Below are 121896 nucleotides of genomic sequence, written 5' to 3'. Positions count from 1 at the left end.
AGGGCTGTGTGTCGGTGCAGAAGTTGCTTGGGCTGGGGCTTCTCAATCCCCAATGCACAACTTCGAGGGTGCCTCAGAAGCTGCACAAGTAGCAATGAGCAAGTTTTCCAAGATGGCCGGTCCCACGTCTCTCATCGCCTCCATGGGTCTCAGCTTTGCTGTGGCTGTGGATCGGGGTCAAAGAAGTCTGGAAGTCCAGTTCTTGTCGGGCTCTGTGCTCCGGCGGGAGCGTCGACCAAGCAAACCGCAGATCGCTGGATGGTGCCTGTTTGCACAGGGCGGTCACTCCTTGACCACAATGGAGATTCTTCAGTCTTCTAGTTGCAGTAGAATTTCGAAGGTCCAGAGTTTCGTTTCAAGTTTCAGTTCAGGATAAATCTAAAGTCTCTTGACTCAGCTCCTACCTTTATACTAATCAAAGGGGCTGGATTACCTGCTAGGTCCCTCCTATGGGTGGGACCAGGGAAGGGGGTGGTTACACCCCTTTCCCTTTGTCCAGTTTCGCGCCAGAGCTGGGGCTGGAGTGCCCCAGCAACTGGTTTCAACCGGACTTTGCATGGAGCACCTTGTGTGCCCCAGGCAGTGTCTCATTTCATTCAGCCCTCCCTGCCCCAATACACTTTGGCCTGTCTGGGGTGGTGCTAACATCTCCCAAGACAGGAAACCTATTGTCCAAGCCTCCCTCGCTGGAAGGACTCCCAGCAGCAGGAGGTCAGACTTGTGTCTGTGGCAGCTGCATCCATTTTGTGATGCTGAGGCTCTGGTTAACTTTAACCGGGATTAACAGGAACAACATGTCTTCTCCCTCTAGAAGGGTGGAATGCTACCCCCGTCGACAGAACTGGCAAGGGGGTAGTATTCCAAAGCGTATGACACCTTACACGACATGTTTCGATAAAGCCAAACCAAAGTTAGCATTAACCGCGAGGATTATAATGCACTTAAGAGTGTATGGTATGGCTATATCATAGAACAGCTATAAGGACATGGTTCCGAAAGTTGCAGACAGGCTCAGCTCATGCTAGAGCACCATCTCACATAAAACCAAGCACTCTGCAGCAATAGAATGTAAACTTTTGAGTCTCAACTTTCTGACCTTACATGTCATTGGGTGTCACGGGAAGTGTGATATCACTTCCACTATTCATGGCATTCTGTGAATCAACATCTGGGCACGCCACCAGTGACTCTATCCTAGCGGGTCACTCCTTCTCTACGGGGCATACTTACTAATACTCTGAACCTGGTTCGCGTTACGCAAGTGATACAAACCAGCACAAAATGTGTATGTGAAATTTATTTTCCAGCACTTTCCAGCAAGCAGCTTGCATCAAGAGTGTGTTTCATGGGTGGTACATGGGCATTCCTATGTACCATCCATAGACACAGTATTTTGTACCAGAAGGCTACCCTTTCAGTACAAAACTTATGCTAGACATGATGCAGACACCTTTGCACTGTGATGCAAAGGTGTGTGTGTGACAGTCAACAGGCCGTGACCGGCCAAGTGAGTGCAGTGTCTGTCTCCCACTTCCACACACTGAAGATGCTCCAGAAGATCTTCAAATGGCTCCCCAACACTCGGAGAACCATCACCTAAGCCCTCATTACCAGCGAGCTCGACTACAGCAACACACTCTACGCAGGCATCACTGCTCAACTGACCAGAAAGTTCCAGACCATACAAAACTCTGCGGCCAGGCTCCCCTTCAAACTCTCACCCCGCACCTCAAAGCGCTCCACTGGCTCCCAATCCACAAACAAGCACTCTTCAAACTCCTTACTCACACATAGAAACCCTTATACAACATTAGCCCCAAGTACCTCAACAACTGCACAAACTTCTAAAAATGTACCAGGCACATCCGTGCAACCGATTCCTACCCTCCAACCCCGGAAACGCAGAACCAGATCAGGCGGTCATGTCTCCTACCTCAATCCTAAAGCCTGGAATGACCTGCACATCACAGCTCAGTTCTTGAATTCCACAAGAAACTGATGAGCTGGCTCTTTAGCTAGCCGCGACCTTGCTCGGGCCATAGAGCTCCTGCTTCAATATTAGGATACTCTCCCGGGTGGGTTGTGTACTCTGCAAATACAAACAGAATAACATAAGTGGCAAGATATAGGGCACAGAGTTTTTGCCATGTGCAGTTAGTGTGCCGAAGAACATTCCACATGCTGAGCCTGCAGGGCCATTTCTCTGCCTGGCTTGATATGGCGCTAACCTTCTGAGGTAGAACCAGGGAGTACACCAACAGGTAGCCCTGAAGAGTTGGGAAGCTAGTCTGGAGTGGTAGACATAAAGAATATTAGAGGAATAGGCGAGCCAACTTTCTACCACTGTCACGGCCAGAAAATATATTGAAAGTTTTCCTGTGTGACTGGCTGGATTCCTCTGCTTGTGACTAGAAAAACGGGGAAGCGGAGCACTTTTGTGTAAAGTAAACCAAATTAGGTAGAAACTGCATCACAACTCTGCTGGCAGGGAAACGAGAGCCCACACCTCGTTTGTCCTCAGGCAGTATATGGATGTGGTTTTCCACTGTTATGGTGTGTGCGTCAGTGCGTCACACGGTGGTCACGACCCGGAAGTGCGTGGTCCCTGTATGGAGACGTCAGAGGGAGCACGAGTGGATGTTTCTTATTACCCTCTCTCAGTGACGGCGGGTAACTAGAGACGGGCCAATCCGAACCATATACACCCCACACCACCGGAAGCGGGAGGGGATGAGCCATAGAGTGTGTTTTACAAGTGGTGTTTGCGGTTTATCTAATGCTAGGACTAACCATCTCTTCCGGAAGCAGCGGATCATGACAAGTCCAGAACAGCTGGCCAGCATTGCACTTACGGCCCGTATTCTCATCTAAAGGCCGGCTAAACAGGAAAATCAGCTAAAGCCTGTGTTTTTTTTCTCCTTTGAAATATAAACTTAATAGAGCACATAAAAGTCGTGCATGGCTTCGCTTCAGAAGCATGAAAGAGGAAAAAAAATAGTCGAAAATGTCAAATATAATAGAGAAAAAAATAACATCTTGAAAGAGGTTAAAAATAAAGAGGCCACAGTATGCAAGCCAATTAAGGGTCGCTCGTTGGAACCTCTGGCGCTACCTTTACTGGCGTCAGAGGTCATATAAGCAGCCACAGGAACACAAAGCAATCAGATCTCTCTGAGCCCTGTTTTTTTGTCCTTTATGTGATTTCCACTGTGTCCCTTTCCCCTAAACCATCAGCAGCAAACAAGACCCTCGGGAGAGGGAAGGATGGTGCAAGAGTTCATAGCATCGAAGTTCAAAGGGCGCCTGGAGTTATTTCCGCTACCTTCAAACAGTTATTTTAGTAAATTGAGTCAGAGCTGGAAAGTGAAACCACTGAGAAAGTTATCGGCATTACTCACAAAGAAAACAGGAATTGGTTGTTAGTGTGGGCAGACCCTCTCCATATAAGCACTACATCTAAATGTTGCGCAGCACCCAGCAGCACAGAGACCACAAAGTGCCTCTTGGGTCTTCAGGGCGCAGTTCCAGGTAAGACTTGCTGAGCACAAGTGTTTCTTTTTTCTCTGTTACTCTGTTAGCAGGGCTGCCAGCTGACACAATGTCACTAGGAACACCCTGTACCAGTCCAGTTTTTTTCCTTCAGTAAAACTATTGGAACCTCTACCAGTAGCTCTGCTGCATGTGGTCTGCCTTTGCCCGCTTTTTAATTTCCAACGCAGGTGCAAACTAAAAGCTGAATGGAATAGGTTGGGTGCCCTGACCTGCAGGCAAGTCATTATTGTGGCCTTGAACCCAGAAAATACAGTCCTAAATATAAGGCTAGCAAATTTCATTCAGCAGGCATATCCTAATTTTAAGCAAAAGAGATCCCATAAAGCCTCCCCCCCTGATCCCTTTTAACCATTTAATACACCTTATAATATTTACCAACTTCTAAGGAAGATAAAATGAAATGAGCATGAGAAGTATCTGTAAGAGTACTGGGTTGTGTTTATATGCATGATACCACTGATTGCGCCTATTTTAAAATGTCATGGAATAAGAAGGTCATTACATGTAATGGGGTAACCCTGTAACCCTCAGAACCTGGGTGGGTAATAGACAAAATAATAATGGTTCTGTCGGACAAAAATACACACTGCTTTAGTATTTCAATGTTTCCTTTTGCAGGTCTCGTTCCTAACCAGGATATCAAGACAGGTGCACTAATACATTCACAAACGAACACACTGACCACAAAGAAAAATGAAAGCAAATTTTTACTCAAATACTTTCACATGTGAAGACAAATTACTTCAATCACTGTCCCAAAACGAATATTTAAAACCTATATGGTACAAAACCTTTGTGCTAAAGCATAATACACACTAAAAACAACAAGTAAAATGTGTTACTTCATATACGTTTTGGAATCAACAACTATATATATACAATAATCCTGTAGGTACATCAATTCAATCTTGGATCCTACAGGGTTTTGAATAGTTTGTTCACGCCAAAAGCGGGGATTGCGTCGACGTTTCGACCCTGGGGGGCGATGCAGTGTGTTCACGCATCAGGGGCGGGTCTTCATCAGGACTGTATATATATGTGGGACAGCCTCTTGCAGACCTAGCTCTGCATGGAGTCCTGGTCTCTTTCTGAATCCTATTGTCGGTCCGTCTTAGTCAGGCCGGCTAGATGTTGAATTAACCTCTGTAATGATTTAGTCTATACAGATGGTTGAAAGGTTGCTCCTTTGCATTTCTAATTCTCCTGGATCGCGTCCTTCACCTTCCGTTTGTGTCAATATCTAGTACTGGGTTGTGTTTATATGCATGATACCACTGATTGCGCCTATTTTAAAATGTCATGGAATAAGAAGGATCAAGATGTGGATGATCTCTATTTTTATACGACTGTTAAATAATCGATCGCGTCTTTGTACTTATTTTAACATTTGGAACATAATGTGAATTTTGTATTCTTCCTTTAAATATATCTGTGTTATATCTAAATAAAGATATTTGATTGATCTACCAGTAGCTCAGCTAGCTCAACTGAAGTGAACCAGAACCACAAAACCAGAATGCACCTACTAAATTAATTCAGAGCAGGAAGATGGCACCTAGATGTCATGAAATCATATGGCTACGCTGGTATTAGGCTGCAGGGAAGCTTCTGTACCCTAGACAGAGACGCTATTTGATTGTACAGTACAGAGGTTTTAGTACATTTACCTTTGAAGTTAAAATACATTTTTCAGAAATTTATCTAAGCTGGAAAGGATCAAAAATCACAGATTTCATTCTAGAATCACTTGGCAGAAGAAAACATTTGTGGCCTTACTGGCACTGCTTTGTGATTCTTCTCACTGCATGAATTTAACCCCTTCTCTTTATATTACAGTTAAATACCTTTATTTATAAATAGGACACAACAAAAACAGCATGGCCTAAACACACTCCAGTGATTTCTCACTGCACCTTAGTCAACTTTTGAGGCAAAATAGCTTTTCCAGCGGTGCACTTATGTAATATGGGCCCACGTGTTCAAAGCAGAGACTGCATTCCAGCAGTTGTGAATGAGAATCAGTGAGGGTGAAAGAGTGAGTGTGTGTAAAGGTTTTTGTGCGTGAGAATCAGTGAGAGAGAATGTGTGGGAGTCTGAGTCAGAAAGAGTATGCAAGAGCGTGAGTGAGAGCGACAGAGAGTGAATGGAATAGGGAGCAAGTATGAGTGGGAGTGTGGGTAAGTAAGACTATATTTATTAGTGTGTTTCATGCTTGGGAGTCTGCCACTGGCCATGGCATAGTCAAGATAATTCTTTGCTTATGGAACCACCCATGGTTTAATACTCTTGCTGGCAGATTTGAGGTATTTTTTGGCATGGCAAAATGCAGGTCCTGACATAATTACTTCTTGTCATATGTGGCATACCTATGGAAAATGCTGGTGCTGGCATACTGGAAATAATTCCTGGTAACTGTGGGATATTGGAGTAGAGGGTGGGGGAGTCGGGTTGGAGGAAGCAAATCATGATAATATGCTAGCTCTGACATACCAGATATAGTTTGTGACATAAGCGTCACCTACAGTATACAGGCAGTATCAATAGCAAAACCTGGTACTCTCATATTGTATGTAATTCTTGGCATAAGGGTGTACACATGAGAAAAGTATGGTATTGACACTGGAGGTAATTCTTAACTTATAGAGGGCACCCAAGCAAATGTGGGGAAAAAATTGGTGAGTCTCTGGCAAGTACTATGCCCATTCATTTCCAGAGGTCACCTTTCGCCACTGTCTCTGAACTGTTTCGACAGTCAGCTCTGGATTAAAGAAGGCTCTAAGAACTATTTCAATGGTAGATTGTGCATAAGTGGCAATTATTAACAACAAAAACAACTCTGGCACTGCAATAAATAAATATACTGCCATAAATGACTCTCATGTCACATTAATATGTCCCCAGTAGTTCTTACCACTCCTACCTCTAGTACTCCCCCGTTGCCCGGCAATGAAGTAATGGAAAGGCATCCCAACCAGTTTGGTTAACCCCCCCCCCCTTTAGTCCAATCCGGCTACAATGGGTTATGTGGTTTTTGTTTCATGGAACATATTGGGGCTCCTTTTCCTTTGCAACCCCTGGCCTCAGCTCCTCTGAAGCCAGGGCTCCCAAAGGAAGTGCCAGGAGTTGCAGGGAGCAAGTTAGAGGCCAGAGGTGCGACCCCTGACTACTCCCAAATGACATCCATGGAACTGGGCATCCGATAATTCAATACTTTCAGATGTTCCGTATGGGTGCAGGAGCGGATTGGGGACGGTGGATTAAGCCGTAAACCTCAAACCTTTGTTCAGAAATTACATAAAGGCAAAGCCATGACCCCTACACCTGTGTTTCGCCGATTTTAGCAATGCTTTCAATTTGACGGATCACTCTATTCTGTGGCAAACCCTGTTGTCATATGGGCCCCCCGAAAATATTGCTTGTCGCCTTTCTCGGCAGTAAGAGAATCTTGCAGCCAAGTTACGTTATGGCCCCAATGGCAAATGTTTTCCATCTTTTAGAATTAGGCGGGGTGTGAGACAGGGGGCGCTTTGGCCCCATTTTATTTTCACTTTTTATAAATAGTGTGGATAATACTCTTTGATCCTTGTAGGCAGACGCACCAACCATAGCCCAGTCCCGGTTCTTCTGTATGCCGATGACACGGTGCTATTGTATAGGACCACAGTCGGGCTGCAGAGATTAATGGATGCCTTTGCCGAGTTTATGGAATCCAAGAACCTTAGGATCAACAAATCCAAGACCTTTATACTGTCTTGTGGAAAAACATCACAGAAGGCTAGGTCATTCTTCTTGGAGGGTAACTCCATTGCAAAGGTGAATTCTTTTTGTTATCTGGGCATTCTCTTTTCTAGTGACTGTTCTTGGGTTCAACACATACAGAATGCCCGTCATATTTGTCGTATGATCTGCCTGAGGGTTTTCAATCTTGCTTGCCCCTGGTGACAAATATGCAACAACTTTTATATTGTTGCAAAGCTATGCTCTCGCAACTACAATAAGGTGTCACAGAAAAGTACAATGACCAATGTGAATCAATGAACAGAAGCAGATTCTTTCGTAAGTTTCTTGTCACAGCAAAGTGATGGTTTATTGCATCCAGACTTGAGGATTGTCACAGTTAGCCGACAGTGCACGTGTTTCGTCGTGCACAGTTGAGTCAACACGACTCTTCAGGGCTCTTCAGGGCTTGAGACTCAACTCCAAAAGTATGGGTTGAGACTAGTCTGGACCTCGTAGTCACGTTCTATGTGGGTAGTTTAGAGAGAGACACTATGTCAAAAAGATCAGATTTGTGACTGAGTAGGAATGGTGCATCCAAAAGAGTCACGTGCAAGATATACTTCTTGCCGTTCAAATTCGTCTCATTGGGTAGGTAAAAAATCTTCGAAGTATTGGCACTCTGAATACGGGTGCGTATCAGGCAGTAGCCGGGAGGGGATCCATGTGTAAAGTTGCTTCAGAAAACGGGTTTGTTTTCTCTTTGGCGGTATGCCGTAGTGTGGTATCCCTCCTCTGTTAATTCCCGGTTGTCGTCTGAATTTTCTAAAAACCCCATTTCAGTTAACTTTTATATTGTGACTGGATTACGGCTGTCCCTAGTCCACCACCTTGTGTCTTTCCCAATTATTCTCAATGGCACAGAGTGTCTGTTCCGTGCCATGTGACTGAACTTAAAAACAGAACACTTTGGACTTTGTGCTTTTCTGCTAATTTTATCTGGATGTAAGGAAGTTCTTTTTAAAACCGTTTTTTAATCCAAACAATATCAGGAATGACCGTGGTGAAATGCACTTCTTGTGCACCCTTGGGTCTCTTGTAGCGTGTTCTAATGTGGCTTCTTACCTATGGAGTGCAATACGTCTAAGGAAAAGTATTTCAGAATTTTTTTTTTGCTTTGTTCTATTTGTGGGATATAAAGCTTTAGGTATATTTTAACGTGTACGTTTGTTTTAGCATGATGTCAGTGGCAGCTGGCAACTATGAGAAAGGTGGGGCCGGCAAATGGATGGGAGCATTCACGAGCGCTTGATGCAAGGCGCCTAGGTAATACATTAAAAATAACTTACCTTGCTTGCTGCAGCCTGCACGGTGACACATCTTCCTGCTCCGGTCCCCTTTTCTCCTCGAGGCTCAAGTCAACTTTCTTAACCAATCCTGGGGCTGCTGTCATGCTGTTAACCAGCATGAGAGCAGTGCCAGGATTGGATACAGCAGGCTCTCTCATCGCTCCTAAGAGCACTGTTCTTTCTCCAATCCAGCTGGGTTAGAGAGGTTTAAAATGCGCATGTCTGGCTGGTTGTTGCAAGACGGCTGGCCAAAGAGACATCCGCAGTTTAAACTTAAAGTGCTCTGCCCATCGCTACTCTCTGCTGCTGTCACCCAGCTGTGCCCGCTTCTCCTGAGGGGGCTATTGAACAATAACATGTTAATAAATGAACTTTATTACCATTCTATTTTTAATCTCCGGGAGCCATGTGGTTAGTGGCGTGACGCTTCTCCGCTCTAATGGAGGAGCTGCCCTGCATGCATGTATTTTAACACTTGCCCTTTTATGGCCTGTGTTGATAAGCTCAGAAATAGAGATTTTGAAACAAAAAGAACTCGGTCATCTAATGATTGTGCATTGTCAGGGGACTCTGACTGAGAAAAAAAACTGCCAAGCTACTTCCCCTTTCTTTTTTGTTGTTGCAGTTTTATCTATTGCAAACTCGGCCCAAGGGCTGTGGAGCACAAGACGCCAGGCCACATTCCCTCCCTTGAACATTAATCATAAATCAAACATGACTCTTTAAACAACTGTTGTAATTGTGGTTTGTGACCTGCACCTTACACTATGTGTTGGATCCGGCAGCGGGCATTGCGAGGTCACAACTCAACTGTAATAACTTACTACAGTAATGTATTTATTACAGTTGAGCAGTGGCATCATAACTCGTGTATAAAGGAAATTGGGGTAATTTTCTTATACACTTCCCTTTATTATAACATAACGTGTATTTGTAAAGCGAATGTTCACCCAAGGGCCTCTTGACACTGAAAAACAGATATTTATTGTTCCCAACTCAATGCACTCATTTTATCGACCTCAGAAGGATGAAACTGTGAGGGGACCCGCCCGAGGTCAAACACAGGTCCCTACAGTGGACATTAGTCCACTGAGACCCCAGACCCGAGCCCAAAGCATCCTCACTTAGAATCAACGTGCTGCAAGTCACCTGGAGTTCCTTGGCCATATAGGGCCCCTAAGGCCGCTTTCTCAGGCGTCTTGCAAAATCCACGCTGTGTACAGTTGAGCCCCCTCCCCCCAAAAAAACTTTACAAATACAAGGTGAGAAGTGAAATGATACATTTCCACTCAATATCAAATATTGGCACAGTTTGTAAACAGCATAACAAGCAATGAAAGAAAAGAGCTTACATTTTTATAAAACAGAATATTGCGGAAGGATAGGATATTGCCTCTATGTGTTTAAAACACAGAATTTGCAAAGAGGAAGCATTTCACTGCAAACGTTTATTTTATTGTGGTTTGTAGACTACAGATTCTGCAGAGCTATTTATGAAAATAATTCTCTTACTTTTTTTTAAAGCGTTGTTCATACCGCACTTCTGCCGGTTCTAGGCGCTGTAAATAAAGAGTTTTCCCAATTTTACATTTGTCAAAGAACGTTCAGCTTGCTGAGCCATCTCCCCGGCTTGAAAGAGAAAAGCAAGGTTGAACGCTGTGTGTCGACGCCAGGTTTATGAACTAGCCAGTAAAACAACGCCCTGCATGACCCAGCTTGGCATATCTGTATAGCAGCCTTTCAAATGTTGCTTGTCAGAAGCTTTATTTTGTTTTGCCTAGAGCATGTTTTAGGTTTGGAAAATGGAAGCTTGCAGAGCTCACCAATCAACCAGCTGCCTCTCATATCTCGGCTGTATGGAGGTGACAGTTGTCCTCTGGGAATAGTTTTTCACACAAAAAGTTATTACAGGCAACTAGTGACATTATTTTTCCTATTAAAAATGAAGTACTGAGAGGACAGAACTTGCTTGAATTCGGAAAATAGAGGGCAAGGATTCTGAGACATTGTCAGAAGTCCAAGGGCATGCAGGGGTTAATGTGTCTCTGCGGGCCTTTAAAAGCTTTCGGGACCACTCCCGCAAAGACTTTGGATTTATTGCCTGACAGTCGGAGAATGATTTTGGGTTGCAGTCATGCTCCAGGCACAAGAGGCACACGAGGTGCGGATCCGTCACGGACATCAGCTTGTGACAGGAGTCACAAGGCTTGAATCCGGTCGGAAAAAGACATCAACAAAAGTCGAAAAAAGTTTAATCAAAAAATGACTAAGGGGCAAGCTCTCTCTGTAACTTAAATGTTGTTGTGTGCTAAAAAAACACTTTTATAGCCCTAGTATCTAGCAAGATTGTCACATAAATCCTCTCGCTTTGAAGTCAGAGAAAGAAAAGTAACCACCATGCTCCTTCGGAAGACAGAGTCTGAGATTTGACCCATGTCCTTAATTGAACAGCAATTTGTGACAAAAAAAGAGCAAGATTTACAGGCCTGTTTACAGAAAGGTCCTCTAGTGGAAGAATACAAAGACAAAGTCACTATGGACTGCCTAAAACAAATTAGCGAGAGTGAGAGTGAGTTCCAAACCACAAAGCAAAATGTAAGCAACGGGCAGAATGCATTCCCAGGGAAGCTTTCTGAATGTCCCCAAGATGTCTTTAGCAAACCAGACAGGTGCTTTCTGATAGGCTCCAACCTAAAAATAACATGATTTTCGTTGGCACCAAGTGGTCAAAGGTGCTCCCTTTTCTTGTCTGTCCTTTGTGGTCACCTTGCTGTCTCGGTTATGTTCCCACCTGTAGGGATGCCAAAGTGGCCTCATGCAGGCACAACTTCAAGCAGCCATTTACCCTGCTCTACTGTGCACTACAGGAGTACCATGCGGCACAAGGCCAAACCAGACTACCTGGCAGAGTAGGTCCTTGCTTGGGCTACAGCAGGTCTACTTCAGTAGTTCCTGCCCAGCTTCTTATGGCTGCCCTGAAGGCTGTAATGGAAGCAGTAACTGTGGTCAACATGAGAGAACATGATTCCTTTCCTAGCGGATATCTGGCTCAAGAAGTAGAGAAAGAGTCAGTCAGTGCTTACTCTGTAAAAAGATAATGGCCAGGTCCTCTCTGCACGAGGCCACTGCAGGAGGCCACTGCAGCTTGCGCCACCCATCACCCCTGCCATCGCTACCAATGACAGTAGCAAGACAACTACTAACCATCAGGTTCCTAAATGTTTGACAGTTCAGACTATTTCAGCTTCCAAAGCTAAAGAATGGCTTTGGAGGCAGGTATTAGTCATTTTAAATGTACATTGAAATAATAAACGCGCGTAACAAGTTGTGCTCATCTCTAAATGCGACAAACAGCCCAACCATGTGACAGCTGTCATAAGTGCCGATGTATCATTGTATGCAGACGATGTCCTTTTATATTTAAAGAACAGAATTTAGTGTCAGTATTACGAACTAGACACGAGGCGAGCTCTCGGAAGTGAAGGTTAACTGAACGTACTTGTGCCCTTTAAGGAAGTGTGCAGATGTAACAGAAAATTATCTCCCCCATTACCACTGAAGTGGGAGCATGCATTCCCCCATCTAGGTGTCCAGATACAACCAAGAAAAAGACCTACTAGGAGGCAAACTAATGAAAGCAGCATTAAGCATGTGTGCGTCAATGACCTTCTTGAAGCACCTACCACTCCCAGCGATGGCGAGAGTACCAGTGACCAAGCTGGTGCAGTTACCAGGATTGCCATAGTATTTTCAAGCCCCCTTTTGTGCCTGCCAGGGTTTTTCTTGGAAACATCAATAGCTTAATCGCAAACCTCATTTGGGGAAGCAAAAGGCACAAAACAGCATCACATAAGTGCAACTCCCAAAGACAGAGGGCGGCTTGAGCGCCCCGGACACAGAACTGTGTTATCTAGCAGCACAGCTGCAGTGGCTGGCGAGACGACTGAGTGGTGGCATCTCCATGGAACAATAATACATGCAAGGCATTTCATCTATGACGACAATGCTGACCTGCGAATTTATCAGAAACGGGGCATATTTATGAGCCCCTTTGTGTCGCTCTTTCACCACGCAATGCGGTGCAAGAGCAACGCAAATGAAAAATGAGAATTATGAAGCCAGATAAGTTCATCTTGCGTGGCCCTGCATGGCTTCATAAATCTCGAGTAATGTAACACAGTGCAAACTGCTGGTTGGCATTACTCTGTGCCAGGGAGGTGTTTCCATGAGTGTTACATGGGTGTTCCCATACAACATCCATGGATTTTGACGTATTCCCAGATTACCAAGAACTTGTAAGCCTGGGAATGCACCAAAAAGATACGCCTCCCCAGTAGAGCCTTAATGGGGAGAAATATCTTTATTTCTCCTACTTTTTCCTATCTCTGTGGGCTGCATTCTGCAGCACACATCGAAATATGAGAAAGCCTCTCAGGATTGTTTTTGTGCATCCTGCCGACAACACAGGCACCCTTGCAACATTGTACAAGGGTGCCTGCAATGGCGCTCGGCTGCCAAAACGGCGCCAGCGCAAGAGAAAAGGACAGGAGTGCGCTGTGTTGGATAAATACGGCACATTCCTGACCTTTCATTGTGAAGTGGCGCAGTGTAACCAGGTGACTTGCTGCGCTGCCCTGTGCCCAAAAATTCATTAATGTGCCCCAGAGCAAACAAGCATTGACAAAGCTAATAGGTGTCATCTATGAGAGCGGTTGGCTTTGGTAATGTTTTGTAACTATGTTATACGCTTATGAAGTTGCTGTGCAGAATGGAGAAAATTAATTAAACAGGCATTGGCATAGCCAATAGGTCTTGCCTTTGGGACCCTATAAGTGTTTAACCATGCAAAAGTTAATGTTGTTGCACCAAGGGTATTGTGCTGCATAACTAAATACTTATAAGATCCCAAAAGCGAGACCTATTGGCTATGCCAATGCTTGTTAACATAAGCATCAACCATAGTATATGTAGAACATTAATGGCATAATCCTGCACTGTCATATTGTGTCATTTAAACAAATACATTTTAAGCAAGTTGTTGCTATGTTTCATTATTGTGAATACATGAAAATGTATAATTTTGAATAAAACCTTTTAATAATATAGGCTCCTAATACAGTTTGGTGTTTTGTGGCACTGCATACTCTTAATATGGACTTATCAATCACTCACAATTTTTGCATGTAATACAAAGAGAAAGGAGTAAGGTTCGCTGGCCTATCGTATCTGCAGTTTAGCATAGGTGTATCTGAAATACACATTGCTAATGCCCCCATAGCTGCGCCTCTGAGGAGTGGCCTTCGCATGCTGTGTGGGGGAGGCAGAACCTCACCAGGGCCCAGGCCAGCGGCAACCTTTGTTTACGCGGTTGCCCTGGCACCGGAGTTCGTGGTGCTGAACTTTGTGCAGGACGAGGCAGTGTTTCTGTTTTTTTTTGCAGTTTTATATAGCGCGAACTCGGCCCAAGGGCTTTGGGGCGCTTTACATGTGCATCGCTGGTTACATTCCACAAGCTCATGTTTTTAGGCACAGGAGATTGCGTTATTTGCCCAGATTTACAAGATGCTGAGCTGGCGCCGGGACTAGAACCTTATTTACCCATACTGACGTCGTCAGCTCTGGCCACATCATTACCTGCTACATCTGTCTCTCTTACGGCGCTCCGCTGCTTACAAACATGTTTCTTTCCCATATAAATGCCCCAAATAAAATTTAATAAAAATGAAACGGTTTCCAAATTGGTGCAAAGGTGGTAAATCTTACACATTCGGAGAGTTGTGCCGTTACCACTGCAGCTGTTGACATTGAAACTTTGGGATCAGGCTCAAGTGGGCAAATCCCGTAATCTCCCCAGTCTTAAAGAAAAAAATGAATTTCAGTATCTGACCTTGTGTAACACACTCCAATGCCCCTGGGAGGAGATTGCCCTATATAAAACTGCAAATAAGAACTGGTGTGTGAACGACTGACTCGACAATCCAAGGATCTGGGAAAGAACGGTGTTCTCTACACATCATAGACACGTGTGGACCACTGCCAATGAGAATTTCGGAATTCTGTGTAGTGCACAAGGATTGGCTGAGGTTTGGCCATTTCTCCAATCCCTTGTTACCTTCTATAGTACAAGTTCCACGTGCAGAGCGAGTATCCAGATTTGCAGCCTAGATTAGATCTTTGCTGTCATGCACCACGGACAATACAAACATCAAAATATCAATAATGGATAGTGTTATGATGTTACGGATGGGTCGTGGGAGCAGCGGGCGGGTGCAACCATATACTAGGGATACAGGGACTGGGAATGATAGTACTTCGACATCCAGAAGAGCTAACAGTCGGCGTATGTAGGTTTTTGGAAGTCTTTAACGCGCAGACAGTGCTGCACAACAAGACCTGCGTAGGAAGTTTACTGAGAACCAGAGTCCGCCATGAAAAGATCAAGAAGCCCGCTTGATCCGCAATACGAATGTGGTTTATATCGAACGCCGGAGAAGAGCCGCACAGTCAGCGGGAACCAGGCGTCTGTGCCTGAACCACGGCACTGGGACACCGAGGAGTTGTGCGCCTATTTGAGCATGTAGGACTTTCTGGAGTTAGAGGGGCTGTTCAGAGGTGAGCAGATTGAGGGGCGAGTGAGGGCTCATATCTGTTTTGATGGCCGCGAGTGGTGCGCGTGGACGCGAGTGATGCGCGCCCACAATGGGAAAAGTGAAAGTAGGCTGGCGAGTGGTGTGCGATGTGCGCGCACCATGACGATAGAGAGGAAAGCCTCTGCTCGTCATTGTGCGCTTAATCGCAGGCTGGGGGCCAAGCCTTAGGTAGCACTTTTAAAACTGGCTTACAAAATGTCTTGCAGAGCAGCGCATGCACTGACTCAGCGAGACCTAAAAAATAATTGTTATGACGTGGCCAGTGCTTATGTGCTTTTTAAAAAAGTGCATTAGCACTGGTCCCGTCAGAGCACTGTTTTTTGCATCTGTGTGCTTCTCCAAGGCAAAATGGAGGGAGGGAGAGTGAGAGGGATGGACGCAGGTGGGGGAGAAGACAGCAGAGAGGAGATGGGGAGCACATGAACAACAGAGGGTGAGTGGGAGGGGCTTTGGGTAAGCAGACAGTCAAAGGATGGTGTGTGGAAGAGGCAGGGTAAGCAGACAGACAACAGAGGGTGGGCGGGAGGGGCTGGGGAAAGCACGCAGACAGTGGAGAGTGGGCAGGGCAAGCACCAGGACAATGATAGGTGGGCAGAAGGGCCTGGGGTAAGTACTGGGACAATGGAGGGTTGGGCTTAGGGTCTGGTTCAACCATACGGACAACAGATGGTGGGTGGGTAGGAAGGACTGGAGTAGAAAATAGAGTGGAAGAAGTACACGAGGGAGACAGCTTAAAAACATACACACTTGTAGAGTGTTTAAATAAAAAGAAAAAGGTAACCCCAGAAACAATGAACAGTGGAAGGACACAAATAATGCGTGCAGGCTCAGGGAAGGGACAAACACACGAAGAGGAAGGAAGCCTACATAAACCAATGAATAAGTAGCAAACAAATAAGAGTGACAATGAAGCCAACCAATGGTAAGCAATGCGGGACATCTAAGCCACATGTAAGGTAACAAAAGGTCTCACAATTTAAAAACTGAACCAGAGGCAGACATGGGTGAATAATAGTGGTGTGAAAACAGAACGACATTCGGATAGTAGGTTGATTAGGGAATTGGGCAGGTTTCATATGCCAGGTGGCACTTGCATCAGTGTCTATTCTATGTAATTGGCATACGCCAAGCTGTAAACCTCACTCTTGAGTAGTGGGCAAGAACAGAGCAGAAGCTGCCAATAATCCTCCAAATACCGAGCCTTGCCTAACTGTGTCTTCCCTTTCTTCTAGGCTACACGATGCTTCGCTCTCTTTGGCTGATGCTCCTGCTGGCAGCTTGCAGCGGCACTCACTCCAGTGGCTCAGGTAAGGGGCGATCTAGGACGGGGGTCTGCACAAAAAATATTTGGGTGGCAAACAAAAAGGATTCTTAAATATGATTTGGGTGTCTCTCCCACTTTCAATTGCTATATTCATGACAATAGTAGGACAAGAACAAGGGAACCATACTCACGCAGAACCAGGGTAATAAACTTATTATCAAAAGACAGAGGCTCCTGTGGACACTTAATGAAGTAATCTCAATGTATATGAGCACCATGGAAATATATCGGGTTATAGTGATATTGGAGAGAGAAAGAAGCAAATACACCTCTGATTTGTTTTTGAATCAAAAATATTTATATAATCCTTGAAATAAATACTGTTACAAAGTAATACATTTGAACATATAGTTCTGAGTGAAAGGTGTCCCAGTGAAAAACGGAACCTAGAAAATTAGTGACTTATATGTGAAATATATACAAGGTTTCCAATGCTTCATATAAACAACCATTTACATATATATGTACAGTATACGGCGCTAGATACAGTGATCAGTGCTGTTGAACAATGGTTTGTTTATGCAATTTGTCAACGGCGTTTCGACCCTGTGTGCTGTGTAGGGTCTCTTCAAGACCTAGGATTGTAGGGACACCTGAAGGGTAATGGACCGATTCGTGTGGAGGGTGTGGCACCCCCACCTAACACTTGGGCTCCCGGCTGGGACGCATGTGAGTATCCCTTTCTTATCCTTTGCACGGTGCCACACCCTCCACACGAGCCAGTCCATTACCCTTCAGGTGTCCCTATGATCATGCTACCCCATTGCTAAACATGGGGTAGCATGGCAGACTAAACTAGGGGTATCTCCCCAAATTCCCCCTTATGCATATGAATTGTCGCGCACTTGCTTGATTTTTTTTTTTTAAAGTAATTTTTATTGTAGACACACAATACTCAGGCCAATATTCAATTACATACAGTATTACGCAGGTCGCTGTCGTCCAGTAGTCCATTTCCCAATGCACACAGCCTATGGGCCCACATCCCAAAGGACGGGCGGCGACAAGTTCCCAGCTCCAATGTGCCCGGTATCAATGTTGCAGGAATAGCGTCACGCAGTAAGGTGTGTGTTTCTACTTTTACATCTTCTTCTAAGTAAACTATAAAACTCCCCTATAACTCCCCCCCCACCCTCGATGAAAACATCCCCCCCTCCATCCCTCCCCCCCCACCATCCGCCCAAGGGTCACTTGATATGTATATCTAGGCTTGGTCGTCAGTTATCTCCGTCTACTGGCTCTCTCCCCTCCCGATTACTGTGAAATGTTGCCCCCGTCTGCGCTAAGGACCTCCAGTTCCTCTTCCAACCCACTATCCCTGAGGTTCTGCACTAGCATCTCCCATGCCGTTGCCTGTTCCAGCGCCCTCGTGTTAGCGGTCCTGCGCGACATTTGGTACCTATATGTGCTATCGCAAGCCGCCCATTTCAGAAAATCGTTGTACCACCTCCTGTGTGTTGGGCCCGTTCTTGCCTTCCAGTTCCTAGTTATCTCTCGCTTGGCTATCATCAAACCCATATCTATAAATTTGCTTGAGAGCTTGTTTTTGGGGGTGTGTGGAAACCAATGCAGGAGGCCCGCCGCTGGGTCAAAGTCTACTGTCCGATCCGTCACCTCATTCAAGGTCTCCCCTATGGCCTGCCAGTAGTCCCCGAGGGCCGGGCAAGACCATAACATGTGTACCAGCTCAGCCCCTTCTGCCGTACACCGGAGGCACACCGCGTCAGTCGCGCCAAAGTATTTCCGAATCCTCCCGGGGGTCATGTACGCTCTATGTAATATATAATAGTTGATAATTTGGAATCTCGCGTTCCTTGTGCTATTGCGCGCCCGACGTACTAACTGTGCCCACGTCGTATCAGGTATGGCCCTGCCCAAGTCAGCCTCCCATTTAAGTTTTAATGTCCCCAGGGGCAGCAAATGTTCACGGAGCATCCTGTCATATAAGCAAGTCACCGCCTTTACCGTTCCCGCTACCATCATGGTGTACTGGCAAGCCATAGCCGTTTCAGGTTCCGCCAGTCCCATTCCCCAGTGCTTCTGGATCGCCCTTTTCACCGCTGCATGAAGGAGGTAACCCCCTCGCGGGAGGTCGAAGCATTCCTGAAGGGCTAGAAACGGAAGGAGCTCCCCGTTTTCAAAGAGATCTCCCACTACCTTTATCCCCGCTTCCTCCCATTGCTGCAAGCGGGACCAATCGCCCGTGCGGCAGTGCTGTCAGCATGCCCAGCGGCATCTCCGGGGCATAGGGGTGCTTTACTCCCGCTCGCTTTTGCGCCCGATTCCAACACTGCCGAAATGTGTTCTGCTCAAGGGTCAAGTCCCGAACAGCAAGTTTCTGTCGTAGAGCAATGTAGGCCAGTATGTGCCGTGGCGTGTCCCGCAGGCGCCCGTCCTCAGGGCCCCGGTAAACTCGCGCCACTTCCTGCGTGAACACTTGCAGCTGGGCAGCGAGATAGTAGAGCTCGTAATCTGGGACTGCCAGTCCGCCCTCATCTTTCGGGCGGGTGAGCGTCGCCAATGCTACTCTGCATCTGCCCGCCCCCCACAGGAATGTGGTTATCTGGGTTCTAAGATGTCGGAAAAAGGAATTGAGAATCCAGATCGGGAGCGTCCGGAAGTAGTACAATAGCCTCGGCAATGCCACCATCTTCAGGAGGGCTATCCTCCCAGCAATAGACAGTGGAAGCGTGGCCCAAAAGGCCATACTGCCCTTCAGTCCTCGTATGCATCTCTCTACGTTGCCCTCAAACAAAGCAGCTGCCGAGTGATATATATGGACGCCAAGGTAACGGAGGCAAGTCGGTTCCCAAGCAAGCAGTGGTCGATGTTCCGGCTGGGCGGCGCCCTTCCGCAATGGGAAAAGGCTCGTCTTGGCCCAGTTGACTTTCAATCCCGAAAGCCTCCCAAATTGTTCTAGCAGCTCTTCCGCACCGTCGAGCTCCGCTGAGTCGTTTTCAAGAAACAGCAGGAGGTCATCGGCGTATAGCGAGATGAACTGTCGCCCATCTCTAGCCTGCACACCTAAGAAATACCGCCCAATCCGGGCCTCTGCCGCCAGTGGTTCGATCGCCAGGGCAAACAATAGGGGGGACAGGGAGCAGCCCTGTCGGGTGCCTCTCTCCACCGGGTATTGGTGGGAGACCAAGGTTCCAACCCGCACTCTCGCTACCGCTGCTGCATAAAGCACCTTTGTCCATCGGATATAACCCCTAACCCGAAGCTTTCCATGACCATGTATAAATAGTCCCACTCTAGACTATCGAACGCTTTTTCGATGTCTACCGAGAGGGCTAATGGGGTTCCGTCTCCTTCCTGCGAGTCTTCCATGAGGCGGACGAGCCGCCTGATATTAAGCGTCGTGTTCCGGGCAGGAATAAAGCTGTTCTGATCTTCATGTATCAGGGTGGGCATGTGCGACAAGAGCCTCGCCGCTAAAATAGAGCTTAAGATTTTATAATCCGCAGTTAGCATGGAGAGCGGTCTATAAGACACAGGGGCACTACTCTCCCTGCCAGGTTTCAGTATTGGGATCACTATCGCTTCTCGCATCGATTGGGGAAGCCGACCTGCAGTTCCTGCCTCCTTGTAAACGGCCAAGAGCCGCGGCGCCACGGCGTCTATATACCTGCTATAGAATTCAATGGGCAATCCATCTATCCCCGGCGTCTTATTCTGGGCCATGGTCTTGATAGCGCCCCTAATCTCCCCTATGGCGATGTCTCTCCCCAAATCCTTCGCTGGCTCGTCATCTAACCGCGGCAGGGTAAGGCCATCGAGGAAGGCCGCCGCCTCCTCCCCCCGGTCGCTCTGGGCACTCCTATAAAGGTTCTCGTAGTATTTTTGAAAGCCGTCCACTATGGCCGATTGGGTGTAGGATAGGCGTCCCTCCTCGTCTGCGATATGCAAAATGGGGGAGCACCGTTTCGCGGGGTCCGCAAGCCACGCCAGCAGAGTGCTCAATTTATCACCCTCCACATGCGATCGCAGCGCATACGCCCGGTGGTCGAAAGCCCGAAGCCGTTCCACCTCCGCCGCCACTGCTTCTCTAGCTGCGCTAACCGTCTCTTGGAGCTCCGGACGGCCAGGCCGTTCCCTCTCTGCATCTCTCAATTTCGTATCCGCCCTCTCCAGGTCCGTCAGCAACACCCTTCTCCTGCCTACATACTGTGTTATACACTGTCCCCTCACCACCACTTTAAAGGCGTCCCACTCCGTTGCCCTGGAGTTCGTGGACCCCTCATTGATAGCAAAGTACTGTGTCAGTCCCTCCTCCAGAGCCGCTCCGAGGAGCGGATCCTCCAGAGTTTCCGGCCGGAGCTTCCAGGTTGGCACCCTGGGCTTTTCAGTCGCCCAGTCTAAATGAACCAGGAGCGGATTATGGTCCGAAATAGTCCTTGTCAGGTATTCAGACCAGGCGACGGATGGCAGCACTTCCCGCGAGCATAAAATCGCATCCAGTCTGACGTGGAGATCATGTAACCCGGAGAAGAACGAATAATCCCGCTCGGTTGGATGTTGCGCCCGCCATGCATCGGTCAATCCCCAGCTCTCCTGCCATTCCCGCCTACCGTTGGCGATTTGGTGCACCGGGGAGTCCCCCAGGGGTGGGTGTGATCTATCTAAATGCACTTCCGCTACAGAGTTGAAGTCCCCTCCCATGAATATAGGGCCCACTAGGAAACGCGCCAGTGTCCCAGATAGACCTGCATAAAAAGCCAGTTGTTCCACATTCGGGGCATACACACTGCATAGGACAATATCCTTGCCTCGTAGCTTGCCTTCCACCACTACATACCTCCCCTCTGGATCTATCAGCTGTCGTGTCAGTTGAAAAGGTGTACCTGCTCTTATCCAAATCAGAGCTCCCCTGGCGTAAGCCGAGTAAGCAGTATGGAAGACCTGTCCCCTCCATCTCCTCTGCAGCGCTACCCCTTCCTGCTTTGTAATGTGTGTCTCTTGCAATAGTGCAATGTGTATCCCTCTCCGCAATAGGTAGGCATGCACTTTATGTCTGCGGTGCATCGTGTGAAGGCCCCGCACGTTCCAGGTTATGCATTTCAATACATTTGTGTTAGCCATTGTCTCGTAGTCCAAGGTACTGCCTCCCCTCCCTTTTCACTCCCCTGCGGATGATGGACCCTACCCAACCCCAAACGTGTACTCCCAACTGACCAGCCCCTAAACATTTCGGGGTCGGTGTCTGCAAACCCCCCCCGCCCCCCCAACAGTCCCCAACTGTGTGTCCCTCCACCTCCACCAGAACAGGCCCCAATATCGAGATACCAGACCCCATCCAAACTCCCGTGCTCGAAAACTCAGGTGACTAATACACGGCCGCAGCCGTGGGTGCCGTAAGGGCTAACGGAGCAAGGCTTCGCCCAGGCGGGAGCCACATGACCCACCCCTGCATCCACCCCCCCATTTCTCATAACAGTACTTAGCCATTCGCCCAGCGTCCAGCTCCTGTTTCAGCATACTCGCCAGACAGAAGAGACCTCTCAATTTCCCATCCCTTTGCCCATCAGTTGAAAGTCAAATGTTCAGGATTTCTTCTGATGTCTGTGGCGTCACCGATGGGCCTTTGGTGTCATGAATCCCAGACAGGTCCGATTCCGAGCCCGAGGCCGATGTATGTGTCTCGGTGTCCGTACCTCGCTTGGACTGGGAGTCCGCCGCTCTCGCCATCGTCTCCACCGCTTGCAGCGCCGCCTTGCGCTCAGCCTCGGTTTGCGAGGCGGTCGGTTTCTTTGTGCCATGTCGCCGCCTGCGCAGTCTTTGCGATTTCCGTAGGCCCGCTGGTGCAAGATCCCGTTCTTTTTCCCGTTCCTCACGGATCTTAGCTCCGTCCGTTCCCGCCTTGTAGGTTTCCCACCAGTCCCAAGCATCTGCGGCCAAGTTAAAAAACAGTGTTTTTTCATTAACCACTATCCGGAGTCTGGCCGGAAATAGCAGGGAGTATGGAATACCCTCAGTCCGCAGCTCCCTCTTGATCGTTAGAAAGGAGGCTCTTAGTCTTTGCATTTCAAATGTAAAGTCTGGAAACAACGTGACTTTGCTGTTCGCGATTTGAAATGGGCCAGCGTCCCGGGCTCTTTGCAGCAGCAGATCCCTGTCCTTGTAGTGCAGCAGTTTGGCCACTATCGGTCTCGGTGGTAGGCCAGGTTTGGGCGGTCCGGACGGGACCCGATGCGCTCTCTCCAAGGTGAAGAAGGGCGACAGGCCCTCAGGTGCCACTTCAGTCTTGAGCCAATTATCAAGGAAGGCTACCATGTCAGTCCCCCCTTCACTTTCCGGAACACCTACTATTCGCACGTTACTGCGTCGGCTTCTGTTTTCCGCATCTTCAGCGCGCCTTTCCAAGGTCTGGATTCGGTCAAGAGCCTCCGTGAGTTTGCTCTCCAAAGTTTTATGGGCAGGAGTCAGGTCCTTCAGGACGATCTCGGCCTCCTTTACTCTATCTTTCAGCTTGTCGTGATCAGCTCGAAGCAGGCCAAGTCCCGACGCCACTTGTGCGATGTCATTGTGCAGCGTCTCTCTCGTGGTCGTTATGGCCTCCAGGATGCGATCCTGCAGCCGCTGCAGGTCAGTGGGCTCCCCAGTGTCGCTCTCCGCCGTTTCCGAGGTCGCGGCTCCTTCCTGTTTGCCTCTCGGTTTCCCCATGGCGTACAACGTGCCTCCCCGAGGCTCTGCCCAGGAGCTAGCCGCCTCTCAGGCTCTCCGTCGTTCCGCAAGCACTTCCAGCAGACGATGTACCTTCACCACTAGTGCGTCCTACCGCAAATGTAAGCGCCGCCGTCCAGGGTCAGGGTAAGCGGAGGCGCGTGGTTGCCGCCCCCAACCGGCAGCAGCGAGGTCTCTTTGTCCGCTCTCCTCAGGTCTCCGGGGTCACCTCCATCGGCTATAACCAATTGTGCCAGCAGGGTAAGCCTAGCCCCCCCTCGCCGTTCCGAGGCCAGCCGGTGCCGTTTCGCTGGATGTGGAGTGGCTGGAGCCCCAGCCAATGCGCCTGGACGTCCCCTCTGTCTTCTTGCTCCCGGCTATGGGAGTGGGCCAGGTCACATCAGGCCTTCTGCCGCTCTTGCACGACCCACCACTGCCTGTGGGCAGCCCGGCGCCCCCGCTCACCGTTTGTTCCCGGGGGGGGAGGGGTCGGATCGGGCACTTTCCCTCGGGCAGCACTCTTCCGTCTCCCCAGCCGTTCCGGGCTTTTCTCTCGCGGCAGGCCCGCTACTTCAGAGAGTCGCTGGCAGGGACCTCGCAGGGTCTCCGGGTTCCGACAGGTCCCAGTTTCACTGCCGGGCGCAGGCACTTGGTCCGAGCGACGAGGCGCGCTCAGCTCTCGGTCGCCGCCGTCATTTTGGGCGCTTCATCTCCTCGCCGTCGGCGGCCTCGAAATACAGCGTCCGTTCTCAGGAAAGCAGCACCCTCGGAAGATTCTCATCAGCTCCGCACACGCTCCTCTGGCTTCTGCGTCCAGAGCACTTCGTAACCCGAGCCGTGCTGGGCTTCTCGCGGCGTCAGGCAGGATTAATGTGGGGAACGGACGCGAAGCTCTGGGCTCACGCCGCCATCACCCTCGGCGTGCAAGCCACGCCCCCCTTGCGCACTTGCTTGATGTCTATAAAACTACAGGTGCAATTCTATAAAACCTTCTTCTCACTATACTACACCCCATATAAAATTTCAAAATGGGGGACGGGGATGTCTATAAAACTACAGGCGCAATTCTATAAAACCTTCTTCTCACTATACTACACCTCATATAAAATAGCAAAATGGGGGACGGGGAAAGGAACTACATGCCCACGCTGTGCATTACCCGAAGCAGATATTGCCCATATGTTTGCCTCATGTAACGTACAAATCTGCTAGCGGAAGTCTCTGGTTTTCTATCTCACATATTCTAAATTAGGGTGAATATTACAACTGAAGAGGTTATGTTGGGCACAACTAGCAATGCTCAACCAAAACATTTACATGGGCTGATTTTTGTGGCAATGGCTATTTTTTGTTTGTGTATAGCGTCATCATGGCTGGACCTGATGCCACCGTCATTTTAGCAAAGGAGGGCTAGATTACTTGCGACATGTAGCCTCAAGGTGGCTATATATAAAAATAAAGGGCGTAATGCACGAAGAAGGGGTATGAAAATTTGGGAACCTCTGTTAAACTGGATTCAAGATCATTGATTGGAATCATCAATATCCTGTGTTATAGCTCTAATTTTTCAGTTTTTTTCTTTTTGTTGTTGTTGTTTCTCTTTTGTCTTTTCTTTTCTTTGCTTTACAATTGACGAAATGTCTAAAGTATTAAGATATGCCTTTACTTTCTCTTCTGTCTTAGTAGTATTGTGTCAAAGTGTATGATAACATGTCTTATATTAATGATTGTAACAGATTCGGGGTCCTGGTCTCAAGGGGGGAGGGGGGTTGTGTTTAACTTGTGAAAAATGTGAATAAAAATATTTAAAAAACAAAAAAAAACTAATCAGAGGTGTATTTGCTTCCTTCTCTCTCCAATGTCACTATGAACCAATATATTGCCATTGCGCTCATGTACATTGAGATTACTTCATTAAGTGTCCGCTGTCTTTTGATAATATATTCATGACAATAGCACCCTTCTTTGGCAACCATCATGAAAGGTCTCCAGTATTATCACCCTTGAAAGAGCCAGTCATTTAGGTCCATGTTGACAGGGAGTAAAGACCTCTAGGGTTCGTCTTTTCATTGTGATATCAGTCAACGCAAGAATCCCTGAACCCAGCAGAGTCCTTCAGAGTGGCTCCTAGTTTCCCCTACATCGATGCTAAATATCCTTGCATGTAGACACTCCACAACATCTTAACCAATGTTGAGAATAAGTGACGTCTTCTGGAATGGTTATATTATGAAATGGGATAGAGCCCTCAAATATGTTCCCCTAAACTTTGGGCAAAGGCACATTTCTATGGAGTTTTCTTCAGAAAACCTGAAGTTCTGCCTAGGTCCAACCCCTGTACAAGTAACTCCTTGTCTGGGGATGTTGATGGAATGTGGCAAGGTGTCCTGACCATCCTTTGCCACAGAAAAGAAGCCATAGGCTACATAATGGAGTTGTGGTGTGCAGAGCTTCAGCAGCAGCTAGTGGCCTCTGTGTTCCTGGTACTGATGGGCATGGAAAGTTGGAGGAGGAATGATCCTGCAGCATGACAGGTCCTGGTCTCCTAGAGTGGCCAGAGGAAGTAACACCTGGCAGGGCTGATGGCCACAAGCATAACAAGTACTTCTCTTTCTTTTCAGTGCTGCAGCAGCAATACAAGAGCAAAAACCTCAGTCACACAGGTCCTCGACTACCCTCTGTCACTTTCAGCAGCTAATACAAGGGAAGGGGGGATTTCATCACCCTCACCTCAATGAGGGCTTGTGCCCCCCGGCTGAATCATCGCTCCTTCCAGGGGAGAGGAGGAGACCTTGTAGGCTGGCTAAAACGACTAAACCTCATGACCAGTCACTGCATCCAATAAACAACAAGTGTCTAGTCCTCTGTCTATAACCACCAGTGAGGCTGTCCTGTGCCCTGAGGAAGGTGAGGGGGGCAATGCTGGTCCTGCAGCCCACCCAAAGACCTACCCTCCTGACAGGCAGTCACCATCTCCTCAAATCAAGACTGGAAAAGCACTAGGCTGGCTCCTTCTGCATGCCCACTCGACAGTCTCCCCATACCTGTAGCGCTTCGGCACAAGTAGGTTCACAGTTGCGTAAAATCCCAGCCATGCCAGTCCCATCAACGCAAGGGACATAGATGAAAGTCTGACCTTCACAAAGAGACAGAATCCACAAGAAGCGGGAGCGGCCTGCTCTACAGGGCCACAGCAACCTCGCAGTAGCTGACTTTATACACTGCAGCTCTTCACAGAACAGTATCTCCTCTCCATACTGCCCTCCAAACTTATGCCTCCTAAAATGGGATGAGATATTCAGCGAGCAGAGATTGCAAGAGGGGTTTAAACCTCAGACTGCAGACGGCAGGGTTACTGTTTTCCCAAATACTTCTGCATTAATAATTAAAATAACCCATGGATCTCATAGATTCAATAGTCAGAGAAGGTTTTCACTGTGGACTTGGAACATCAGTGTTGAGCAGTGCTCAGCAGAGGATAAAAGTGTCAGCAGAGCCCAGGAGATTGCTGCAGTCCTGGCATGTATCAACAGTCTCTTAAATTAGAGACCAGGGTTATCTTCAGTGTCCAATGCATCATTGTAAATGTGAATCGAAAATTGAGAATGTCACTTTTGTTCAATGTAGGTGACTTGCTAGTAAGAGTTAAGGAGATCTCCAGGTCACCAGCCAGACCAGGGATGACCCTTTTTCTTCAAGTCAGATTCGACCAATTCCATATTAGTTTCCCACATAGTTTGCACTTGGCCTTTGGAACACTACATTTTTTGTCAATAAAACTGCTTCTTCACTGGATGTATTCCTAGAACTGCATCTTTAATTTATTTGGACTACAGAAACATGTCTCTCTCTTTTTAACTAACACTATTGCTGTCAAATTTGTCTCACTTGCCCTTTTCTCACCCAGTCCATTCCCAAAAACAGGATTCTGGCAGAGGTGTGGATATTCATTTTCACCCCACTAGATTTGCGGCCAAGGCTGTTCTCTTAAGTTAAAACTTAGAAGACGTACCAGCTTTTAGCCCATTAACCCTGATAAATTAAAAACATAAAATCTGTATGAAAATGTTAACGGCAAGAATAGCATCGGTAATTCTCAAATTGAGTAGCAGGGATCAAAATAAGTTTATCCCAGCTCATCAATTATATACTAACATGCAGTTCTTAGTGGAAGCCATTTATTATTTTACCACAAATAATGTTCATGCAACAGTTCTATTTGTGGATGCCGAGAAGGCATTTGACTTGGTGAACTAGGAATATCTGTTTAAAATGATGGATATTTTGGGAGTACCCAACCAGGTCAACAGCCAGTATGTGTGAGGGATCTATTGTGGCTCTGGTGCTGAACAGAAGAGTGACTGCTTGCATAAACACCAACAGAAATAAAAGACAGGGTTGTCGCCCTCTCACCCTTGTTATTTGAGATTTTCATAGAACTTTTAGTTTGTGCCTTGAGAAAAATGGAGACAACCAAGGTGGCAATCTCAGGTGCTCCTAACTTGAAACTGTACACCGATGATCTGGTACTATATTTTCAATCTGTTGTAATGTAATTAATTAACCTTTTGATACACTGTCATTCTTGACTCCGATTGCTGGATAGAAGGTTAACACTAATACATTGGAAATTCCTATTTTTAATACTGATATTAAATCACTACCCAAGTTTTACAGACAATTCATTATAAGAAATTAATAACATTTTAATTTACTGAGCCACCATTTTCTTTATTATCTCATATGAGAGTACCTTCAAATATACAAGGTCAACAAATTCCTTTGTTTGATTTAATAAACCAAACCTTTGCTCCATATATAATACAGATCTAGCCACATATAGGATACAAGACACCCGACTTGCCTCTTAGTTTTTTAACAGCATTGGCATCAGGGCGAGCAGGCATGTCTTTCAAATCATGTTTAAAAGCTATAATTTTTAATAAGTACATAACTAACGCATGAAGTGGTAGCAAGCTATCATTTGAAATCAGCAGATTTATATTTAAATGGCCACAAAATTTCCCACGGACATGCAGTTTTACTGATAAAACTACATAGTGTGCAAACAATAATGTTTGGAAATGAGTTTCTGTAAATATTTGTTATTTGTACATCACCAAGTAAAGTGTTCTGATTTATTTTGCTCCTATTTAAATCTTTGTTTGCATCACACCTCTCAATTACAAAAAATATGCTCCTGTAATTCCTGATATATTTTGAAATATTTGAGCTATTCATTTACAAGCTATTTAAAAGTTATGTTTTCGGGAAAAAACTGACATCCTGTTGTTTTTTGTTTCACAATGATTTTTACATTGTAATAACAAAAAGAAAAATAACTCCGTTTTCCATGCAGCAATTGATAAAAAGACAAATTGACATTTGACCTCTTTCCTTGAACAAGCCGCAAATGTGTCAAGACAAAAACCAAGATCTAAAGCCCTCTTTATTGCTCATTCACTTTCCGAATGAGCAGAACTCCTGTTCTTTTCCAGATTATATTCACTCACCAGATGGGACTAGTAGGTGATAAAATAGCTCAACCTGATAAAATCTGACTCGCAACTGCGTGTGGGTGAGTAGATTTTTCGAGGCCTGAGGTACCTAGGGATAAGGGTTTCTGGAATGTATGAAGATTTATATAAACTAAATTATACCCACCTTATCCATGAGATTAGGTATATGCTTGACATGTGGGATTACTAATCTCAATTATAGGGAGAGTAGCATGGTTAAAATACATATATCGCCTCTTTTAAAATCTTTGCTTACACCAATTCAATACTGCTTAACTAATACACTTTTCCATAAAATTAATTCAGAGGTCAATTAACTGGAATTAACGTCTACCACTGTTAAATCCAAGAATGTTCTATCTTTTTAACTAACACTATTGCTGTTAAAATGTATCTCAGTTGCCCTTTTTTCACCCACTCCATCCTCAAAAACATGATTCTGGCAGAGGTGTGGATATTCTTTTTCACCTTTGTGTCTCGTATTGTTATCCTGAGTTAAAAAACTTTGGGAAGAATGATGGCCACTCTTCCAGACTGATAGAAATATTATATTGCAGCTTTCTTAATAACAAATGCCAGATTTTATAACACAGCTGGTTCCAATTTATTTGACAAATTTTTCGTAGAAGGAATTGAAAATCGGTAATTTTGCCTCTCTTCATCACCTTATTCTCCTTATCTGAATTCCCAAATTAGATACTGCACTATGGTCAAAATCCCAGTGCTCTACACAGCAACTCCATTCAAATTGATACACCCTCAAGATCTTCAAGGGGAAATAGGAAGATGGGGAAGAAACTGATCTTGGGAAATTAGAGGATTGGTTCATTAGCAGCAAACTAATCTCCAGGAAAAATTTTAAAATTAAAAACTGCCATCTTCAGGAGATTAGACGAAATGTTCCTGTTTGCAAATTCGCAGTACATTGCACAAATATACTCCCGCACATATTTAAGCTTCGAAGGGGGCAGTTGGGGATTTGGTCAAACCATCAAAAAGTTCTAGGACGTTAGGTCAGTGGGTGCGGAGGCTGCCGAGTTGCCAAAATAACTTCAAATAGCTGTTCAGAGCAAAAAGAAACTGGTATAAATTTGATCCAGGAAGAATGGGAAGAAATATCCTCCCTTAATTGCACCGGGTTCAAAGGACCCAGTTTTAAGCAAATGCACTATGCACAATGGCTGGTATACTATACTCCTGTACAACTACATACGTGTAACACAAGTATTACCAATAACTGTCCTAAATGTCTCAAACTTGGAACTTGGGTCCATCTGATTTGGGTTTGGCAGAGGTTAAAGGAAGTTTCGGATAAGGTTATAACATTTATTCAAAATTTGCTTGGAGTTTTTATTTTACAGGATGCAAGATCGATTTTCTTTGGCTAGCTCCCGGCATTTGGGGTTAAGACCAAGAGATGTCTGAACCTTGTGGTTCATATCGATTTTAATAGCTTGCTCCTTGATCACAACTTATCGGAAAGTGAGTGAACCTCCAGAGGTGTGGCTCACCAAGATTTATATGGCATATGTCAAAGAGAATCTATGTGAAAAAAGGGTGGGGGGAACATTTTTCTAAGACATGGACCTACTTTTTACACTTTACAAATGTGACTATTTGATTTTGGCAACAGCTACATCATTAATTGAACTAGTCGTGAAATTTTATATTTTATGATTTTGAGGTTGGTGTTACTTTATTAATTAAAAATTAGATTAATCTACTGTTAGGGGACACTAATTTAAACTTACCTGGAAGACGCCGCAGCACGCCACAGCTTGCCAGGCGATACAGCCCACGCCGCCACCGCCGAGAGTCACCTTCCCTGAAGTCTGGACGCGCCGCCGCTCCGGGACTACGATTCCCGGCAGTCTACGCGGCGGCGCACGTTTGTGACACCGCGAGGGCGCCAGGGGAGGCGCACAAAAGCGCCGCAGGACCGGCGGAGCTTGGGACACTAATTTAAACTTACCTGGAAGACGCCGCAACACGCCACAGCTTGCCAGGCGATACAGCCCACGCCGCCACCGCCGAGAGTCACCTTCCCTGAAGTCTGGACGCGCCGCCGCTCCGGGACTACGATTCCCGGCAGCCTACGCGGCGGCGCACGTTTGTGACACCGCGAGGGCGCCAGGGGAGGCGCACAAAAGCGCCGCAGGATCGGCGGAGCTTGGGACACTAATTTAAACTTACCTGGAAGACGCCGCAACACGCCACAGCTTGCCAGGCGATACAGCCCACGCCGCCACCGCCGAGAGTCACCTTCCCTGAAGTCTGGACGCGCCGCCGCTCCGGGACTACGATTCCCGGCAGCCTACGCGGCGGCGCACGTTTGTGACACCGCGAGGGCGCCAGGGGAGGCGCACAAAAGCGCCGCAGGACCGGCGGAGCTTGGGACACTAATTTAAACTTACCTGGAAGACGCCGCAACACGCCACAGCTTGCCAGGCGATACAGCCCACGCCGCCACCGCCGAGAGTCACCTTCCCTGAAGTCTGGACGCCCGCCGCTCCGGGACTACGATTCCCGGCAGCCTACGCGGCGGCGCACATTTGTGACACCGCGAGGGCGCCAGGGGAGGCGCACAAAAGCGCCGCAGGACCGGCGGAGCTTGGAACACTAATTTAAACTTACCTGGAAGACGCCGCAACACGCCACAGCTTGCCAGGCGATACAGCCCACGCCGCCACCGCCGAGAGTCACCTTCCCTGAAGTCTGGACGCGCCGCCGCTCCGGGACTACGATTCCCGGCAGCCTACGCGGCGGCGCACGTTTGTGACACCGCGAGGGCGCCAGGGGAGGCGCACAAAAGCGCCGCAGGACCAGCTTTGCGGGACGCGAGCGGGACGCCCGGGGCGAAGCCCGGGCAAAGGGCGGGCCCTCTACGGCCCTCAGCGGCACGAGGAGGCAGGGCAGGGCCTGAAACTCTACAGGACTGAACTCAAGTAAGCCATATCGTTGCGTTTACTATATACCAAGTATTTAATGTCCTAAAACGTTGGCTGTGAGTATATTGACAAGTATGCCTGTGAAAACTAGGGAAGCCCCACAGAAGACCCTTGATAATTTTTTTGTCCAGACAGTCAGGAAAATCAATATGCAAAGGAGAGACTCTCTTGGTCTAAGCCAATCCCCAGACCTTCGCTGTTTGTCACCTACTGCTTCTACTATGATTGATGACACTATTTTGCAAGAAACTAGCCAGGAGAATGTAATTAGCGGCCCCATTCTCCTGGATGTAACCAGTGCACCAGATAATGCAGTTACGGATATTGAGACTTCTCACACACAGGCTGAGGGTGGTATTGATATTGACACTGACTCTGATCAAGAGACACATGCACAAGCTGCACCCAAGGAGATGACACCAAAAGGGCGTGCAACAAGATCAAGACGCTTATGCACTAAGATTCCCCCAAAGCTGAGTGGCCCGCGTATAGGGGCAAGAAAGAAAAGGATCACTACTCCAAAGACTAAACAAGCAAACGTCATGGAGGATAATCAGAGTCATAACTTCGAGGATGCTTTTTTCGAAAGGATTTCTGACTTTCTTGAGCATAAAATGAATGCCATTGTTAAGCCCTTAATATCTAAATTAGACAAATTGCATGCAGAGGTCAAGAGGTTGGGTGGCTTAAGCACTAAGGTAGTAGACGGGGTTGAAAATATCACCAAGATAGTCACTATCGCGCCCAACAACATAAGGGGAGATGTGATTAATGAAGTCTTCCGTGATAATGAAGGGATTCAGTTACCTGTTGATAATCCATTGCCCCAGCCATTAATACCTTTGTCTACCATCTCTGAGGGCCCTCTTTTGGTTACCATCCCAACAGATGTTCTCCCTTCTGCTGGACCACCCCCAGCAACTACTCAAACAACGATCCCCCACCAATTTTTAGTTGAAGCCACCCCTGTGGTTCTGGTGCTTGCAAACGTACCCCCTCTGGAAGGGGGAACAGTCGAAAGCCCTACCTCCCTTACTAGCAAGGCTCTGCACTGGCTAACCAAGAATATGCGGTTAGCCCCAGGGGGGAAACATCATCTGGCAAATGTCATCACGTCTGCGACCAGGGTCCCTTGGTTGGGAAACCGCCCGAAAAAGTTCAAGGGGGACTGTGTGGCTGTGACCCTCTCGAACCAAGACGTTCTCCCTAATATCCTGGCCAATCTATTCCACCCCCAACGCAGAAAAGGCACTGTTGTTCCTCTTACTTTGAAGTTTTTTTATGGGGAGCAACAAAATGTCACGTACCCAAGGACTCCAGCGTTGGGGTGGGATAGACCCTGGGATTCCAACCCCAGACAAGGGCAGGATATAAGGCATAATTCTGTAGCCCAATATCCCTTTCTACCACGGCAAAATTCTTTTGTCGAACCTCTCCAGTTATTTAACCGCTATGCCCCATTGTCCTTCATGGACCAGAATGATTGACTCGCTCCTATAGAAGATACTAACAATGAGGATTTTTTACCTGTTTCTTTTCCTGCCCCTGTACATTTAGATCTAAAAAATAAAAATAACAGGGTGTGTAGTATCCTGAGCTAGAACATCGCTGGTATTAGTTCGAAAATTGGTAATAAGAACTGGCTGGAAATGGTTAGTTCTCATGACATTCTTGTATTCCAGGAGACCTGGGAGACGTCCGACGGATTTGCTCTAGACGGCTTTTCCCAGTTCTCTGTACCTGCTGTTTCTAGCACATCTGGAAGGGCAAAGGGAGGCTTGGCTATATATATTTCCTTAAACGTTCAGGGAAAGCCAAGACGAATTAACTTTAACTCAACAAATATACTAGCAGTTGAACTAACTACTTTTAACTCACAGCCTATCTTATTAGTTAATTTTTATAATTCTCCTGTCAGTCAACTGTTCAATGAGCATTTGGTAACCTTAGAGGATTTCTTGTCCACCCACAGCGAAAATAGTGCCCACGGCTTTGACGTGATTCTCATGGGAGACTACAATATCCACCCATGCGACAGGGATTGCCGTGAGGAATATGAAGATTTTCCCCCTTATCTCTGTATTCCGCACTTTGAACACTCACCGCGTGGGGAGGCACTGGAATCACTTTTAGCAACTTTTAATCTTTATGAATTTTCTAGTAGTAACAGAGACTTGAGGGTACCGACATTTGTGGGTAACAACTCTGGCACAATAGTAGATTATATCTTTTTGTCGTCTAGTATTTTGTCTGAGGTCTCAACCTATAAGGTAGAAACCTCAGTTTTTAGTGATCATAACCCAGTAATTTTAGAGATTTTATCCCAGGGAGTTCTTGGAAAGAGAGAAGCCGCAGCCTTATGCGCGACTAACTTAGTTCTGGGAGATCAGAACCGTAGGCTGAAGTGGGACCAAGCTACCCCGATCACTTTCTTACAGGATACCCTGCTTAAAGTTGAGGGTGAGGTTGCAATCTGCCTAGACAAAAATAACCCGTCTCCTATCTTGATAGAGGCTTTCAATACTATCTGCAACCAGATTGATCTGGATCTGACAGTAAGGAATAAGGGCCAGACATGTAGAGGCAAAAAATGGTTTAACATAGATTGTTCAAAGGCCCACTCAATTCTCCTAAAAGCTCTAAAAGCTGAGCCAAGAGATAAAGCACAGATAGCGCTGTTAAGGAAAAACTACAACGACGCTATCAGAAAGAGAAAATTAGAGATCAAAACTGAGGCCTGGAACGATTTGCTGTCGCCCGACATACAGAGAGACAGCTCAAAATTTTGGGCGATAATAAATCATCCCTTTTTTGTCGATCCAGATAAGCAGAGAGCAGATTGCACCATTCCGGATGATCAATGGGTCACACACTTCAGTAATATTTACAGTTGTCCTGATAATACCTCAGGCTGCGGATTACAATCCACACAAGCAGTCCCCCCCATTTCTCCTTTTAGCATAGAAGAGGTAAAAAAAGCTATCAGCAACACACATTCTAAAAAGGCTCCAGGCCCCGACGGGGTTCCCGCTGACTTTTTTAAGAGTGCCCCTGAATTAAGCGCCAAAATTCTTACCAACATTTTTAATGCCACAAGAGATTTTGTTTTTCCTAGTAGCTGGTCGAAGTCTACCATAATACCTATTTTTAAAAAGGGACAAAGAACAGACCCAGCCTGTTATAGGCCAATCTCCCTAATCGACTCAAGTGTCAAGATTTTGGGAAGAGTTCTCTTAGGTAGATTGACGAGCTTCTAGAAGAAAAGGGCATTTTATCGAATGCACAATACGGCTTCAGAGCAAAAAGGGGAACCCTGGATCAGTGTCTGAATTTAGAACTGATCATAAGTAAGTATGTAGCAGCCAAGGGGGGCTCCCTGTACATGGCCTTTATGGACCTCTCCTCAGCTTTTGACCTGGTCAACAGGGCTAAGCTGTGGGGGGTCCTTTTGGCCATGGGCTTTGATGCCCCACTAGTGGGTTACTTGGCAGAGTTACATAGAGACCTCAAGACGTCGGTCAGAGTGACTAGAGAAGGGAGATGTACCTGTCACTTTGATTCAGGGAGAGGGGTTAGGCAGGGATGCATCCTTGCACCCCTTCTCTTTACACTTTATATAAATGGTCTAGAGGCAGTTTTGGCTGCGTCCCACATGGATATTCCGCGTGCAGGAGAAATAAAGATTCCTGTCCTCCTGTACGCGGATGACGCCGTCCTTTTAGCACGATCTGGAGTGGCACTGAGCAAACTATTGTCAGCTTTTGGGGATTTCATGTCCTCACTGGACATGAAAACTAACGTAGAAAAATCCCATGTATTGATAGCAGGAGCCGCAGGCAGGAAAAAAAAGACTAAAACTTTCTTTTGCTCAGGGAAGGAGGTCAGGAGAGTTCCATCTTTTCCCTACCTGGACGTGATCTTTGACGAAAAAGGCAAATGGGGCCCCCAGCTTTTGGCCAAAAGCAACGCAGTAGCAAGAGCGGCTGCTGGGCTGCTTGGTTTTGCTAAAAAGCTCGGCGCTCGCCCCATGGAGAGCATTATTAAGGTCTACAAATCTAAATGCTTATCGGTTGCCCAATACGGCTCTGTCATCTGGGGGTACACTAATCATGAGTATGATAAAATTCAAAAAGTTGAAAATAAATTCCTGAGAACTCTGCTCTCTGTCCCCCAGTCAATCTCTACATACATAATACACACAGAGCTTGGATTGGGCTACATTACCGACATCCTGAAGGCAGCCCCAGTTATTGGTTGGTTGAAAGTGTGGTTCAATCAGGAGCTCACTCTAAACCATCACATTTTTAAAGATTCTTTAGCCCTGGACAATGTTTATAACATTCCTTGGTTAAAATATGTCAAGACGCAGCTAACTCTAGTTGGCCGACCTGAACTTTTTTCCTCCCCACATTTGATAAATCTAGAAGACATAAAGACAGTCAAAAATCTTTTGAGTGAGCGTTATGTCCTGGAGAGGGAAGCCACAGAGTTGAACAAACACACGGTTAGGAAACATTGTACGATAATAACTGTCCCAGGTATGGAACCATACCATCGTTTCCTCCTAACAAGATTCCACCTTGATTTAATTCCTTTTATACTGGGCAATTTTAAAAAGTGGTCTAGACCCGAAAATGCTGATCCTTGTGATTGTGACCATTTTTCTATTCAAGACACAACGCACTTTATCCTGTTCTGTGGTCATTACAAAGAGAGCAGAAAAAAATTCTTGCTGCCTATACTGTGCAATATGGGTTTTACTCAAGTCAAACCAGCTATGCTATTTCTGCAACTTTTACCTAATCTAAAAGTGGCATTTCATGTTGCTAGTTTTTTGGTTGCTGGCGCACGTATAAACAAGCATCGCTTTAGCGCCAGGCACTTTGTCTCTGATCAATGATTACCTTCTATATTCAAATAAATTTTTTAGATTATGGTACAATTTTATTCTTGTATAACGTGTTTTTAGGGTTTCTTATAAATGTTATAAATTTTATAAATTTTTTTTATAAATCTATAAATTCTTCTGTATGTATTACTATGTGTCATGATGAAATGTTACCGTGTATTGCTCGTTCTTCTTTTATGATTTTAATTAATCGAATAAAGACATTTTGACTGACTGACTGACTTATTAATTAAAAGTTAGATTAATCTACTGTTTATCAGTAAAGCTAATAAAAAAAATTAAATAAAATACAAAATCTTAGTCTGACCTGCAAGTCTGAACACCTGTTCCCATCACACGTCCATTACATATGGGCAACCTGGTTGGGACATCCTGCGTCCTTCTGAATGGGGGGTAGTGCCTGCATTTGCTTTTTGCTCCCTAGCTATGCATTTGCCAGTGGTCTCCAGCCACACTATTGGTCCAACTATAACAGGTTAGTGGACTAGTGAATACCATGAGGTATTCAAGCTGAAAGAGGTGGTTGCTGATTGATTAATGACACTTTATTAGCACACTATATGGACTCGTCTCTTAGGGCGAGGATTTTTACTTTTCTGTGGTCAACAGATGAAGAGCTTGGGAGATACACAAGGTTTCAGAAGTGAATGAATCTTAGAATTTATTTCTTCACATCCTATTGAATTTGGTAATGCTAACCAGAATCTTAGTGTCTAAAATGAAAAGCTCGTGCCTCCTACCCTCTGATGGCGACGCTTAGTAGTAACCAGGAAACTGGAAAAGAGGTCTTCCTTCTGATAAAGGCTCCTTTATGATTGTCCTGTGATCTTCTACTCTAATGTTCTATACACGGTCATCCTACGAGACCTGGAAACAGGGCATGCTAACCACTTGGGTAGCCGCTACTAGGTCAGTTCTCTTTACAGATTATGGGGTTGCCCGACTATTGTCGATTAATTAAACCTTCAACTTATATTCCAGATGTCGTCACCAAGTTTGGGCCAAAGATAATTTCCCCGATGAATTCCACAATCACTCCAACTTCCGGTAAGTACACTGGCTTCACTTTTCAGTGTTGCATTGAAAATGTCAAAAATCTGCGGAAGAACAAATTCCGGCTACTGCTAGGTTTTAGAATAAAACATATTTTTTTTAATCATAATTGTGTGGAATAAAAGAGCAATTAAAAGTGACAGTGGGACGTCCGGGTGTTTTGATAAAGTAGAAAAGAGGTAATTATAGATCTGTAGTTGTGCTGTAGTATGTGTGACTGATTTAAGAAGTGTAGAGATTAGAGAAGCTCAGATATCATTTTCTATTTCTTATGCTATGGTACGTTATGTTGCTTGCAATTTTATTGTGCAGTCTGGCCTTGTCAAACCTTGGTGAGATGATTGGTCTATATCAAGTCTGCCTGCCCTGCTCATACCTTTGCAATATATGTTTCTGTCCCCTTTCTTCTTTAGAAACCCCTCCCACATTTGTGGCTTAGAAGTCTCAAATAAACCACCAGCTCATACTATCTCCTTCAGAAAGGCATTGTCAGGCAAAACTCATTCTTAAGAGCAGGTTCTACATGTCTAAGTGGAACAACACACCAGTTTCATGAAGCTTGAAGATATAGAATGGAAAAGCAGGGATCCAGAATAGGGCTATTCTCTGCCTGGGGTATCCCTTCTGACACCCAAGACTGGAAATTGTTTCAATGTTTCTTGGGCTTTTCTTATAATTCTGTTTGGAAACTTCACAAGCAGAAGGAGTATGTGTGCTAATGCTGCAATAAAGAGCTCATAGTTGTAGTATTTTGTATGGCACACCCACACACTACACACTAGCATCCCTTCTAGTGTCGCAGGCAGATCCCTAACTGAATCCCAGATTAAAAGTAGTTAATTACTCATTTGCAAAGCAATGGTGTGCGAAGGCTACTATGAGGTGTGAAGAACTGGCTACTCACCTTGGTTTTGATGTCGAGAGGTGTGCCATCAGGTCTTATGCTATGTGGCCCTATGTGGGTGTGGCTTAGCTGTTGTAGGACAGAGAATGGTGTGAAGTAGTAGTAAGTATTGCATGGAGGGAATTGTGGGGTTACTACTCTGTGGTTTAGCATGAAGCTCTATTATGTTGGTAGGGTGTACACCAAAAGGTACCTTAGGGCAGAAGATTCATCCTGTGCACCAATCATAAGCCCGGGGTAGCCCTTTAACACTAGAAGAGCAGGTCGTGCCACGACAAGGTCCGCTTAATGGCAGTACAGACCTCAGCAGTTCTGCTACCTTTACAATACCTTCCTGGTCTAAAATGCCAGTTACTGATGAGCCTGAAGGAGAGGTGAGTGATGCTGGCAATGGCCATGGGTGCTTTGTCATCCAGGCTGAGGTGGCATTGAATGGGGCACTTACTGAAGAGAGGAGGAGGCAGAGCTATGACAAGGATCAGGTCAGATAGCCTCTTTCCTCACAATCTGAGCTGTACCACAAACTTGGACCAACAGTACCCAGTTCCCTTCTACAGGGTCCCAGACCTTCCTAACTATGACAAGGCTATGCTAGGCAGCCATGGGTGTCTACCAGCAAAGGGATGCTCGATTGCTCAAGAATCGTTCAATTAGGGAAATGATCCCCCTCCTGCTTTTAGAAATAAATATTTCACTCATCTGATATTAAGGTGTGTACCATTCAGTGTACATTTCTATACCTAATCTGAGCACACATTATACCTTTTCCATTCTCAGTTTAATACAATTGAAGAGTAAGTCTGCAATATTTACCAATTTTATTACTACAGTAATCTCAAATTTAAACATATATCAAAACATTTTGTTGTGTGCCAAAAGTGCATGATTTCGAAATGTGGGGATTCTACTCTCACCACCAATCACAAAAAAAAACTGTGTAGTTTGTTTCTAGACACTTTGGGCTTGATTCATAAAGGTAACTTATGCTTTTGAGTACTTTACATTTAATAAGTTTAAGACCACTTTTAGTATGGAGATCTATTTGGATTAAGGAGCAGACAGGGTTCACAAAAAAGATCATTTTAGATTGTCTCCACATGGATAAATGTTCCCGTATCCCCTGGCTGAATTATATTATTCGTGTATTTAAAGATGTCTTTAATTTATATGTGTGTGATAACCCACTTAGTGTTATAGACATCCCCAAGAAAGAGCTTAAATACGTTTATATGAGGGCTAGTACTGTAAAGCGTAATGCTGCCACCTCTCAGTATCTACACATGTTTTTTACGATAAGTATAACATGTTGGAACCGGGATTCGCAGGATACCTTAAAATGGTTACCATCCGTTCTCACCAATATGTATTGACAAGACTGCCGATGGGGACCGTTCATTTGCTTGTTGCGTGTCCACATATTAAGACTCACACTATTGCCCCCTGTCCCTGTATGTGATGGGATTACAAAGCAAAGCTCGGAACACTTTTTATTGTTATGCCCTTTTTATCTTCATCTCCGTAAAACCTATTTGAAACCACTTTTAAAAAAATATAATGTATCCACTACTGAATCCGCCATGAGGCTTTTATTCGGACTTGATTCGCAGGACATTTGTTTTTTTACTGCTGTATTTATTTTAAAGTCGGTACACCTGAGGAAAAATATGTCCTTTGCTACATGATTATTTTTTAATCAGCTGTATTTATATGTATTTTATCGATTCATGTATGCATGTTCTTTTATGATTATTGTCAACAAATGATCAAATAAAGTTTTTGAATTGAATTGAATTGAGTACTTTACACTTTTCAGTAAGTTTACTACTTTTTGGCTATTCATAAAATCCTAGCAATCAATCAGTGTTCTTGTACAGCACCACTACTCACCCATAAGGGTCTTAAGGTGCCGAGACGGTGTGGGGGGAGGGGTGGAGGGGCGATGGGTCTGTTCTTCAGTCGAAGAGCCAGGTCTTGAGGTAATTCCTGAATTGAGGCAGTGATGGTGATTGCCCGAGGTGCAGAGGCAGGGAGTTCCAGGTCTTCGCTCTGAGGTAGGAGAAGGATCTACCTCTAGCAATGGTCCTGCGGATCCGTGGGTTGGTGTCCAGGGCCTGATGGGCAGAGCGTAGATGTCTGGTAGGAGTGTGGAAGGAAAGACTGTGGTTGGGGTATGTGGGTCAGGTGTAGTGGAAGGCTTGGTAGGAGTGTGTGAGGAGCTTGTAGGTGATCCTTTTGTTGACCGGGAGCCAGTGGAGGCCTTTTAGGTGGCTGGTGATGTGGCTCTGGATGTTCAAGATGAGTCTGGCAGAGGTGTTTTGGATGTTTTGCAGCATCTTTTGGAGTTTTTTTGGGGTGCCTGTGTCGAGTAAATTTACTCCAAAAGTGTAACCTACATGTCTCAACCAAATTTAAGGGCCGTTGGTCTATTCACAAACTGCAGGGGCTTTTCACAAAGGTAACTTACACTTTTGAGTAACTTTACTACTTTTGGCTATTCACAAAATCCAAGTGCAAAATTACTCAAAAGAGTTCAGAGTAAATTACACAAACTATAAGTTACCATTGTGAATAGCCCCTGCAGTTCATCAATAACCCCAGGGTAATCAGTTTAGTGGAGACATGTAAGTTACACTTTTTTTTCACAACTGCTTTTATTAAAAGTTTAGGCATGGCATATGTACAGTTCTCCACAAGCAGGAGAACGCTGTCAACGGCATACATGTAACAGGATGTATATACAGCCTAAACTCGTAAATCGCCCCCTCCCACATCCCCATGCCCCGCTAAATACCCCAACAGATAAACTCCCCCCGCTACCCACTCCTAATCCCACCCTAACCCAGTGCACGTGTTCACTTTCCACCACAATATACAGGTAAAGCACAGTAGGCATCAAGTACCCTCCAAGGCCCCGAGATCTCCATCAGCCGATTGTACATCTTCTAAGTCAACTGGGGGCTCCAAGGTCAATCCCCTGTAGTCCGCCCATCGCTTCCAGATCTTGTAGTGTTTCCGGGGGCATCCCCTGGCCTCAAACACAGGCAATTCTAGCCCCATAAGAAAGTCTAAACCCGCTTTCCAGGCACTAAGTGGGGGGGCACGGTCGCTTTTCCAGGCTCTCGCCAGATCTTGTTTGGCCACGACCAGGCCCAGCAGCAGAAGGTGGCGCTTGTAGATGTTCCCACCTACATTCTCTAGGATATGAAGAAGACCCAGCCTGGGTGTGCGGGGAAGGTCCCACCCCAGTACGTCTGACAAACAATCCCACACCCCATTCCAGAATCTGGTCAGACCCACACAGGACCACACAGTATGCAAAAGCGTGCCTCTCTCAGTACCACAGCACAGGCACTCCGGGGCAGCAATGAGGCCAGCTCTCCACAGTCTCTCCCTAGTGTAGTAAGCCCTATGCAGGTACTTGAACTGTAAGAACCGGAGTCGCACAGCTATGGCAGCCCCACGAGGGGACTCTAGGGCCTCCCTCCAGTCATCCTCATCCAACGGGCCAATGTCTGTCTCCCAGGAGGCCTTCAACGACAGGAGAGAAGAGGAGCAGTGAGTGACAAGCGTTTGGTATATTTTGGAGACTTTCTTATCCCCCAAATCTCCCATGAAAAGTTTGGCCTCCACTGGGCTAAATTCGGGAAGTTGGTCCAGCCCTACCAGACTCGGTGCGAGTGCATGACGGAATTGCAGATATTTAAAGAATTGGGACTTGGACATGTTAAATTCGGAACTGAGGTCCTGAAAGGATTTGAGGGTAGTCCCCGCAAGAACATGGCCAAGCGAGGAGATCCCGATGGCGTCCCAGCCACCAAACCCCGACGACGAAGCAAGTGCGGGAAGCTGTCCGTTATTCCAAAGTGGAGTCTCCGCCGTCAGCCTACCCCACCAGCCCATGCGGCGCAGCGCCTGTCTCCAGATTACGAAGACCACCTGAGTGACCCGCGGCAATTTCTTCCGCTGCCTAGCCGAGTATAACAGGGTATGTATTTTGGCATCCCCCATCAAGAAGTGTTCCAGTGCATATGCCGGGTCATTGTGGTCGCCGTACCACCACTAATTCAGAACCAGTAGATGGGAAGCCTGATAGTAGGACAGGAGGTCTGAAGTAGCCAGACCTCCACAGTACGTGGATGAAAAGCAAGTCCGCAGTGCTACCCTAGAAGCGCCCCCTGCCCACAGAAAGCGGCCCAGTACTGAATTTACGCGACGGAACCATTGTGGGTCAACCCTATATGGATGGTTTTGCAATTGGTACAGGAGCCGCGGGAGGGCGACCATTTTGAAAATGGCAGACCTGCCATATATATTAAGGGGCATGCAAGACCAGGTTTTGACATCCGATTGGACTCTGTCCCACACCGACAGTGCATTGCGCTCCCATGCAATTGTGGCAGACTCGGACAGGAAGACTCCTAGATATTTTAGACCACCAACCGCTACCCGCAGGGCCGAGGCCCAGGGGTACGTCTCCAACTCTCCACCCAGCACCCACAGAGTCGATTTGCGCGGGTTGAGGAAAAGACTCGACACTTCACCAAAGACCTGCATTATCTCCAGTATTCGGGGGCCAGAGCGGTGAAGGTCAGTCATAAAGAAAAGGACATCGTCTGCGTATAGCGCGATTCTGTCCGAGAGGTCCGCCCCCCACACAAAACCACGATACTGTGCATCGATGCGTACCCACGCGGCCAGCGGTTCCATGGCCAGTGCGAAGAGGTAAGGGGATAGGGGGCATCCCTGTCGGGTCCCTCTGGCAATGGGGAACTTCTCCGAAATCGCCCCGGATACGCGCACCGAGGCGGTGATGTCTGTGTATAGCAGCCTAATATAGGAGACGAACACCGGGCCCAAGTTGAGACGTGGTAAGAGGGCAAAGAGGTAAGTCCAGCTGACCGAATCGAACGCCCTGTCGATATCTGCCAGCAACAACGCTGCCCGCTCCCCGGTCGCCCCCACAGCGTCCACCGCCGCCTGTGCACGCCTGATGTTGTGGCGCGTCGCCCGATGTGGCATGAAACCGGCCTGATCCGGGTGGACCAGGTCCGAGATATATGGGAGAAGACGGTTCGCCAGCGCTTTGGCCAACAATTTGGCTTCGAAGTTGAGCAGGGATATGGGACGATATGACTCGTGCCGATCGGGGGGCCTACCTGGCTTCTGGAAGACCACAATTTCTGCCTGACGCCAGTCCGACGGCAAGCTACCCCTTTCCCGCGCAACCTCCAACGCCCGCCTATAGTGCGGCCCAAGCTGTAGGTGGAATTTCTTGTAGAATTCACTGGGGAACCCACTCGGCCCTGGCGCTTTACCTACGTTGAGTTGGCCCAACGCATCTCCCAGTTCCTCCGCCGTCAAGGGGAGGTCCAAGGCTAACCTGGCCTCGTGTGATATTGCACGGGGGGGAAAATCAGTAAGGAACTGATCAATTGCATCCGGTGGGAGACCGTCCCGAGGAGCATACTGCTCCGCATAGTAGGTAGCAAAGCTCGCCGCAAGAGTCGCAGGGTCCGTTATGGCTGTTCCCTCCCCGTCAGTGAGACCTGGTAGCGTAAGCGGTTGCAGCGTCTGTTGACACAGCCTATGGAGCATAGTGCAGGACTTGTCCCCCCACTGGTAGACCCTGCTCCGAGTAGCCAGCCACGCTTGTCTGGCCTCGTCCATTAAGACCGAGGCATGGGATTGTTGCGCTTGCAGGAGCAGTCGTAGCGCCAACTCGTCCCCTACCTCCGAACACCGTCTCTCCAACACTTCCACCCGCTCCGCAGCTGCGACAATGGCCTCCCGTCGAGAACGACGGGCGGCAGCACACCATGCAATGTCAACGCTTCTCAGAGTGGGCTTCATGACCTCCCAGACTGTCACCCCGTCAACCCCTTCCGCTAGATTCTCCTGCCAATAGTGGGCAATCGCGCTACGCATATGCTGTGTGTAGTCTGCTTGCTGGAGATGCCACGAGGACATCCGCCACCGAAACGGCCGGCGCGTCTTGTGCAGTGCAATCTGCACAGCGACAGGGGAGTGGTCAGACAGCCCGAGGCTGAATTGCAGCTCGTTTCACCCTGTCGAGGAAGGCCCCCGGTACAAACACACAGTCCAGTCGCGAGAAGGAGACATGCACAGCAGACACATACGTGTACTCACGTGCCCTGGCATGCAAGTGTCTCCAGGCATCCACCCAGCCCAGCCCATCGATCATTGCCCTCAGCCGTGTAGGGGAGGCCGCAGCTGCGACCCCCTGCAACCTCCGTCGGTCCAAGCACACGTCCACAACATCGTTCCAGTCACCACCTATCACGGCCAAAGCGTCCGGGATTTCGGCCCACAATTCAAACAGTCTCTCTGCCAAGGACCATTGTAAAGGGTGGGGGCATACACACTGCCAAATACCACCGGCTCCGCACCAATCGTGCCTTTCACGAATACATAACGACCCTGGGGATCAATCCAGTGACGTTCGTGGGTATACGACAGCCTACGGTGGATAAGAATGGCCACCCCTCTCGAGCCCCTGGAAAACCCTGCATGAAATACTTGGTGGAAACCAAATCGCTGCAAACTCAGTGCCTTTGTACCCAGCATATGAGTTTCTTGGAGTAACATCACATCGGCTGAATCCCTCTTACCCCAGCGCAAGACTGCCCCACGCTTAATTTTGTCCAACAGCCCCCTGACATTTCAACTCAATATCCGCATAGCGTCACCAGCTAGATCCCGCCCCGATACATCAACCATTATCTCGATGGAAAAGTCTCTGAGGCCCCCAGGACCCGGCCCGGCACCCAACACCATCCATAACAATGCAGCAGGAATCACGTGCACCCCCCTCAACATACCCCCTACCCCCCCATATCTACCCACCAACCCCACCCCCCAACAATTCAACTCCAAGTCCCTGCCCCCCACCCCTATACCTCATAAAACACTGAAGTACCTGTCGCGGCATGGGGAGCTTCAGGCCCAAAACGGAGCACCCAAAGCCCACCATACCAATGGATCCCAACTACTCCCCCCAACTAACAAGACCTGCTCCCAGGGCCACCCCCCATCCGTGAGAGGACTGGGCCGCCCTACAGGTCAGTACCCCGAACCCCATTGTACCACAGTTTGTAGAACACGAGTAGATCAGGGCAGTCAGACACCACCGGCGCCAGTTCCCTTGAGCCAAGCCAATATTCAGGTCACACTTCGGCTGACACTATCCACTCGATTGATGGAGCAGCCACATCGGGCCCCCTGTAGATCCCAACAAAGGACGAGGGTTAAGTATCGAAGGCCGAACTCCCATGTTGCTCAGTTTTCTTTCCCTGACTGATCGGTGTCAGGCTGGGTCCCATCCGGGAGGCCACCCTGGGACAGGGAGCGTCGTCGTGATCGAGACTTCCTGTGCCGTTTACCACTGACGGCAGTGTCGCTCCTCTCCTGTGACGACCCACGCGACGGCCCGGAGCCCAGGCCCGGCTGGGCATTCGGCCGGAGCCTGACCGTCTCATCCGTCCACCTGAACACAGCCTCCGGGGTATCAAAGAAGTGGGTCTTGGATTGGAAGACAACCCGAAGGCGGGCTGGATATAGCAATGAATATTGGATCTTCAAGCCCCGCAGCTTAGCCTTCCCCGCCAGGAAGGAGTGGCGCTGCTGCTGTACCTGTTTGGTATAGTGTGGGAAGATCATTATCTTGTGATTGTCAAACAGCAGAGTCTCTTTGGCCCTCGCTTCCCGGAGTATGGTGTCTCGATCATGAAAGTTCAGGATTTTAGCAATGACCGGCCGAGGCCGTTCCCCCACTGGTGGTTTCTGCGTTAGGGCTCTATGTGCATGTTACACCACGAAACAGCGCGACAGGACATCCGGGGGAAGCCAACTCTCAAGCCACCGTGTCAAGAATGCATCCATGGGCCCTTTCTCGCAGTCCTCTGGAAATCCTACGAAGCGCAGGTTATTTCTCCGCGCACGTCCTTCTGCATCCTCGACGCGCAGTACCAGCCCCTTCTGGATGTTGTCCATCTCCGCCACTTTCTGTGTCAATGCGCCAACAGCCCCCTCCACTCCGTGATCCTGGTTTCAGTTTCCGTTATGCGGGCGACGGCGTTGCGGAGATCTTGTCGTAGCATCATGACATCAGCTCCCACTGCGCCGATCTTAGCGTCCAACATGTCCCGTGACTGTGTAATGGCTGCCATCAGGGCCGCGTTGTCTGGGCCCGCGCTCTGGCTGCCCCTAGGAGCCCCAGAACCCCCACTGGGTCCAGTAAATTTATCAATTGGCCCTTGCTTGGCGGAACCATTGCCACCCCCGCCTCGGGTCATGGTCAGGAAATGCAGGCGGGCCGCTATGTGCCCGTGGCCGACCCTCCACACTCCGCAGATCAAAGGCAAGGTCCACCCAGAGGGTCCAGATCTGCCGACACCAAGGCCAGGAGGTCCGCAGGGCACTTCGCCGCCCCGGATCACCACTACTAATCGCCACCACTGACCAGGCACTCAAGGTGCAAGTGTCACCAACGTTCCTCGGGCCAGGACCACAGCAAAGCCCCTGACCCCGGGCCACGTGCAGGGCTCACCCGCCCTACCAGGAATCTCTGTATGTAGTCCGGCTCCTCACCTCCATGCGTCCACGATACTCCTGGTCCCGAACCACTGGCTCCACCCCGGCCGCCGCACTGGCTCCAGGCACCTGCCCGTAACTGAGGGTCAGGACGGGCACAGCAGGGCAACCGGGCTCAGGACGATCAGGCAGCGCCGCTTCACTGGGCCACCCCGGCACCCACACAGAGGAGGCGGCGTCTGCTCCTGGGCTCCTCACACCGCCTCACATGTAAGCCCAGCAGATAGGCTCCCTCCAGGGCAATTCAGGCACCACACCGCCCCCGGGGCCACAGGGCTCACGGCACCCGGGGGCCAAGTTACAGGAGTCCACACACAACTGGGCCACCAGGCTGAGCACGTCCTTTCGCTCGCCGACACTCCGCCCCCAGTCCCGAGGCAAGTATGGCCGCCGGCAGCCCAGGGGGACCGGATCAGTCCTCCGATCCGAGGGCTCACTTCCGACACCGCTCCCTCGCAATCCTCGGCCGTTTCAGTGTTCTATAGGTGGCAGGGGGCTCCGCTGTTCTTGCCCCAGCCCCCCGGCCGCAGTCCGTTGCAGTAACACAGTGTCGGCCGGCGCGCAAGCCGGCCGATGTCTGGAGCCTCCGGCCGGGATCGGCATGAAATCGAGGCCCCGGCTCTCCACGCGGTCTGTAGGCCCAGGGGGCGCCGCCGCCACCAAGCACGCAAACCAGGGACCAGGGACCCCAAACGCGGCACCGGAGGGTGCACTCCGTCTACCGCCTCCTCCGCTATCAATGCGTGGCCAAAGGCAGGTTCGGGGTCAGGATAAATTGAAGGATTATTAGCGGGCCGGCGGGAGCTCTAAGAAGCTGCGTCCGCCATTGTCGCCCTCGTGGCCACGCCCCCTGTAAGTTACACTTTTGGAGTAAATTTAAATTCTGATTTTGAGAATAGCCAAAAAGTAGTAACTTACTCACAAGTGTAAGTTATCTTTGTGAATCGTGCACTCTATGTTGGAGTTTTGTTACAATTACTTTTTTTAATAACTAACATCAATTTCAAGAGATAACATTTTAAAGCGGGGTCTTGGATATGCCTCACAATTTAAAATTTAACAAAATCGTGGCCCTTGCTTACATAGCAACACGTTTCAACCCCTGCAATGGACCAATTTCACACAAGGTTTTCATCAGAGCTTGTGACTCTCTAGGAGGGAATGTGGGATGTTTGGTTATTAGTGATATTCAGTTTGAAGGTTTTTGAGGGGAAAGGAAGTCTCCTATTTTATATTGATACATTGTCTATTTGTTGTTTGCAAAGGTTTCATGAGATACATTTTTATTGTTAGGGATTTATTGAGGAGGTTGGACAGCTGAACAAATATTGATGACAAAATGAAAAATATGTATTTTAGTCTTACTCTTGTATAATGGAGGATAGGTGCAGGGTCTTTTAACCTATCATGCAGATCAGTATGCCTTTAAAATATATGTAAAAGTCTATGTGAAATATTTAAAAACACTTTTATTTTTACTGTATCTCCTTATTGATTATTTCCATTGGGTCCCAAAGCAGTAAGTTACAAACAGGTAGTTAGCGTTACACTTTCTCAATATTGCAATTCAGTGTATGCAATATAGTAATGTCTTTACACAATGATTACAACCCAGAAGTCGGGATACCCTTGAACAACTAAACAATCAAACCATTTAAAGTAAAAAGAAGTGGAGCCATGGGAAGACTTAAAATGCACGCCCAAGGTGTGGTGTCACTAGTGCCTTACTCATGTTACCATAAGCTTATCATGTAATCTCTTAGTCACACCTGTATTAGTGGAGGGTGGGTGGGGGGGGGGACTCAAAGGTAAGAGGGTCAGTCCAATGCTCAGGAGTTGCACTACTACTTCAAATAGATTTGCCGTCTATTTGTTCATCAATTATTAGGATTCAGGGTTGTCAGCTCTATCCGAGAGGGCAGTGTGAAGTCAGTCAGTACTCTAAGGCATATGGGTGTCCAATTTGGCCTCTACCTTTGCCAGGAAAGTGTCCCCAATCCTCCCGCTGTTTGGTGGACCTGATAAAACTGCAACTTCAGCGGCAGACCGTTGGGGGAAGGTCATATGTCCGAAGGTTTCTCAACCACTCATCAAGATCTAGGGCCACCGTCGCCTTCAATGACGACACTATGCGCCTCTTTGCCAGCACCAGTGGGAGGTCTATAAGCCTACAGACATGTTTAGTGGCCTTGGTGCTTGTGGAGGAGCCCAACTGACAAGTTTCGATGTTCTTGGGTACCAGTCCCCTCACTGCCTCTGAAGCGCGCTCCAACAGCTCCCACAGTAGCGTTTTATTACAGAGCAGAGCTATACATGTGTATAAATACCGCTTCTTGCACTGGGAGGTCGAACACGCTTCCGGGTACGTGCTTCTTATCTGTGCGGGGTGCAGGTATGTGTGATATAGATAATTAAACTCAGGGCACAAGTACTACGAAAAGAAGTGGGGGGACTAACCAGGTTAGGCAGTATGAAAGTGAAATCGTGACGTGTGCCATCACACCGCATGATGTCACGACGCATGACATCACAGGAAGTGACCTCACTGGAAGTGACATCACAAGAGTGACATCAGATATTAAAACCACACACATATTATTATCAGGTATATCATGTGTACATTTAAACGCATTTTGAGATTTAAGGAAAGAGATTTGGCGTCAGGGTTGTGCCAAAAAAGTGGAGCAATCCCAACGCAAAATCTGGGCCTCAACTAATACATTAATTTTTTTAAGCCCTGCCACTAACAAATTGACAACAATAAGAAGCATGGCAGTAGATCTGTTATGCTTAATTGGTTGCAAAGTCTACATTTTAAAATATTTTTTTTTAAAACAGATTTTATTGTGTGAACTCACATGTTATGCACATCTCTGTCACCCAAAGACAAATGCCAGCATCACTGTATAAGCTGTATCTATAGTCACATTTATAACAATGAATATCCATTAACACCTCCCCTCCTAAAGAGATAGTACCACAGAATGTAATTAAACATGCAACCCCCCACCCTCTCCCCCTCCCGCGCCCTCCCTGCGTGCAAGTTCGCCCATCTGTCGCATCACATAGGAAAACATTATCATGCCATGTATGGTCCATACCAACTGCCACTGTTCATAGTCCGTGTCCTCATGTCGTCATGAGGGTGTCCTTCTCGGGTTGCGGGTCTAGGTCCAGACCCCGGTAGTCCGCCCACCGTTTCCAGATTTTGAAATGCTTCCAGGGACAGCCCCTCGCCAGGAATACCGGTTGATCCAGGCCCATGCAGTAATCCATTCCATTCTTCCAAGCTGTGAGTGACGGGGCCTGGGTGGCCTTCCATGCTCTCGCAATATCCCGCTTGGCCAATGCAAGTCCTAACAACAGTAAGTGGCATTTATACCTGTTTCCCCCGACCCCAGCCATGACATGCAGCAGTGCAAGTTTGGGGTCCCTCTGTATCTTCCAGGCTAAGACCTCACTAGGCAACGATGGATCCCATCCCAGAACCTTCGCAACGATGTGCAGTCCCAAACCGTGTGTAGTAACGTACCAACCTCTAGCCCACAGTGAAGGCAGTCGGGGGACGCTACTAGTCCCGCCTTCCACAGCCGCTGTCTGGTGTAATATGTGCGGTGCAGGTATCTGAGCTGGACTAGTCGCAGGCGCGTGGATATGGCCGCTCCTCTGGGGCTTTCGAGGGCCTCAACCCAATCCTCCTCGTCCAAGTCCCCGACGTCCCGCTCCCAGTGGGCCCTAAGGCCACCCAAATCTGAGGAGCAATGCCGCACCAATTTCTGATAGATACGCGAAAGTGTTTTGTCTGGCAGTTCGCCCATGAAGATTTTCGCTTCGATGGGACTGAATTCAGGGATCTGCTCCAGGCCAACCAGGGAGGGTGCCAGGGCATGGCGGAATTGGAGATCTTTATAGAACTGGTTGCGGGGCATCCCGAAGTCCTCCTGTAGGTTCGCGAAGGATTTAAGAGTATCACCAGACAAAACGTCGCCCAGGGTGGAAATGCCAATGGCGTCCCAGCCCCTGAAGCCCGTCAAGGCATCTAACTGCGGGAGCCTTCCATTGCGCCAGAGGGGGGTCTCCAGTGTAAGGACATTCCACCAACCCATCCGCCGCAACGCCTGCCTCCACACGTGGAAAACCACCTGCGTGGCTGACAGGAGGGACCTCCGAAGGGGTGCCGCATACAACAGCGTATGCACGGACGCCGAGCCCATTAAGTGTCTCTCAACGGCGTAAGCCGGGTCCCCCCGGTCGCCATACCACCAGTCATTTAAAACAAGAAGGTGCGCCGCCTGATAATACGAAAGCACGTCCGACATGGCCAGGCCACCGGTGTAGGTTGACAGAAAACATGTCCGTAGAGCCACCCGAGCCACGCCCCCTTCCCACAAAAATCCGCTCAGAGCGGAGTTAAGCTGCCGGAACCAGCGGGGGGGAAGCACATGGGTATGATTCTGTAGCTGGTACACCAGGCGTGGCAGCGCCACCATTTTAAAAATTGCAGACCGACTGAGAATAGATAGTGGCATCCGCGCCCAGACCTTCAGGTCCTCGCGTACCCGATCCCACACCGGAGTGATATAGCAGCATCTTCAGATAAGAAGACTCCCAGGTACTTCACCCCATCCGTCGCCAACCGAAGGCCCGATGCCCAGGCCCCAACGCTCTGCCGGCCACCCAGTAGCCAAAGCGTGGATTTGCCCGGATTCATGTACAGGCCGGAGGTCTCACCCAAGGATCTGCAAAATGTGCAGTAGTCACGGCCCGGAACGGTCACATTTTAAAATATTTGATTGGGTTAAGGCATCTGCTGTAAAGGTGCCCAGTATATCTCAGGGAATAATAAAAATGGTGAGATAACTCGGGTTAAAGCATTTGTTAGAGAGATCTGTGCCCCAGATTTGAATCAAAGTAGTAAAAGGTTAATGTGTCTCCTGCAAAGCACATCAGGTAACACGCAGATGACAGATTTTTATTTTCTGTAGATAGTAAAGTTGGTTACTGCTTTTAACACAGAGATCCTTTTGCGTCCTACAGTTCATAAATTGTAATCCTTGTAATATAGCAAAGTGAGCTATGAAGGACATGACTCCTTCACCTTGTAACCCTGCCTCCTGCAACTCATCTTGTACATTGATTTACACATGTACATGATTTATTTGCAATGTATAATGTATAGGTTACATAAAGAGCTCTGACACCCTGCATTGGGTTGCTTAGCGCTATAAAAGAAATAAAATAGTGCTAATGAAATTGTTATTTGTGTAAATACTGGGACAGACCAACACATCTGACATTCTTACAGTGCATGCATCTATTATATACAGGGACTGAACAAAGGCAAAAGCATGCCTCTCTTAATTACATGTGAAGAGATAACAAGCTTTGTGTCTTTGTTTCCCCCCATTTAAGTGTGAGGTTCCAGGACACCTCCATCAGGATATTCAAACAAAAAGAGGCCTGATGGCCCCTTAACTTCGGCCCAGCTGGAGGTAAAAAAAAAGCTCCCTCACTGTCAGCACTTGGCTGCTGGGAATTGAAAACAGACAACGTACATGCGCTGCTGAACGTTGGCTGCTGAACGTGTCTCGGTGTCTTACACCAGGACAAGTTCAGCATATTTCTGTTGGGCCCAACTTCTTGGCAGGGGGGACGGAGCATACACTGTGAAAATAGTCGGTGGACCCCCGTGTACCTGCATGTACCCCCTACTTGTACCCTGATTAAACTGTGTGTACATCAGCCTGGAATGTTTGGAAGTCTGTTTCACACTACCAAGTCACCGCCCCCACTGAGCAGGGGTCAGTTCATGTCCAATGTGTCCCTCCCACCACTCCTTAGGGCCCTCTCGACACATACTCCTCCAGTTTGTAGCAATGCAGTGACCTCTTGTGGTTACATATGTGTGGGCTACCTTTGAGAGGCGAGAACTCTTCCGTTTCAGTGCCTAATTTGTAAAAAAAATAAAAAGATACGTACCAGGGCCCTCATCAGACAACCAACTACCACACTCCTTCGGCAGCAGGTATAAGTCCTTTTTAATGTGCAATAAATTAACAAATGACTGTTTTGCTCATTTCTGAGTTAGACAGACAGCGCCACCATGTGACAGACCCTCCTAGGTGCTGGTGTTGACAATTAAGTGCGGGTGCCAAGCACTGGAAACCAGAAGCTCAAATTAAGCACTGCGGGCATTGTCTGCCTGCTGGGCCAAGTGCCTGTTGCTAGTCTCGTGAGGGCGTTGTGTAGCAGAAACTGTCCTACTCCTACATAGTGTGTTACTTGAAAGTCGTCAAAGGAGCACACATTTCCCTCAGCAATTAAATCGCCCCTGGTGTGTATGCCCGCCTCTCTCCACAGTCGTATGTCAAAGATTTGGGCTGGTCTGATACAGTCCAGCAGTGACCTGAGTGGCAGTTCCCCTGCATACGGGTGTGAGGCTGGTGGTTTATGAAAATTTATTTTGTAGTTTTATATAGCACGAACTCGACCCGAAAGGTATTGGAGCGCTTAACATGAACACGAATTACATTACACATTTTGCCACTTTTAGCAGTGAACGGTTCGTCATGTTTACGTCAAAGTATTTGATGGTCCTGAGTTGTAGGCGGCCCTCCATTGGTAAGCCCTTCTGGTACCCTGCTCTTATATGCAGAACAGTGGGTGTAAACAAGACTTGTCACAGTTCACTGTCAGCCCTGATAGAGACCAAAGGCCTTCTAATAGGGTCATAAGCAAGGGTATGCCGCCATTGTGGAGGATCTCTTCGTTGAGATAGAATTTGGACCTAAGAGCACCCATAAAATAGGACTCCATTGCATGTAGAAAGTGGCAAAATGTCACTTTGCCTAGGATGCCTACAATCTTTGCACCTGCCCTGGGAGTATAAACTCTTGTTTACAGATGTGACAGATTATTTTGGAAAGATAGAAATGCAATTGTAGTCTATAATGAATTATTAGATAATGATGACCTCTGGCCTGGTTTACTTCTTAAAATTCTGTAAATACTCCCAACAGAAACAATATGTGGCACACAGACCTCTATCCAAGCTCCCACGCACTACCCCAGTAACCTCATCTGTGGTCTGCCTCGAGAAGAAACTCTAAGTTAGTTGCTGCTGAACATGAACAGAGTGCTAGAGGTGAGAAAATATATCTTCCCATGTGCATGAATTTCCAACTACAAAGCAAGCAGAGGTGACAAGACAGTCAGTTTAATAAAAAAAAATCCACATAGAAATTTTCCCCTCAAAATAAGGAATTCGTTTTTCACTCCCTGATCAACCATGTAACTTCTCAATGAATAGTGCAAACAAAAAACCTTCAATTTCAAAACCTAATTTGAAACATTATTAAGAACATTATTTTAGAGAATAACTGTGATGCAATATGTGCTTAGCAGGTGATGATGAACTGCTGATAGATCAGAAAGCAATAGTAACCTTTTGGACTGTGTTATGTTATGTTAAACAGCAGCAAAGGATTTACAGTTCCAAGATCGAAAAAAATCACTTGGGTGGCACTGACACTTGCCATCAGCAGCACTGTGAGGCCACTCAGTGTGATAGTAAGCAAGATACTGGGTAAAAACACGTGTGATGATTAGTGGGGAGCCAATGAGTCTGGTTGCAAGTTTGAGTCCATGGAGAGAGGTCACGAGAGCAATAGAGAGTCCTGAGACATCGGTCCATGATCAGTGATTGGACAGGAAAGAGTGACCGGGCTGCTCACGTCATCCTTTGTGGTACAGCAGTATCTTCTTTACCTTCAGTGACTAATGATAATATATTTGGTCGATGTGGCTGACTGGGATGGAAAGACCATGTTTTGTGTTGGACAGGTTGAGAGCACAAAGTTGCTAGAAATAATACAATTCTGGTCAGACATGAAAGCTCGGACATGGAAAACTGGCAAAAAGAATGAGTGGTTGTAAAGTTCCAGCCAACTAACAGACAATTTTTGGTTGATAGTAGTGATTTTTATAGCATTAGTTCCTTAGATGGTTTGACAGTAATTCCACTTGGGATATCTCCGGCTGAATCAATTTACAGAAGATCAACTTTCTCTTCCTTTGCCCTCCCTCCTTTATTAGATACAGAATTCCAAATAACATGCAAAGCAAACTGCAGCTGGGAGAATTTACACATGATCTACTGGCTGGTGAACGGCACTTTCGTGGAAGACCTGTACCCCGATGGGAGAGTGAGTGAGAGCGCGCCACGGTAAGAGGACCCTGGGAGTCAGCTCCACTGCCAATGCAAACTATCTGCGCTTTGGCTCTGCATACAGGCTTTGCATATATTATGATGCTCAGCCCAAAGATGCACAGAAGACTGAAGCTGGGAGTAGTACCTTGAGTATTTTAAAACAGCGCAAAGATGCAATTTGAAAAGCATAAAAATGGCCTAATGTTTAAACTAGTTTACAATAGTTTTGCATATGTCCATGAAGCTCGTATTACATTTTAAACAAGTTATGTTCAAAACTATTCAAAATTAAAAGTCTACAGTTATGGATGTTTGACATTTTACATTAATGTACACCTGTGTAAATGACAGGGAGGCAACATTGAAATCCTGTTTATTTGCAAAATTTGAACATGTTAAAAAGCCGGGTATACTATCTAGCTGATGGGTTAGCTGTGCTTTCACATTTCTTTATATTTCGGGGCAGGAACAAACCCTTTTGTCATCCTAGCATCCTCCGCTGTCTATGGGGCAAGCTGGTACCCTGTCTGTCTCTTTGCAGAACAGACACTGAAGCCCTCCTTGGTTAGTCTGGACCTAAACCGCCCTGGCACTAATAATCAATAGTAATATGTTTATCCACTCATTTAAAAAAAAAATCTGTTCTTTTGTGCTTCTCCTTTTCATCATTAATAATGTCGCCCCTCCCTGGGTGATACCAGAGGGGATGATGGACGGATCGTTTGATCAAATCAAACACTCACCCCCAGTCAACTGATCTGGGTATAATCCATAATCATTCTTTAGCTCACTCCACCACCCCAGTTCGGCATGGCCATATGCAAATCAGCCTGACCCTGTGCCTCCTGGGAACAGTCTAACCCGAACTGCCAAGCCATGTCTTCCCTGGACTGGAAACAAGCATCCTGGGACCTGTTTCGGGTTCATAACCCTCATCAGCCAGCCTATCTTGAATCCAGTGGCAAAGTGAGCAAGGGACCCACGTCTGGGCATACCCTGCCAACTTAGGGCGAACAAAGCGATACCAAAGGGATGATGGCATGGTGAGCAAAAAAACGATGAATTTAGGCCCAGATCTCTGTACTGGGTTGAATGTATGACATTGTTCTGCATTCTGTCCATCAACTGTTGTTTTTGCATTTGTCACCCCGAGTGGGACGGGTATGCTCAGACGTGAGTCCCGTGCTCTCCATGCCACTGGAATCAAGCTATCCTGGCTGATGAGGGCTGAAAGCCCGAAACCGGTCCTAGTATACTTGTTTCCAGTCCAGGGAGGACCTGGCTTGGCAGTTCGGGCTGGACTGTTCCCATGAGGTACAGGGTCAAGAATGATTTGCATATGGCTGGGTTCAAACTGGAATGGCATTGTGAACAAATAAACAATGGTTTTAGGCCCAGATCTCTGTACTGGGGTGAATGTATGACATTGTCGTGCATTCTGTCCATCAACTGTTGTTTTTTGCATTTGTCGCCCCTCCCTTAGTGGGTGTGGCTTTTTCTGCAGAGGTGTGGTCCTCTCTTGAGGCCGTGAAGCACTTTGCTTTTGGCCTGCAGTGGTTTATACATCAAAATAAAACTGTCTCCACACTACGTTCCCCCAGGAACCTTTGTCCTACCTCTAAACTCAGAACATCCTATCAAGCGGCTGAAACAAGACCAACCATATTTGGGTCCCGGGAGTTGGATTTTCCGGGGGCCTAAAGGACAGCTGAACCAAACTCCCTTGGATTCAGACAACTTCTTGAAACTGATCAATCTGTTCAAGAAATCCTTTGCCTGTATCCATTGACGGCCTTTTCCTCATCCCGCTGGACTCCAACACCCCAATGTCAACTCGTCCCCTTCGTCATTACCTGTACATTAATGCTTTCTGATGGCAATGAGTGCTTTATAAAACATATGAATTGAAAATGAAACAGATAAACGCGTGTTAGCTCGGTGCCTTCTCTACGACATTATTTATATCAATTTATGACATAATTTTTATCGTGACATGAGGCTTTGTCCTTTTTAGCACCCAATTAAACTGAGTTGTCAAACAGGAGCAGCCTTTGGACACATTCTAAGCCAAACACAGGGGCATATTATCAAGGGGGTTTATCTCCGCTTTTTTGGCTTTAAAAGCCAAGAAAGCGGAGATAAAATTATCTGCCTATTACCAAGCTGTCGCTAACACCAGTTAGCGACAGCTAGTAGGAGATAGCGACCATCTTGGGCCCCACTTTGCATGTCAGTGATATTTATCACTAATGAGATGCAAAGTGGGCGTGCCAAGATGTTAGAGACTGAAAACAGTCGCTAACATCGCTATCTCCTATTACCAACTTTTGGAGATATTCGCGCTAAGCGGGAATATCTCCAAAAGCTAACACCTGCCCTGAGCAGTTCTTAGCCATGTTATCCAATGGGAGGTGGATAACATGGCTAAGAGCATTTGCTCGATAATGCATGAATATCGCTGACTTTTCAGCGATATTCATGCATTTCGGCCGTTTTTTATCGCATTTGCGATAAACCTTGTTAATAGCAAGGTTTATCTGCGATAAAAATCGCCGATGTGCGGCGATAATTTTTGTCTCTAAACAAGTTAGAGACAAAAATTATCGCTAGTTGTTGGTAATATGCCCCACAGTCTTTAACATATGCAGCATCACCACTTTTCCTTCCAAGGCTGATTTTTCCAACCTAAAAAAAAATTGGTACGGGATTGTACATGTTATTTTGACAAAGACGCCCTCACAGTACTAATCTTGTGATCTTAAATGAGCCACGCCCACGCTGCCAAGTGGATTAATAAAGAGAGGAGACACTGATAACCTATAAATCAGAGGCATACAGTTCTACACTCAAATCCTCTTTGCATTGTAAAGCACAAGTAACCTGAATCCTTACCTTTTTTTAATGCTCTTAAAACCTCTTAGTAGGCTGAACAAAGCTGTAACGTTGGCCAGGACAATGTTGTATACGTGCCAGCAAATTGCTGACAACCTGGCCCGAATCATCATGTACATGTGAGCCAACCACACAGTATTCACCAGAAAAACATGATGCAAAAAGGAACTCCACCTAAAAACTGACAATCTGGCCACAAAAAGGTTGCCTGACATCCCATTCAAAGTGAAAAGCTGACGTAGAATTTTTTTGTCCATAAGACTTGAAAAAGACATTAAAAATATTTTCAACTGGTTGTATGATCTCACATACACTCTTAAAATGAAGCCGGAAGTGTGTAAATTCAGCTCCAACAATGTTCTAAACCTGGGTTACAAGTTTCCCAGTAACCCCAAAAAATCTTGTACATGAGACCCTAAATTAAAATCTCCTGGCGTGGTCGAAACGTGTGTATCTGGCCATGTACCACAGCATCCTAGAAAAAACATTCCAGATAACTGTGTCCAATGAGAGTTCATCTTTACATGCAGAAAGATGCTGGATTGTCAGGCACCTGAGGGAAGCAGCCTCTTACTACTGCAGCTCGATGCTTGCATCTTGATTGCTTCCCATGCTCCACTGTTTTGCTGGCTGCTTGACCCCACATGGTGGTCCTCGCCCAGGTGATGCCGCAGCCAATCTTTGCCTGCTTCTGCGGTGCTGCCTGAATCCGTCGCAGTAACTCCTCCGCTTTGCCTGGCTTCCCCCATGCCAGTTGCTGCTTCATGCCTCTATCTTAAGCTGCTGGGCGGGTCATGGCACCTTGCTTGGAGGGGGAGATGTACTCCCGTGTTGTTTAGGGGTTTAGGACCTGGGTTGCATCGCTGGTAAGTGAGCTGTCCCCAGCTCTTCTGGCTTCTGCTCCTCTGCTGTTACTCTGTATGCTTCGGGGTGCTGCCACTCGCCCACCCCTCCCAGTCACGACCTTCTTGATGGCAGCTGAGACCTGCCTATAATCACTCGGACACGAATGGTCTTGGCTTTCATCGTTTGATTGGCTGCTGTGCATGGTAGACCCTCTGGTCTCGATCATTAACGCTCATCCAGGTATACAGTAAACAGTGTGGGAGATGCTGCATAAGGTGCTGAGAAGATGTGAGCCCAGCCCTGGCTTTGTTAGGTCAATTAAGTGAACACTGGGCTGAAGGAAAGGTTCAGAGAATGAACAGACACTGGATCCCTAATATTCCCCCCAGAAGCCTCAAAAGAGGAAATCAAGCAAGAACAACAGGGCGTCCAAAGTTAAATGGAGGAACCATCCAGCCCGCCCTCGGGGTGCAGTCCGCACCCGGTTCAGGACGCCCTCAGTCCCAATCAGAGCAACATCCAGCTGCTTGCCCTGACAAACTTTTGACACTCGATCAGGCAACCTCTTCTCACCCTGGAAGGCCCACAAGCTCATCCCTATGGTACATAGTTGTCCGCGTCTTTATGTCCTGACTGTAGTGTTGTGTTCCTACAAACTGAAGAGTGATCCGAAACTACGTGTTTGGAATTATGCAAAGCACCCAAAAAAAATGCACTCAATTATCTGACAATGAGTCATTAAAATATATTTCGATTAAATGTCATCCGTCTTTCTTTTCCTTTTTTTATTTACAGGAATATTCCCACAAAGCCATTCTTCATTGTGGAAAGCACCCTCTCCTTCCAAAGCGTCGGCATCAAAGAGTTCAGAAGTAGATTCACCTGTGTAGTACAAGATCCATCTGGCTTCGATAATAGGAACTTTACCTTGATCCACCAAGAAGCCAGAAGAGCCAGGCATATTAAAGGTCAGTTCAGTTAAACTATGCAGGACCTGGGACCTTGCAAGACGTGAGAATGGGGGGACAGGGCAGTGTGTCAATGAGAGAAAGTGCTGAGCTCTAGAAACATATAAGGGTACTATATTAAACAAGAGAGTGCCATTGATGACAGGAAACTTAACAGAATTTGCTAGAGACGGACTGTGAGCGCGAGAATCATCAGAGACAGACTGCTTGTATAAGGCTTGTATAAATAGACTACATGAGAGAGGCTCTTGCAGGAACTGGCTGCATAAGAGTGACCTGCAGAGATGGAACACTGGCAAATGAGCCTTTGTGGACCGGTTGCTTGAGAAAAACTTTCAGCAATATGATAATGGAGATCCTCCTTTGGAGGCAATAATCAAGTTGCTTACCTTCGGTAACACCTTATCTAGTAGAGACCCAATCTAACCGCAGATTCCTTACCTTAGAATTATCTCCAGCCTTCAGACTAGATCCAGAAAGGTTTATATGCAGTACCCCTGCATGCCGATAGGTGGCGTCGTTCGGCTCCACACGACATCATCAGACGTGACGTGCACAGTGCCTATATAGGCACCAACTCAGCGCACTGACGTCCGTCCCTTTTCACAACTTTCCACATGAGGTGCGTGGAGCCACAAAGAACACGGACCACTGGTGTGTAAAACTACAACCCTAAAAGGGGAACAGCCCTGTCTGTAGAAATCCATTTCCATTTGAAGAGCTGGGAGGATTGGTGGTGTGAATCTGTGGATAGATGGAGTGTCTACCAGATAAGGCGTTACCCAAGGCAAGTACCTTGTTCACCTGATAAAGACTTCTAGCCACAGATTCCTTACCTTAGAATAAATACCAAAGCAGTACTTCCTCACAGGTGGGTTTGCGAAACAATTTCCCACCAAAATGTCCTGCAGGTCCGAACGGTCAAAGTGCCCGTCACAATGGACCTGATTGTCCTGGCAGTAGTTTTTGGTGCATTTGCACAGGGAGGCCATGTTGCTGTCTGGCATATGTCGAGGACCTAGACTCCATGTGCTAACGCATTGGTCGCTGCCTTGGCTCTGGTGGAATGAGCATGCAAGCACTCAAGGGGTCGTTTCTTGGACAATGCGTAGCAGATCTTAATACAGAGCTTGAACCATAAGTAGATACTTCGCTTCCGCATAGGTATTCCCTTCTTTGCTTCGACATACCCCACAACAAGTTGGTCGTCCACTCTGAACTCTTTCGTGCGGTCAAGGTAGAATAACAACTCTCTTTTTGGGTCCAGACGGTGAAGTCACTCCTCTTCTTTGGAGGGATGTAGTGGCGTGTAAAAAGTAGGCAGGGTGATGGACTTGCCTACATGAACGGAAGTGACAATTTTAAGCAGAAAGGAGGTTCTAGTGCGAACAACCAGCTTGGATGACAAATGAGAACAAGCATTGAAAATGCAATAGGTCTTGCCTTTAATTAAATCAAAGCCATTTGTTTTGCTGTACAATACCATTAGCAAAGGAAATGGCTTTAACTTAATCAAAGGCGAGACCTATTGCATTTTCAATGCTTGTTTAGACAGAGATGTTTAAAGTAAGCCTTTGCATCAGTTCCCACAATACATGGGAATAAGAGATCAAAATACAGGTTGTGTTTGTGGTACAGAGGGAAAGGCTCTTCGAACAGAAGACCTTATTTTCCACAGCCTCAAACCTTTGCAACTTCCTGTCTCTAGTAGGCAAACCAAATCCAGCAAGAGAGCCTCGGCTCGAACCTTTCACTGGACCAAATTCAACAAGCATTTGCAATGCAATAGGTCTCGCATTATGAAAGTGTGAGCTATTGGTAATGTAAATGACACATTTTTTTAATATGTGTTGGCTTTGAAAATATATAAATTAATAGCATTGTTATTCACAAAGCCAATAGCTTACACTTTCCTAATGCGAGTCCTATTGGCTATGGCAATGCTTGTTGGTAGCAAGCAAGGAGAGTGCTGTTGTGGTGCTGAGTGATGATGTGGTTGGGCTGAGTGATGTGGTGGTATTTCCGAGTGATGTGGTGGTGTTCCCGAGTGATGTGGTGGTGTTCCCGAGTGATGTGGTGGTGTCCCCGAGTGATGTGGTGGTGTCCCCGAGTGATGTGGTGGTGTCCCCGAGTAATGTGGTGGTGTCCCTGATTGATGGAGGGTGGAGGTGGAGGGTGGAGTTGGAGGGTGGAGTTGGAGTTGGAGGCTGGAGGCTGGAGTTGGAGGCTGGAGTTGGAGGCTGGAGTTGGAGGCTGGAGTTGGAGGCTGGAGTTGTATTTGGATGTTGCAGTTGGAGGGTGGAGTTGGATGTTGGATTTGGAGGGTGGAGTTGGAGGGTGGATTTGGAGTATTGAGTTGGAGGGTGTAGTTGGATGATGGAGTTCGAGGGTGTAGTCGGAGGGTGGATTTGGAGGGTGTGGTAGTACTTAGATAGTGGATTTGGATGGTGGATTTTGAGGGTAGAGTGGTGGTCGGGTAGAGTGGTGGTCGGGTAGAGTGGTGGTCGGGTAGAGTGGTGGGCGGGTAGAGTGGTGGGGCTAGAGTGTGGGCACTAGAGTGTGGACGCTAGAGTGTAGGCGCTAGAGTGGTGGATAGGGTGGTGGCGCATAGAGTGGTGGCGGATAGAGTGGAAGAGTGTTGGTGGTAGAAGGCTGTACTGTGTGTGTGAGAGAGAGTGTGCGTGTGTGAGAGAGAGAGATGTGTGAGAGTGTGTGAGTTTGTGAGAGAGTGTGTGTGTTTTTGAGAGTGTGTGTGTGTGAGAGAGAGTGTGTTTGTGTGTGTGTGAGTGTGTGTGTGAGAGAGAGTGTGTGTGTGTGTGAGAGTTTGTGTGTGCGAGAGTGTGTGTGAGAGTGTGTCTGTGAGAGAGTGTGTGTGTGAGAGAGTGTGTGTGTGTGTGAGAGAGTGTGTGTGTGAGAGAGTGTGTGTGTGTGTGAGAGTGTGTGTGAGAGAGAGTGTGTGAGAGAGAGTGTGTGAGAGAGAGTGTGTGAGAGAGAGTGTGTGAGAGAGAGTGTGTGAGAGAGAGAGTGTGTAAGAGAGAGTGTGTGTAAGAGAGAGAGTGTAAGTAGAGCTAATAAAACGACCCCAGAACACATAGCTACTGAAATATTTCTCATAAATGTGGCTGTTGGAGAAGCGCTGTCACAGGAAGCTGTGATTCACGTTAAGTAGTTGGAGGGTAGGGCTGGTAGCGGGCTGCGTTCCTGGGCCATTGCTGAGTCGGAGGTATGCGCTCACTAAGCAAGGCACATTCAGGAAAAGGTGCTAAGGGGCGCTCCTTAAGTCAGGGTTTAGAAAAATAAATTAATGTGCAAGGAATGGTCAACATTCTCACCGTCGCCTGCAGTCGCCCTTTAGAATGTGCTTCCCGCCCCTCTGTGAGATCTGAGCCCCATTGCCTTTGCCTGTCTCTAAATTGCTGCAATATAACCTCGACTTCAAAAGCTTTTATGTTGACTTTTATTGCAGAGCTGCATGCCCAGAGCCGCAGCAGACTCTACTGAATAGGGAAGTAAAACGCACGTAGACCAGCAACAGCCTGGCCTGGGTAAATTGGCACGAGGGTAAATTGTTATTAATTTTTTATTTTTACAAAGACATGTCTAAAAAAAACAAGGCAATAAAAATAGAAGTAGCACTGTATCACAAAAGGATCCGTTGTAAGAAAGAAGCAAAATGTTTGCATTCATAAGCCGTTTTGTTTTTTAAATAGTAAAAGTGGCTCGCTAAAGAAACAAAACGGTTCAGTAACTCTGAAAGGCTAAAAAAGACGAGGAAGAGCCAGTGAAAAGAAGATTAAAGAGTGCAGGAGTGGAAGTCTAATTCTGTGGTAGGCGATTAGTTTACTCCTTAATTCCAGTGTTGTATTTACCTCATGTCGAGCTCCCGCCCTCTTGGTTAACATTGCGTCCTTAAGCAGACTAGCCATGAAGCGGCAGTACTCCCTGCAGACAGGGATGGCAAGTCAATTTGTCTGCTCACCCTTTGATTGCACACTGCCTGCATTGAGCACTTCGTCCCATGAGTTAAATAGCACTTGTCTAAAACAACAGCTTTGCACCAAGTCTCTCGTTGACTTTTCACCATGTCACGAGTCCAACACTCCGTGCCAGTTCTGGGGACATGGACAAATTGTTTTATGAAGAATGTGAAAGCATTTCTTCGCAGCTCTGGCAGTACACATGCTATAAAGTACACACAATCAAATACTCCTTTCCCTATGGTGACAGAGCATTTACAAACTGCAAATGCCTTCACACGTTACTCTTTTGAAAATACAAATGCTGCAGCAGTAAAGCCCGTACCCTGTAGGTGCTCATGAGATCTATACATGGGCTGTTGGGGGTGAGAGAGGGGTCGGGCAGAGTAGCGAATGGCTGTGGATGGAAATGCTTCTACAAACGCTATATTTTTAAAAATACAAATGCTGCTGTGAAGCCTGCACATTGTAGGCGCTCGCAGGACCTGTGCATGGGGTTGTTGGGAGCTAGGGAGGAGTTGGGCAGAACAGGGAATGGCTACGGGAGGGATGAGGAATGAGGGAGCGTTGCCGCTTAATTGAGAAAGGCTCCATTTGTGCTCAGAGGGTGGGGGAGGGCTCATAATGCGGAGCAGGAGGGGGAAGCAAAAACAGCTTCAAGGAATACGCCGTGCCGTGCAAAACAAAAGATAGGCGGCGCAGCTGCAAAAAGTATGTTATCCTTGCTTCCGTTGAAAGTGTTAGCCTGTGTGTATTAAAGATAAAACATGGTGTGCATTTTGAAAAAACAAAATGTTTTAGCTACACAATTGGCTCTGCGTCATGCCACTTCCTTTGCATGTTGGAAGCAGTAAAACATAAGGCGCACCAGCCAGTATAAACTAGAATAGCAAATAGGTCTGGCGTGTACTTGGAGTCCTGACTAAAATGTTAAACAAGAAACACGAGGGAGGAAAGGAATGTTGGGGTAATTATAGCTGGCCGAGTGCACGCTGGGAAAGCAAAGCTGGCCGAGCGCGCGCTGGGGAAGCTTCACGCTTGAATGTCTGAAGTCGGAAGGGTGGGAGGGGCAGTGAGGCCGAGCGCACGCTGAGGAAGCTTCAGATGCCTGGCTCGGGGAGCAAATGGGAGCGAGGCTGATGGGTTTTGTGCATGCGCTTCTCACACGAGTACACCACATGAACTGGACGTAATCCGCTTGTTCAAAGAGTTTGTTTCCTCTACAATAGTTCAGAGCTATAAATAGCTGGACCTAAAAACTGAGTTAGATATTTGAACCTATCATTGCACAAAATCCACATACCAGTGTCCAAGACTCACAATGCAAAACCTTGTGCACCAGTGTCAGAACTTTTCACTGCATTAAATCCAGCCACACAGGCCAAGGTCTATGCTCTTGAATGCACAAACTCCATTAATAGGTCCAGGTCCGAGCCATTCACTGCACCATATTGAGGCATAGAGACCAGGTTATAAAAACAAAAAGTAGTACTGGCAGAGCGTCTCCCCACATCAAATCTAGTGACAAGGGTCAAGGTCAAGATACATCAGGGCTTCTGAATGCACCAAACCCAGACTCTCACTACACCAAGAATGCCAGGTAGGTAGCATCCAACTGCACCAACCAGGCCAAAGTACCACAATAAATATAGCCAAACACGTTAATGTTTAAGCTTGTAAGTGCACACAACTTAGGTGCTTAGACTTCTTGAATACAGTAATTATAACAATATTATCAACAATTAGTACTCTTTTGTAAGAGTTTATGCACTGTCTTCTTTTTAAGCGCTGCTTATTACTTAAGTTGATGGGACTCATTTTATCAACCTTGGAAGAATGAGCAGCTAAGTGAACCCCATCGTGACCGGAACCTCGGTCTTCCCAGTTCATACAAAGATCTCAAGCCTGGGTGCATTAGTGCACTGAGCTACGTTACCGGCTTTATGAGCCTCTCTTCCTACACCAAATCCGGCAACACAGACGTCAGCATGAAAAGTTACACTGTTGTTCAAGAAAAAACTTAATTTAACTTCAGAGGAAAAACAAAGTCTATTTCAAACCCCTAACACAATTTCATTTTATCCTGCAAGGCCATCAGCACACACTTCCGCTGCGCCCTCCGTCACACCTTCACCGCCAACCAGGCACGCAACACCCATTGGGCTCACGGGGCTTCAGCCCGCCCCCCCCCCCCACCCCCGGTCATGTGTGTCAGCCCAGGCTGGCACAGCTTTATGGGCCGGCGACCATCTAATTGCAGCCACACCCAGTACTTAAAAGGTCTTTAAAAGACCATTTACTTGTAAATTAGGCTTTTGTTGTGTTTTCACCCCTTCTTACAGTCACTCTGTCTATGGTTGGAAGAATTAGCCCACCTGAAATATTTTTCAGCCCCCCCCCCCCCCCCGAAATTTGCCTCTAGTGCCCCCCCCCCCCTCGGTAGCCCCATGACAGATTGTCAGCCTCTGGTGACTCAGGCCCTCTCCCGCCCTCTCAGTGCCCCTGGTACCCAAACAGTGCTCGGGACCGAGGGAATGTGAGACACTCTGACTGGAGGGAAATCAGGGCAGACCTGTTGTTGAAGGAAGAGGTTCCCCAGACTTCAAAGCAGACGTGTCATAACGACCTAACGAGGAACAGGCTGAGGGAGCGGTACGCGCGGTAAAGATGGTGAAATGGCACGTGCCGCCTCCCCGCCCCCGCCCCCCCCCCCCCTGCCCCGGCTTGAAGGGACCGCTACTGAGGCAATTATAACTATGGCTACAAGTTGACAGATTTGTACTGATTTTTCATATGAATACCGATTGAAAACAAGACCTGTATAATGTTCCTTCCTTGCCCCCAAACTCACTGCACTGAGCCTCAGTAGGTGAAGAACTGCTTTATTGTACATTAACAAAGTTATCATGAGCAATAGGGCGCCGAGCGTCTGTTCGCTACAAGCTCCGGTCGCCAACTGTCGTTTTCCCCGTTCGCGCCTTCAATCTCCTGCCTGCTGCGCATGCTCGCGCCTTCCGCTCCAGTCTATGGCGTGACGCGTCATCGCGTACACGCTCATAGACTAGAGCGCACACCACATATCTCCCCCCTTTAACAGTGACAAGATAACATTCCCCCCCAACTCTCTGAATGTCCCTTTAGTCCCAAAGTCTATATCTCTGGAGGGCACCTGGCGGTAACAATACATCATAACTAGTGTCCACTCATTTCAAAGTCTCTATATCGAGAGGGCACAGTGACTGCCCTGCCACTGCGGGTGTGTCTTACCGGCATGTTCTCTTCCACCTCTCTCTCTCCTCGTGATTTCTCACCGTCTCTCTGATCTCCTCTCTGTACTACACCGGCCGGTGTACCTTCTTTGTCTGTGGACTCTGTGTTGGGAGTTTCCACTTCTCTGTCATCTCCTACTCCATCCCACAGGTCTTGGGCATTCTGCCCCAGTGGAGGTCTTGCATCTTGGGACTCCTCCTGTATCTCCTCCTCCTCGGACTTGGGCCACACTACTATCTTGTTGACTCTGGCCATGCGGTCTTGGGACCACACTTTGCCGTCGCTGAGGAGAGCCGCCCTGCCTCGCACCTCCTTGACCTGTAAGGGCTGGCTAAACTTGCTTTCACCTTTATTTTGTATGGTAGGGAGTTTGACCCTGACCCATTCTCCTTCTTCCAGCTCTGTTTCCTTCACGTTGCGTCGTTTGTCGTAGTGTGCAGCATAAATCTCCTGGGCCTTCTCCAGGTTGTGCTGAACCACTGCAGGGGACCACTTGCTAGTGATGGTCTTTTCCCTCCACACTACGTTGTCCCGTGTGAATGGATGTCGTCCTCTTAGCACTTGGAACGGGCTGTACCCCACCACCGTGGGGGTGATCCTGTAGGCCCACAGCATGCTCATCACTTCGGTCTCCCAGTCTTTTCCCTGTGAGATGGCTGCCTGTATGGATCCCATTAGCACGCGGTTGAACCGCTCCACTTGGCCGTTGCATGCTGGGTGGTAGACGGCCGTGTGCCTTGACTCAATCCCGTTCCTCCTCATAAATCGAACCCACTTGTCCGAGACAAATTGCGGTCCATTGTCACTGAGAATGGATTTGGGTATACCTTCTCTTAAGAACACAGACGTCAGAAATTTCAGTATCGTGTCCGTATCCATGGACTCTTGTATGTCCACTTCAGGCCATTTGGAATACTTATCTATCACCACACATAAATATTTGTTCACACCTCTGCTGTCCAGGACGGGCCCAAGTATATCAATGGCCACGTTCTCCCAGGGGCTTTGTGGGGTGTCAAACTTTCCCAAGGCTGGTCTGAGTGGTCGTAAAACTTTGTCCGCTCCTTGGCATTGCCCACACTCCCTCACTTGTCTTTCTATGTGGACATCCATGCCTGGCCACCAATACATTTGCTTGACACGTGCTTTGGTCTTTACGATGCCCAGGTGTCCTTCATGCAGTTGTTTCAACAACCTGGGTATCAGTGTTTCCGGTGGCACTACCCTTTCTCCTCTATATAGGAAGATTCCCGAATCGCTCAGGGACAGTTCCTCTCTCATCTCGCAGAACCTTCGCACTCCTTCCTTGAGCTTCTTTTTGTCTGGCCATCCAGACGTCAGATGCCTTTTTATCTCTACCTTCTCCGCATCCTGCTCATAAGCAGCCGCCCATTCCGGACAGCTTATCGTCGTCTCATGGTCCTCCATGCTGGCCACCATCTCCTCTTTGTCCGGGGCCTCCTCCGGCGCATCCTCCATCGCCGCAGCCCGGCTGAGGTAATCTGCGACCCTGTTTTGCGTTCCCGGTAGGTACTCCACGTCATAGGTGTAATCAAGTAGCTTTAATGTCATTTTCGCAATTCTCGGGGTCGCTGTGTCATGGCCCGAGGACGTCAGTACTTTAATCAGAGGTTTGTGATCTGTTTAAAGCTTGAATCTCGTGCCCCAAATGAACTGCCGAAACTTGCCCATGGCCCAAGTGACCGCCAGCATCTCTTTTTCAATGACGCTGTACCTTTGTTCCGTCGGGGACAGCGCGCGTGAAGCAAAGCTGATGGTTTCGATGGATCCATCTTCCCTCTCCTGTGCCAAGACCGCCCCTAAGCCCTTGTCGCTTGCATCCGTCGTCACTATGGTCTTGCCGGTGGGGACGTAACCTTGCAGCGGAACAGCTTGGCTGATGCAATCCTTTATCGTGTCAAATTCAGATTGCGCATCTGAGTCCCAATCAAACTTTGCCTTGTCTCTGATGAGTTGCCTCATTCTGTATGTTCTGGTGGCAAAGTGCCTCACGAACTTGCTGTAATACTCAGCCATTCCGAGGAATGACCGCACTTCCTCCTTGGTACTCGGAGCTTTGGCATTCCTGATGGCCTTCATGTTTTGTTCCTTGGGTGAAATACCATGTGTACCGATTTTGTGGCCCAAGTACGTTACTGAGTGAGTCCCAATCTTACATTTGCTCCATTCTGCAGTTAGTCCCTTGCTTTGCAGCACTCCTAGGACTCTGTGTAACTTTCTGTCGTGATCTCCCTTGGTGGCACCCATCACCAGAATGTCATCCTGGAAGTACTGCACCCCTGAGATGTCCTTGAACAACCGATGCATCAGCTTCTGAAATACGGCCGCTGCAGATGCTAGACCAAAGGGCATCCTCCGGAACTGGTAGCACCCGAAGGGCGTAATGAAGGAGGTGTACTTCCTGCTCAAGGGATGCAGCTCAATTTGATAGTACGCTGACGTGAGGTCTATGGTGGAGAAATGGGTGACACCTTTTGTCCTTGCCAGCATCTCCTCAATCCTGGGAAGGGGAAATTTCTCCACGATGAGGTTTTTATTGAGCTCTCGGAGGTCCACACAGAGACGAACCTTTCCATTAGGTTTCTTAACTACCACCAAGGGGGATAGCCACTCCGAACTGTCCACCGGCTCTATGATGCCTTGCTCCTCCAGCCTCAGAAGTTCTTGTTGCACCGCTCCACTTGTGGATATGGGTATGTTCCTGACCTTGTGTACTACTGGTACTTCTCCTTCCTTGAGGACCATTTTGTGGACGAATTTGTCCAGTTTACCGACTGTACCCTCAAAAACTTTGGGGTATGCAGATTTCCAGTCTTCTTCTTTCGTGAGGGGCCACTCGTCCGTTAACAGTATTTGTTCTCTCCCGCCCGGGTTGAGTATGATTCCCAGATCCCCTGCGTCTCTCCATCCAAGCACCGATGGGCCCTTCTCAGCAACGTACAGGGTGCATGTGGCCGACCTCCCTCTGAATTCGAATGTGAAGTCTCGGCACCCCACCAGGGGAATGGCGTTCTCAGTGTACGAGATGGGTTTGATGTCCGGTGGCAGTAGGTCTGGTCCCACTACTGGTGCGAAGTCTTCGTCCCATATGGATCTTTGTACGATGGTCCAGGGAGATCCTGAGTCGACGGCCACGTGTACTTTCACTCCACCTATGAGCATGTCCGTGCGAGGCTTATCTCTTCGCTTCCCTGACACCTCCACCACCTGGTCTTCAATGCACAGCACCATGTCACCCTCTTCTAGGTCGTCTTCCTCGCTGATTTCCGCATTGGCAGATTCTACACACTTGACCGTGGATTTCTTCCCCTTCTTGCGGCATACTTTTTCAAAATGGCCGACCAGGCCGCAGAACGCGCATCTGGCGCAGAACGCAGGGCAGCGTTTATCTTGAGCGGAATGCGCCGTGCTACCACATCTATAACACGAGAACTTGCTGCCTGTGCTGGGGCGGACCGTCTGTTTCCCTGTCCATTTGGTATCCTTCCTCTGTTCTCCATACGTCACCTTTTGATTACTGGACTGTGAGGCTTCATCTATTTTGTTAATCATCTGTCTCTGCGTGCCTTCCCTTTTGGCCGCGTCTGCACCGCGTTTAGACATTTCCGCCTTTTTTACCATTGCCACAACTTCCTTGAGCGAGGTTTCGTTCTGCGCCCATAGCTTGTCTTGGACGGCCCTACTGGTGGTGTGCATAACTATCTGGTCTTTTATGTATTCATCCTGTAGGGCCCCATACTGGCACGTGATGGCCAGTCGTCGGAGCGCGGCTACGTAGTCATCAATGGATTCACCTGCCTCTTGTTTCCTCTGTTGAAAATTGTAACGGTCTATGGAGACACAGACTGCTGGGCGGTAATGACTGTCCAAGTCTTCTAGTGCATTTTTGAAGACATCTGTCTCCGTCGCAGCCCTCTCCTTGGGCACCAAGTTCTTGAACACTCTCACCCCTTCTGGGCCTAAATTATGGAGTAACAGTCTCTTTTTCCTTGCCGGGGTGTACTCCTCCCCATTCTCGTCCTCCAGTGCCTCAATGTAATTTTGAAAGTATTCCTTCCAATCCTCCCATTTTAACTGGGGTTCCCCCGGTCTGGGCAGGAATGGGATGGGGGCCAACAGGGCTGAGGCTTGATTCGCCATCCTGGCCTCGCCTCTGGGGTCTGCCGCCTGGGCACTGGGCTGGTCGGGCACCCTGGATGCTCCTGCACTCCCTGCCGCGTCACCTTGACTCCTGGGACTACCTGGAGTACTGTCCCTTGTGGTTTGCGTGGGGTTGTCTGCCTGCGCCCCTTCCTCTGGCTTGGGGGTGATGCCTTTGGTTGCCAGGGTGCTGGCTGTAGGCTCTGTTCCGTTGGGCAGCACTGACCTGGATGCTTATGCTGTATTCTGGCTTTTCTGTTGCTGCTGCGCTGCTGCCACGCCCTATGCTCGTGCTGGTTGCTGTTCTGTCCCTCTGGCTGGTGTGGGGCTGTTGGAGGGTGCTTGCTCCTGTCCACTGTGCTCGATGGTGTTCGTGGATCCCAGCCTCGTCGCCAATATAATGTTCCTTCCTTGCCCCCAAACTCACTGCACTGAGCCTCAGTAGGTGAAGAACTGCTTTATTGTACATTAACAAAGTTATCATGAGCAATAGGGCGCCGAGCGTCTGTTCGCTACAAGCTCCGGTCGCCAACTGTCGTTTTCCCCGTTCGCGCCTTCAATCTCCTGCCTGCTGCGCATGCTCGCGCCTTCCGCTCCAGTCTATGGCGTGACGCGTCATCGCGTACACGCTCATAGACTAGAGCGCACACCACAACCTGGAATTGTGAAAACGTTTTTTTTTTTAAGCGCAACATACAGATAGGAGGTCGGTTTCAGGGCTTCTCCACGCTATCAGGCATGACAGCCAATCTGATAGCACGATGACAGCACTGCAGGGAAAAATTATTTAGGTTATTTACCTAATTTTTATTTCTAAGCGCCGCTGCTATTCATGTTAGGGGTCTCCTAGAGGTATTAAACCTAAAGCGATTACCCAAAAAGCAGGATACTGGATCCATGCACAGGAATGAATCAAAAAGTCCTGGAGTGCCTGCCAGAAACGGAGATGATTTTCCGTGAGCCCAGCGTGAAAGGAAAGAATGGTCCATGCCCGGGGGGCTACGAGCAAGCTCACTTGTCTGTTCTGTTCTCGTGAATACGAGAAGTAGAAGACCTCAGGTTTCTAGCTGTACACTGGGGCAGTGCTACAGCCTCAAATGTTTGCAGGTGAATGTTTTGGCGCCACCCAGAGGCCAAGAGCCAGAATGACTGCTTGACGTCAATTCTTAAATGTTTGATGCATTGAAAACAAGAAACGCCGTGCTTTCTCCCCCCAAAGTGTTCACTGGCATCACCATGACTAATATTAATTATTTTGCCAGCCGCCTTTAAGAAAAGAGGAGTTTGCATGCATTCGAGCAAGTACAGTGAAGGGTATCGCCTTGCCTCGCCTATTTTCTGTACTGTCTTTCAAACATCGCCATTATGCCAGTTTTCTTCGGAGAACTTTTCTGCGCCACAACACGGAGTCATCACAAACAAAACTGTGAGAATACTGGAACAGTGTGCGAAAAACCCTGCTAAACAGAAGGGAAAGAAACAAATTGTGAGGAACAGCACCATCCAGAATAGAGCCAGGTACTGAGGCACTAAGATCTGGGATGCTGTGGCAAAAAGTTTTCCGGATCCAGTCTCAGGCCTGGGGATAATTCTATGTGAAGGAATCTGTGGCTAGTAGTCTCTATCAGATGTTATAGACCTCCAGTGGGGCAAGTGATGGTGTATTCTGACTCCCACTGGATGCCCATGGTGGTAAGAGGTCAAACTAAAGTGGTTTGGAGGCTGCAGTTGCCAGGGAAGTGGTGGCTGCCTGACCCATGGGGTATATAAGTACTGGTCTGAAGTGGCTGGGCTTGTGAAAACGCAGTTGAAAGCCCCTTCTGTGGCCATAAAAGGAACAAAAAGTGGACTGGGGTTGGTGAGGGGCCATGGACAGGCCCAAAGACCTGGCCATAGCCTTGGTGTCCTTAAGTTCTCCAACATGGAGTCTGCCTTGTCTCCGAAGAGACAGAGTCATCAAATGGCATGTCCACAAGAGATGATTGGACATCCCTGAAAGGCAGTCGTTCTCAGCCAGGTATGACGATGTCAGGCCACCAATGATGAAACCGCTCTGCCTAGTGAGTCTGTAGTATCAAGTGAACAGAACTTAGCTGTGTCTCTCCGTCTGCAGTATCTTGGGAAAGTATGGACTGGGCTTCCACCGGAACCACGGGCAGCACCTACGCAGCCCAATCCCATAGGGCATGGGAATAATGCCCAAAAGGCACTCGTTGTGCACTGACCGCAGTGCCAGGCTGGTGGAAGAAAATTTTTTCTTGCCTAAGATGTCCAGCCTCTATGATTCTCTATCTGGCGAGGCAGTAGGGAACGCACCAGGATTTACACTGAAAGTAGAGGCTTGGGTGACCAAGCTCTCTGCGGTAGGGTATTGCGTGAGAAATTGGTGGTCACCTTGGGCGAGGAGAGAGGTTTGGGCAATTTTCCTGTTCACAGGAGCCCCTGTGCTGAATTTGGACAAAGTCCGAAGCAGGAAGTCTGTGGGGGCTTCATTAAATGGGAGAAGGGGTTCTGAGGGAGTCACTCCAGGCTGAAGCACTGCTGGCATTAGTCTTGACTGCCACGGAAGCAGGGCCGCCTCTAGGCTCATGGTGGCCCTGGGCAAGGAGCGTAGCTAGGGGGCCCGAAAGAGGGGGTCCAGGTGGGGCGGAGCGTGCAGGCCAGTAAAGAGGGGAGGGGGTCAGGGTGTTTAGAAGTGGAACAGAGCCGGAGGCCACCAAATCCCGGCCAGGGGCCACCACGCAAATATGTATCCATCCTCAGAGGATTAATATATTAAGGATATATATTGGCGTGGTGGCCCCTGGGGTTTGGTGGCCCTGTGCAGGTGCACAGCGTGCACATGCCTAAGGCCGGCCCTGACGGAAGGTAGCCACAGTAGGGGGAGAAAGCATGCTAACATCTAGGGAAGTGTCCAGTCGCCTCTCTCCCCCCCCCCACCCATCCCCCCAAGTCCTCACACCAGTCCATGGTGGGAGCAAGCGGTGGTATTCTTCAGGGTCCAGCGACCTCTCCCAACCCTCTCCAAGTCCTAGCCCATAGGAATAGGGCTCAGACTCCGGCCTGGAAGGCCTTTTCAGGATCTCACAAGGGTCTAAACGTATGCGGGTGCCGAAGGTTGCAGCCACTTTCCTAGGAACCACAAAAGCATATAAGAATGGAATGCGTATGGAGGAGGGTAGACATTGCTTCAGGAAACCACCAAAGGACTAGCTTGCTGTCAATTTAAGCCTAAGATCAGTTTGGGGGAGGCCAGCCTTGTTTTCCATGGCAGTAAATCAGTGTAACTGGGCTTTGCAAAGGCAGTCCAGATTTGTATGTTAATAGCGCAAACTTTTGATAGCTTTGAACTAACTATTCACTGAGCAGGGTCTTCACCATAAAGGAGAGACCGTAGTAAACTGAGGAGCCACTGGGGGTGGTAGTCGCTAAATCTGATGGTGTTTCAGATAAAAACCTGGGTTTGACGCATGCATACTTCTATATTTCTGCCACCTGTTTCAGCTGATCTCCAATTAGCCCTCCAGGTCTTATCAGAGTACACACAAGACTCTTCTGGCGACGATGAACAGTTGAAAGCGGTCTGGATTTGGACTAGAAGATTCATGTTGGGAAACGAAAAGCAAGTTTGAAAGCTAAGTTACACTCATTGTTAACTGGTATCTGGAAAGAGGACTCTTGAGAAAATGAAGAACTTGGGGTCAACACCAATGACTGAGGCAGTAACTAAGGAGGAGAGGAGTCACTTAGGCAGATGCAGAAAGACCAGAAGAGACTCGGTCTGCTGTGACGACACAAGCCAGAGACACCGACACATGAAATTTGAAGTTTGGAAGCAGTGAACAGTTCTGTCTGCACAAGATGTCTGCACTAGAGAAGCCTGGACATTGGAGTCGTGCTCTGTGACTGGATGAGGAAGATGCATGCTGAGGCAAAATAGGATTACTATGTAGCAACTTTCATTCACTCTTCACGCAAATGGAGAAACCATGTGGGCTGGAACTATCCCTTTAAAACAATATATATTTGCAGGGCCTGATCCAATTTTGTCGCTTTAGCCTTACTTTAGGTATAATATATTTTGGATTTGATTAACTTGCTCTCTTGATGGAAGTGTTATGTTGGTACTGGTAACCTTTAACACAAACATTTTCTGAATTTGCCTTCCATCTCTGTCCTCTGCTACAAAGATATAAATGAGGTTGTGTTAGAGAAACGGTGTTTTGCACAGTAGTGGGAGAAATTGCCTCACTAGGCAAATGGCTTCCTCCAATGCCTACATAGGCAAGATTGTAATAGTCAAGCCTTCAGACAATCCTCGGACAGCAGATTTAGTGTAGGGCTAATTTCCCTCATGAGAGTAGAGTTGGAAGTGGCAGTAAATACTGGCTACTTGGGTATCCATTTGTAGAAAGGCATCAGTATGGACTCTGAAGCAACTTGATGGTGTAGGGATGTAACAAAATCAGAAGGCGAGAGGGAAGAATATCATCGGGGAGAACTGTTACCAGGGAACAAAAAATATGTTCATGTAATTCTTAAGTAAGTACTAGGCCAGGGTTAGGATTACTTTCAGGGCTAGGGTTAGCAATGTCGTAACAATTTTTGTTACATGCTATGTAGTTTACTATTATATTTCTCATCTATATGGTTGGTTTATATGAAGAAAAGCAAGTTACTTAGCTTTGGTAACACTCTTTCTGGTGGATTCTCTAACTGCAGATTCCTCACCTTTTGAATTCTCCCTAAGTGCCAAACTGGATTTGGAAACTTTTCATAGCTGTGATTACGTGCACTGCTAGGTGGCGCTATGCAGCTCTGCATAGGCTTTGTTCCACTCTGGAAGTAATGGAGCGGAACAACGTATAAATGCCATACATGCGTGCGGATGTCAGTTTTTTGCTTCACTTTTTCTGTGCCTTGGACGCAGAACACAAAAAATAAATGTCGGCACCAGTTTGCAGATCTCTAAATTGGGACAATTTAAGACGGTAAAGAGAGGTCACTCCACAGTACGGACAGGTGGGAGGGCAGTGAGGAATGTCCTCTTAGAGTATCCATCAGAAAGAGCATTATCCAAGGTAAATACTGTGTTATTCTGATAAATATTTTTAACTGCAGATTGCTCACCTTTAGAATAGATACCGAAGAAATACCTCCCAGGGTGAGCAGATATTAATGTAGAGGACTATCCACCTCAACGGGGTCCTCTTTTGAACAGCCTTCCCTTTTTATCCCCACAGAGAACTCCACAAAAAGTTGATTGTCTACTGGATGGTCCTTGGCATGAATGTAAAAGCTCTGTTGGGATCCAACCATTGGAGAGTCTTTCCGGGGATTGAGAGGGAGGAACGTAGGCTGGTAGAGTGATGGATCATCCATCTTAGAAGAAAGCCATGACATTAGGCAAGAAGGCTGGCCGAATCCTTAGCCCCAATTTGCCCGAAAGAAAGGTGGTGTAGGGCGGTTGCACAGACAGTGCCTGAAGTTCACTCATGCGATGAGCTGAAGTGATTGCAATGAGGAAGTGAGCACTTTTGCATCGACTTGATGGGAGTTGTAGTGAACATCAAGACCAAGGTAAGGTCCCACTATGGCATCACACATGGTTTGGCAAAGAACGTTTGTTAAACCTTTAGAAAAAGCATCAAAATAGATGGTTTAAACAGGTACAGTTCCATGTAACACATAGAGACTGAAAGGACTGACAAACTTTAATAGTACCCACTGCAAAGCCTTGCTGGGACAAAAACAATTAAATATTCAACAGTTTGGCTTGCAAAGGGTCTGTTATGCGGACTCCACACAAGGCTAAAATTTGCCCCAGTGCTCAGTAAAAATGGACTTCGTAGATGAACGTCTGCCAGCAAGGATGAAATCTACAACCTCAGGTCAAATGCACTCAACTTTCAACGCTCATTCTCCAATCATGGAGGTGTAGATTGTGCAGTTACAGGTGCGGACCTCTGCCCTGCTGCTGTAACAGGAGATCCTCTCAGAGTGGCAACCTGTTTGGGAACAGACACTCATGCCACAAAGCTCCAGGTACCACACTCTTCTGGCGCAATCCAGAGCCAATAGGATGACTTGGGCCCTGTTGTTTCTGATATTAAGATCTTTGGGCAGGAGAGGCAATGGCAGGAAGGCGTACAGGAGTCCGTTGTTCCATTCATCTGGAATGCATCTCCTTGCAAAGGATTTTTGGGGAAATCCAACATGAAAAAGTTTTGACACTGCACTTTCGTGACGGTAGCAAAAAGATTTAGCCAACTGTCTGATGATGCCTTGTGCTACCTCAGATCGCAGTCTCTATTTGTGGTTCCGCAAAGCACCACTGGCTGATCTTGTCTGTGTTGATATTCAAAGATCCTGCCAGATGGATCATAATCAGGGATATGCCATGATATTCCAGCCAACTCCAGAGGTGCCGATTCTCTTGGCACAGTACCTCACTCCGCCCTGCTGGTTGCAGTACCACATGGCGGAGGTGTTGTCCGTGAAAACCTGTACCAGCTTCCCCTTGATGGATGATAGCAAGGCATTCAGTGACAGACAAAAAACTTGCAACTTCAACAGATTTTTGGGATATGGAGACAAGAGTCCTCTGAGCACCACCTCCCCTACATAACCTCCACATCCAGCAGGGACGCATTTGTTACCATTGTCAACTCCGAATGAAGAGGGGCCTGCTACTGGTCCAACTGCGGTCACCACTGGAGGTCACGTGCAGTTACCTCCAAAACCTGGATGGCATCGGACAGGCTGCATTGGAGCTGGGCCCATTGGGACTTCAGATTCCTCTGCGGAACCCCAGGTTCCACCTGTCATAGTTGACAGCAGGTTGCATGAGGCCAAGAGGCCATCAGGCCAAGAAGCCTCAGAGCTGCTCTCACTGTGATGCAGGACTAAGACTGAAACATCATATCATAGTCCTAGGTCCTGGACTCGTTGCAACGGAGCAAAGACCCTGAACAAGATCAGCACAAATCACACACTTGGTCACATCCTAAATAGTTTGAATCAGTGACGCCCTAAGTTCTTCCAAGAACATCATCAAAATCTTGCTGGCCATATCTCAGAGGGAATGCATTTATACTCTTAACACCTTGGGTGCTACAGGCAATTCCCGCTGGGTGCTGTTACTCCAGATTTCCCATTGTTTGTGACAAGGTCAACTCGTCATAAGCACAGCCCAGGTAAAACCCATGACGAGTTGACCTTGTCATGAGCACTGAAGAGGTTAATAAACAAACTGCATCCACTGACCACAGTGCTAGGCTGGCCTAGGAGAAAATGCAGTTTTCTGAATTCTTCAATCCTCTTGAAACTCCCTGTCCCGGGGGGCTTTAGGGAACTAATTGAGATTCAACTTGCTGGTGGAAGCCTGGACCACCAGACTTTCTAGAGTATGTCACTGTGTAATGAAAACTGGGTCACCAGAAGCCAATCAATGGTGTCTGGCTACCTACCTATTCACAGGTGCACATGAACAGTGTTTCGATTAAGTGCCCTTTAATGTATCCGTAAGAGCTTAATTAAATGGTTGCAAGGGCTCAGATGAGGCAAGCCTAGGTGGCAAAACCTTAGGAAGAACATTTGTCTTGACTTTAACAGGAGGCAGTTGTAGGTCCAAGGCCTCAGCTGTCAATCTAATTACTGCAGCAAATGGAGCATTCTCTCCCGATGTTGCTCCAAGAGATAAAATTAACCATGTAGCACTGTAAGTATCAAGCCCACTGGCCTTATCTAAGTTTATGTAAAAGCAGTCATCATCATAATCCGGGGGTAAATCATTCTGATCATTACCATCTCTGAGTGGTGGCAAGCACTGGTTAGAGACAGAGCCCAAACGACAGTGGAGCCTCGGAGGATGCCTTTGCGGTAGTGGTAGCATAGAGTCAGACTAAGGTCCTAGGGGTTCAGATGGTACTGAGGATGGATATGCTGGCGGTAATCTGACTAGGAGCCCCAGCGGCTTTTTGGGGAATGAAAGTGCACCAGTAGAAGTTGAAAGGACTGGAAAAAATATGAAGCATGGCATCCTTAAAGGCCAAGACATGCTGTGGTGTCGCTGATGGCCCTGCAAACTTGGGCCACTTTGGGATCATCTGCAGAATGGACCTTTAACTGGAGACCAGAAGCTAGATCGAGTGGCACATATGCCTGTGCTATATCTCTTTCGAGAGAGAATGGAGGGAAGGGATTGAGTCCTGCTTCACCTTCTTACACTTGGACTTTGACCTACTGAACTGCAACACAAAGATAACTTCTTGTGAGAATGTGTAGGCAAGTGCCCTTTTTGACATGGTTATCCCCCACTTTTTGTCTGTGATCTAATGCAACTTTGAAAGTGGCCTGGGTCCCTGCTAACCAGGTCCCCAGTACCAGTGCTCTTTCACTAAACAGTACCATTGTTCCACAATTGGCAGCACTTTAGACTCCAAGTAACTCCCTATTATATGGTACCCCTAGTAACTAGGGCATTGGGGCTAAAGAGGGTCCCTAAGGGCTGAAGAATGAATTGTGCCACCCTAAGGGACCCCTCACAAAGCTCTTGAAAACTACCATTGAAAGTTGTGTGTCTTGGTGCAGAAAAAAGTGATGAGTCAACATTGCACACATCCCCGTGTACCATGACTGCCAAGCACTACATGTGGTATTGGTAAGTCACCCCTACAGCAGGCCTAACATCCCTGAGACAGTGTGCACTGTACCCATGTATTAGCATATCTGCAAGAGTGGATGTGTCTCTATGATATCCAAGTCCATTCCTAAGTACCACAAGTGCACAGGGAAGCCATGACAAGTACATGGGCTGGACACTCGTGATTACGAGTTCCCTGGCTACATGATGACTTTACTGTAGCCCCAGAGGTTTTGGGCTAAACATCTCATGTTAATAAACCTGCTCTGATGCCAGTGCTGGATTTATTAACACTTTCCTTGCTCATGACGAGCTCAGCTCGTCATGAGGCACGGTAGCGCTATGCTCATGACGAGCTGAGCTCGTCATAACCGCTAGAACGCTCGCACGCAGGAATAATTTCCCCGCTGTGCGGAACGTTAGAAAACGGGTGTGGTCATGAAGAGCTCTGCTCGTCATGAGCATTGCGCCGCCGTGCGGCGTGACGAGCCGAGCTCGTCACAAGCACGACGGCGCCACGCACGGACCCCGCACAGAAGGTGTGAAACAGCCCCACAGCAAAGGGGTTAATAAATGCCCCCAAAGGGCACCTTAGAGGTGTCCCCTGAAAACCTGCTGATTACTAATGTGTCGACTGACTGGTCTCAACCAGCCTGCCACCCTAGACAAGTTTCCACCCTCCTAGGGTGAGAGCCATTTCTCGCAGAGGTCTGGAACAAAGCCTGCACTGGGCAGAGGTGTTTACACTCCCTCCACACAGGAACTGCATTCCAGGGCAGGAATCTGCAAAGGCCCTCCCTGCCACCTTTGTTATGCGACCAATGCCTTTCCCTGTACTGACCCCACTTTTTTGGAAGCACGATAGGTGGTGAAAATGAGTAACATTAGGAGGTGTGCCCACGCCAAGCCAGAACCACCCCTAAGGTTGGCTAGCTAATGTGGACACCACATTTTCAGATTCCTCCATTTTGTTTTGGATGGAACTAGCCTTCTAGGGTCAGGGTTTTGCCCACTTCCCACAGGAAGTGGTCATATTGAGGGCGCACACACCCTAAAGGTAGGTAGCCCATTTACTACCTGTCGCTCCCCTTAGCGCTACCACATTGAGTATTTAGGTGGCACCCCTGAATCTAAAAGCTCAAATTCGACTGATCTAGAGAAGAAAGATGAAGAGTCGCTCCCTGGCGAAAACTGCAGAAAACCTGTGATTATTTGGGCGTGCAACCCTGCCTGTTTGCAACTCTCTAACAATTGTGACAGAGTGACTCGTCCTCCAAAGAACCGTCTGTCTTGCTCTAAGGCCCCTTGCGCCCGAAGCCCTTGTTTGGGAGCTCTCTGACTTGCCCACAAGTCCCCCTGTGCAGCCTGTTCCCAGGTGGCCCCCTTCCCCGTTCCATGCACAGCTACCAACCTAACCAGCACCTTGTCCCCGGCTAGAACTGTGAGTAGTACTTTGGACCTTGGCCCAGAACAATCCAAATCCCAGAAGGGGGAACCCCCCCCCCCCACCCCCAAACAGACTATACTTACTCTTATGGACATATGTCCTTTCTTCCATAGGATTGAATTGTGCGTAAAGGCACACAAACAAAAACAAAAACAGTACTTACTTTTGAAGAAGTTTTTTTCTAATTTGGTCTTGGATTTAATCTTTTAGTGTGCGTCTCATTTATTGCCTCTGTGATTACAACAAATGCTTAACACTACCCTCTGATAAGCTTAACTGCTCGTCCACACTACACAAAAATAAGAGTGTTAGTATCTACAGAGGGGCTTCAGGAGCAGTGGCAAGTCAGCGCTCTTGACTTAGAGTGGGACATACGTGAGGTCTGTACCTTCTTCTTGTGTTAGGTGACATACAGCTTCATGGTCTCGGATTGCCTTTGGGTGCATGAGGTCACACTCATTTCATGACTTGGAGTCGAGCCCAGAACTCAGGCACTGTGCAGGTTAGTGACAAAAACCTGTTTCGGCTGGTCAGTGGCTAACATCTGTTTTTGGTAGTCACAGCATGATTTGAAGCCTGTCGTGTTAGGAGGGGACATCGCTCCTTTGCTTACTGGGTTTAGTTTCTAGGATCGTCGAAAACCAACAAAAAAGAGGAGAGCTCTAGATCCACATTTGAAGCCACAGGAAGAAAGGAACCGACATTGGCACACAGGGGTGGTGATTATATGCAGCTACACCCTGGCACTTCGGGGTGAAGCAAAGTTGACGCAGAGCCACACAGAGCCACATAGCAGCAAACTGGAGCACTGCTATGAAAACATTCCTGATCCAGTATGGCACCTGGGGAATATTCTAAAAGTGAGGACTCTGCGGTTAGGAGTATCCATCAGGACAACATTTTGACATATAGGTGTAGACAATATTAAAGTAAAACAGATAGCACATACTGAAAATACTGTATTTGTGTAGGCAATATTTTGACTACAATAATAATGTACCACAATTTTCTGGTACCCGATATCGTATGATACAACCAGGTTGAACGAATGATGGTGTTATGGCAGTCTCCATCATGTGCAACATTGGTACATTTAAGCCCTTTGAATGTTGTTAAAAAAGATTTTGGACTTTATCAATCAGGTAATTAATTCAGTTATTAAGAAATCATCTCATATGTATCTAGAAGTTTCAGTAGCTGACCGCAAGTCTAACTAGTTCTAGTGTATTTTTATTTTATTTTTAGTGTTTTATGAAGCAAGAACATGACCCAGTTGGGTGTCAGAGCGCTTTACAGGAAAAACAAGAGGTATTTGTAGTGCAAAAAAAAAACAATATACTAAAGGAGAAAAAACCAAGGAGAGCTATTTGTAGTGCACAAGAAAACAATATAGAAAAGAAGAAAAAACAAAACGAGAGGTATTTGTAGTGCACAAGAAAACATAGAAAAAGAAAAACAACGAGAAGTATTTGTACTGCACAAAAAACAATATGGAAAAGGAGAAAAACAAAAAACCAAGAGGTATGTGTAGTGCACAACAAAACAATATAGAAAAGGAGAAAAAACAAAAAAACAACGAGAGGTATTTGTAGTGCACAAGAAAACAATATAGAAAAGGAGAAAATTAAACAAGCATTGGAAATGCAATAGGTCTCGCATTAGGAAAGTTTGAGCTATTGGTATTGTAAATGATACTTTTTGTATTTATGTGTTGGTTTTGAAAGTAGCAAAATTAATAGCTTTGTCAGTTACAATGTCAATAGTTTTAACTTTTGCAAATGTGACACCTATAGCATTTGTAATGCAATGTGTGTTGTATTTACGTGACTTAGATGTCTTGATATTACAAATAACAATGGCTTTTAATTTTGTAAATAATTAATACTTAAATAAAAGTTATTGTAATTTATAATGGCAATAGCTTAAACGTTTGTAAATAACTTTTGTGAAGATTATGTTCAGTGTATTTTATTGTGACGAAAATCCAAGAACATTGCATTTGCACCTACACACACACAGAGCCACACACATATAGATGTGGTGGTGGTGGATCTGGGGGATATGGTGGTGGTGGATGGGGTGGTGGTGGTGGATGGGGTGGTGGTGGTAATGGTGGATGTGGTGGTGGATGTGGTGGTGGTGGTGGATGGGTTGGAGGTGGTAGATGGGGTGGAGGTGGTGGATGGGGTGGAGGTGGTGGATGGGGTGGAGGTGGTGGATGGGGTGGTGATGTGATGGTGGTGGATGTGGTGGTTGTGGATGTGGTGAAAGTGGTGGTGGATGTGGTGGTGGTTGATGAGGTGGTTGATGAGGTGGTGGATGAGGTGGCGGATGAGGTGGTGGATGTGTTGGTGGATGTGGTGGTGGTGGTGGATGCGGTGGTGGATGTGGTGGTGGTGGTGGATGTGGTGGTGGTGGATGCGGTGGAAGTGGTGGTGGATGTGGTGGTGGTGGATGTGGTGGTGGTGGATGCGGTGGTTGATGCGGTGGTTGATGAGGTGGTGGATGAGGTGGTGGATGAGGTGGCGGATGAGGTGGTGGATGTGCTGGTGGATGTGGTGGTGGTGGATGCGGTGGTGGATGTGGTGGTGGTGGTGGTGGATGTGGTGGTGGTGGTGGATGCGGTGGAAGTGGTGGTGGATGTGGTGGTGGTGGATGTGGTGGTGGATTTCATGGTGGATGTGGAGGTGATGGTGGATGTGGTGGTGGATGTGGTGGTGGATGTGGTGGTGGTGGTGGATGTGATGGTGGATGTGATGGTGGATGTGGTGGTGATGGTGGATGCGGTGGTGGTGGAAGTGATGGTGGTGGGTGTGGTGGATGTAGTGGTGGTGGATGCGGTGGTGGATGAGGTGGTGGTAGTGGTGGTGGATGTGGTGGTGGTGGATGTGGTGGTGGATGTGGTGGTGGATTTCATGGTGGATGTGGAGGTGATGGTGGAGGTGATGGTGGATGTGGTGGTGGTGGATGTGATGGTGGGTGTGATGGTGGATGTGGTGGTGATGGTGGATGCGGTGGTGGTGGAAGTGATGGTGGTGGGTGTGGTGGATGTAGTGGTGGTGGATGCGGTGGTGGATGCGGTGGTGGATGAGGTGGTGGATGAGGTGGTGGTGGTGGATGTGGTGGTGGTGGATGTGGTGGTGGTGGATGTGGATGTGGATGTGGTGGTGGATGTGGTGGTGGTGGATGCGGTGGTGGATGTGGTGGATGCGGTGGAAGTGGTGGATGTGGTGGTGGATGCGGTGGAAGTGGTGGTGGATGTGGTGGTGGTGGTGGTGGTGGATGTGGTGGTGGTGGTGGTGGATGTGAAGGTGGATGTGATGGTGGATGTGGTGGTGATGGTGGATGTGGTGGTGGATGTGGTGGTGGATGCGGTGGTGGATGCGGTGGTGGATGCGGTGGTGGTGGTTGTAGTGGATGTGGTGGTGGTGGTTGTAGTGGATGTGGTGGTGGTGGTTGTAGTGGATGTGGTGGTGGATGTAGTGGTGGTGGGTGTGGTGGTGGTGGTGCATGCGGTGGTGGTAGATGCGGTGGTGGTGGATGTGGTGGATGTGGTGGTGGATGTGGCGGTGGATGTCATGGTGGATGTGGAGGTGATGGTGGATGTGATGGTGGATGTGGTGGTGGTGGGGGTGGTGGATGTGATGGTGGATGTGGTGGTGATGGTGGATGTGGTGGTGGTGGATGTGGTGGTTGTGGATGTGGTGAAAGTGGTGGTGCATGTGGTGGTGGAAGTGATGGTGGTGGGTGTGGTGGATGTGGTGGTGGTGGATGCGGTGGTGGATGCGGTGGTGGATGCGGTGGTGGATGCGGTGGTGGATGCGGTGGTGGATGAGGTGGTGGATGTGGTGGTGGATGTGGTGGTGGTGGATGCGGTGGTGGATGTGGTGGTGGATGTAGTGGTGGATGTGGTGGTGGATGCGGTGGTGGTGGTGGATGTGGTGGTGGATGTGGCGGTGGTGGATGTGGTGGTGGTGGATGTGGCGGTGGTGGATGTGGTGGTGGTGGATGTGGCGGTGGTGGATGTGGTGGTGGTGGATGTGGCGGTGGTGGATGTGGTGGTGGTGGATGTGGTGGTGGTGGATGTGGTGGTGGTGGATGTGGTAGTGGATGCGGTGGTGGATGTGGCGGTGGATGTCATGGTGGATGTGGATGTGATGGTGGATGTGGTGGTGGTGGATGCGGTGGTGAAGTGGTGGTGGATGCGGTGGTGGTGGTGGTGGATGTGGTGGTGGTGGATGTGGTGGTGGATGTGGTGGTGGATGTGGTGGTGGATGTGCTGTGCTTTTGTGCTGAGTGGTCGCTCCCCAGTGTCTCTGGCGACATCTGGTATCGTTGTGCTGCGCTTTAACGCTAAACTGCCTCTTAATTAATTGCCTGCAGTCTGCCTTGGTTGCCGCTTCGCTTTATTTGCTTTTTATATTTCCACTGTAACTTTTACTTTGAATGCGCGATATCCCCCGGCGCTCTGCTTTGATCACCCCTCCGCTGCCATTTTGTTTGTTGTTGTCGTCCCTTAAGCCCGCCCCGCCTCCCAGCTGAGCCGCCCTCCCACAGACTACATACAGCGCTACCATACCTGGAAGCGCTGTGACTCCCTCTTCGCTTTTGTGCTGAGTGGTCGCTCCCCAGTGTCTCTGGCGACATCTGGTATCGTTGTGCTGCGCTTTAACGCTAAACTGCCTCTTAATTAATTGCCTGCAGTCTGCCTTGGTTGCCGCTTCGCTTTATTTGCTTTTTATATTTCCACTGTAACTTTTACTTTGAATGCGCGATATCCCCCGGCGCTCTGCTTTGATCACCCCTCCGCTGCCATTTTTCTTTTTGTTGTCGTCCCTTAAGCCCACCCCGCCTCCCAGCTGAGCCGCCCTCGCCCCTCCCCCTCCACTATCCATATATGACAGATGCTCTTTCGCGCAGCGTTCACGCGCAGCGGTCGCGCCCCATTCGCGCCAAAGGTAAGCCCGTCTACACCCGTCCGCGCCTGGACCGCGCCCAGCGCCAGTCCCCCTGGTCCTCGTATTACCCTCCCTCCCTGCATTACCTACGATGCCACCACCCTCCTAGCCCTTAACCCCGGCCGTTCCCCCACCTGCGTCCAAGCCGCTCCTGGACACACCCACGGACCCTTCTCATGCAACTCCTGCAAATTCTACGGCACCAGGAACAACTCCTCATCCACGATCACACAACAGATATCCGACCCCAACCACCTACAATGCATCTTGCTCAACGCCATTGACCTCTGGAACCTACTAGACACCATCTCTCCGGACGTCGCCTTCCTAACAGAAACATGGATGAACGCCTCCTCAACCCCAGACATCACCATTGCCATCCCGGAAGGCTATAAGATCATACGCAAGGACCGTACCGGCCACACAGGAGGAGGTATCGCTATCGTCCATAAGAAATCCATCCGCATCTCAACCAGCTCAGACGTCAATCTCGCCAACTCTGAACACCTTCACTTCCACATCCACATCGACCCCAAAACCACACTCAGAGGCACCCTCCTGTACAGGCCACCAGGACCCCGAGCACAGTTCAGTGAAGACATCACAGACTTCATCACTCCACACGCGCTCCCCTCCGAGGATTACATCCTTGTGGGAGACCTCAACTTTCACCTTGAAAAGAACAACGACCGCAACACCACCACCCTTTTGGACAACCTCGCCAACCTCGGACTTAAACAACTTGTCACCACCTCCACCCACATCGCAGGTCACACACTCGACCCCATCTTCACCTCCAGCAAACATGTCTCCTTCAGCCACACCACAGCTCTCCTTTGGACTGACCACAGCTGCGTTCACTTCACCTACAACAAGCCCACTTCCAACAACCACCCCCAACCCACTCTGCAAAGAAACTGGAACAAAATCACCATCGACCAGATCTCCTCATCGCTTCTTCTAAACCCCCCAGCCCACTCTTCAAACCCAGACCAAGCAGCCACCAACCTCACCCAATGGTTATCCAACAGCGCCGACATCTTAGCACCACTGAAAAAACGACAAATCAAACTAGGCAGCAAGAAAGCCTCCTTGTTCAACGATGATCTTAAGAAATCCAAGAAACTCTGCCGCTCCCTTGAGAAGGCCTGGAAAAAAGATCCAACCACCAGCACCAAAGACGCCTTCAAAAACGCAACCCGCATACACCACCAACTGATCCGGTCCGCCAAAAAAGCCGCTTTCAAGGACCGACTAGATAACAACGCCCACAACAGCAAAGAATTATTCAACATCGTCAAGGAATTTACCAACCCCTCGGCCAACTCCAACGACATCACCCCCTCTCAAGCCCTCTGCGACTCCCTAGCCTCATTCTTCCACAGCAAAATTGCAGACATCCACAACAGCTTCGGCAACCGACCCGAAGACCAACCCTCCCAACCCCCTTCAGGACCCCCACCCCCCTGAACATCCTCAACAACTGGAAGCCTATCTCCACTGAGGACGCCATCCGTCTGATGAACTCTATCCACTCAGGATCACCCACAGACCCATGCCCTCACCACATCTTTAACAAAGCAGACTCCATTATAGCACCACACCTCCGAGACGTCATCAACTGCTCCCTCAACTCCGCGACTTTCCCGGAAAGCTGGAAACATGCTGAACTCAGCGCCCTCCTGAAGAAACCCACAGCTGACCCCACCGAACTCAAAAACTACCGCCCTATCTCACTCCTTCAATTCCCTGCCAAAGTTATCGAAAAAGCTGTCAACAATCAACTCGCCGCCTTCCTCGAAACCAACAAATCCCTCGACTCCTCACAGTCCGGCTTCCGAGCCAAACACAGCACTGAGACCGTACTCATCGCTGCAACTGACGACATTCGATCTCTACTGGACAACGGAGACACAGTCGCCCTCATCCTCCTCGACCTCTCTGCAGCCTTCGACACAGTCTGTCATAGCACCCTTCTACAGCGCCTCAGTAACGTCGGAATTCAAGGAAAAGCACTGGAATGGATCACTTCGTTCCTCACCGGAAGAACGCAGAGAGTCCGCCTCCCACCATTCAAGTCAGAGGCCACTGAAGTCATTTGCGGCGTGCCACAAGGATCTTCTCTCAGCCCCACCCTCTTCAACGTTTACATGAGCCCCCTTGCGACCATCGCTCGCCAACACAACCTCAACATCATCTCCTACGCTGACGACACTCAACTGATCCTCTCACTCACCAAAGACCCTAACACCGCCAAAACCAACTTACACGAAGGAATGAAAGAAGTAGCCGAGTGGATGAAGCATAGCCGTCTGAAACTGAACTCCGACAAAACAGAAGTCCTCATCTTAGGCACCTCCCCCTCCGCCTGGGATGACTCTTGGTGGCCAGAGGCCCTTGGAAAGGCACCCATCCCGACAGACCATGCACGAAACCTGGGCATCATCCTGGACTCCTCACTTTCGATGACCAGACAAGTAAACGCCGTTTCATCATCTTGTTTCAACATTCTTCGCATGCTCAAAAAATCATTTCGCTGGATCCCCACCGAAACTCGTAAAACGGTCACCCACGCACTGGTCACTAGTCGCCTGGACTACGGAAACACCCTCTACGCCGGCACCACTGCAAAACTCAAGAAAAAACTCCAACGCATCCAGAACGCCTCTGCCAGGCTCATACTAGACATCCCGCGTAAAGAACACATCTCTGGTCATCTGAAAACCCTCCACTGGCTCCCCGTAAATAAGAGGATTACTTTCCGCCTCCTAACCCACGCACACAAAGCACTTTACGAACTTGGACCCGAATGCCTCAACACACGACTGTCCTTCTACACCCCCTCCCGTCAGCTACGATCCTCCAACCAAGCTCTTGCCACTGTACCTCGCATCAACAAAACCACCATGGGAGGCAGATCCTTCTCCTACCGGGCAGCTAAGACTTGGAACTCCCTTCCCACCCACCTTCGCCTTACTCAGAACCACCTAGCATTCAGAAAGCAACTTAAAACTTGGATATTCGACAATTAATTCCCCACCCCTCCGCAAGCGCCTTGAGACCCTACGGGTATGTAGCGCGCTATACAAATCTTTTGACTTGACTTGACTTGACATGGTGGATGTGGTGGTGATGGTGGATGTGGTGGTGGATGCGGTGGATGTGGTGGTGGTGGATGCGGTGGTGGTGGATGCGGTGGATGTAGTGGATGCGGTGGTGGTGGTGGATGCGGTGGTGGTGGTGGATGCGGTGGTGGTGGATGGGGTGGTGGTTGTAGTGGATGTGGTGGTGGATGATGCGGTGGTGGATGCGGTGGTGGATGCGGTGGTGGATGCGGTGGTGGATGAGGTGGTGGATGAGGTGGTGGATGTGGTGGTGGATGTGGTGGTGGTGGTGGTGGTGGATGTGGTGGTGGTGGATGTGGTGGTGGTGGATGTGGTGCTGGTGGTGGATGTGGTGCTGGTGGTGGATGTGGTGCTGGTGGTGGATGTGGTGCTGGTGGTGGATGTGGTGGTGGATGTGGTGGTGGTGGATGTGGTGGTGGTGGTGGATGTGGTGGTGGATGTGGTGGATTTCATGGTGGATGTGGATGTGGATGTGGTGGTGGATGTGGTGGTGGATGTGGTGGTGGATGTGATGGTGGATGTGATGGTGATGATGGATGCGGTGGTGGTGGAAGTGATGGTGGTGGGTGTGGTGGATGTAGTGGTGGTGGATGCGGTGGTGGATGCGGTGGTGGATGAGGTGGTGGATGAGGTGGTGGTGGATGTGGTGGTGGATGTGGTGGTGGATGTGGTGGTGGATGCAGTGGTGGTGGTGGTGGTGGTGGTGGTGGTGGATGTGGTGTTGGTGGATGCGGTGGAAGTGGTGGTGGATGTGGTGGTGGATGTGGTGGTGGATGTGGTGGTGGTGATGGATGTGGTGGTGATGGTGGATGTGGTGGTGATGGTGGATGTGGTGGTGATGGTGGATGTGGTGCTGGATGTGGTGGTGGATGCGGTGGTGGATGCGGTGGTGGATGCGGTGGTGGTGGTGGATGCGGTGGTGGTGGTGGTTGTAGTGGATGTGGTGGTGGATGTAGTGGTGGTGGGTGTGGTGGTGGTGGTGCATGCGGTGGTGGTAGATGCGGTGGATGTGGTGGTGGATGTGGCGGTGGATGTCATGGTGGATGTGGAGGTGATGGTGGATGTGGTGGTGGTGGGGGTGGTGGATGTGATGGTGGATGTGGTGGTGATGTGGTGGTGGTGGTGGATGTGCTGAAAGTGGTGGTGGATGTGGAAGTGATGGTGGTGGGGGTGGTGGAAGTGATGGTGGTGGATGAGGTGGTGGATGAGGGGGTGGATGAGGTGGTGGATGTGGTGGTGGTGGATGTGGTGGTGGTGGTGGATGTGGTGGTGGTGGATGTGGTGGTGGTGGATGTGGTGGTGGTGGATGAGGTGGTGGATGTGGTGGTGGTGGTGGATGTGGTGGTGGTGGATGCGGTGGAAGTGGTGGATGTGGTGGTGGATGTGGTGGTGGATTTGGTGGTGGATGTGGATGTGGTGGTGGTGGTGGATGTGGTGGTGGATGTGGCGGTGGTGGATGTGGTGGTGGTGGATGTGGCGGTGGTGGAGGATGTGGCGGTGGTGGATGTGGATGTGGTGGTGGTGGATGTGGTGGTGGATGTGGCGGTGGATGTGGATGTGATGGTGGATGTGGTGGTGGTGGATGCGGTGGTGAAGTGGTGGTGGATGTGGATGTGGTGGTGGATGTGGTGGTGGATGTGGTGGTGGTGGATGCGGTGGATGTGGTGGATGCAGTGGTGGTGGATGGGGTGGTGGCTGTAGTGGATGTGGTGGTGGATGTGGTGGTGGGTGTGGTGGTGGGTGTGGTGGATGCGGTGGTGGTGGATGCAGTGGATGAGGTGGTGAATGAGGTGGTGGATGAGGTGGTGGATGTGGTGGTGGATGTGGTGATGGTGGATGTGGTGATGGATGCGGTGGATGTGGTGGTGGATGTGGTGGTGGATGTGGTGGATGTGGTGGTGGTGGTGGATGCGGTGGTGGATGTGGTGGTGGTGGATGTGGTGGTGGTGGATGTGGTGGTGGATGTGGCTGTGGTGGTGGTGGATGTGGCGGTGGTGGATGTGGCGGTGGTGGATGCGGTGGTGGATGTGGAGGTGTATGTCATGGTGGATGTGGATGTGATGGTGGATGTGGTGGTGGTGGATGCGGTGGTGAAGTGGTGGTGGTGGATGCGGTGGTGAAGTGGTGGTGGATGTGGTGGTGGTGGATGTGATGGTGGATGTGATGGTGGATGTGGTGGTGGATGCAGTGGTGGTGGATGTGGTGGATGCAGTGGTGGTGGATGCGGTGGATGCAGTGGTGGTGGATGCGGTGGATGTGGTGGATGCGGTGGTGGTGGATGGGGTGGTGGTTGTAGTGGATGTGGTGGTGGGTGTGGTGGTGGTGGATGCGGTGGATGTGTTGGTGGTGGATGTGGTTGTGGATGTGGCGGTGGATGTGATGGTGGATGTGATGGTGGATGTGGTGGTGAATGTGGTGGTGGATGTGATGGTGGATGTGATGGTGGATGTTGTGGTGGATGCGGTGGATGTGGTGATGGTGGATGCGGTGGTGGTGGTGGATGTGGTGGTGATGGTGGATGTGGTGGTGATGGTGGATGTGGTGCTGGATGTGGTGGTGGATGCGGTGGTGGATGCGGTGGTGGATGCGGTGGTGGTGGTGGATGCGGTGGTGGTGGTGGTTGTAGTGGATGTGGTGGTGGATGTAGTGGTGGTGGGTGTGGTGGTGGATGTGGTGGTGGTGATGGATGTGATGGTGGATGTGGTGGTGATGGTGGATGTGGTGGTGATGGTGGATGTGGTGGTGATGGTGGATGTGGTGCTGGATGTGGTGGTGGATGCGGTGGTGGATGCGGTGGTGGTGGTGGATGCGGTGGTGGTGGTGGTTGTAGTGGATGTGGTGGTGGATGTAGTGGTGGTGGGTGTGGTGGTGGTGGTGCATGCGGTGGTGGTAGATGCGGTGGTGGTGGATGTGGTGGTGGATGTGGCGGTGGATGTCATGGTGGATGTGGAGGTGATGGTGGATGTGGTGGTGGTGGGGGTGGTGGATGTGATGGTGGATGTGGTGGTGATGTGGTGGTGGTGGTGGATGTGCTGAAAGTGGTGGTGGATGTAGAAGTGATGGTGGTGGGGGTGGTGGAAGTGATGGTGGTGGGTGTGGTGGATGTGGTGGATGAGGTGGTGGATGAGGTGGTGGATGAGGGGGTGGATGAGGGGGTGGATGTGGTGGTGGTGGATGTGGTGGTGGTGGATGTGGTGGTGGTGGATGTGGTGGTGGTGGATGTGGTGGTGGTGGATGAGGTGGTGGATGTGGTGGTGGTGGTGGTGGATGTGGTGGCGGTGGAAGTGGTGGATGTGGTGGTGGATGTGGTGGTGGATTTGGTGGTGGATGTGGATGTGGTGGTGGTGGTGGATGTGGTGGTGGATGTGGCGGTGGTGGATGTGGTGGTGGTGGATGTGGCGGTGGTGGAGGATGTGGCGGTGGTGGATGTGGATGTGGTGGTGGTGGATGTGGTGGTGGATGTGGCGGTGGATGTGGATGTGATGGTGGATGTGGTGGTGGTGGATGCGGTGGTGAAGTGGTGGTGGATGTGGATGTGGTGGTGGATGTGGTGGTGGTGGATGCGGTGGATGTGGTGGATGCAGTGGTGGTGGATGGGGTGGTGGCTGTAGTGGATGTGGTGGTGGATGTGGTGGTGGGTGTGGTGGTGGGTGTGGTGGATGCGGTGGTGGTGGATGCAGTGGATGAGGTGGTGGATGAGGTGGTGGATGAGGTGGTGGATGTGGTGGTGGATGTGGTGATGGTGGATGTGGTGGATGTGGTGATGGATGCGGTGGATGTGGTGGTGGATGTGGTGGTGGATGTGGTGGATGTGGTGGTGGTGGTGGATGCGGTGGTGGATGTGGTGGTGGTGGATGTGGTGGTGGTGGATGTGGTGGTGGATGTGGCTGTGGTGGTGGTGGATGTGGCGGTGGTGGATGTGGCGGTGGTGGATGCGGTGGTGGATGTGGAGGTGTATGTCATGGTGGATGTGGATGTGATGGTGGATGTGGTGGTGGTGGATGCGGTGGTGAAGTGGTGGTGGTGGATGCGGTGGTGAAGTGGTGGTGGATGTGGTGGTGGTGGATGTGATGGTGGATGTGATGGTGGATGTGGTGGTGGATGCAGTGGTGGTGGATGTGGTGGATGCAGTGGTGGTGGATGCGGTGGATGCAGTGGTGGTGGATGCGGTGGATGTGGTGGATGCGGTGGTGGTGGATGGGGTGGTGGTTGTAGTGGATGTGGTGGTGGGTGTGGTGGTGGTGGATGCGGTGGATGTGTTGGTGGTGGATGTGGTTGTGGATGTGGCGGTGGATGTGATGGTGGATGTGATGGTGGATGTGGATGTGGTGGTGAATGTGGTGGTGGATGTGATGGTGGATGTGATGGTGGATGTTGTGGTGGATGCGGTGGATGTGGTGATGGTGGATGCGGTGGTGGTGGTGGTGGATGGGGTGGTGGATGTGGTGGTGGATGTAGTGGTGGTGGGTGTGGTGGTGGTGGATACGGTGGTGGTGGATGTGGTGGATGTGGTGGTGGTGGATGTGGTGGTGGATGTTGCGGTGGATGTCATGGTGGATGTCATGGTGGATGTGGAGGTGATGGTGGATGTGGTGGTGGTGGTGGTGGATGTGTTGTTGATGGTGGATGTGGTGGGTTGGAGTGCCTGATCATAAAGAAATACTGGTACGGTATGCATACAATACAGAGGGAGTGTAGTCCAGAAGCCAGCTGAAACGTCTTTTAAGTTCACACTCTTGGGCCTGATGGATGATTAGGCAGGGTGCAGAGCATCCGGAACCATGGGGAGGAAGGGCTTCATTATTGCCAAACGGATATCACTAATATCTGAAGATCCAAAGTTGCGCCTTTGGTTACGGAATGGAAAAAAGGGAAAGCGATTTGTGACTAGGCAGAGGAGGTAGCTTAGATGAGCAGAAAATGCCCACAAAATCATAAGACAATCTGACGACCTTGGAACGTTTATTCTGATGGTACCACAAATCTAGGAGTTGGCTGGGGGATCGAAATGTAACTCATATTGAAATAGGTATTGTTTCAAAACTGTTTTGAATTTACATCAAGTAGCTGTACATGAAAATGCCCTTGTACGTTTAGCATGCATGAGAAAATCCATAAACAGACTTATATTAAAAAACTGAAAATAAATCCTTCGAATGTAGGATACATTTAATAAAGCGTGAGATGAAACATGAACTTTCAGGGGCTTCCTTCCAGGAAGCCCCTGGCTGGAAACATTACATTTTCTGCAAGCCTAAAACAACAAGCTGTTTCAAGACAGGAGAAAAAGGTTTTTGAGGGAAGTCCAGTGCAGGGGGGCACCAGGAGAACTTATGGATGGTGGTGGGGCAGTTTTGGGGAAGAGCAAAAGAAGAGATAGTACGTGATGATCGAAAGAGCACGAAAATACATTTTTAAACCAAGGTAACTTGTAATTCTTTTCCTTCAACTTAATTAGTTGAAGGGTACTCTTATAATGAATTTGTCAGTGAAGTCAATCTACAATTGTTTCATATGATCTAGATTATATTATTATTTAAAGTTTTTGCAGTAACACGTCTTAATTTTACTGATGATCAGTTGGTGTGGATTTAATTTACAACGTGCACCCAAAAAAAAGTGCTTACTATAACTGTGTTTCAGGATAAAAATAATACCGACATCGGCGCAGAATCACTGATTCTGCATCTTATTTCCCAAAACCTTTTCGTTATCCCCAATCCCTAGATTTATTAGGACTCCAGTTAAAGGCAATTCTGGCGGAGAGAAATAACAGGGTTTTTAACTGCCAATTTGTAATGAGGGCCACATCAGTCTTGGCACTAAAAACGACTAGTTTAGCGTAAGAGAAATTGAGGCGATTTGAACAAAAACTACCTAAAGAGTAAAGTCCTAAGGTTTTTCCAAAAAGGCAGATTTTCTTTTTGTAATCTGCTGCAGAGTCAGCAGAAGCTGATTTCATATTTTGGGAAACAGAATGCTGAAAAAACAACCCCCCCCCCCAATCCATATAGTAAGTATATTAATCATGGGCTGCTACAAGAGCAATAGTGTTCGAAATGTCAAGGGATGGTACTGTTTCCAGTGATGCACATGCCCATATTACGCAAATACACTGAAAAGGAGCAAATGTAGCGTTTTGCAGGCTTTACTTAGTTCAGCCAGAGCAGCAGAGAGATATGCTCTCTGCTCAGGCGGGCTGGAGCCTGTCAGAGATCTCCATGCCTTCAAAGCAGCAACCATCTCGGCAGCATGTGTTGAGGCACTGAAGCTTAGATGTTCACATTATCTTTTTGAAAACACAATTTCGAAGTATGGTATACAACCAATAAAACGCTTCTAATTTAGAAAGCGGAGCTGCACACAGGAGAGTTACTTACAGGAAGCGGAAGAGCTACTCGTTGGAGAAGCCTGATCTAGAACCATCCAATGTAGCATTGAATACCAAAGGAATATGTTGTGCTCTAAAAATGCAATAAACAAACATTTCTGACATCAATCCTGGATAAATTGTGCGTTTCAAAAGGAAACGTTACATCACGCATTAATTCAGAGGCAACTGATCACTTGTTTCCAGGCTACAGTTCTAAAGGGGCTGTATTTTAGAAATTCAAGATCTGCAAACGTGTATGCTACTTGTTTTGATCCAGTTTGTATAGGTTAATTCTTCAAATGATTTGTTTCTTTCACTCAATATGAACAGATCTTTTGGTTTTGTGTGCAAGTGCAGAGAGCCCACTGGGAGTTCTGACCCGGACTTCCACAGGATTCATGAAAACTGTACTTGAATTTCATGCAGGATTTTTTAAATCTGGAGAATAAAAGTTTGGAATGTGAACAAAATACTGCAAATAACTGTGATTAAGTGTTCGATACGGTCCGGTAGTAGCCCGATTACCTCCTTCAGTAACAATGTGTGACTAGATGTGCACTGTCATATTTATGCACAATCATTTATATTACAGAGATTATTTAGTATGAGACCTGTAAAGGTTGAAAATTATTACAATGTCAGTACTTGTAATTGTCCTTTTAAAGCCGTACTACTATCCCCAGTTTCCAATGTAATTTCTCTCGAGACGTTTTAAACAGAAAATGGTTTTCAAGACGGATTGAAGGCAGAGAAGGGGGGGCGGGGAGAAATGCGACACAGCGGGCAGGGGAGGGGGCGGAGCGGGGAGAGGGTGTTAAGCAGCAGGGGCCTTTAAAGTGAAGCTAAGCTTCACTTCAAAGGTGTGGGAGGAGTGCGGCTGAGGGAACAGCCGGCGATTTGGTGCTGTGCACGCGCATTTTAGGTCAATGCGCTTGCGCATTGACCTAAAAGCCACGGGCACAGTACCAAATCGCCCAGTTAGGTAAAGTCTGTTTAAGACGCTATATATCGAGCTCCCTCTCAATGCCCATGCGCATTGAGATAGGTCGCTCGACCTAAAACGAGAGATATTTGTAGTGCACAAGGAAACAGAAAAATGTAAAAACTAGAGGTATTTGTACTGCACAAGAAAACAATATAGAAAAAGAGAAAAAACAACGAGAGGTATTTGTAGTGCACATGAAAGCAATATAGAAAAAGGAAAAACTAAAAAAAACTAGAGTTATTTGTAGTGCGCAAGAAAACAATAGAGAAAAGGAGGGAATAAAGGCATTGGTAAGACTCAGTGGGGTGACCGAGCACTTTACAGGAACATGGAAGATAGTTCTAGTACAAATGGTAAACAATAGAGGTGAACAAGGATTAGTCAAATAGGCAAAAATACATAATCAAGTAATAGGAGGGAGATGACTAAACTTTACATGATACTGATGGAATTATAGAAAAGGCTAACCTAACCTTTCGTGAAAATGTGGAATAGCTTAAACACATGGGGGGGGGGGGGGGCTCTGTGAACAACTTTGTAAGGACATAAAAAAGCACTATGCTGCATGAGTGCTAGAAGAAGAGATCTCCAACAAGAGCAGGTTTAATTGCTATGCCCTGTGCTTCCGGTCAGGTGAAACATCTGGCAGATTGGTTTGTGTTGACCAGGGCCACTGGAATCATGCGAATTTGTGGCGTTTTCGGCATGATATGAATTTGCCGCTTTTGCCACATACTCCATCATCTCTTACATAGTCAGCAGATTTCAGCAAAAAGTTACTAGAAACACAGCAACATGTTATGGCGTAGTGGAAGGCCCTTCACAACTTTTTATTGCTGGTTTCTGTATGTGGGTGTCAAAGTGGTACTTATGAGGTGAAACGTTTGCCCAGAAAGTGTTAACATTTGTAAAAATGCCAAAATAACGAGGCAAAAGTAACACAAAATGTGCTGCATTAAGCTTCAAATTTTGCCTTTCCTTGCCACAACTTTACTCAACCATGCCACATAATTTGGCCCTACCCTGCCGCCTAATTCAAGTATCCCTGGTACTGACCCCCTCTGCGGGACAATGCTTATTTGCATACAACTGGTTCCGGTCTGTATTTCATAGACCAAAAACAATGGATTATTCCTAGAATATTTGCCAATCTAATAATAATTTTTGCATTCTTCCATCACATTTATTTTCCACAGTTGTACAAGTCAATAATATTAACTGAAGGTGTCCGTGTTACTTTCAGGAAACCGGAAGTGCACCAGAGAGGTGCCAATGTAAGACGTCACCTCGACTGGCAAAGGACCCGGCAGCTGTAGCCAGCTTCTTCCCTGTGATGCTCCGCCCTAGAGATGAAATGAAAGCCATCACCAATTCTATACATTTTAATGCCTTTTCTAGGCGAGCTTGTAACCAATGAATCTATGGAAGGTCCTCTTCATGTCGCTTCCATGTTTTTGATGTTCTCCATATGCATAACAACTCTTGCTATACATGCTCAATTTAAATAAAATAAAGTTTGTGATTTATTTTTTCAGTTGCTAAGTACTCCTTCGATGCTACCGCTAACAAGGGGAGAGCGCAACCAAGTTGTGAAAGTTCCTCTGAGTGTATGCGGGCGTTCTGAGATAGGCAGGGAAAAGGTACTTTAAGGTTCTCCTTGTATCTCGTCCCAGAAGGGGTGGATTTTCTTAGAGCTGAACGTGCAGTAGGGAAGGTACCTTTGCTCCAGTTTGCAGTGCCAGCACCACCTTGGACAGGAGATCCTTTGACGAGTGGTCCTGGAGGGGGTCTACCAATGTCCAATGCAGTGCTTGAAATGAAAAAAATAGAAGTGCAGGTACTCTGTACCGGAGTACCTGCTTGTTTCTGAGAAGTGCAGGTACTCTCCAATTAAAAGTATAGCATTTCTCTTGAGAAGTGCCTTTACTCTCCCTCCAAAAATAAAAAAGTTCCGGTACTCCGTACCGGACAGTACCGGCCCATTTAAACCACTGATCCAACGAGAAACTAAAAAACGGGGCTCTGAGATGAAAGCGCTTAGAAAAAGTGAATCAGATTTACCCACGTGGGGTCGGTTATTCTTAGATGGAGCAAAGGTGAAATATTGTGACATTAGAACGCAGACTTTTATCTTCTAGGCCAAGATTTTTACAGGAGTATTTCAGGGACGACTGTATAATCCTGGGTGGTCTAGTTTCGTGACCAAATTGTATGTCCAGCCTGGCATCCAAGGTCAAATGAAGATGCTCCCTCCAACAACACTGGTACGTGTAAGAATCGACAGCTGTGACATTATCTTAACTACAGCCCCAGTAGAATATTTTAGTATATGGTTCAGCCCCCCGGGTGGGTCCTATGTGATTTTCTATGCTACTTTCCTATTTCTGAAGTATTTGTGTGCAGTCTATATCTCCAGGTAAGAGATATACCAAGTTAGCGTCTAGTGTGTACTAATAAATACACAGTATTTTTATACTCACCTGGTGTGGTTCTTTCTTGTGTGAAAAGCTTACGGATGGACTATAGTGGTGAATGCACTAGATTTACGCCCCTCCTGAATAAGCTCAAGCTGCTCTCCACAGCTACTGATGAGAGCTCTGGTTTTTAGGGACCTAAACACCATCACTAGGGGTAGCCTAGACTCTGTGCACAGTGCCTCACCATAGGTGGACACTATAAACTGAGCCAGCCTCCTTCAATGCGGACGTATCTTCTGGCGGGTGTGACGCAGAAGAAGTTACACTGAGCCGACCAACACCACCTATTGGCATGCAAGGGTTTTGCTTGGGAAATTCTAAGATAAGGAATCTGTAGCTAGATGTCTGTATCAGATAAGTAACCTTTAACTGTGCTCACACCAAAGCTTTGCTGCATCAAAGTCAAAAGAAATTGGAGATCATCAGAAAGTTTCAACGTCTCTCTCCTCATACAAGGTGATAAATGGCCCCTGTGGAAGGGTGGTAGGATGCCAACATTTCATACAGTAGTTCAAAACCAATGGAAGACAAAAATCACTCAGTTGGTCGAGCTCAATCTCCAAGCATAGAGGGCTATACATTGTGGCATTTAAGAGGGCACACCCTACACTGCTGTTAGGCTGGAAGATCCTCTCACAGATGAAGTCAAAACTGGATAGCAGATGCTCAGGCAGCAGTTCAAAGTACCAGATTCTCAGAGACCCATTTGGCTTCACCTGGGCTTATTCCTACCGTACCTTCTTCAGGACCTGCAGTAAAGCATATCGGAGACCAGGGTTCCATCCAAGGCAGAACGTATCTCCTAGACACCTGTGGGAGGAAAACTCTAGAGTGCAGAAGGCTGGACATTGAATGTTTCCAGAAGTAGCAAAGAGTCTGCTGAGGGTGCGAAGATAACCCGTACCACTCCTAGATTGAGATGCCCTTTAGGATTGGGAAGATGTCTACTTTTCTACATATAGTGGAACAGGTTCTCTGTATGCCAACGCAGTGCTAGAGAGGTACTGGTGAGACCAAAAGGAGGACAGCAAACTGAAAATGCTCCAGTCCCACCACGAACCGCAGGTAGCACAGGACGAGTACATGTAAATAGGCCTCCTGCAGGTCCAAAGACCACCATCCAGTATCTTGTGGTGAGGCCAGGCAAGACCTTGGAAAGGGGGAGCATTTTGAACTTCTGCCCCCCCGGAGGAAGGCTTTGAAAAGGCACAGGTCTAAAATAGGACGAAGGCCTCTGTCCCTTCATAGGCACCAGAAAGTAGTGAGAATTAAATCCACACCCACCTTCAGGCATGGGAACTCTTTTGACCAACAGGGTCAACAGTGTGTTAGAACACAGCACGTAATATGGGCAGATTCTCCACCATCAATCATTCTGGGGATCATTGAAGGTGAGGTGGAGTGGTACTGAACTTGGCGGCATCCTAGCCATCCTGTACGGCCTGTGTTAGAACATGGCAAAGGTCCTCTGGAACACCTGGAGGACCTGAGCAACTGAGTTCCAGAGGGTGTAGGAATAGAGGCCCAGCATGTAGCTGTATTAACAGACCGGAGGGCCAAGCTGGTGAATGAGAGAACACTCTTCTGAAAGGTCTCCACTCTTGGATTCCGTACCCGGGGAGTAGTCGGAAAAGTGCTTGGGTTAATCTGACTAGGGAAAGCTTGCACCACCAAGCCATCAGGAGAGGGGTACTGGGACAAAAAAGCAGGGGCCCCAGGGGCAGACCGATGATGCCTCGCAATCTGTTGAATGAATGGGGGGCCAGAGCAAGGTTTGGCCCAGGCCTCTAGGAAGGGATCAGCGAGTGTCTCATTAAAAGGTAGTAGGGGCTCAGTACTGGCCCTGGATGGAGCATTTCAGTCAAGACAATGGTTTTAACTTCCAAGGTATGGAAGCTGGAGGTTGAAAACTTCAGCCCCCCTCCACAAGACCACCACAAAAGATGCACTCTTCGGTGGCAGAGTCTAGAGTGAGATAAGGCCTGAGTTAGCAAGGGCTTCAAGACCCCTAGCATCCCCGAGATCATCATGCCACTTGTCCTCATTATATGGATGGGCAATTTCATCAGCTGCATCATAATTATTGTCACAGACTGACCCGAATAATGAATGTAGAGTACGAGTTCTGCCTGGTAGAGGAAGAATGCTAAGTGGGTCAAACGCAGAAGGCTCTGGGTCACTGCCTCGATCATGGTCTAAGCAGTGTCAACTCTGAGAAACCCGAAACTGCGCTGAGTCCAGAACCGCTCCGATGAAGAGGAGCTTCTGAGAGGGACTCAAGTGTGACTTCGGCACGTTGATGGAGAACCCCAGCGAGTGCAGGAGATAGGCCGTAGTCTGGAGGTGGGAGACGACTATCTGGGGCGAGCCCGCCTTCAACAACCAGTTGTCGAGCTAGGGGAAGACTGGAACTCCTAATCTGCGCAGATGAGCTGCGACCACCGCCGTCACATTTGTGAACACCCGAGGAGCGCTGGTGAGGCTGAAGGGGAGCAGGGTAAACTGAAAGTGCTCGTGGTCTACCGTGAACCGCAGGTAGCGCCGGTGGGCCGGCAGGACGGAAATGTGGAAACATGCATCCTGCAAGTCCAACACAACCATCCAGTCACCAGGGTCCAGGGCAGCCAGGACCTGAGCTAAAGTCAGCATCTTGAACTTCTCCTTCTGGAGGAAGCCGTTGATGCTCCGGAGTTCCAAGATAGGGCGTAGGCCCCCTTTGCCCTTCTTGGGAACCAGAAAGTAGTGGAAGTAACAACCATGTCCTACTTCTGGCCCTGGAACGTGCTCGATGGCCCCTTCGCCATGCGGGCCGTAACTTCCTCCTGCAGAAGTTGCAAATGATCCCCCGACATGTGGGGGCACTGTGGTGGCATGGCTGGAGGGGTTGCCTCGAAGGGGAGGGAGTAGCCCCTTCAGACGATTTGCAGCACCCACCTGTCCGAAGTGATGGTACAACAGTGGAGGAGGTGATGGCGAACCCTGCCCCCACTGGCATTGAATGGGCCTGAAAGCTCGGATTAGGAAAGCTTTGAGACAGATGCTGCGGGAGTGGATGTGGACTGATCAGGCCTCTGCCCCCTTGCACCGCCACGGCGGTTACCACATCCGCGACCGCCCTTGAGGTTGGTACATGTGAGGTCGCCCCTTCCTTGGCCACGAAAGGGGCGAAAAGCAGAAGTTTTCTGGTGCTGACCCGACAGGCCCAAGGACTTGGCCATAGCCCTGGAGTCCTTGAAACGCTCAAGCGCACTGCTTGCTTTGTTGCCAAAAAGGCGACACCCATCGTAGGGCATGTCCATGAGCGTGGACTGGACATCCCCTGAAAAATTTGCGGATCGCCACCGTCGTGGAAATCGCCCTGCCAAGCGAGTCCGTGGTATCAAGTCCACATCTGATGGAATAACATGCTGCATCCCGCCCCTCAGCAAGAGCTTGGGTGAGCCGTGCCTGGGCCTCCTCGAGACACTGGGGCAGCACGTCTGTAACCGTATTCCACAAAGAGTGGGTGTAACAGCCCAAAAGGCAAGCTGTGTTGCTAAATCGCAATCCTAGACTAAGTGAGGAGAACAGTTTCTTCCCAAACTGGTCAAACCTTTTGGATTCCCGATCTGGAGGAGCAGTTGGGAATGCGGCCTGGGCCGTAGAGGCCTGGATCACCAGACTCTCAGGGGTGGGGTGTACGGACAGAAAGCAGGGGTCACCCGGAGCCAGCCGGTGGCGTCGGGCCATGTTCCGATCCACAGGGGGGACACTGTGGAGGGCTTGGACCAAGTGCCCAGCAGAACGTCCGTGAGGGCCTCATTAAACGGCAGCAGAGGCTCCAAAGAGCTTACTGGTGGCTGAAGCACCTCGGTGAGGAGTTTAGCCCTCACGGCCACAGCAGGGAGCTCAAGAGCCAACGCCTTGGCTGCCCTGCGCAACACCACACCATAAGTAGCACCCTCCTCAGTAGCAACAGAGGGAGGAGAGATGAAGCCAGTGTCAGGCGAAGTGTCAAGACCACTGGCCCCGCCCAGCTCATCTGCCCAGTCCTGATTTAACTGGCATTGTCGTGCCAGAGGGTCTTCAGACCCCTCCCAGTCCTCCGCTCCGACGCCGGACTTGGGCTGAGACCGGGGGCGGCGGCCGAAGACGGTGCCGGGAGTGACACCATAGGGGTCGGCTATTTGGTAAAGGTCTATAGTCAAGTGACAACACAAATGTAATAAACCACAAATAATATGATTACCAACATATACTAACAGATAAACTCACCACTCACCAAGTTATAAGCATTCTTTTGTATATATTTATTTTATCCTGAGAATTTCTGTTTTCATTTTTTTGAAAATATTCATTGTATGCAAATATGTCTTTTACATTGAATTACTAATAGTACATAAACATTAAAAGCCATTAGAAGACAAACATATAACAAAACAAGTGATGTATGCAATATGGCAAGGTAGGTCATAGGGGTCGGCACCAGTGGAGGAGTTGTGAGGTCAACTGGTGTCGACCGGGATCCAGGCCGGATCCCACGGGGGCCTGCTGCATCGGGACCAAAGTCGACGACGGCACCGGTGACAAAGCCGTCGACTTGTTAGGACCCCAGTCAGGTCTGCGGGCCCGAATACATGCTGGCAGGCCTCAACGGAGGGAAGTGAGCCCTCAATGAGGAAATCACGAATCTCCTCCGGCGTCGCACGCAGTCCAGGGACTGGAGGGTATGGGACCAGATGCAACGCCTGCGGCTCCAGCAGAGCTGCGTGGACGGTGTCACCCACACCCTCGGCCGGGTCGTGCGACCGGCGAGGGGAGTCAGAAGAGCGAAGCCGCTTCTTCGACTTCTTGGAGTGCCTCGGCTTACCTGAATGCGAGGACTTGGAGCCCGACGAACGGTGTAGGCTCCTGCTCCGCGACCGGCCCCTCGACTTTCTCCTCGAGCGGCACAGAGCCGACAGCCGGACCTAGAGGAGCTTGTGGGACCACTCCCGCATAGCCTTCGACGTCAAGGCTGGGCAGTCGGGGCACGACTTGTCGTGGTCGGCCAGGTGTCAGTAGATACCGACGGTGGGGGTCAGTCCCCGGTGACAGGCGTAGCATGGTTTGAATCCAGGCATCCCTACCGGCACCAGGAGTCGAATCGACTCAAAAAAGGTAACCAAAATAGGCCAAAAAGGTAGTCAAAAAGGGACTAGGGTACTAGCTCTTCCCGGATCTGCGCTTGCTGGCGCAGAAAAAAGAACTGACGTCCGCGCGCTAGGGCGGCATCTAAGTACTCCGATGACTCATCTCGGCGATCATGACGCAGACGACGGACGCAGAGCCGCAGACGACGCCTACCGACGCCCAGGGGTACTGCTGACGAAAACAAGGCAGGCACTCCACATCCTAATGCAGTTGTAGCAGCCTTGATCTTAGTAGAATGAGCACTCAGAACTTCTGGAGGCTGCAACTTGGCCAGTGCGTAATAGATCTTATGCAAAGGACTATCCACCTCAACAAGGTCCTCCTATCCACAACTTTCCCTTTCTTTGCTAAAGACACTCCACAAAATGGTGATTGTCTATTGATGGTACTTGGAACAATAAATGTAAAAGCCTAAAGACTTGAATGGAGTATATGCAAACAAAACAGGTGATGGACAGAATGTGGATCAATGTCACACATTCACCCCAGTCCAAAGATCTGGGCCCAAATCCATTGTTTTTTTGCACTCCACACCACCATGGAGTATAACCAATGGATCCTCTGCTCCTTTGAGAGGTAAGGGGTAGCAAAGAACGCTGGTGGAGCGATGGATTCTTCAATGTGGAAGGGAGTTACAACTTTATGGAAGAACGCCTAGATCCTTAGCATCACTATTGCCTGGGAAAAATGGTGGTATAGAGTGGTTACATTGAAAGTGCCTGTAGTTCATCCATCCAACAAGCCAGCCTAAAATTCCGAAGGAAGACAATGTTTAAGGCCAGGAGACGCAAGGAGCAGCCATACATTGGCTTGAAGGGTAAGCAGATCAGGAAAGTTAACAATCCAGGATAGAGGCTGAAATATCGGTATCATTGCCGGAATATCCTGGACTCCAGAAGGGTAAGCCCAAAACTGCACCGTGCCCAGAACTGCTCCGATGAAGAGGAGCGTCTGAGGGAGAGACAGGTGTGACCTCGGCACTTTGATAGTGAACTCCTGCAAATGCAAGAGGTTTGACAGTCTGGAGACGATTGCCTGGGATGAGCCAGCTTTCAACAACCAGTCATCGAGATAGGGAAGGACTGGAACCCCTTAACTCCGCAGATGAGCTGCGCCCACCGCAATCACCTGGGTGAACACCCATGGGGCACTGGTGAGACCAAAGGGGAGAACAGCAAACTGAAAGTGCTCATGGCCTACTGTAAAACGCTGTGAGACTCTGGCTTAGTATATGGTGCCCACTTGTGTTATTGTAGCAACCTGCACTAATCCAGAAAACCCTTATGGTGATTTTAGTGGACATAGACAACCTTAGAAAGCTCTCTAAGTGGTAACTGTGGAGAGCAGTCTTTAGGCTAAATTCAGAAGAAGTGTAAAGCAGCTCGCTTTACCAATACTTAATCTTGTGTTATAGGTTAAATGGAAAAAAAAATCACAGTGTAGTTATAAAAATAGGTATTTTATTACAAACACTCACTAACACAATGTATTATCTCCTACCTGGAGATAATACATTGTGTTAGATGCTGCATCGGGACCAAAGTCGACAACGGCACCGGTGACAAAGCCGTCGACTCGTTTGGACCCCAGTCAGGTCTGCGGGCCCGAAGGCATGCTGGCAGGCCTCAACGGAGGGAAGTGAGCCCTCATGGCAATGAGGAAATCACGAATCTCCTCCGGCGTCACACGCAGTCCAGGGACTGGAGGGTATGGGACCAGATGCAACACCTGCGGCTCCAAGAGAGTTGCGTGGACGATGTCACCCACACCACAATACACACAATACCTAGGAAATTGAACAAGTAATTAGCACAAATACACAGTGGTCTACAGGGTGAGACCACACCACATACTAAAGCAGTGGAATACAGACCATGACAAGTCAAGAATGAACCCAGAAGATGTAGAAGAGCCGGGGACCCAAGGAACCACCCTAGTGGAGTGTGAAAAGTTAGCCTGGCATATGCTGTCCACTTTTCTAGTGGGCAACTTGCACCAGTCTAAACGACCCTTATTGATGGTGGTGGTTGTAAAGTCAACCTTATAGACAAGCTATCCTAGTGGCAGCATGGACCAGCAATCATAGGCTAAAACTTCAGAGAGCATGTAAAGCAAGCTGTTTTACCAATTATAATCCCTTGAGTACCAAATGAAAGGACACCACACAAGGTATATATCAAATATATATGTATTTATTTCTAACACAACCCCTCTGAACTCTTTATGAGGTCAGAGATCAAAATACATCACAAGTTACTCATTAAGCATACTATAAGTTGCACACATACAGTTCTGCCCTAGGGGCCTCACAAACCATATACTAAGTAAGTGGTATAAGGACCACTTCAGAAATAGTGAATAGGCCTAGGGAATCGCTGGAGCTACACTAGACAACCAAAGGTTAGGAAGTAGGAGACCCACGGGAGACGCATGCAGTGTCTAAACACAGTCAAGAGTTACCATTGACTTATAATGGAGAACTAAGAAGTTACAAAATTACTGATTAAGGACACTTCCGGATGGACTACGGTAAAACCCCTTTAAACTAGGACACTTCGAGAGTCAAGACCCACGGAGGCACCGGAGTACTCAAGTTACCTCACCCAGGGAAGCCGGGTGCATAGGTGTCTTTTCGTGTCTGGTTTTGTCGATGTTTTCTATGGAGATCTGCAAGGAAGTGCTGCAGGCGACCAGATGAAAAGTGTCCGGGTGGATCAGATATGAGAAGAACCTGAAAGCAGAGGGAACAGAGTCTGGGTCACTAGCCAGTGACCAGGAAGGAACCAGGCGATGTCGAGTTGATTCAGGTGAAGAGGTGAAGCTTGTCTCTACAGCCACGAGGACCAGGAGGCGTCGACGACAACCAGAAGCTGGATTCGAGCTGTCCCACGAAGGATCTAGTTGACTCCGGTGTCGGTATCCGGATTGGACCCAACAAGCCTTGGTAACCGCAATCTACGCAGGAAGTGAAGATTGGCTTCGAGTTAGACCATCAAGGTCTGGGGAGCTTCTCCTTTGGAGGGAAGCTGGAGCAAGCCTGGAGCAACCAGGCCAGTGGGGTAAATTCAAAAAGAAGTCTTCAGGGGGCTAACTAGCCAACGGGCTAGCAACCGGGAAGAGAAGTCGAGCTGAAATGCAGGAGCAGGCCCCACGCGGGACTCGTGGAGTGTGGAGGGCTGAGCTTTGGTGCAAATGGCACTCTGGTCTGGGGCTTCTCAAACCCCAATGCACAACTGCGAGGGTGCCTCGGTAGTTGCACTGTTAGCAAAATGCAGGATGTCCGGTCCCACGTCTCTCGGGTCCGCCATGGGTCTCAGCTTTGCTGTGGATGTGGGTCGGAGTCAGAGAAGTTTGAGAGTCCAGTTCCTGTGTCGCTGAGTCGTCCAGATCCGGCGGGAGCATCGACAAAGCAGACCGGCAAGCTACTGGTGGTGCCTGTTTGCACAGGGTGGTCACTCGTTGACCAAAAGGGAGACTTCTAGTCGATATAGAACGTCGAAGGTCCAAGAGTTGGTATCAAAGTTTCTTCCAGGATTAATCCAAAGTCTCTAGACACAGCTCCTATCTTTATACTGATTTTAGGGGCTGGATTACCTGCTAGGTCCCTCCTATGGGTGGACATGAGAAGGGGGTGGTTACACCCCTTTCCCTTTGTCCAGTTTCGCGCCAGAGCGGGGCTGAAGTGCCCCAGCAACTGGTTTGAACCGGGCTATGCATGGAGCACCATGTGTGCCCCAGGCAGTGTCTGGAAAAGCATGTTTCTATTCAAACCACCCTGCCCCAATACACTACGGGCTGTCTGGGGAGGTGCTAGCTCCTCCCTCGACAGGAAACCTATTGTCCCGGCCTCCCTTGCTGGAGTTTCGTCCAGCAGCAGGAGGTCAGACTCGTGTCTGTGGCAGAAGCATCAATTTTGTGATGCTGAGGCTCTGTTTAACTTTAACCGGGTAAAGCAGTAACTAAATGTCTTCTCCCTCTAGAAGGGTGGAATGCTACCCCCGCTGCCAGAACTGCGGGGGTTAGTATTCCAAAGTGTTTGACACCTTACACAACATGTTTTGATAAAGCCAAACCAAAGTTAGCATTAACCGTGAGGATTATAATGTATTTAAGAGTATGTGGTATGGCTATATCATAGAACAGCTATAAGGAGATGGTTCCGAAAGCTGCAGAAGGGCTCAGCTCAGCTCATGCTAGGGCACCCTCTCACATAAAACCAAGCCCTCTGCCTTCAGGATTGTCAAGGCCTGCCATAGGAGTGACTTATAGGTATATATGTGTCTATATATATAAGGGTAGATATAGGTATACTATATCTAAGTAAGGGGTGATTACACCACCTTACCCAAGCTGAGTGATCAGCCTGTGGTGTCAGTTTGGATGGCCAGCCAGGGGTGGAATAATACATGCTGCAGCCCCTGGTAGGCCTTGGATGCACCTATGCCCTGGGTACCTATGGTACACTATACAGGGGATCACAAAGGTGATCCAATACACAATCAAGTATGTACCTAAAGTACATGGAGTCCATTTTATAGGGAGAGCAGATAGTTGGCCTGGGATCCTGCTATTCAGGGCCCAGGCTAAGTCAAAAATCAGCGAAATACTAGGCAAAAAGTGGGGGGTAACCATATAGTCAGATATCTACCTTCCTACAGTGAGTATCTAGGAACCCCATGGAGGTCGTGTGCAGAGTGCGAACACAACCGCGTGCTCAATGTTAGTCTATAGGGAGGTCACGGCTATCCTTTTAAAGTAAAAGGACCCTTACCAGCGGACCCTTAAAACACCCTGTGGAAGCTGAAAGGTTAGAGAGTCACCCCACACCTGGATACCCCAGGAACCAGGATACCTACACCAGGGAAGCCAGGTGCATAGGTGTCAAGTGATGTCGGAAACAGCCACATACCACAATGGAAGACTTCAGGAAAGATGCCGCTGGAGTTGAAGATGAAGGAGTCCGTTGGAACCCAAAGGTGGATTCAAGATGAGAGGTACCTGCAAGCAGAGGGAACAGTCTATTCCACTCAGGTGTGACCTGGAGGCAAAAAATGCCCACCGATGTCAGAGATGCAGGAGAGGTTGACAGTGCCCTTGTAAGTCCAGCTGTGTGGACCAGGCGATGCTGTAGAAGACCAGGAGCCGACAAGCTGTCCCATGTCAGATGTCGAGAGCCAAGGGGTCAGTGTCCGGCAGGGTAACCAACAAGCCTTGGCAGCAGCAAACCACGTAGTTGCCGAAAAAGGAGCAATGTCGGGACCAGCAAGGTCCAAGTGACTAACCACAAGTAGGTAAGTTTCAGCAGGCTGGAGCAAGAAGGGGAGCCCACTGGAGCCAAAGAAGAGTCTAAAGAGGACCCAAGGGCTGAAGGCACAGGAGTCACAAGAGGACCTCGAGCAGCAGACTAATGAAGGCCGAAGATGTAGAGGAAGCAGTGATGACGAACATCTTGGCTGTAGGAGTTGCTGGACGTTGGAGCTTCTTGGAGCCCGAAGATCTTTGGAGGAGACAACCAACAAGACTTTGCCACAGCAAGTCAATGCGGTGCACAGGGGTTATGTTCCAGCAGTTCCAACGAGAGATACTGGCCTCAAACTCGGTATGAAGACAGGTCAAGTGTCGAGGGATTTGCAGAACCACCACCTGTGTTGCTGAGCCTTTCGGAGTGTGTGGGAGCCCAGGATCAGCAGACCGATCAGCTGCGTTGTCGTTCCGGCAGATACAGGAGAGTGACTCCTTCACTCCAAGGGAGATTCCTTTGGGTGTCTTGGATGTCCACAGGCCCGATGAAGAACCTGTATGGAACACAGGCACAGACGTTGCAGCTTACTTGCAGGGCGACAAGACCAGGAGCAGTCTCGGTTTCCAATGCGAAGTCCAGCGAGGTCCAGAGTACCCAGATGGTCGAAGTTGAAGTGGTATCTGATAAGAATCTAGTCCCATGATGAATCTATGGACTGACCCACAGGCAAGCCCTTAAGTACCCTTAGGAAAGGATTGGGACGATTCAGAAGATACACCCAAGTCCTTTGTCTAGTTTTGCACCAGAGCGGGTTCCAACAGCTCCCCAAACTAGTTTGAACTGGAGTATGCAAGGAGGGCACCCAATGTGCCCTTCGAGCAGTCTCAGGGCAAGCACCCACATCTTGCACCAATACACTAAACCCAGTCTGGGAGGTGGTCACACCTCCCAGTGGCAGGTTATCTATTTTTGTGCCTTCTTCTGCTCGAGCTTGGCTCAGCAGCAGCAGGAGGAGGGCAGAAACAGGTCTCTGGCTGGCAGTAGCCCTGGCTTGCTGTCCGGTTCTGGAAGAGTGGTACTGGGAGCACTGAGGGTCTCCCGGAGAAGCTTTACATTGCATGGACTCCATACCTCCCACCACGTCTGTGGTGTGGAGGAATGATTCCAACATGTTTGATACCAAACATGACAGGGTTCATTACAGCTAAATTAAAGATAGTCATCGTTTAATGATGCATGGCCACTCTATAGGTCGTAATGGCTGATTCACTTACAACACAGGAGAATGGACTCCGGAGGTCGTAGTTGTGTCCCACTCATGCAGAAGTACCCTCACACTTCAATCCAAGCACCCTGCCTTCAGGAAAAAAAGGCCTGCCTTAGGGGTGACATAGGTTTAAGTATAGTGATCTCAGATATAAGGAAAACTATATCTGTCATAATTGGTGCTAGCACCAGCTTACACAGGCTGCAATGGTAGGCTTGGAGTCACAATTTGAGTGGTCCTCCATGGGTGGCATAATACATGCTTCAGCCCATGGGAGACCCATGGGGTACCTATGCCCTGGGTAACTTAGTACCATATACTAGGGGCTTACAAGGGTATCCCCATTAGTCAATCTGGAGTGTACCTCAGTACTCAGCATGTCCAATTTAGGGAAGAAGCACATAGACTGGGGTCCTGATTAGCAGGATCCCAGTCAGACTAGTCAGAAAAGCCAGGTGCCCAGACAACGTCCATTAAGGGTGTAAAGATGTCTCCAAAACAGGAATAAGTTGGTAATCTTTATTGGTAGTACAAGGTAACAAGACCTCCAGTTTCTCTTCCAGCTCCAATGTCTTATCTTCCTCACTTCAAAGAACAACATTCCATCAACCTAGCAACAAGCTCAACCTTCTACCATGAGTAAATCCCCACATATCTCCCCCCTTACATAGAACAATAATGAAAACACAATTTCTTTAAATTCCATGTGGAAAACACGTCAATCATGAAAGAACTTTAGGAGCATGGCATTTGGAAACATTACCACAACTCCAAGCAGAGCCATTCGTAAGATAAGAAATGTTGTCTTTACAGTTTTTACTTGTAAAGGTTGGGTAAATTTACTCTCTCCCTTGGTAACAATTCCCCCTCTTCTTACCACAACCCAGTCACCCTCTTTTATATCGGAATCATTAACTCCTTTCTTTAGGTTGTAGTGACTTGTGGCCACTCTGTTGTCTCTTTACACCATCTTCACTGCAGCACGATCCACCCACACACATTCTTTGTTTTTTAGGCACCCTGGAACTTCATTCACACCCAGCTCACGCCCTTTAAGAGAAACAAACAGGGAAACCCCAGTTATTGAATGTGGTGTAACTCTATATGACTATATGACCACACTAATTTCTTAAGTTCCTCAGACCATGCCAATCCATTCACTATTGAAAGTTGAATATTGTCCATTAATAAGCGGTTAATCCTGTCGACCTAACCATTTGACTGAGGCCTGAACAAAGCAACCCTCTCATGATTAATTCCCATTTTACATAAAAACTCACATTCTTTTGGAGACCTACTGAACTCCATTGTCTGGCACTAATGTCTTTGGTATCCCTTCATTCATGAATACTCTTTCCATGAAACCAATTACTTTTTCTGTCTCAATGCAATCAGTAGATTCAACAACAAACCATTTAGAATGGTAATCCACAAGGACCATCAAAAATTTGCTTTGAGATCCCAACTTAGAAATGGGACCAAGAAAATCAATTGCTAGCTTCTCCCATGGACGTTTGGGAAATTCCATACAAGCAAGAGGAGGTTGCCTAACAACTTTTGTTTTGTCACTCCTGGCACACGCGTAACATTCCTTGACAAGCTCTTCAATATCATTGTCCATTCCTGGCCACCAGAACGATTGCCGAATTCTCCACTTGGTCATATTCCTGCCTAAGTGTCCTTCGTGCGCTATATTCATTATCTTGCTCCTCAATTTAGTCGGTGGCACCAATTTGTTCCTTCTCCATAACTTCCCTTCATTTACACTTTACTCGGTTTCAACGTGATAAAAGCTTCACAACATTTTTTACTCCATCCTTCTGATACACAACTCATGACCTGAAGCAACAACTCATCATTCGACATACCATTGTCCCGTTCTTCTTTATCAAATACTTGTTCCCCATTGCATCTAATCACCTCCACTCCTTCGTCCAGATCCTCCCTAGCAGCATCCACGGCATTCTAGATAGGTAATCTGCTGCCACATTTTTCAAACCTTTCTTATAATCCATCTCAAAATTATACTCAAGCACAGACAATATCCACCTAGAAATTCTGGGAGTCACATTACCTTCCAATCCTCTACCTCCTTTAAACAGGTGTACTAGGGGTTTGTGATCGGTGGGAACCCTAAAAGGTAAGCCACAAACAAAATATCGAAAATGCTTAATACCCCAACAGCACACTAGAGCTTCTCTCTCAATCACAGAATATGAGACTTCTGCTCCCTGAAGTCTCCTAGACACAAAACCAATAATTCTTTCAACTCCATCATGTACTTGAGACAATACAGCCCTAATTCCCACTGCACTAGCATTGGTAGTGACAAAAGTCCTAGCCTTGACATTGAAATGTCCAAGAGTAGGTGCATGTAAAATGCCACTCTTCACACATTTGAACGCTTTCTCGCACATCTCATTCCACTCAAATGCAACTCCATTTTTCATTAACCATCTCAAAGGTTTCACTATTTCTGAGAACCCACTTATGAATTTAGAACAATACTTGGCTAGTCCTAGGAAGGACTTCAACTGATCCGTGTTGAGAGGAGTAGGGGCATCATTAATAGCCGAGACAATACTTTTCTTTGGTTTTATACCCGACCCTGATATCGCGTGTCCTAAATAGGTCACACAATCTCTCTTCAACTGACATTTTTCTTTTTATAGTCAATCCACGACTTTCCATACGTTTCAAGACCTCAGTCAAAACCTTATCATGATGGTCACTTCTCTTTCCTACAATTAGCACATCGTCTTGGATGCATAAAACATTGTTCTTATCACCAAAAATCTGCTGCATGACTCTTTGAAATACGAATATTTTGAAGATTTATGGATAATGAAACTTCTTGCAGCACAAGTACTTCGAGATCGTCACCTTGAAATAACAGCGTGAAATAAGCCTCTTTAGGTTCGTCGAGCGTGTTGTGGATTTATTTCTAAAGGAAGTTGTTTTTTATTTCTTCAGAAAGTTTGTGCATTGCGGTGTATTTTCCAAGGAAGTTGGTGTAGTTGCTTCCCAACTAATTAAAATGGCCGCTAGACACACGTCACATCTTTGACCTTACGCGCGTTGCGCACGCAGCGTTCTCTTCAGTAGGCGATTGGGCACACAAGATTGTTAGAGTGTTGCTAGGATATGATGCCCGAAGCCGCCGGCGCCTTTCAGAAAATGCAGATTCACGTGGACACTCGTTACAACTTTTGGAAAATGCAGTCCGCTAGTGAAGTGTAACGGTAAACACCTTCGATAATGTTTAAGAACCACTAATAAAACGCACAGCCAATTTCTGCGCATTTTTAATAGTCTTTTTCACAGAGCATAACGTTTGTTTTTACCAGCACACAAAGCCTGTTTTTCACAGAGCACCATGTGGTGAAGTTAATTAGCATTATTTCTACAACAAAATATCGAAAGTCGATGTAAGAAGGAAATCCAACATAAGAATGAATATAGTTACTGATGTTTGAAGTAAAAGCTAAGTTGAATTTCTTTTTTTTTGTTTTTGTTAGATGTTATAGTGACAATAGGTATTTTACAAGTAGGAATATAGGTAGAAGAAAAGGTGGATATCCATCAGATACAAAGTACATACCAGTAGCAAAGCATCTTGTAATATCTGTGAAATCCTTGAATTGTTTGAGAATTTGAAATGTATACCAAATCCAGGTATCATCCAGGGGTGGAGGTTCTTGATGTCTGTCCCCTGCACAGACTGTTCCCTCGTCGCCAATGTAAAGATGTCTCCAAAACAGGAATAAGTTGGTAATCTTTATTGGTAGTACAAGGTAACAAGACCTCCAGCTTCTCTTCCAGCTCCAATGTCTTATTTGCCTCACTTCAAAGAACAACATTTCATCAACCTAGCAACAAGCTTAACATTCTACCATGAGTAAATACCCACAAAGGGCTTGTTAAAAGGCAGCAGGAAGTCTAATGAAGAGACACCAGTCTGCAGGACCTTCATCAAGACATCAGTGTTGACTGCCACAGAAGGGAGCTGTAGGTCCGGGACGTCCGCAGCCCTACTAACCACCATAACAAACAATGCCCCCTCCTCCCTAGCCTGGTTAGAGGGAGACCGCATGCCATAATCTGGGGAGATGTCCAAACTACCGGCATCAAGCAGCTCCTCATACCAGTCAATGTCCTGGGGCTGAAGGATTTCCAAGGCATCGTGCTCCCCCTCCCAATCCTCTTCCTCTAAACCTAAACCTTCAGATAGGTACTGGTGCACAAGTTACTACTTGTGTAACGATATATCTGTAAGAGACATTAGTTAGTGATAGATTCCTTACCTGAGAATATCCCCAGGCGTCAGACTGGATCTGGAAAGTTTTGCTTAGCAGTACCCCTGCGCGTCAGTAGGTGACGTCGTGTGGCTCCGCTTCCGTCGCTGGCGTCGTATGCGCCGAGATGGCGTCACGGAGACTACTTTGGCGCCACCCATGTACGCTGGCATCAGTTCGGTACACAACTTTCTGTGCCAGGAACACAGAGCCATGCAAGATAATGAACACTGGTGCATTGAAACTCGGGCCCTGAAAGGGATGACCATAACCCTAGTAATCAGTTCTCAGAACGGGAAGAATGGGTGGGGCGGTAAGGAATCTATCACTAACTAATGTCTCTTACAGGTATATCCTTACACAAGTAGTAACTTGTGCATCTGAAAGAGACACGTTAATGATAGATTCCTTACCTTAGAATAGATACCCCAGCAATACAAACCTCGGTGGTGGGTCTGCGAACAGGATTACACCAGAAAGTCAGGGAGAGCAGAACGGCCAAAGAAGCCGCCACTCCGGACTTGCCTATCAAAGCAGTAATGCTTGGTAAACGTGTGCAGCGAGGCCCACGTAGGTGCCTGCAAGGGAACGCTGAGTCCCAAGGCTCTAGTGGCTGCTGTTGCCCTGGTGGAATGGGCACGCAGCCCCACAGGAGGCTCCTTCTCAGCCAACGAGTACCAGGCTTTGATGCAGAGAAAGACCCACCGATAGAAGGTCTATTTGTGCACGGCCCAATCTTTTTTGTCATCCACGTAGCCAACAAAGAGCTGGTCATCCACCCGGAACTGCTGTGTGCGTTTCAGATTAAATGAGAGCGCATCTTTTGGGTCCAAACGGTGGAGCCTCTCCTCCTCTTTCGAAGGATGCGGAGGCGGAAAGAAGGTGGGCAAAGCGATGGTCTGCCTGATGTGGAAGGGTGTAACAACCTTTGGCAAGAAGGAAGGACGGTTCCTTAGAAACACCTTGTCCGGATGAACAGAAAGGAAAGGAGGTTTAGAAGAAAGGGCCTGGAGCTCACTCACTCTTCTGGCAGAGTTGATAGCTACCAGGAAAGCAGTCTTTAGAGTAAAAAGACGCAAAGGACAGTTATGAAGAGGCTCAAAGGGAGCGCACATCAGATATGTCCAGACAAGGATAAGTCCCATTGAGGCATTATGAAGGACACAGAAGAAAACATGTGCAGGATGCCTTTCAGAAAACGGTTAACAACTGGGGACTTAAAAAGAGAAGGCTAATCAGGAAGTTGCAGAAAGGCGGAGATGGCAGAAAGATAACCCTTGATAGTGCCCAGAGCAGAGCCCTGCTGGGCAAAGGAAAGAAGGAACAGAAGAACTTTGGAAAGAGGGGTAGAAAGAGGATCCACAGCCTTATCTGTGCACCATGGCACAAACGTGTTCCACCTGCAGGCTTACACCGTTTCCGTGGAGGGATGCCTGGCTGCCAGAATGACATCACAGACTTCGGGAGGAAGATCGAAGGCAGTCATCTGTCACCGCTCAATCCCTACGCATGGAGGTGGAGGCTGGACAGGTTCAGGTGGAGGACCGTCCCCAGAAGATCCTCCTGAAGAGGCAGTCGGATCGGGGGGTCAATCGCCAGGTTGAGTAGCTCAGGATACCAGTAGCTTCGTGCCCAATCTGGAGCCACAAGAATGACTTGGGCCCGGTTGCGCCTGATCTTCTTCAGCTCTCTGGGCAGAAGTGGTATAGGCGGGAAGGCGTACAACAGACCGCAGCTCCACTCACGGCGAAAAACGTCGCTGAGCGAGTGCCGCCTTGGAAATTCCGACGCGCACAATTGATGACATTACGCGTTCTCTTTGGTGGTGAATAGATCTAACCAAGGCTCTCCCCACTGCAGAAAGAGACCTTACACCACGTTGGAGTTCAGACGCCATTCGTGATCCATCAAGCACCGGCGGCTGAGTTTGTCAGCCCTGGCGTTCAGAGAACCTGCCAGGTGTTGAACCACCAAGATAATGCCCTGATGTTCCAGCCATGTCCATAGGCGCAGAGCCTCCTGACAAAGGGTCCAGGACCCCACCCCGCCCTGCTTGTTGCAATACCACATGAAGGTGGTGATGTTCGTGAACACCTGCACTACACTTCCCCGGACAGAGGGAAGGAATGCCTTCAGTGCCAGTCTGATCACTCGAAGCTCCAAAAGAGTGATGTGGAGCCGGGACTCCGCCGGAGACCAGAGGTCTCTGATCTCCGCCTCTCCCAAGTGGCCTCCCCATCCCAGGAGGGACGCATCAGACACCACTATGTGCTCCGGTTGGGGAAGGAAGAGGGATCTACCATTGACCCAATCGCGATTCGTGAGCCACCACTGCAAGTGTTGTGCATTGCCCTCCGAGATCTGAATGTGATCGGACAGGTTGCCCTGATGCTGCGACCACTGGAACTTCAGGTCTCACTGCAGAGGCAGCATAGGTCATCTGGTATGATCCACTAGCAGGATGCAGGAGGCCATCAGGCCCAGGAGCCGGAGGGTCATCCTGACTGAAACCCGGGATAGAGGCTGAAAGATCAGGATCATAGCCTGAATATCCCAGACTCGCTGCTCGGGAGGATAAACCCGAAACCGCATTGAATCCAGAACTGCTCCTATAAAAGGGAGCTTCTGAGAGAGACTCTGGTGCGACTTTGGCACATTGATGAAGAACCCCAGCAAATGCAGGAGGTTGGCCGAAGTCTGAAGGTGGGTGATGCCTGCCTGGGGCGAGCCCGCCTTCAACAGCCAGTTGTCGAGGTAGGGGAAGACTGACACACCTGACCTGCGCAGGTGAGCTGCAGCCACTGCCATCACTTTCGTAAACACCCGAGGGGTGCTGGTGAGGCCAAAGGGGAGCACGGCAAACTGAAAATGCTCCTGGCCCACCATTAACCGCAGGTAACGCTGGTGGGCCGGCAGGACGGGGATGTGAAAATAAGTCCAACGCTACCATCCAGTCTCCAGGGTCGAGGGAAGCAAAGATCTAAGCCAGAGTCAACATCTTGAACGTCTCCTTCCGGAGGAAGCGATTGACGTTCCTGTGGTCCAAGATGGGGCGCAGGCCCCCTTTGCTCTTCTTTGGGACCAGAAAGTAGTGGGAACAACCACATCCTACTTCTGGCCCAAGAACGCGCTTGATGGCCCCCTTGGCCAGGAGGGCCGCAACTTTCTGTTGGAGAAGCGCAAAGTGATGCACAAGTTACTTACCTTTGGTAACTATATATCTGTAAGAAACAGTAGTTAGTGCTGGATTACTTACCTTAGAATATCCCCAGGCGTCAGGCTGGATCCGGTAAGTTTTTGTCATCAGTACCCCTGCGCGTTGGTAGTGACGTAAATATATAATTTACTCTCTTAATTTCTATGCAGGTAAGTACTTAATCAATAATAACTCAAATCGGAAAGAAAGAACCAGAGTCCGTGGTGTTAGAGTTCTTAGGGGTTTTATTCCTCAAAAAGGAATGGTCAGGACCATAATATCATGTTCTTCCTACCGCAGGGGTAGAAGAAGGGATAGAGCACTACATTTTATTGACAGTACATAGCTTATATACTTAATTCATGTCATAGGAAACAGTATAGTAGGCGTAACAGCTGAGAGAAGACAAGATAACAGTATACACGTGTTACTAGTACGTAATCAGAAGGCGTGGACTAGGCGTGAACTGGAGGTGTGTGCTAGAAACGTCACAGATGGGTGTCACAAAGGGGTGGCACTAACAGAAATGTTGCAATGTCAGCAGAAATCGGAAGCTTGGATGCGCGCGCAGCTGCATGACGTGTGATAGACGTGAAACTGGAGGGGTGCAGGGGACTTGACATTTACACTGACGGAAAGAGACAGAAGTCTGGCATGTCAGATCAACTTGTACTTCTATCATATCTGATATCTGATGTTTAGGAACCATATTATCTGGACGGAAAGGTCTCTAGGGTAGAAGCCATTCTTTACTAACTGTGGATGCGTGTATAAGCGCCTAAGTGTCTGCATGAGAAGCGTGGGGGCAAGGGGCCTTCCATGGAAGCATGGCAACAGAAGCTATGAATTACTTGCACTGAGACAGGTCGGCCCTTTGGCTCTGCAGCTGGGGAGGATGTTTACTGAAGCTAGTAGGCAGGAATGCATTTTCGAAGAGCGGAACAGATAACTCGAAGGTTATAGTCAGTCTTGGCAGAAAACAGGCTGAGCTGAGCGCGGTGGGCCGCGCTGGAAGTAAGTCAGAGTTCACGGGTACAGAGGCAGCCTGGGCTGAGGCTGTCAGAGTCAGAAGCCAGAAAAGAGGCTCGATGGCAGAAATTCAGGGCCTACTTTGCCAGAGCAGGAAAACATGTAAAGTACACTACAAAAAGACGTTGGCATAGCATACTTAGGAACGGGTTATTTAATCCATTCAGGGTGGATCTGAAAGAGGACAAGTTACCGTTGGACGCAAATGTATTTGCGTCTTCATAACTGACACAGGAAGGAAGTTACATGCACTTTAAGCTGGTACATGGAGACGGTGGGGTACGCGCTAGGGAACACAACTTGACCATAAAATTTATATTTCCTCATTCCCTCCTTGTTCCCTACGGACCCTTCATGAAATCTCGATCCTCATGAATCGAACAGTTTGTTCTTGCAGCATCATTTGCTCATCTTTCTTTCTTTTACGGCTTGAAAGGAAACTGGAATGTTCAATACAAGAGGTGGCACACAGTCCACAAATCGCTGGCCCGCACTGCAGGCACAGGCAGCAACTGAATACTAGGACTAGGCCAATGCCTAGGAAGGATAGGATCTTCCATCCCCAAGCGGTTAACGTTGTCCAGAACCAACCGGACCAAGTCCAGGTGCCTGGATTCTGATGTATCTGATTTGCAATTTTATGGAGACGTGTAATAGCTTTATATACAGATGGTGCGTTTTGTGGTATGAAAACACAGCAACTTGACCCGATGACCTTACAGGCTCCACCTCTATCTGCCAAGATGACGTCAATAACAAGACGATTCTGAAGGACAACAACCCGCATGGCGGACTGCTCTTCTGTTAAGTTACCTAAGGCGGAGGCAGTTTCATTCACTACTGCTTCAAGTGTTCTAGTTAATCTGCGTATTAGTTTACTATTTTGAACAGGTCCTAAAAAGAAAAAGAATCCTTTATTAAAATCGGTGTACTGTTCCCATGCCGTTTCTGTGTAGTCGACAAGTGGGATATCTCTTCTGGGTCTATTCTTTACTAGATTTGTATTTCTGTGGTAATCAGGAGGAGCTAGGAAAACAGGTGGCAGAAGGAATGCAATATAACAGGTACCATCCCAATCTGGAGGTAGACGTATGTATGCGGTATGACCACAAACAAAATAGGAATGACTGATAGCTTTAAAGGACGATTTTCCATGATCACTGAATTCGACCACAGTAGTGCATTTACTATGACCTAAGTGTACTGAACCTTTCTTCCTGATACATAATTCGCCCGTGACTGGCAATACTGACATAGTGGGTATAACAGGTACGGCTTCGGATTCAACAGTAAGAATCATAAGGCTAATTGTATAATTACCTAATCCATACACTTCATTTTCTAGATCAGTTCCTATTCTAGTGGGGAGTCCCTCCTTATCAGGGTAACAGACGTCGAGCAGGACCAAGTTCAGGTTTCCCCAAACCCAACCCCCGTCGAAAACAGCAATATCAGGATCTAAGGAATTAATTATTTTAAACCATGCACCACAGGAGCCATTGTGAGTGAACGGGTACGGGAAGAGGGGCAGAGCTCCCTTGTAATTCTGGTAGGGAGGGAGTCGGCCACATATCCAGCAGTCTGTAGCATTGTTAGTTTGATGGGAATGGTGTAGCATACTAATGAATGTGTTGTTGCGCAGCGCAAGTCTGTAGGGGAGTTCATGAGGAGGCAACTCGCTAAAAGTGTGTTCAGCAGAGACATTGTAAACAGATTGTTCACGCCTGAAAATAGGGCAATAGATAGGGAGAAGTATACTGGCAACAATAATTAAAATACTCAGAATAAACATGATTAATAGTGTCACTATACAGTGACTACGCAGTGATTTACAGTATGTACGTTTCTTGAATTCTCTCTCTCTATCTTGATCTAGGGGATACATGTCAGAAACTATTTAACCGATTCACCTAGGGGAGGACTTAAACAATTAAACTGTCTGACTTGCTAGATCGGAGTTTCGATCGGTACTCCTCTTGGGGAGTTTTTTCTCGTTCAGATACTGTAAAGTCTTTTGGCTCAACACAGTCTTTGGTGGGGGTGGACGAGTCTAGGTCTGGTTTCAGTTCATGGAATTTTTTCACATGACTCGTATGGACCCACCCCTTTCTCCCTTCAATCTTCACGGCGGTCCTCGTGGTGAGAAGGACGGTCTTCGGTGATTT

General features: G+C 48.2%; 1 protein-coding gene across 1 annotated transcript; it reads left to right on the top strand.

Moving 5' to 3' along the window:
• Positions 1-3351: 3351 nt before the first annotated feature.
• Positions 3352-98577, top strand: LOC147665964 (interleukin-1 receptor type 2-like). Its single transcript, XM_086949374.1, has 6 exons — positions 3352-3528; positions 16501-16575; positions 37613-37678; positions 55293-55422; positions 59941-60113; positions 98297-98577. Exons 2-6 carry the CDS (start codon positions 16509-16511, stop codon positions 98329-98331), a joined length of 471 nt encoding a protein of 156 aa, XP_086805500.1. The 5' UTR covers positions 3352-3528; positions 16501-16508; the 3' UTR covers positions 98332-98577.
• Positions 98578-121896: the final 23319 nt, after the last annotated feature.

Source organism: Lissotriton vulgaris, unplaced genomic scaffold, assembly GCF_964263255.1.
Source record: "Lissotriton vulgaris unplaced genomic scaffold, aLisVul1.2 SCAFFOLD_1529, whole genome shotgun sequence".
NCBI lineage: Eukaryota > Metazoa > Chordata > Amphibia > Caudata > Salamandridae > Lissotriton > Lissotriton vulgaris.
This window is presented reverse-complemented; position numbering and strand designations above follow the sequence as displayed.

What these genes read in the sequence shown, in the direction of transcription:
- LOC147665964 (XM_086949374.1), top strand. Translation starts at nt 16,509, where the DNA reads ATGCTTCGCTCTCTTTGGCTGATGCTCCTGCTGGCAGCTTGCAGCGGC. An exon ending in CACAATCACTCCAACTTCCG is followed by an intron (nt 37,679 to 55,292) that starts GTAAGTACACTG and finishes CTCCTTTATTAG; the next exon opens with ATACAGAATTCCAAATAACA. An exon ending in GTGAGTGAGAGCGCGCCACG is followed by an intron (nt 55,423 to 59,940) that starts GTAAGAGGACCC and finishes TTTTATTTACAG; the next exon opens with GAATATTCCCACAAAGCCAT.